This window comes from Corythoichthys intestinalis, chromosome 1 (assembly GCF_030265065.1).
Source record: "Corythoichthys intestinalis isolate RoL2023-P3 chromosome 1, ASM3026506v1, whole genome shotgun sequence".
In the NCBI taxonomy this organism is placed as follows: domain Eukaryota; kingdom Metazoa; phylum Chordata; class Actinopteri; order Syngnathiformes; family Syngnathidae; genus Corythoichthys; species Corythoichthys intestinalis.
Window position 1 is genome coordinate 61,874,262 of NC_080395.1, and position 121,896 is coordinate 61,996,157.

The 121,896-nt window shown below is 38.7% G+C and overlaps 1 protein-coding gene across 5 annotated transcripts; it reads right to left on the minus strand.

The window, feature by feature from the left end:
* Positions 1–38,720: 38,720 nt before the first annotated feature.
* uacab (uveal autoantigen with coiled-coil domains and ankyrin repeats b) lies at positions 38,721–112,516 on the minus strand. Of its 5 annotated transcripts, none has more exons than XM_057843095.1 (19): positions 95,172–95,277; positions 79,703–79,833; positions 75,343–75,431; positions 70,832–70,896; positions 66,444–66,501; positions 65,583–65,653; positions 62,271–62,377; positions 61,800–61,981; positions 59,001–59,038; positions 58,283–58,336; positions 57,507–57,614; positions 56,397–56,429; positions 52,037–52,126; positions 51,861–51,891; positions 51,694–51,743; positions 47,482–50,178; positions 44,524–44,676; positions 44,242–44,307; positions 38,721–41,417 (listed from the first exon to the last, which is right to left on the minus strand). In XM_057843095.1, exons 1-19 carry the CDS (start codon positions 95,238–95,240, stop codon positions 41,346–41,348), a joined length of 4,164 nt encoding a protein of 1,387 aa, XP_057699078.1. In that variant the 5' UTR covers positions 95,241–95,277; the 3' UTR covers positions 38,721–41,345. The 5 variants fall into 5 exon arrangements, with proteins under 5 accessions (XP_057699078.1, XP_057699092.1, XP_057699100.1 ...); XM_057843109.1 differs by lacking the exon at positions 95,172–95,277 and adding an exon at positions 80,306–80,909; XM_057843100.1 differs by lacking the exon at positions 95,172–95,277 and adding an exon at positions 112,297–112,516 and having other exon boundaries at positions 38,722–41,417.
* Between the last annotated feature and the right edge of the window lie 9,380 nt (positions 112,517–121,896).

Sequence of the window (121,896 nt, forward strand, 5' to 3'; positions counted from 1 at the left end):
CATGGTACTCATTAAAATTCAGCAGTGCAGCAGCACCCTTCCCTTCTGCACTCCCTTGCCTTCCCACTCTCATTTTCATGGCGTCTGTCTGTTCCGTAAGCCATTATCTCACCTTCCTGGATCTGTGGGCTGGTCTGGATCATTGGGATGTATTCATAAAGGTTGTCACATTCATTAAGATGAAAGTCAGGAAACAAGATCATAAATTAAACTCAAAATCAGATGCAAATAAGAGAAGAAATACTTGTAGATATATAGTGGTATGAAAAGTATCTGAATTGTTCTGAATTTCTCACATTTCTGCATAAAATCACCTTCAAACGTGCTCTGATCTTTTGGAACCTTTTGGAATTTCTCACATTTCTCCATTAAATCACCATCAAATGTGCTCTGATCTTTGTCAAAATCACACAGATGAAAAAACTTTCTGCTTTAACTAAAACCACCCAAACATTCATAGGTTTTCATATTTTAATGAAGATAGTATGCAAACAATGACAGGAGGGGGAAAAAATAAGTACGTGAACCGTCACATTTAAGATTTTGTGCCCCCCCCCCCTCCCTTTGGCAGCAATAACTTCAACCAGATGCTTCCTGTAGCCGCAGATCAGTCTGGCGCATCTATTAGGACTAATCTTGGCCCATTCTTCTCTACAAAACTGCTCTAATTTAGTCAGATTCCTGGCATGTCTGGCATGAATCTCTGTCTTTAGGTCATGACACAGCATCTCAGTGGGGTTCAAGTCTGGACTTTGACTTGGCCATTCCAGAACGTGTATTTTGTTCTTCTTACACCATTCTGAAGTTGATTTACTTCTGTGATTTGGATCATTGTCTTTTTGCAGCATCCATCCTCTTTTCAACTTCAACTGTCTGACAGACAGCCTCAGGTTTACTTGCAAAACATCCTAAAAAAACTTTTGAATTCATTCTTCCATTAATGATTGCAAGTTCACCAGGACCTGAGGCAGCAAAACAGCCCCAAATCATGATGCTCCCTCCACCATGCACATGGTGGGAATGAGGTGTTGATGTTGGTAAGCTGTTCCATTTTTCCTCCACACATGACATACCCATGTATGTGTTATTCCCAAACAATTCAACTTTGGTTTCACCAGTCCATAAAATCTTTAGCCAAAACTTCTGTGGCATGTCCAAGTGCATTTTTGCGAACATTAAACTCGCAACAATGTCTTTTTTCAGACAGCAGTGGCTTCCTCCGTGGAGTCCTCCCATGAACACTATTCTTGGCCATAGTTATACATATAGTTAATGTGTGCACAGAGATATTGGACTGTGCCAGTGATTTCTGTAAGTCTTTAGCAGACACTCTAGGGTTCTTTATGACCTCTCTGAGTATTTTGCGCTGAACTCTTGGCATCATCTTTGGTGGACGGCCACTCCTTTGGAGAGAAGCAACAGTACCAAACTCTCTGCATTTGTGGACAACTTCTCTGACTGTCAATTAATGAACATCCAGTCTTTTAGAGATGTTTTTTTTTTTTTTTTTTATCCTTTCCTAGCTTTATACAAATAAACAATCCTTGATCGCAGGTCTTCAGACAGCTCTTTTGACCGAGCCCTGATGAACATAAGACAATGCTTCTCTTCAAGACAATTCTTACCAGGTGTGTTTTATAGTGGGCAGGGCAGCTTTAAACCACTCCTCAGCGATTGGGCACACACCTGACTTAAATTGTTTGCTAAAAATTGATTTCAATTGCTCTTTAAGTCTCCTTAGGCAGAGGGTTCCCTTACTTATTTTCCGCCCTTCTGTTATTGTTTGCATGCTATCTTCGTTAAAATATGAAAACCTATAAATGTTTGGGTGGTTTTAGTTAAAGCAGACACTGTTTTTACATCTGTGTGACTTTTGACAAAGATCAGATCACATTTGATGGTGATTTTATGCACAAATATGAGAAATTCCAAAAGATTTAAATACTTTTTCATACCACTATACAAAAGGAGGTATATTATGATGGTACTATCATATGTCTGTGAACTACTGGATTTATATATATGGCGGAAAACACAGACAAGACTGAAAGAGCAGATTCTGCTCTTGCACTCCTCTTTAAAAGAAACTGCTGTATTTTTAGGCCAAAACAACTGTTGTGTTTGATAGAACAATATGTCTATATGCTGCCATAGCAGATTCATGGCGCAATAGGCCCCCGATCTATTTTTAATTTGTCCTTTTACCCTGAAAACCCCCGTTTACAGACGTCGCGCAACCGCTTTTGTTTCAACCTAGCCATAAAAAGAAGGTAAGTAATCTTATTTATGATTCGAAATGTCTGTCATTTTTAGCTTACAATCATTAAATGGTCTAATACTTAGTTTAAAAAAAGAAAACGACTATAAAAAAAATATTCACTCGCATATTTTAAACTTTTAAACAAATTACGTCAGAATGAAAAAATTGGCGTCTGTAAAAAAGTCAGGAATATCTACCTCATAGCTATCGCTTACCGTAATTTCCGGACCATTGAGCGCCCCGGATTACAAGCCTCACCCAGTACATTTTTAAAGGAAAAAGCATTTTGTACATACATAAGCCTCTCCTGCCTATAAGCCGCGTGTGCCCACATATTAAACTGAAATATTTATAAAGAAATACACAGTTTTCCAAGTTTAAATACCATATTTTAACGAATCGGGTTATGATACAGCGCATGACTTACAGGTAAGGGAGGTGCGGAAGAGCAAGAGACGTGCTGTCGTTGTTGTTGCGAGTTTGTCTGTGTGTGTGCGTCGGCTGCTAGAGGCAGCTAGAGGCAGCAGTCGTGTGTTGTTCGACGAGTTTCCAAAATAAAGAATTGCAACCTAACTTAACGGGTTACTATTTGTCATCGTTACAATACCTTAACTTTTCCCGCCAGCAACACGGCACTTAGCTGACTCCTCAAGCTCACTCCTTAGCGTGTCGTCCTCTTCACGCAGCAGACCGGCTTTTCGAAACCCGTTGGTGATGGTGGATTTTTTTTCACGCTGCTCCACGCTGTCAGACTTCTGCAAAAGTTGCTCTTCGCATACGACCACTTTTGTAAACGATCTGACACCGCTGGCCATCCAAGCCTTCAATTCAACTCGGCACGTCATATCCATTTCTTCTAGCATGATGCGGGTATGCTAATTCTTGCCTGGCACGGCCAGACTGTTCTCCGTGTGTTTTTCAAACACTGAGAGAATAGTCTGAGACCCAGCCCATTAACGCCCTCTTGAACAAGTACAAAATCAATCGATAAATCAGATTCGTTTATTTGCGTGACGTGCTCTTAACGAGCGGTGTCACTCTTCCGCGTCGGAAGTCGTCTCCACAACACAGATGGTGAACAGGAGAGCCGAAAATATGTTCCAATCCACGGTAAAATCAGTTTTAAATTACCAAAAACACATCGACACAATTCAGTGACAACAGTCTGTCTCGCGCTAGCCATGTTGAATAAACTCCGCTCTCCTCGTATGTTTACTTCCGCGCGCAAGTCCCTCGTCCCGCCCGTCGCTGATTGGTCCACTCCGCTGTCTGTTTGCTGTGACTTGCTCCGCCCTGAAAATTTTATCAGCTTAATGGTGGCCAGACTCAATAGCTGGAACAGCGGTGAGTCTGGAGTACCAGGCTATGCTAATTCTACTAATGCACAAAGATGAGGGTCTGCTACTTTTATTCGTGCACAAAGCACAAAGTTAAAATACGGGTAAGAGTGCCAACTAGCGTCTTCCTCGACACACATATTCCACGTGTCTTATGCTTGCATTTTATGCTCGAGCGCTCCTGGCGGTCGTTAGAAAAATTGATAAATTGGCCGCATCATTGCATACGCCGCAGGATTCAAAATGAGGGAAAAAAGTAGCGGCTTGTAATCCGGAATTTACGGATTGTATTTTTTTCGTAACTGTTGCATTTTCCCCAATATTTTAGATGATAAATAATTGATCAAAACAAAGAAGAATTGAAAAAAAAAAAAAAGTTTAAAAGGGTAAATATATGAAAATGAAAATCTCGACCACTCCTTGATGTCTGCGATTTCTGCATCGCGACCCCTGTTATATGACCACGTTTCACCCATAAAATCCCCCAAAAATCCGGCTGTGGCCATTCACAGCTGTGTCTCAACTCTCGGTGATACATGCTACATGGAGTTTTTGGGTCGAAACAAGGTAAGTGCGCGATAATATCTCGTTAAAATCGTGGCGTCTTTAATTCTGCTCTCGCGTGCTCTCGCCTCCAGTTAGCGTTTTACTGTTTATTTATTTTTTTTTTTTTTTAAATGCCCTCCCGTTCAAAATTTTTCATCCCCCAGAAAATTGAGATTTTAAGCTTCCCAATGATGTATCACATCATGCATATAGGATAATTTTGAAATTTGGCCTAATTGGGGGTCTCAGAGTGTAACTTCAAGTCACCTGAGTGTTTTCCACCATATATATATAATATATAATAATTTGAAGCAGTACCAAATGTTTCACTTGCATCAACTGCCGAAGTGAAAATCCTTGAGTGATAGAAATAAAAAGATTAAGTGGCTAAACATTTTACAAAATAAAAAATACATTTTAGGACTTCCCAACAAATAAACCTAATAAATTTCAATTTGATTTTAAATGATTTTCAAATGGATCACAGGGATGCTGGAGTCTATCCCAGTTTATTATGGACAGGAGGTGGGCCACACATTGAAGTGGTTGTTAGCCAATCTCTAATTTTACATTTAAAATATACAAGCCAGGATAAACCTTCTGCAATCGACCTTGGTGAAGGTGGTTTGTTTCCTATTCTCCAAAACAAAGTCTATATGCCTCCAGAGAGACAGCAGCTGGAGGAAAAAGAACAGGCTGCTTAAGCATAATCATAACAGGAGCCACACTAATGATGAGGAAAAATACAGAAAACATCGAGTGTAATAAGATGCAACACTTTATTCATAATTTACCCTTACAAGCGAGTTGTCTTCTCAAAACACACTGAATATATTTCTTTAAGAAAGCACAATTAGACAATGACACAAAAAAGTATAAATATCATTAGGACATATTTCAAGCTCATTAATTTGCTCATGTGGGGAAAGGAGATGGAAAATACAGAAGCAGAGAATGTTGCATTGATTTTTCTCATTTGTTAATTTGCACACTTCCCTCTGGGAGAGGTAAAATAACCTCCAGTCAGATTTTTTCTCTTATGCTGATAATCATAATAGGGTTGCTTTTTCAAGCAAGGCAAACAGTGTGTTGATTTGCATAGTTGAGGATATACTGGAAATAAGCAAATATGTCTGTGAAACTGGAACATCTTCTGTGCAATACAGATTTGTTTTGTTGTGCTGATACTGTTTTTTGTGAACATGAAGTCATTTTTTTCTTTTTTTGATGCTCCCTTTTGACAACATGCACTTTCTCCCTAGGGGGTAACATGCTCGAGCTTCTCTCATGATATATTTGCTCCTTGCACATCTTCAAGGTGACGCTCTGCTTCTGTCCTCTTTGCCCTAAAGCACACCCCAATGTCACAACCTTCAACTCAAAGCACCCATCTCCCAGATATCAGACAGCTGATTCCTAAATATTGTTTCAAACAGAAAATGGAAACGGGAAAAAAGGGAACGACTTGACGAGCTCTTGCCTATTTTTATGTATGTATGCAGATGCAACTCTTACACTGAAGCTTTCTTTGACAAAAAAGACATGCTGAGAACGAAAGTTGGAATTAAAGTTTATCTTGTAATACAACTCGTCATTAAGTGTCATAGATGGTAAGAGTCCTTCTATTCAATCTCCAGAGCGTTCCAGTGCTCTTTGGGTTTTCAGGGGAGCTGTTGATCCCAGCTGAATCCAGATCCGATTCCGAATAACGTTTTCAAAACTGTGAGGCAGATGCTTGACTTTTAAACACTTCTTTGCCTTGAAAATACACATTGGCCATTGTTGCTTACCAACCCTAAACCCAGATATGGCAGAATTGCACACAAAAGGATGACCAACAGCTGCACCAACAAGTGGAATTTTCCCTCTGCTGGTCTAGTGCACAAATAGGTAGACTTACCACAGGGTCGATAAATTGGTTGATATACCGCCAAATTTAATGGCCTATTTCACAGATCAATCACCACAAAAAGAGTGATCACCAAATACTGAAATACAGTGAGTCATCATCACAGAATACAATCAAGAAGATACTGTATTTCCATTTGTGAGTATAAACGCATATGCTCAAAGGCTCTTGGGTCATGAAGCATTACCCCCCGCATAGACATTTAGCAATGTCAGCCTCCTCTCGTGCATCAAATCCAATAAAGGCGAGTCAGTCAGGTCAGAATAGAACTTTTTTTTTTGTCACCTACGTTCTTTTTTCCTACCAGCAGCTGGTCAGAGCAAATTTTTACCTCAGCCCACTGTGTCCATAATTCATATGGCAAAGCTGTGCGATGGCCCATGTATTATTCAGCACGAGGGTCTCCTCCTGCAAACAGGCAAATACAGCTCTATTAGAGCGGCTCTAAGGCTAACAGCAAACAATTAAAACCGTATTGATTGCTGCACTGAGAGACAAAATGAAGTGGACTGGACAAGGAGGAAGTCACTTATTGTCAGATGCATTTTATGTATTATTTACAATGCATTTTGAATACAAACCATAGTACAGTGGTACCTCGACATACGACCGCTTTGACACGTGATCTTTTTGACATCCGACGTAAAATTTGACTCGCCATTTGTTTCTGCATCCGACGACATGCTCAAAATACGACAATTTATGACAGCGCCGCAGTTTCTTTGTTTCCCAGCAAGAAGGACGCACGGCGGATTTTCTTGTGAGAGAAATCAACATGGGTTCCAACAATGTTAGTGCAGGTGGTGGAAAAGGGAAAATGCGAGGCTTACCATTGAAATGAAAGTGGAAATGATAGGAAAATATGAGCATGGTGTCCGTGTCCGTGAACTGGCTGACAAAACAGCCATAGAATGTCTACGATCTCGGCGGTCCTCCTCCGTTCACCAGTCTTCATAAGTTATCATTATTATTACTGTAACATCGCCAAAGAAATTGCCAGCTTCGTTAGGTTTTTAATTATTTATTTCAGAACTTGTGCAACACAACATGCCTTCTGTCCCCCGCAGCTGACGCCCAACAACAGAAAACAAAAAGTGAAAGTAAAAACTATAATTCACTCTCCCTCACTCTGTCGTCAGCTACGCAGTGCATTCAGGTCCCACGCAAAAATACATCTGCCACATTAGAACCAGATTCGTTACATTATTACAGGTATTATTATTATTATTATTCCCAATTTGTATTCATAATTTATCTGTTTTGCTCTTTTAATTGCTATTTCCAATAGTAACAGCAGTATTTATTAAGGATTTAATGTGGCTTTTCGGCCTGTGGAACGAATATCCTGCTCGATGTACGACCATTTCGACTTACAAACAAGGTCCTGGAACAAATTAACTTAGTATGTACAGTGGGGCAAATAAGTATTTAGTCAACCACTAATTGTGCAAGTTGTCCCACTTGAAAATATTAGAGAGGCCTGTAATTGTTAACATGGATAAACCTTAACCACGAGAGACAGAATGTGGAAAAAAAACAACAGAAAATCACATTGTTTGATTTTTAAAGAATTTATTTGCAAATCATGGTGGAAAATAAGTTTTGGTCAATACCAAAAGTTCATCTCAATACTTTGTTATGTACCCTTTGTTGGCAATAACGGAGGCCAAACGTTTCCTGTAATTCTTCACAAGCTTTTCACACACTGTTGCTGGTATTTTGGCCCTTTCCTCCATGCAGATCTCCTCTAGAGCAGTGATGTTTTGGGGCTGTCGCCGGGCAACACGGACTTTAAACTCCCTCCACAGATTTTCTAGGGGGTAAAGATCTGGAGACTGGCTAGGCACCTCCAGGACCTTGAAATGCTTGTTACGAAGTCACTCCTTTGTTGCCCTGTCTGTGTGTTTGGGAGCATTGTCATGCTGAAAGACCCAGCCACGTCTCATCTTTAATGCCCTTGCTGACGGAAGGAGATTTTCACTCAAAATCTCTCGATACGTGGCCCCATTCATTCTTTCCTTTAAACCGATCAGTCGTCCTGGTCCCTTTGCAGAAAAACAGCCCCAAAGCATGATGTTTTCATCCACATGCTTCACAGTGGGTATGGTGTTCTTCGGATGCAATTCAGTATTCTTTCTCCTCCAAACACGAGAACCTGGGTTTCTACCAAAAAGTTCTATTTTGGTTTCATCTGACCATAACACATTCTCCCAGTCCTCTTCTGGATCATCCAAATGCTCTCTAGCGAACCGCAGACGGGCCTGGATGTGTACTTTCTTCAGCAGGGGGACACGTCTGGCAGTGGAGGTTTTGAGTCCCTGGCGGCGCATTGTGTTACTAATAGTAGCCTTTGTTACTGTGGTCCCGGCTCTCTGTAGGTCATTCACTAGGTCCCCGTGTGGTTCTGGGATTTTTGCTCACCGTTCTTGTGATCATTTTGACGCCACGGGGTGAGATCTTGCATGGAGCCTCAGATCGAGGGAAATTATCAGTGGTCTTGTATGTCTTCCATTTTTTAATAATTGCTCCCACAGTTGATTTCTTTACACCAAGCATTTTACCTATTGCAGATTCAGTCTTCCCAGCCTGGTGCAGGTCTACAATTTTGTCTCTGGTGTCCTTCGACAGCTCTTTGGTCTTGGCCATAATGTTGAGTGTGACTGACTGAGCTTGTGGACAGGTGTCTTTTATACCGATAATGAGTTAAAACAGGTGCCATTAATACACGTAACGAGTGGAGCCTCGTTAGACCTCCTTAGAGCGCGTTAGAAGAAGTTAGACCTCTTTGACAGCCAGAAATCTTGCTTGTTTGTAGGTGACCAAATACTTATTTTCCACTCTAATTTGGAAATAAATTCTTAAAAATCAAACAATGTGATTTTTCCACATTCTGCCTCTCATGGTTGAGATTTACCCATGTTGACAATTACAGGCCTCTCTAATCTTATCAAGTAGGTGTACTTGCACAATTGGTGGTTGACTAAATACTTATTTGCCCCACTGTAGAAGTACCACTGTACTGTATATTTCAGACTAAGTCGCTTTGGCGTGTGTTAATTTTGGTATGAGTTACACAAAAGAAAAAAATGCATCTTGACAAAGAAAATAACATAAGAAGCAGACTACAAGTCAGATTTTTGAGGGGAACAGTTTGTTGTTCATCTTTTGTCTTTGCCAAATGAATAGTTATTAGCTCAAAGGAATTGCACAACTTTACAAAATTATCTGCCGTTGAAGTCCAAATCGATTTAAACAGACCACCAATAGCAGTGAACGAGTTAGAGACGTACTTAGAAGTAAACATCATTCATTATGAGCAGAACAATTGGAAAACTGTCTGTCTGTAGACCGTCATCCCCTCCACAATTAGGAGGAGCAAATACTGACCAAAATGCACATCATGCAAGGAGAGCAAAACAGCATCAGTCTAGCATATTACAAAACCATTAAGGTTTTCAAAGTAAAGAAACAAGCACAGATGTGCTATAGCACAATGCAGGCTGAAGGCTAACTGATAACCTACAGCAACAATAAGTGTGCAGTTAATTTAACAATAAGTGTGCAATTAATTGATCAACCTTCATACAAAATATGGGTTCCAAGGATCGATAATAGCCCACATAGCTACCAAGTTTCAAGATGATCGGCAGAGGAGAAGAGGAAGGCCCAGAATATACCTAGCAAATATCGTTCTGATCTTTTCACAAATAAAAGAGGTGCAGCAATTTTACTTGGTGCAGTTCCCAAAAAGAAAAAGGAAAACAAGAATAAAGTATACGAGAACTAGAGACTTCCCTCAGATTAGAAAAAAATGAATAAATAAAAAAAAAGGAGCAACTGGTATCCCAGGAATTCAGCAAACTTTAGTTGAAAACTATACAAAGAGGGTCATTACAGTACTTGACCTCAGTATGCATGAGGAGTCAAATCTATGATTTCTGGAATTTTAATCATCATGAATTTGGAGCAGATATAAAATTGCTTCATAGACTTCATAATTATATTGACGGGTCACCTCTGTCATACACTTCACCACGCCTTCAAGTAGGGGGCCTGCCCACATCAAGAGGAGCTATTCTCAAACACACGCATGCAGCAATCTAATGCCAGATTTAGATTGAAAAAGTATGAAAGCTCTACCGCATACAAACAGGAAGGATTGTCTCAGGAGTGATTTGTTCGAGGATTTAAGTTAATTATTATATTTTTCACACCACACATGCATTTTGAAACGTGAAAATTGCTACGGCATTGGCGTCATAGTTAGCAGTATTTACGTAACTGCACTTTTTTTTTTCTTTTGCTTTTAACCAAGTATCGAGACTGTTTTACGTCCATATCTATAAAGAATTCAGGGATTTAAGCATTTACTCACAATAATTTTCAATGGAAAAAGCTCTTTGTGATGATAAGGCGGCGCTACAGTGTCTTAAAGACGAGCAGCACATTCGACATATTTACGTAGAATAAATGCTAACTGCCCGGTTCTTTGCTCTTCCAACAAAGAATCGAGACTGTTTTACTTCCATACCTATAAAGAATTCAGGGATTTAAGCATTTATTCACAAGAAGTTTCAACAGAAAAAGCTCTTTGTAATGATAAGGCGGCGCTACAGTGGCTTAAAGACTAGCAGTACATTCGATATATTTACGTAAAATAAATGCTAACCGCACGTTTTTTTGCTTTTAACCAAGAATCGAGACTGTTTTATGTGCATATATATAAAGAATTCAGGGTTTTAAGCATTTATTCACAAGAATTTTCAACGGAAAAAGCTCTTTGTGATGATAAGGTGGTGCTACAGTGGCTTAAAGACTAGCAGCACATTCGACATATTTACGTAAAAAAAATGCTAACTGCCCGGTTCTTTGCTCTTTTAATAAGGAATTGAAACTGTTTTACGTCCATATCTATAAAGAATTGAGGGATTTACGCATTTATTCTCAAGAATTTTCAAAGTAAAAAGCTCTTTGTGTTTCCACTCGGTCAGCTTTGACGGAGATAGACCCCCTATTAATCGGCCCTGCACCCAGTGTCCCGTCACTATACTTATGAGGTTTATGAACTGCTTACCAGGAAACGACATCAATTACAACAACCTAGGACGACAACAAAATCCTTTAAGAACAAAAATCTGCCAAAGAATGATTAAATACTGTACAGTAGTGCCATTATACTTGTGAGTAAAGTGACAGATCCGAGAAGCAAAAAAGTATGCTACTCCTGATAAGGAGACTTCTCCTCCCACCGGGGCAAAGCACCAATATGGGAGCATTTTTGTCCCTTTGTTTCTCAGAGGAGGACAGCCTCCAGGTGGCCGCTCAGCCTTGTCAACTGATGTCATGTCAGCCCAAAACACAACATCGTGGCACGTTAGAGCCTCTTTGGAAACATGCTCGCACGCAGGCTGCTGCTTTTACTATGGCAGGTACTGCAGCTAATAAACATGCATGGATGAGCACACGTGTTCATGCCACAAATTGGAAGCGAATCTGGGAAGACATTTGCTCTTAAAAGACATTGATTTATATTCTAAAGTGCTACTGCATAAGATTTATATTCTAAAGTGGTGCTGCATAAATGCTGCCATGTAAAAAGGATGTTATTACTAATAAATGACCATACAATTTGAAAAAAAAAAAAAATTAAATTAAAATTGACTGTGTTGCGTGAATCTTTCATGCAAATGGAATTTCAGATGAGGAGGAGCTATCTACAGAGGCCTTGACTGTTTTTCCACAGCCCTCTATTAAAATTGATGCCACCGCTGATTTATGTTATTAATAACGTGCTGCTGAGGAAAGGAAGCAAAAGCGATGAAACAGCTTCGCTCATCTTTCTCTACTTGAGTCCCTCCTCCTCATCGCTCGTCCTGTGGGTCCCTTACATGCCCGCTGTGTCTCACAGTGATTTGATAATTGGCCCCTAGCTCATTGTTATTCAAAACATTGTCTGAACAATTACTGGCGGACCTCCCAACCTATACCTCAGTAGTGGTGGTAGCTAAAGACTAAAAAGGGCAGGTAGGAGCAAAGGTCTTAGCTGTCTCCCTGCTGATTCAAAATTCTGTCAAAGATACAGTGGGGCAAATAAGTATTTAGTCAACCACCATTTGTGCAAGTTCTCCTACTTGAAAAGATTAGAGACCTGTAATTGTCAAAATGGGTAAACCTCAACCATGAGAGACAGAATGTGGGAAAAAAAACAGAAAATCACATTGTTTGATTTTTAAAGAATTTATTTCCAAATTAGAGAGGAAAATACAAAATGCACAATTAGTTGTTGACTAAATACTTATTTGCCCCACTGTATTAGGCAGACTAAAAACTATTACTTCAATTACATAGTTTTTTTTACATTACAAATGGCTCATTATTCATCTTTAAAGGTGACATATATGTGTTTAAATAAAAGGAAAGGACAAATAGGCAAGGTTCAAAACGCATATCTATTTTTTAGGGTGCTATTTTTTCTATTTAACACATTCATGTATTACGCGAGGGCACTAACTTGCAGTCCTACACACGCTGCGCAAACTGACCCGCATATGCAGACGCATCAAAACAAATGACTACACATGCTGCCTCTACATCATTTAGGCTTATCATATTTTGATTTCCATGGAGACGACCCAAACAGACGGAGAATCCCAGTTTATTCTTATATTCAAAGTGTATATGGATTGATAGAACGCCTGCACCGTCGTATGTGTGTGGTCAGTTTGCCCCGACTATCAGCCATGTAAGCAATATTGAAATGGTCATTTGGTGCACAGAAAGAAAACCTAGCATTCTCAGGCTTATTATTATTTTTTTTTCATTTTATTTTTATTTTTTATGACTGTGGTCAAGCCCACCTCCTCCCTAAAAGCCGAGTTCAAGCTAGGTGTTAACGCTAATGCACAGCACCATTGCCGATGTCCTCCCTACCTCTCTAGCTCTTTGCTGACGGAATTGCTACATGAAGTCCAATTTGGGAGTCTTGACAGATTAGACCGCGGCCACATTCTGGAAAAATGTTGTCCAGATCGGATTTTTAACCACATACGAAAGTGACCTAGATCGGATTTGAAATGGTCCACTTCTATGCGACTTGTCCCATTCAGACATTCAAGTTAATGCCTCACTCGAGTCGGGAAAACACTAAAAAATCGGATTTGTGCCTTAAGACATGCGGTATGAACCTAGCCATATAGCACCAGAAGCACACTTGATAGAAAAGTTACTCTTGGTTTGAAAAGTTTATGACACTTCATTCACATAGCACCTGCAGTTACATGAAATTGTCATCTATGCGTATAATATGTATACAACTAATTTTTGCAATGTAGTGTTTTATAGTTGTGCAAATACAAAATTAACTTATGTAAGCTATTTTTCAAAATGTTTTTCACATGCATTTGAAAAATAATTCAAACATAATTAAACAATGAAATAAAATTTTAAAAAGAAAAAAAGGTCATGTTTTAATATTTGGCAAAACATTTTTTCAGTACCCAGTACTTTGGCGTCTGCAATTTTGAGTTTGTAATGTAATTGCATACGATGTGCTAAATTGAATCTGTAGTTTTATCAAATTCACTTGCTTTTATACTTCAGTCCCAGTGAATACAGTACACTATCTAAATTCAATAATGCTATCATTTTATGGACAGACACTGAAGCAAATAGGGTGTTGATTAATGTTCTGTGTCAAACAGAAAAGAGAAACTAAACCTAAAATATTCCAAGCAAGCAATACACCAAATGTGCCGGCACTAATCGAAACATGGTAGACCTATTCCGATAAATATTACACAGTGGAATAAGAATTAAAGAGAATCAACATATGAGAGGTAGGTGCACCATGTAGCTATGGAAGTTGGTTGTGCATAACCACTACAAACTGGCCAGGAATTTGAAATTTTGCAAATGAATTCACACTCTTGCGAGAGACGAAAGACACAAAAGACTAGCAGCACACACAAGCGAATAGTAAAAGTCAGATGAATGTATTAAATATATTAAAAGTAGTTCTTTGAATAAATATTTAGCACATTTAGTAAACAGCAGCTTATAATAAAGATACACATATTTAAAAGAATATATTGTTTACACATCTTGGATTAAATCGCATATAAGATAACATTTACAAGAGGAGAAATAAAAACAGAACATACAGGAAAAAAGTCTTCATTCAGCATTGGTTTTATTTGCATGCCACTTCCCTATTCGTAGTGTTAATAACGATGGTTGTATCAGGTCCAAATCTATTTGGTTCTATAATATAACTTAAACGGTCCAGAATCCCTGTCACAAAGTCATTGCTGGAGTCCATATTTATCAACACTAGTTGATACTGACAAATCTCACCATGCTGTCCGTGTTCAGAACAAATCAATTCAACTGTCTTAGGCAGATGTCAACCGGGTAGCTACTGACAATAATCACGAGCCTCTGACAAGCAGACACAAAGCCTCAGGATGTCTTATAAATATCCCAATGCAGAAACACTGTGTGACTCACTGAGAGTATACAACAGAGATGCAGACTTGGGAGACAATTAAAGTAGCAGAATAAATCTTGAATTATAATTTAAGAATCAGTTATGAGGAAGATTTGCAAGATTTACCCCTTTGTTGACGTAGTGATGAACAGTGAGTTAATCTGTAGAAAGACATGAGTGTAAATAATGTGTTGAATGAATAGTTTAGATCATTTATGCATTTTTATCTGCTAAGAAGTGCAACGCATGAAAATTGTGGAACTCATATGTTGATGTTTACTTCCTTACAGTCATTTCAATATAGAATTTCAGTGGAACCACCGCCATTTACAGCAAGGGTGTCCTCATTAATACAAAATCTAAACGGAGTAAATAGGATCAGAATCGAGTAAAAGAAGATAGGGTTTATATTTAAGTATTAAGTAATTAGCTGCCTTTGGCACTGATAGACTTCCAATCTATTTATAATCCATTCAAACTGGAATGGATGTCTATCACCGTCAGTGGCAGTGAAACATGATCACTCAATGCCAGCCATACCAGTTGAATTGGATTTGAGATCTGTAACTGCCAAAGGCAGTGAATGAGTTAAGGGCTACAAGCAACAATACTACTGTATTTACACTACTGAAACAAATTTTGCTGAAGAAATAAAATGTTCAGCAACAGCAAAATAATCAAGAAAATTACAATCACGATAGCTCAACTCCACACTGGATTACTTTTTAATATAAATTTATGTCAAACAAAATACTCAAATTCTATAGTTTCCTACATTGATTTCCACATGGGGTTTTAAACTTCTAAACCAATAGAGTGGTACTGTGTAAGTGCAACAAAATGTAGGCTGAATTTAAAGTGTGTATGACATGATAAAAAAAAGTCCTAATTTTGTGAATTAGAATCATATTTTGAGACGATTCGACTATATACAACAATTTGGCAAAGCGCAGATGACGAGAAATTAGTCTTTTAATCTGCTGTTTAGCCCCGCCTGCCATCATAGCGCTATAGCGTCCCCAAATGGAGGATGACGGCAGGGTCATGATTTAATCGGTCGTCTGCCGAGTGGCATTCTCGGTGGATAAGGAGCATTGTAAGCCACAAAATGCAAGCCACCTCCATATTAGAACGTGTGCCATGATCCCAGTATTTGACATAATACAAAACATGATGTTTACCCACTTCCTCGCAAGTCCACTGGTCCCAAAGTTGTTGTACACTTGTCTTGGCCCATCTCGGGGTGAACGGAAACTATCTGAAACCCAAAAAGGCTCACACACCTCTACCTGGTGCAGCTACATAAGCCTGAAGCCGTTTGGCTGGCGTGATGCAAAAAATAAACGAATTAATCCAAAAAATCCACTGAATCCGCAGTCCATCTGCATGCTATACAGCAATGCTATATTGCGAGATTCTGACCTGGGTGACGTCACATTCGCATTCGTCCTAAACCCGAGACTGGAGCCAGAAGTTACTCATTTTCATGGCGAGGGATTCAAAAATTAAATATATAAAGTGCTCGCCTCCACACATCCAAGCGGTCCATTTCATTCAGGAGCATAAAACACTGTGTAAAATATGAAATGAACATGCTTTTTGGTGTCATATGCATTTTAAGCTTCTTGTGCAGGCTATATCCGATGATATTTTCTTCATATGCTGCGGACCAATAAAAGCTAGGCAGGAAGCCATAGTTGGCCCATAGTTTGGACAATTGACATCCTAATGTACGGTATTCTGTCAAAAGAGCTTTGGCAAAATTTAAGTCCTTGCCATTATACTGTATATGAATTTTGCGTCCGAGCAATTGTGTCCACACCTCTGCACTTTGTCTGAAATCCCGACAGTAGTAGAAAATGAAGAATAGCAATATAAATGAAAGATTATACAATAAAAGCTTGTGTACTCCCTGATCCTTTTCAAAATGTACCTTTAAATTGACCAAATGAGGCAGAGGGGAGCAGACAGCACACCTCATGAGACTCATTGGGATGTATTACGTGCACGTGGACTTGAGGAGGTATTATGGGGTAAAGTGCACTGCACTTCAATAAGTTTAAGAGGGGCTCTGAGAGAACTTTTACTGCCATTTCCTAGAAGCTCTACACAGACCTTTTCCTACATAAATGTCAAATTTGGGGAGAGACGGGCATGGGGGAAACAAAGATTTAAACCCAGAAACTCAGAAGTTACACCAAAAATTTTTTACATTGATCATTTATTTATTAAAAGAATATTAATCAAAGAAATATGTTTAAAATTTGTTATAAAATAACTTCAATGAGTAATAAATATTACAAATAAAAATGATTAAATGATGATTTTCCCCTCAATACAATATTGTGAATATAAAATTCCTGTTCACAGAGAGCTGTTGACGCCAATGTACAAGGCTTTTTAGGAAATAACTGCTTGTGACATAGTTTAAATACGGAGAGTGCATGTTGCAAGTGATAATTTAGTAAGAAAGTGGAGAAAGGACTAGATTACTTATTGTTGCAAGTCGACTGCCTGCTTCAGTAGATTTTAAAAGCCTTTTATGCACAAATCTTTTTTTTAACCCTTACAGGGAAGTCATTCATCTCATAGACTGTTCTATACATCCAATCCAGTTTGACTGGGCTGTTCCTCCGTCCCTCCTAGCGGCCATATAGTATGATTAAAAGTTCGTAAAAGTGTCATTTGGATGTAAACCCCCCCGTTTATATTTTTAAAATATATAGAGTGTATATATTTTGGGGGGGAATTATTTGTATTACTCATTGCTTTTTTTTTTTTTTTCCATTTTCATTTATTACTACTTAAATACATTAATAGACCCCCCCCAAAAAATGGATCCTTCAATTAATTTATTAACCCCCCCCCCCCAAAAAATGGATCCTTTTAATTTATTCCTTTCATTCCAAATTATTTACTTTTTTTTTTTCCCCATCGCAAAATACATCCAAGCAACAGTTATACTACATTTGGATATCAAATAGGGATGGCAAATATCATCTTATGGGCCGCAATTGTGTCAGATATCAATTTTAAACAAAGCATTTAACAAAAACCATAAAAGGGTGTAGTTAGTTTGATTGTATCTCATAAAAAATATAAATTTTATTTGTATTTAATTAAATGACTCATTTACATACCATCAGCAAAAGCTCTCCTAACAGTCTGTTCGTTCACAATCACAATACAAAGTTTTGCCCTGTTGTAAGAGCTGTTAAAGCTTGAAAGACAATATTATTCTACATAAAATCGATGGTGTGTCTTAGATTAAAATATAATTGGTTGTTTAGGTTTTCATGATTTGTTGAAATGGAGCAACAATCAGTGGAGGGGTGGGGGGGTGTCTGTCATCTTAAATAATTACATAGGGGTTATACACGGGGAAACAACCGAATGTTGTTCCTATTTTCTTTGTGTTGTGAAAATGCCACAAAGTTTCAAATCTAATTACTGAAGTTCCTGTTAACCTAACTTTCCAATAAGAGGATGTGGCGAATGCAAGTCACAGAGCAACAAACAAACGCAAAATAAAAGGCATTCTAGTGGAATTCAGCTCCAAGTCAACTATTTTCAGCACAAAGATACAGAGAAGATCAAACATTGCAGAGTTTATTAGGACCCAGAGTATCTCTGCTAACAACCACAACATAAATAATTTAAAGCTTTTATCAGTCTGTACCCGCACCAAGATTGCAAAACAAGTTGGCTGGGATTTGTTTGTCTCTGAGACACAAGTGTTTACATGCTCTGAATGAAACAGTTTGATTGTCTAATGGAATGAGGAGCATTTAAAGTAATCATAATAAAATGTGGGAATGACTAGTTATGGAGTGTACTGTAAAAGATGCATATGCTTGAACGACAGTAACAGATTTCATAGGTCTTTATGTTTAACAAGGTACTGTTAATAATATAGTATTGTCCTTACCAAAGGACATTCTGGGTATTTTTTCAGAGGTGGGTAAAAAAATGTTTCAACTCATGTAAGAGTAGCGTTACTTCAAAATAACATTTCTGAAGTAAAAGTGTTCATACAGTAATGTACTGAAGTACAAATAATTAAGTATTCGGTGAAAAGAATACTCAAATAATGAGTAACATTATGAACAGCTTACGATTTAAAAAAATTTTTTTTTTTTTAAACAACGGTATTTTTTCCCCAGCGCAAAGTTATGCATATGAACGTTGATAAAAATGTACTATAACCTATTACATAACCGGATTAAGCTAAAGAAATAATAAATCATTGAATTCCAGTGAGAGAAAAAAAAAAATCTACAGAACTGAAGCATCATTCGTCCAAAGAGCATGAATGCCCTCTAGTGGAGAAAATACTGTAGTTCTTAGTTTGAGTTGCATAGCGAATAGTTCCTTCATAGTAGTTCCTATTATGAAAATAATAGGGTCATATCTCTTGTTTACCATGGTCAATTGGTGCCAAATAAAAACTGGCAGAGAGATTAAAATCTGTGCTTTCGAGAATGCAGAGCTCTATGCCAAATATTTATGGTGCTTAAAAAAAAAAAAAAACACGTGATTGAACAGGTCAGCGTGATCATAGAAAGGCAAGCTTGAGTCCGATTGGTATAATGGAGTCATGTGATTGTTGTTGTGACGTCTCATTGGCGAAACTGGTGGAGCTACTGTTCGCATTGTTGGCAAAATAAAGTCAAATCTAATATGTAGAATAAAGAGGAAAATATAACGACTAGTGTAGCCCAAAGTAGCAGAGTGAGAGTAGCGTTTCGTCTTCACAAATCTACTCAAGTATGACTTGAGTAATAATACTCTTAAAAGTACATTTTTCTCAAAAAGTTACTCAAGTAAATGTAACAGAGTAAATGTAACATGTTACTACCCACTTCTGGTATTTTCAATTAACATTGTCTTACAAACCTGTTAAAATGACATCAAGAGTTATGGATATATGTATTAAAAAGATAATGGAAAAATTAATGGAAGGTGACCTTTAAGGTTTTGCTTTTAATTTATGAAACACTATGGTTTTGCACCTGCCTATCTTGTCAACGTAATGTCTTTGCCAGCTCGATTCGCAATGCAACAAGTTTACCGTGATGCACTGTTCTTCAGTTTCCTTCAACATAGTGCCTTGGTCCTGGTACAGGAATTTGCTAAATGAAAAGACACAATTTACAGTAGAGGTCGTTTTTAAATCCGTACTACATCTAGTCAATTAATTTTCTCCGTATTGTTTTGATTGTTAAAGACTAGTTAACAGATTAATGCGACAAATTATTCCACTTTAAGAAAATTATTATTTGTTCTTATTAAGCCCAAAAATCTAAAAATTGGTAATTTTTCCCCCTAAATCAAAGACACAATTGTTTTCAAATATTGTTTTGAACAATATTCTTGAATGGCGTTTTGCAAGCAACACGTCACTTTTGCTCATTAATATTCATGACGTAAGCAGTTGTTGCTAGGCGGATCAAGCTCGTGTTTGTCCCTAATGCTAAATGCATGGAAATAGCATATGAACGAGATGTTTACTGAGCTAAACCTACCAATTCAGTCAGAAAATGATATCCCTGGTGCCAAATTCAATGGTAAAGATGTGGAAGAACATACAAATGTTATTTTAAACAGATGGCTTGAGTGTGGAGGGCTGAAAAAGAGCCGACCTCAACCAGAGGTAGCTTTTTTATCGACACCTTTTTCTTGTGTGGATTGCTTTACACCACTGACAATGACATTCTCCTGTTTTAGTAATCTATCCTTTACAGTCATATGCCCTGTCTTTCTTATATATTTTATCCTCTGGTTGTCTTACGTCTCTGACCGTTTTTGGGGGTAATTTACATTGCAATTTTTGTGTAGTGATCGCAAATGCCACACAGTGACAGCCAATGAACACTTTTATCTTTTTTCGTTAATAACAAATCTTTATTCTAGAATTTATTTACACTTCCCCCTTACTAAAGTTGTTTTGGTTTTTTTACAACAGAAAAGGTAACAACAGTGGCAGTCAGATACCATTTTAATCTTTTTTAGGTCATTCACTGTCAAACAGAAGCAGCACGGCAAAACACCACGCTAAAAAAATAAGTTAAAATATCAAAATGGCTTACCTCTTTGTCCTCTGTAGGCGCATGGCCCCCAACAAGATTTTTACTGCATATGAAGGTGAATGGCCTCGCCTTGCTGGCATTAAGCTGGTCTTTTGGACGTCCGCACAAATTAATCCATTCTTCACATTTTTTCCTGCTAGATTTTGGCTTCGGGAAACGTATGAAGAAAACCTTCATATGTCGTAATGTCTAGAGTCGGGTTTTTTTTTTTTTTTTTTTTTTACAAGTTGCATAGCAGCAGTGTTTACTCGGCACATTCGTTTTTTAAAGATTACCCGCAGAAAACAAGCAGTAATAACATGGATTGTATGCGAGGGCATGTCTATGTTGCTCCACTTCCGGGTTACGATGGCGACGTCACGGTCTAAAAATAGCATTCGTGCGGTACGCTATTAGGAACACTTCTGACGAGCTTTTTCATAGATTAAATATCCTAATGGATTGCTTAAAATAACTAACATAAGTTTAACAGACCTATTTTTCTAATTTTAATAAATCTGAGTAAAAATTACTTTACACCGAAAATTTCCCTTATTCCTAGTAGATTTCATACTGAAAACAAGGGAATTTAACTAGTAAATTTAACTACAGGTGTGTTTTTGCAGTGTACACAGAAACCTCATGGTGTACCTGTCACTTTATGAGGACTTTAATTGATGAGTAGTGATTCAAGAGCACAGTGGATTATCAAGAGAGGTTGTTCACTGATCACAGCTCCAGCAGGTTTCCAACTCTGTGCTCCGAACATGAAAAGCCCAGAGAGATAAAAGATGGGGGTGGGAGGTGGGTGAAAAGAGACTAATCTAATTAAGATCTTGAGTACTCAATTAGCCTTGAGCAGGAGAAACAAATTGCAAATAAATTATTTAATTACAACAACCGGCTTAACAGCTGTAAAATGGAGCTGTTCGTGTGTGTGTCTGTGTGTGGATGGGGGGATTTGGAAGAGTAACAGTGAAGGATTGGAGGGGCAGGAGTTCAGTGATGAGTGTGCCTGCACTGAGCCTTGACTGTATTTATGAGCGTGAAAGTACTTGAGTGCAATGGAGCAGCAGGCTGGTTTATCCAGCCACAAGGCCCCCACATGGTCAGGGCTGGAATATATATATATTTTTTCTTTTCTCATGAGAGCCCTGCCCTGTTCAGAATGAGGTCACAGTTTTGTTATTTCTTTCTTAGAAGCAGAAGAAACAGTTCGGGGTGTTTCACCATTTAGCAGCCTGACAGAGACTTGAGTGTTTCTAAGGGAGTTGAGTACACAGTTGGTGGAACGGTGCTTTCTGGCCTGGGGTTTTCTGCTGAACAGACTCAAAAGGGAAAGTGTTCTTCACTTTGTCAGCATTAGGTTTTGTTATTAGTCTCATGATGCTGTAGCAAGTGTGTTGAATAACACCACACTAATGAAAAGCTCTTTGATTATTCTGGATTTCCAGCTAAACTAAAACAATTCAGTCCAATTTTAAAACAACTAGGCATCACTTGGAAAGGTATAATTGACATTTAGGTGCTACCAATACTACTACTAGTGATACACAAATATTCTAAACTAGTACAATTTTGTAATTCCGATTTTCAACCATTTCAAAACTATTTGCCACACGAGTAAAATGAAATAGTTCAACTATTGTGCAGAAATGGCGTACACAATAATTTTCCGTAATTGAAAAACGCAACTCGATGACAGTTTTCCCCCGCTGCTCGATTCTTTGATTAGCGTATGCTGCCCTCTGCTGGAGAAAGAACTTTCTTACATACCTTCGATTTCTTGAAAGGTCTTAAATTGACGTGTTATTAAATCGAAGATAGCTTGTTAGTCATTTTATTGCCCAAGGAAAATTTAAATAATCTAAGTAAGATTAGCGCACCACAGTATGAATAAGAATGGAAAATTAACATGTAATATTTAATGAAATACTTAATTAGTATAAGTATAAATTACAAAACGACGCATTGGTTGCATTTTTATTAGACCAAAAAGTTATATGCTACCTCCGTCGGTCTATCTTGCGCACTCATTTTCCTAATTACAAAGACTCACATTTTTCGACCAAAAAAAAAACAAAACAAAAACAAAAAACCCTACACTAACATTTCTCATTAAATTTGCGTTTTTTTCTGATTAACAATCCCAAAATAATCCATATTCCCTCTTATTTATTTTAAACTTGGACTCCCGAAAATGTCCATTGGTGGAACCACAAATTAAAACTTTCCATTGACTCTTTCACATTCAACTATGACCCACAAAAATGTTTACTAAACAATTTCTCAAGAAATTGCATTTCAAGTAATAATCAATATTTTTATTATTATTAATGCTTAAGCCCGGACCACGTAACATCAATATTAGATTTGCTCAATATTATGTTTGACTAAATTTACTTATTCAAGTGATGCTTGACATCGCGGGAAAAAGAAAAGTGCTAATCAACCATATTTTCTCTATTTGGACAGACACAAATACACTATAAACACGAAGCATTAGTGTGCAAGACTTTAAAAATAAGCACAATCATGTACTATTTGAGAAGAATTGAAGAACAAGAAGAATTGAAGTTTCAATCGCCAAAATAATTGATGTACTTGACAAAACATCTTACTAGAATGTTTTTTAAATGTTATTTTCAAAATGTGTGATCATTTTCATTCTTTTAATGACAACCTATATTTCGTTATTGCTTTTGAAATGCGTGACTTGCAAGTTGCAACCCACTTTTAGAGAAGGGAATTACAAAACATTTTTGTTTCTAAATAGTGTTTGAGAACAAAGGTACTGCAACCCTTGTGTTTGTGGTCAGTACTGATGATCAGGTAGGTCAACAGGCTCACTTGCAGATGTATTTGCACAAGTCTAGCATGGATGGAATAGGTTTCACCTTGTGGGTCAGTTTCAATATTTGTTGTGCAGATTTATAAATATTTCCCTTTGGTCAGACCCAGGGCAAGATATATTGGCAAGAGACTATTTTCCATCTTTCATCAGGAAGGACCTATAAGTCAGAGCTGACATTTGGAGGTGATACTCAAACAAAGACCACACTTGTATTTAAGTAATTACCTTCAAAACAACAACTATGCCTAGCGTGCAGTACAAACTGGATTTTTAAATCAGTTCTTTAAACTGTTGTCAAATACTCCAAAAGTGAAAGCAGATGTTTTGCAGATATGTGCAGCTTGTGAGCTCCCAGTTTTTTGTCGATAATTAGACGGGGTGACAACATAGCTTGTTTACATGCTTCTGCTCCTGGGTGCCAGACTACCAGTGTGTGATGTTCATTAAAGTTCAAAATTGTCAGCAACATGATGTATCTGCAACAAAAACCAGAAGGGAACTCACTGGAAAGAAACTTACTTACCACAAACAGACACAACTCTATATAGGATATAAACAATTTTATCGGCGTACAACTATTCAAATTTTAATCGTGAACCCAGACTGGACGTATTTTCTTTAAACCGCCATCAACCCATTGCAGTTAAAAAGTAAATCCTTTGTTTCCTGTGATTAATCAATAGATTGATCACGAGACGTTCCTGGATCAAAGCAATTGTGACGTAGATCTTGGTCAACAGCAGATGGTGATGTTGGACAAAACTATCAATCCTCCATAATCTGCTTCTCTACATATACTGTAGTTCCATATGAATATGCGTATCAAAGACACAGCAACCCAGCAGTGGCAGATACAGAGGGGAAGCTCAAAGTGTGTCCGCCTTTGAGTGCTTTGTGTCGGTGGAGGGGCTCAGTGGCACACGCTGTCCAGTAGGGAAAGAAACTAGTGTGCCAGAAGTCAAGTCTTCAAAACACAAGCAGCTATAACAGGGAAAAAAACAGAAATAAACTTGATTTTTTTTTATAGTTGTTTTTAACAAAGCAAGTGTCGCTAGGATGATCATGAAAGTCTCTGGTTCAACTCAGAACAACGGAATGAAAATTGAAAAACTTCTCCCACTGATGATAATATAAGATCACCGATTCACTCATTTCCCTGTCAATCGAAAAGGGATTCAGCCGCAGACAGATCATCCAATCATTATGCAGAGAACCAGAGCATTTGGGCCAGCCGAGCCCCGTTCACTGCCCACAGAACCCAAGAGACGCAGTGGGATGAAAACAGCCTATAGCCAGTGACTCATCTTGTTTCGCTGTAATGGAACAATGTACTCTCAACTCTGGAGAAGCACAGCTTCTAGACTGTTTAAAGGGCTGTGAAGCTGCGCGAATGAATGAAAAGCAAGCCACATCGTAACAAGCGATAAGAACCTAATTCTGATCAAAAGTTTAGTCAACGACATGTATAAAAAAGCAGTATACATTTGATCACTTATTTTTTGACATTTTGGGGGAAGCAGAGTTTCCTTTCTTCTTAGAGCAGTTGCCTCTGCAACCGAGGATAACCACACACACAAAAAATGATAATAATAAAAAGAATTAAAAAATTTTAAAAAAAATTTAAAAAGACTTTAAAGGTTAAATCAAATTTTGGTGGATTGTTGGAGCAACATACTTCTCTTTAAACAAGGAGTATACTAGAGGTGATTGTATATGCAGTCATGGATTTGACATATTATGGCTAATTGTATTGTGATGCACCTATGGATGTTTTAATAATGATGAATGTAACAACTTCAAGTTTTTCCCAAATAAACATTCTGTGAAAAATAGAACTTCAACTAATATAATGGATAAAGTACCTATATTGCTCCACTATATTAATCGTTGAAATCAAAATAGTGCTAATATCTTTTTTTTTTTTTTTTTTTTTTTTTTTTGATCAGGTGCAAGTGCAAAGGGTCAATAAGGCAATGCCATATCGACTCAAAACAGAAAAAGAAAAACCAATGTCGATATTATCCATTCTCATTTTAAAATGCTTTTAACGGACGATATTATCAGCTACCCAATATCGTGGACAACTCTACGTATCTAAGACAGTGCATTAAAAAAAAAAAAAAAAAAAAAAAGAAAATCTGACAAATTTGATTCTAGATAGGGTAGCATTAGCCACCATGTTAATGCATGGTAAACATGAACCTAAATGCTTGCTTTTCTCAATATAAAGCACTTAAATCATGAGATCTGATGATCCTTTCTACCCTATGCAGCGTGCACTCTTCACACCCTAATCAAATGTTAAGACGAAAAATGTAATTCTCACAGCTCTTTATAGTTATCGTTTTAGGCCTTTTCCAACAACACTAACAAGGTGCAGCAAACATTAGCAGGCCTAACCCTTTTGAGGAGGATTTTGACAGCCAAGACACTCCTCCATCTCGATTCCAACCCTTTCCCCACCACAAACACCATCTGTGCCACACAAAACTGAAAAGAGTTCCCATTTGAGCTCTGACCGATAATGCTGAAGATGTGGTGGGAAGTATGACAGTCAGATTTGATGATTTAGCCCATCTGTTTTGAATATTAGTAATTAACCAAACACAAAAGAGGGGAAAGACATATTGAAATGTACATGGAAGATAATGGATGGATGGATGGATGGAAAAGAAAAAACTTCAGTGAAATATACAATAAAATACGCGAAAATCATGAGTAAATAACACTCAGTTTTATAAAGTTTTACATGATAGGTTTCAAAAGGTTAAGTAAACCTTAAACAAATTATTTGAGTATATTATTGTTCACGCGTTTAGGTAACATTTACTCAATAAAATTGGTTAAATTTTACACTATTAAACATAGTGTAAATTGTTACCGCAATTTTATTGAGTAAATTCTATAGGTTTTTTACAGTGTGTGCCTTATGTTTAGTCCTTTGTTGTCGTGACTTACTCCAGTGCATTTTGCCAGGCTTGCTTGTTTCTCATTTGTATCATTGTGTTTCTCAGTAAGTTTTTTTTTTTTCCCCTCCTTTTGGAGCACCCTCACTTGTTCCCGCCTCTGAGCTTCTGTTATACAATGTAAATAAAACAGTTGTGATTATTAATAATCATTACTGGGCTTTACACGCCACAGTAACAGCCTAGCGTCATTCAATGAAAAAAGTATCGCTAGTTTGCTGGCTGTGTGCTCAGGGCGGGTTTAGGGGACTTCCAGTCAGGGACTGGGGGAGAGCTGTGCCACTCAATTATACTGAAAGGAGAAACATTTGCCAATACTGTACACTGTAACTGAAAGGGTAAATCAAAAAATAAGGTTAATGGTTCAAATTAAGCCACATTATTACCAGCAACTCATGTTGCTAAGCTCTGAAGAGCATTGTTAGCTAGCTATGGGGAATGGCTGTCGAAACCCAGGAATAAAATATACAAATATTTTTATCATAGGGGCTTAATCTAACACGCAGCATACCAGGCTTGTTAATGTTTTTCGCATTGTCATTTTTAAAAGAAAGAGCAAGTTCATACATACTGTACCTGCGACTGGACGTTGCCATCCAAGATGGAGTGTATCGTCAAATGAAACTGTCGTCTTTTCGGTTTCAAAGAAGACACGCTGGTGCATGCGCAGACTTGAGCACACACACCTAATATTTTCAGGTAGATATTATCTTGCTTGTTCAAGTTGAAGTTTTTACTGATTAAAATTAGCTAAAAAGAGTTAATTTTCACCAATTTATTTCAGTTCACTTGCTTACCTAAATAATTTTAATATAATTAATACTGATCATAATTACTACCCACCAAAATTTTTTTTATAGGGCAAAATAACAACAAACTGTGACAGAAAGCTAACAACAAACTTACAATGTAGAATATCTGTGGCCATGGAGTCGGGCTGTACTGGCAACAAAGGGCAAAGACACTTTGGCACGAGACTAAGGAACTAACTGGACTAACAGTTTAAGCACATGAGTAACGGGGCACAGGACGGAACAATTGGTAATCACAATCAGAGAGAGAAACAGGTGGGTGAGGCTTCAAAATAAAACAGGAAGAGCCACGAAAGTATACCTAAACATGACAGAACCCTCACCCAGGTGTGAAAGTCAGGGTGTAATAATAATTATGATAAAAGTTTTGCTAGATGTATTTTGCCCGTCTATGTGCATCAATATTTTACAATTGACTTCTGTGTTTGAAGCTTAGAGTGGGGAAATCTCAAGTGAATTTTCTGTAAAATGAGACCTACTGTAATATGTTCATGTAAAGGAGCCAAACCCCAAAAAGACCCCTTATGATGAGCAACATAAATGAACCCCAGTTTCCCTTGCCCGGACGCGGGTTACCGGGGCCCCCCTCTGGAGCCAGGCCTGGAGGTGGGGCTCGAAGGCAAGCGTCTGGTGGCCGGGCCTGTCCCCATGGGGCCCGGCCGGGCTCAGCCCGAAAAGGCAACGTGGGTTCCCCTTCCCATGGGCTCACCACCTGTGGGAGGGGCCAAAGGGGTCGGGTGCGTAGGGAGTTGGGCGGCAGCCAGAGGCGGGGGCCTTGGCGGTCCGACCCCCAGCTGCAGAAGCTAACTCTTGGGACATGGAATGTCACTTCTCTGGCAGGGAAGGAGCCTGAGCTGGTGTGTGAGGCAGAGAAGTTCCGACTAGATATAGTCGGACTCTCCTCCACACACAGCTTGGGTTCTGGTACCAATCCTCTCGAGAGGGGTTGGACTCTCTTCCACTCTGGAGTTGCCCATGGTGAGAGGCGCCGGGCAGGTGTGGGCATGCTTATTGCCCCCCGGCTTGGAGCCTGTACGTTGGGGTTTACCCCGGTAGACGAGAGGGTAGCCTCCCTCCGCCTTCGGGTTGGGGGACGGGTTCTAAGTGTTGTTTGCGCTTATGCACTGAACAGCAGTTCAGAATACCCACCCTTTTTGGAGTCCTTGGAGGGTGTGCTAGAGAGCGCCCCCTCTGGGGACTCCCTCGTTCTCCTGGGGGACTTCAACGCTCACGTGGGCAACGACAGTGAGACCTGGAGGGGCGTGATTGGGAGGAACGGCCCCCCCGATCAGAACCCGAGTGGTGTTCTGTTGTTGGACTTCTGTGCTCGTCACGGTTTGTCTATAACGAACACCATGTTCAAACATAGGGGTGTCCATATGTGGACTTGGCACCAGGACACCCTAGGCCGCAGTTCGATGATCGACTTCGTAATCGTGTCATCGGACTTGCGGCCGCATGTTTTGGACACTCGGGTGAAGAGAGGGGCAGAGCTGTCAACTGATCACCACCTGGTGGTGTGTTGGCTCCGATGGCAGGGGAAGATGCTGGCCAGACCTGGCAGGCCCAAACGTATTGTGAGGGTCTGCTGGGAACGTCTGGCAGAATCCCCTGTCAGAAAGAGTTTCAACACCCACCTCCGGCAGAACTTCTCCCTTGTCCCGGGGAAGGTGGGGGACATTGAGTCCGAATGGGCCATGTTCCGCACCTCCATTGTTGAGGCGGCCGATCAGAGCTCTGGCCGTAAGGTGGTTGGTGCCTGTCGTGGCGGCAATCCCCGAACCCGCTGGTGGACACCAGCATCGCGTGGACATCGGGGACAGTGCCTCTGGATTGGCAGACCGGGGTGGTGGTCCCCCTTTTTAAGAAGGGGGACCGGAGGGTATGCTCCAATTATAGAGGGATCACACTCCTCAGCCTCCCCGGTAAAGTCTATTCAGGGGTGCTGGAGAGGAGGGTCCGTTGGGAAGTTGAATCTCGGATTCAGGAGGAGCAGTGTGGTTTTCGTCCCGGCCGCGGAACAGTGGACCAGCTCTACACCCTCGGCAGGGTCCTCGAGGGTGCATGGGAGTTCGCCCGACCAGTCTACATGTGTTTTGTGGATCTGGAGAAGGCGTTCGACCGTGTGCCTCGGGGAGTCCTGTGGGGGGGGCTCCGGGAGTACGGGGTACCGAGCCCCTTAGTAAGGGCTGTTCGGTCCCTGTACGACCGGTGTCAGAGTAAGAGCAGTAAGTCGAATTCGTTCCCAGTGAGGGTTGGACTCCGCCAAGGCTGCCCTTTGTCACCGATTTTGTTCATAATTTTTATGGACAGAATTTCTAGGCGCAGCCGAAGCGTTGAGGGCGTCCGGTTTGGTGACCTCAGCATTGAATCTCTGCTTTTTGCAGATGATTTAGTGCTGTTGGCTTCATCAAGCCGTGACCTCCAACTCTCACTGGAGCGGTTCGCAGCTGAGTGTGAAGCAGTTGGGATGGAGATCAGCACCTCCAAATCCGAGACCATGGTCCTCAGTCGGAAAAGGGTGGAGTGCCCTCTACGGGTCGGGGATGAGATCTTGCCCCAAGTGGAGGAGTTCAAGTGTCTTGGGGTCTTGTTCACGAGTGACGGTAGGAGGAAGCGGGAGCTCGACAGGCGAATCGGTGCAGCGTCTGTAGTAATGCGGACTCTGCACCGGTCCGTAGTGGTGAAGAAGGAGCTGAGCCGAAAGGCAAAGCTCTCGATTTACCAGTCGATCTACGTTCCTACACTCACCTATGGTAACGAGCTTTGGGTCGTGACCGAAAGAACAAGATCCCGGACACAAGTGGCCGAAATGAGTTACCTCCGCAGGGTGTCCGGGCTCTCCCTTAGAGATAGGGTGAGAAGCTCGGTCATCCGGGAGGGACTCGGCGTCGAGCCGCTACTCCTCCGCGTAGAGAGGAGCCAGCTGAGGTGGCTCGGGCATCTGGTTCGGATGCCTCCCGGACGCCTCCCTGGAGAGGTGTTCCGGGCATGTCCCACCGGCGGGAGGCCCCGGGGACGACCCAGGACACGCTGGAGAGACTATGTCTCTCGGCTGGCCTGGGAACACCTTAGGATCCCGCCGGAGGAGCTGGTTGAAGTGGCTGGGGAGAGGGAAGTCTGGGCTTCCCTGTTAAAGCTGCTGCCCCCGCGACCCGACCCCGGAACAAGCGGAAGATAATGGATGGCTGGATGGATAAAGGAGCCAAACCAAAATATATCATGGTGCATGATGCCTAATTTTACCAAGAAGCCTTGAAATTGTCTTGTTGACCGCGCACAATCATGGACAGTAACTGTTCAAATGTCTTTGCTCTTCTAACATTGTATGTTGTTTATTAATTTAATAAATTAAATCCTATCCTAGAAATTCTTTAATAAACAAATAACCAAACAAGCTTTCCGTTATGAACAATTTGAAATATGCTTAAGTTTTATTGCTCTTTCACCACCACAAGCACCCCAGCAAAGCCCTGGGAAAAGAAGGCTCTTTTCTGAGTGTGGTGTGCAAATCTTGGGTCAAAGCAAGAGCAGCCAGTTACAGCACCATCGTGTTGGAAATAACAATAAATGATGGTGGATGAAGAGTCAAAAAGAACGGTGAGGAAGTAAAGGAGGAAAAAAGAACCAGATGAGCTAATAAGTCACAGAGATGAAGGGAAGCTAAGGGAGCTGATTGTAAAAATGGGAACCATGTTGAACACATTCTCCTCAAATCAGCACCATGTGTGCTCCAGAACCTTATTATCCCATAAACGAACTTTATTGAGGCAAAAAAGTGCTTTGGATCCCTGCAAAAACATTAAAGGGGCCTCGCTTGTTCAATCGAGGCCCCTTCCTCTACTTCCTCAGGGGACTAATGAAAATAAAGGGGGCCTCAAGCCTGGTTCCGATTCCACTCATAGCACTGTCTGAGTAATTGGATATTAATGGCAAAAATATTTGCAATTGCCATAATTCCCACACTACATAGTGCACCTGATTAAGGCGCACAGCCCAAATTTTACAAAATATAAGGAGGGGCGAATCATACGTATGCCACGCCTGGCTATAAGCTACATGTGTCCATGTATTAATGTGGGATATTTATTACATAGAGAGATGTTACACAGAAACATTTGATTGATCAGAAATGTACATTTCAACCAAATTAACATCATTGGGGATCCTAATAAAAACTACAACAACAAAAAAAAAATACATGTTGAGTACAGCTTCCCCATGCAACGGCCTGTAGAGGGAGCCACACATTAGTCCCACTCGTTATCTCTGAGGCAGTCTGAAACCTTAAACCACTTTAAACTGAAAACAAACAAAAAAAATCAATACATTTGCAATGAAGGAAAAAATAAAATTTACATTGACCTCTAAGCTTGCAGGGGATGAAGTCCTCATAAAAAATTCTCATGGTCGTTTTTTTTTTTTTTTTTTTTTTTTTTGTAACTAATTCTGCGCTAATGACTATAAACAATACCAAACAGCTTGCTTTTAGAACACTGTGGCCATTCCTCCTCTTTAAATCTGTCTTGAAACTGTTCTTCTGTAATAGCATAAAGCATCAGACAGAGCCTTCATCAGCAATAAAGTCTTCTGACTGCTGGTGTAAAACAGCTCATGGGTGTTAGCATAGCATCTTCATCGTAGCAAAAAGTAGATAGCCATCTTCCTGAAATCATTCTTGTGTACCGGCACATGTTGTAGCAACAGATGGAGCCCTATTCTACAAAAACAATTTTTTTTTAAATTTTTTTTTTTTTTTATGGTAGGCTTTGTCATGCTAGTAGCAGCCGAGATGTCTAACAATTCGACCTAAATGGTTCATCTGTTGTGGCACCAAAAGGCCTTCTCTGGACCGGGGCCGGGTGTATGGGGGGCAGGGGTGGGCACGGCCCACCCAGACGTGAGCCATGCCCACCAAATCAAAAATGTCGGTGTTCTGTTATGCATAAAAGATTGATGGGTTTTGTGATTGAATACCTGAGTTTTATTGCTTTACGTATTATTAGCATCATCTAGTGGACGCCTTAATTTACTGCATCTCATGCGCACTTTATTTGAAAGAAACTGCAACACGGAAGTGACGTTGTTCAGTAGAGAATCACACGACGACGGCCGAAGTCAGTTCGCGCCGTCTCTGTGACCACTTTGCCTTAATTTTGAGGTTGCATTGCCGGTATGTATTGTTTAAAGTGTGGGTTTTTTTTTTTTGTTATTGTCCTACTGGAAGACCCATGACCTCTGAGCGAGAGACCCAGCTTCCTCACACTTAGCCATACATTATACTGTAAAATTAGTTGGTAGTCTTCAGACTTCATAATGCCATTCACATGGTCAAGCAGTCCAGTGCCAGAAGCAGCAAAGCAACTCTGAAAAAAATCAGGGAACCTCCGCCATGTTTGAATGTGAGGACCGTGTTCTTTTCTTTGTAGGCCTCGTTTTTCCCCCTGTAAACTCTATGTTGATGCCCCAAAAAGCTCTACTTTTGTCTCATCTGACCAGAGAACATTCTTCCAAAACGGTTTTGGCTTTCTCGGGTAAGTTTTGGCTAACTCCAGCCTCGCTTTTTTATGTCTCTGGGTCAGAAGTGGGGTCTTCCTGGGTATCCTACCATAGAGTCCCTTTTCATTCAGCCGCTGACGGAGAGTACAGGTTGACACCATTGTACCCTCGGACTGCAGGATAGCTTGAACTTGTTTGGATGTTAGTCGAGGTTCTTTATCCACCAGCTGCACAATCTCTCATTGAAATCTCTCGTCAACTTTTCTTTTCCGTCCACATCTAAGGAGGTTAGCCACAGTGCCATGGGCTTTACACTTATTGATGACACTACGCACGGTAGACACAGGAACATTCAGGTCTTTGGAGATGGACTTGTAGCCCTGAGATTGCCCATGCTTCCTCACAATTTTGCTTCTCAAGTCATCAGATAGTTCTTTGGTCTTCTTTCTTTTCTCCATGCTTAATGTGGTACACTCAAGAACACAGGACCGAGGTTGAGTAAACTCTAATCCATTTTAACTGCCGGCAAATGTGATTTAGTTATTGCCACCAACTGTTATGTGCCACAGGTAAGTAACAGGTATTGTTAATTACACAAATTAGAGAATCATCACATGATTTTTTTAAAGGGTGCCAATGGTTTTATGGAGTTTTGTGTAAAATGATAATGATTATTTTTTTTTCATTCTCTTTTGTGTGTTTTCATTGCAAGCACAATAAATGAAGATATTACTACCAAAGCATTTGTAATTGCAATCATTTTTTGGGGAGAAATTGAGCATTATCTGACAGAATTGCAGGGGAGCCAATACTTTTGGCCAGCACTGTATGTAGTGGATATGAGAGTCTGTGCGACAGATTAAAGCAGGGGTGTCCAAACTTTTTGCAAAGGGGGCCAGATTTGGCGTGGTAAAAATGTGTGGGGCCGACCTTGGCTGACGTCCTTTTTGTAGAACAATATATTTAAGCAAAATTTAGCAAGCCATTCAGTGTGTCGCATTTGCTTTATTATTTTTTTAAATGAATAATTTCAACAATCTCTCAACTAGTCTTTGCGGCGTTCTCTTTCGACTCTCGGGCTCTTGCGAAATACTACTGCTGTGAAATTAAACTAGCTTCAAGTTGTTTCAATTTCTCGCTGCGAATCTTCCCTGGAATCTTGTTGTACATGTCACCGTGTCTAATTTGGTAATATCGACTCACATTGAGCTCTTTAAACACAGCTACTCTCTCTTTGCAAATGAGGCAAGACACAGTTGTTGCATATTTTAGTGAAAAAATAGTCCAATTTCCACCTATCCTTGAAGCGTCAGCCGTCAGTCAACATTTATTTGTTGATTGTCGCCATTTTAGAAAATTGGAAGTAGAGGGTCACACGGAGTAATGTTGCATAGCCCTTAAATACCTGCAAAATGAAGCAATCATCAGAGAATCCCAAATTTGAAAAATAAGGTCCTAATGAAACCTTTTTTTCAAATTTGTGAAAAGAAAAGTCAAAATGAATATGTGTAATAAGCGCTCTAATATTTATAACCCATGCTAAATCATGTTTTTTTTTTTCATGGCACCTGCAGATGCATGTGTTGACTTGCATCCATCATTTTTTTTTCCCCAAAAAGAAATGTCAAAATTCTAAATTAGTCTGAAAATCATGAAATTTTAGGTGTATTAAATGTGATACATTTGGCAATAAAGGGTTAAAGTGCTGCTGCCTTTTAGTGGGTAAATGAGGAGCAGCATTTCCTGTGTAAGCTACTTCATATGCTGGTTGCAGTACTGCTGACCAAGTCTGTGTGCGGGCCAGATGTTATTGATTTTATGACAGAGGCTAGGGGCCGGACGGGCCGCATTTGGCCCCCAGGCCGGACTTTGGACATGTCTGGGTTAAAGGGTTACACTGGTTAACCAAGAGACCACAAGTCACTAAGAAGATCAGTTGGAGAAAAAAATTAATAATAATAGCTAGGGCTGTCAAACGATAAAATTTTTAATCGAGTTAATCACATCTTAAAAATTAATTGATCATAATTAATCGCAATTCAAACCATCTATAAAATATGCCATATTTTTCTGTAAATTATTGTTGGAATGGAAAGATAAGACAAGACGGATATATACATTCAACATACTGTACATGAGTACTGTATTTGTTTATTATAACAATCAACGAGATGGCATTAACATTATTAACATTCTGTTAAAGCGATCCATGGATAGAAAGACTTGTAGTTCTTAAAAGATAAATGTTGTTGTTGATGTCAATAATTACACAATGCTCATGGTGCTGAAACCCATTAAATCAGTTGCACCCAACCAGCAGAGGGCGACAAAACACCAAAAAACACAAGTAACAAGTGGAAATGACACTGTGCTGTCATTTTAATCTTTTTGAGTGGGGCATGTGTGTTAAATGCATCAAATATTTTAACGTGATTAATTAAAAAATTAATTACCGCCCGTTAACGAGATAATTTTGACAGCCCTAATATTAGCACAGCCCCTTGATTTATAAGTGTCCAAATTTGAATTTGCTGTCAATTGGCCTATTTATTGCTTTTTGTAGAGAGCCAAAATGAGTTAAGATCAAGTTTCAGTGACAGCCACATCTGCTGAGGCACTTTCAACCATTTATTGAACGAGACAACCAGTCAAATACACACATTGAAGAACATGAGCTACAGTGTATCACAAAAGTGAGTACAACCCTCGCATTTCTGCAGATATTCAAGAATATCTTTTCATGGGACATCACTGACAAAATGACACTTTCACACGATGAAAAGTAGTCTGTGTGCAGCTTATAGTATATAATAAGAGTTCATTTATTTTTCCCTCAAAATATAGCCATTAATATCTAAACCCGAAGGAAAATAACTATTATATAAGCTGCACGCAGACAATTTTTCATTGTGTCAAAGTGTCATTTTGTCAGTGTTGTCCAATGAAAAGATAATCTTAAATATCTGCAGAAATGCAAGGGGTGTAATCATTTTGTGATACAGTGTAAGAGCTAGGCAGAGCCAGTTGTCAAACGAAGAATACAGTAATTCATTTAAATTATAAATATCAATTTGAAGTCCAGGTAAATTGGGTTACCATTTTGGTCATGGATTTTGACAATTTCATTAAAAATAGGTACAACTCTGAATTGTTTACCACAATTGAGCAGAGCTTTTTCCTCGCCGTAAGCCCCCCATATTAGATTAAAAAAAAAAAAAAATAAAAAAAAACAAGTGAGGAGAGGAAGGTGGGCTGTTTTACAACATTTTACATTTTCTTTAAAAAGGACAAGCAAGGACAAGTATAGATATTGCATGTGCAGTGTACAGCTACTTGAGTGAAGACATACCAACTGATGGTTGTGTATTGGTGCTGCAATGATCTTTTCAACGGTTTGGCCAGAACGGTCTATTTGAAATAGTCTACAAATCCCGGCTTTGTGTTTGCATGATAGGAATTTGTTGAAACAGCTTTGACCTCAGCTGAGGATGTACCATATGAACATCCTGTGCAAGTGCACTTTGCAGGAAAAATTAACCTTGAGATGCGGAGAAGCACGTGTACAAGACAAATCAATACAAGCGCCAGCTCAGGGAATAAAAAATAAGTACACTGTGCCAAAGAGCCCTCACCCTCATTCTTGGGCCGATTACATTTAAAGTGAAACCATATGACACTAGCTCTTCCAATGGGCCGAGACGGAAATATGTACGGTGTGGAGTCCTTCCGAAATGTTCATGCCTGACCTGAAAGACCAGAGGTTCCATGCTGAAACCAGAAGCCAGTTTTTTGTTTTTAAAACAATTTGGAGTCACGGGTAATCAATCAGTATAATTTTTTATTGAACAAATATGTTGAAAAAAGACAATAAATTCATTTGTCATTTTTCAACCTGCCCAAAACACATTAAAAGACTGAGACACATAAAAAGGTGAGAACAGGAATTTTGTTAACTGTTGAGTCGCACAAAAGATTGATTAAAAAAAAAAAAAAAGGTTGTGATGGGGGGAAAAACAAATCGTTAACTTTCTAATGTCCATAGTGCAATAATTAGAAAAATACCTCTGTATACTGTAAGCTGTCTTTCAGTCCAGCCCTCTTCTAACACATCTTTGTGATGTATTCGTGGAGCTTGGATGTTTCGTCTTGGATAGTGGTCCTGATGCTACATAACCTTCGTATAACCTCTGCATACTTGATTTGGGGTGGAACCCTCCGTGCATGGTGAGCAGCTTCCGTGTTTTCTGTGGTCTGAACTTCCTACTTTGGACTGCTTATTATCTCAGCAGGGTATCTGATTACTGGTAGGGCATAGCTTATATACAATATATACATACATATATATATATATATATATATATATATATATATATATATATATATATATATATTTGTATGATTGGTAACTAGACCACTGTGCTCTTCACCAATGAGAGCAGGTTCAACCTGAACACATACAACAGATGTGAAAGGGTCTTAAGCTGTTGTGGAGAACATTATGCTGCTTGCAACATCATTCAACTATTAGGCATCGGGATGAAATCTTTGAAACCATTGTCAGAACCTACGCGAGTGCAGTGGGATCTGGGTTCCTCCTGGTTCACGAATATGCCCGACCTCATGTGGCTAGAGTATGCAGACAGCCCCGAGATGATGAAGAGATTGATGCCATTGACTAGCCCTAATGTTAACCAGACCTAAACCCTATAGAACACCTCTGGAACATTGTGTTTAGGTCCATCGCCAGGTTGCTTCTTAGGTTGTCCAGGAACCTAGTTATTCTCTGGTCCAGATCTGGGATCCAGTTGTCAGGCATGCGTGCATGCACGTGGGGGCCACACAAACCACGGAGAATCATTTTGAGTTAGTACAATCACATTTTGGCAAAATTGACCAGTCTGCTGCATCCTTTTTTGGGTGGTGTCAAAGACACCCCCCTCCCACCACCACCATACAGGGTGATCATTTTCATTTCTATCAAATTATGCTGTATCATTTTTTTACTAATACATCACCTATGTCCAAGGATGGTTCAGATTTCCAGTTTTTAAAGTGTTCCTTCCTTCCTTTTTTTTTTTTGTTTTTGTTTTTTTTTTGCATTTTTTAGCAGGTGGACATGCTAACCATGCTCCAATATGGCACCTAATTCCAATATATTCCTGTTGATAACATTCCACTGTCAATCCTTCAAATTTCAGATAAGAGCAGAAAGCAAACTTCCTCTCTGGGAGCTGGGTGTTTTCCAGGTGTAGATATTAGAAATAATAAGCTCAAACTTATCTAGAATTTTTCCATGGTGACAGTCTTGAATTATTATGTGTTGTGTTATCGTTAATGTCGCTCGAGTGCGGTTATGAGGCCTTTGTCTTCTTGCCACTTAGAGAAGCAAGGGGAAAAATCACACACACAATGCGGCTACCCCGTTAGCACTTTGGAAACTATTTTGTTCCAGCGTGCACAAAACATTTCTAACGGTGACTAGACCTGAAGAAACTTTAGCACTTAAGGGTACGCTCAGTGGCCACTCCGAGAAAAGGGCTTCAAAATTATCCACTCTATTAACATCCAGAAACGTGAAATTGACAGAACACTAAAGTACAAAGAGGGGGTGATGTCCCTGTAAAGCAATAATTATTATAAGCATTTTTAACATTGTACTCTATAGTTAGTCAAGTATTTATTTTCTATTTAAATATATTTTGCCATGCATTGTTGAAATTATAGTACCAAATACATAAATATTTTTGTAATTTTTAAACATTATAAATTCATTTTATTAAAAATTTACTAAAATGCAAATAATAATTGATTTGTGATTTTACATATTGTTTCGATTACATTTTCTTCATATTTCTTCTTTTAAGATTTTTTATTTTGGTGCATCAAGTTTTAATTCAAACATCTTTGTCAAAAGCATCAAAAGTGCTGAGAATTTTTCACTTTAGGTGAAACGTATGTCAGAAATTTAATCGATTGTAAGCAATCAAAAGCGGTGGTTTATAGCACAATAACACAAAGATTCGACTTTTATCTTGTCATTTTATGATTCCTGATTGGCATGTGAGATTAGATGGCACTTTATTAAACCCAGAGAAGGGAAATATTGTATATATAACAGAAGCATTTAAGAATGGTCTGGAGGAGCTAGTACTACAATAAAGATAGAACAAACAAAACATAGTTTCTATGTTAGGCACTTTTATTGATATAGTTACAATGACTCAAAAACAGAAATATTTGTATTAACAGATTTAACAGTTTGTATTGACAGATTTAACAGTCTTGATCTAACAGTCTTGATTGATGGTCGAAAGGGTAAAAGTTAATCTTCAAAATCTGAAGAAATTTGGCCAAAGTACATGAAGTGAGAAAGGGTGTTAAGGAAAAGACAGGAGTGTTTAAAATAACACATTTCTAGGAGGTTCCCTAATTGCGCGGTTAAATGGATTGTCCTATTTTCCTAGAACTTAATTCTATACAATAAAGTACTCAACATTTATGTTGTGCCTTTCTACTTCCAGACCTGCTGAACGTTTAAAATGTCACCCTTTAGTACAGTCATCCAAGTAGTACAAAGCAATGAAAAAAATAAAATAAAATCAATGAAAAGGCACAAGAGACTCGCTCAACAATCACAACACACGACACTCCGGTATGGGCGGGCACACACAGCCACTTCGGAAGGTATTTGGTGTACTCATTGTCCTCTGGAGCTGCAATAGTTCTCATTTTAGAGTTTCTTTTAATAATTTCAAATAAGCAGCTTCCAAAGGTAAAAGTAAATCCCCCACCCAACTGCCCCACCCCACGGAAATTACAGTTCTATTAACTTGGCCTGCCAAGTCACACCACTAGAGGGCACTCAGGTTAGAAAAAAGAAGATGACCAGCCACCGCAAAAATTTAGGACACAGCAAGAGACCTCCTGTCTCCCACGCTCGCCTGCATGACTCAAATTACCCACAGAAACAAACCACTGCATTTGCTAAGTGAACCTAGTAGTTAAACTACAATAATAGAATAATGGTGAGTGACTGAATGATATCCATGGTGATATTATGCCTGAAAGGAACACATTAGCCAGCCAAATCTGTATTTTAAGAAATGTTTATCACGTAAGCATTTCTGTTCTTTGTTCAAATTGGATACTTTGACTACAAAAACATTGCCACATCAAAACTCTAAACAAGTGTAATTTTTTGTCACTATGGCTTCTCAAGAGACACACACTTGAGCTAAATGAATTCCAAATATATATAATTTGAACATCCATTTATCTTCTTTTCTGCTTATCCTCACGAGGATCGTGGGGGTGCTAGACCCTATCACAGGTAACTATCTGCAGTAGGTGGGGTTCATTCGTAATTGGTTGCCAGCTAATCACAGGGCACAAGGAGACAATCACCTGATCATGTACACACTCGGACCCAGGGACAATTTAAAGTGCTCAATCAGCCTATCATGCATGTTTTTGGGAATGGGGGAGAAAACCGAAGTCGCAGGGAAAATCCACGCAGGCACAGGGAGAACATGCAAAGTCCACACGGAAAGCCCGCAACCTTGGATCTCAAAACTGTGAGGCGGAAGTGCAAACCACTCTCCACCGTGCCGCATTTGTAATATTCCTATTAAGCAGATTCCACTCTCAATCCTTAAAACGTCAGATAAGAGCAGCAAACTTCCTATCTGGGGGCTCGGTGTTATGTGGGACGTTGTGGTTGTTTTCCATGTGTTGACATTAGAAATAAGATCATATCTATCCAGAATATTTTCATGGTGGCAGTCCTAAACTCATCATGTGTTGTCTTAATATTAAGGTAGCTCTTTAGCAATTTAAAGAATTTCCACAATTCTAATTGAAGCCCAAAAAGGCCTAAATGAGACTTTGATTGTTTCTTTGGATGACGTGTGTATCAAGAGTTTTTAACCCCAAACGGCAGCAGGGCAGAAAATCATCAATCCTGAAACTGCTTAGTTACGATCGTCCAGATTATGGAGCTGAAGCTGAAGCTTGTGCCGCTGCTGGACACAAAACAAGGGAGCGACTGCATGTGTTGAGTGTTTCATAACGTGTCTGCCAAGTCATCCAACACCACAAAAATGAATAGAAGACATTTCAATAGGGATGTCGCTATCAAATATGCTAATAATTAACCTAGCTTCTACTACAGAAGAGATGCCCTGTGGCACCATGCTGCGTCTCATTTCAGTACTAGTACTACAACGATCATTTGGAGAAGAGACTCATGTTTGTTAATGGTTGTGCCATCATCTTGGATAAAGCACACACCATACAAGCAGTAAGCACACATGTGCCATCTTTTCCTAAATCGTAGGTCAAGTCACACTGAAAATCCTTCAGCATGCAAAAATTACTATGCATGTTCCCTTCGTATATAGTCTGTGGGCGACTTGTCGATAGGTGGCCAGTTTTTTAGCATCAACATTCACTTTTACAGCATCAAGGGCCCGATGAGTAGCTCTACTACACATAAAAGATTTGATAAGAGCCTATTTGGTTGACATAATGCAGTGAGAGAGGCATGTCGGGTGCACGAATGGTGAATTTGAGTCTGCAGGCAGTCGTATCACATTATGCTGAAGAAAGCTTTAACACACAAACTCTTGTCTCATGCGGATGATTTGTAGCAAAGCAGCTTGAACGTCCTCATCCATGTGGCCCTATAAAGAAAAAAAAAAAAATTCAATTTTAAAATGATTCTATTCTGCTAGGGACGTACCCATGCATTACTTGGTCATTAGCTGAGAATTTTATGCATTTGTCTGATTTATTGTGTAACTGTTTATTGGCTTAACTTTGTACTCTTTTTGACTGTTGAGTTCAGAATTGATCTTATTTGCCATTTTCTTAATCAACTATTAATAAGTTCAATGACTGGTTAGTACGTCCGCCTGAAAGATCAGAGGTTTCGGGTTCAAAACCGGCCTCCCTGTGAAGATTTTCTCCCTCTACCTGCGTGTCCCCCCGTTAAGACATACTGAACATTATACAACCCCTAGCAAAAAGTATGGAATCATCAGTCTCGGACGAGCACTCACTCAGACATTTTATCATGTAGAACAAACTCAGATAAAAATATGGAATTAGTTCAAAAGTGCAACTCCTTAGCATTCAGAAACACTAAAAGAAATGAATATAAAACATTGTGGTGGTCAGTAAATGTTAATTTTATAGAGCAAGTGCGGGGAAATATATATGGAATCACTCCATTCTGAGGAAAAATGAATGGAATCATGAGAAACAAACAAGAAATAACAATCAAAACACATCTCTAGTATTTAGTAGCACCGCCTCTGGCTTTTATGACAGCGTGCAGTCTCTGAGGCATTGACTTGATGAGTATTCTTCATCAATTTGGTGCCAACTCTCTTTGATTGCAGTTGCCAGATCATCCTTTCAAGACTGAGCCTCGCTGTGGACCAATTTTTAAAATTTTCCACCACAGGGTATCAATAGGGTTGAGATCTGGGCTATTTACAGGCCATGACATTGACTGGATGAGTCTTTCACCAAGGAATGCTTAAACAGTTTTAGCTCTGTGGCATGATGCATTATCATCTTGGAAAATGACAAACATATTTTCAATTGAAGGGGTAAGAGAGCTGTCTAAAATTTCAATGTAAACTTGTGCATTTATTGAAGATTTAACCACAACCATCGCCCCAGTGCATTTGCCTGACATGCAGACCCAAATCATCAAGGACTGAGGGAATTTTGATGTATTTTCCTCAGGCAGTCATCTTTGTAAATCTCACTGGAACAGCACCAAACCAAAGTTCCAGCATCATCACCTTGTCCAATGCAGATTCTTGACAAGGTAATGTGGTGCTACTAAATACTAGAGATGTGTTTTGATGTGAGATGTGTTTTGATTCCATATTTTTTCCTCAGAATGGAGTTTCACTATATATTCCCCAGCACTTGCTCTATAAAATTAACATTTACTGACCACCACAATGTTTTTTATTAATTGTTTTTAGTGAAATTGAATGCTCAAGATTTTCACTTTTAAACTAATTCATTATTTTTTCAAGCTTTTTATCAGAGTTTGTTATGATAAAATGTCTGAGTGAGTGCTCGTCCGAGACTGATGATTCCACACTTTTTGCTAGGGGTTGTAGCTTATGAAAGTATTGGGGCTGCAACTAACAATTATTTTCACAATTGATTAATCGAACGATTAATCAAATAAATGTCACTTACTCAATTACCTTCACAATTTACCTTCAAGTTTTAGGCATGTTGTAATTAACAATGAAGGCAAAATGGATGATTATTTCCTTCAAAAATAACATTCTATTACAGCTTCCTGACTTAACTGTAGTCTACAAATGTATCGATTAACAAATTTGTCGGCAACTAATTTATTAATCAACTTTAATCGATTAGTTGTTGCAGCCATATTAAGAAGCTAGTAGACAGTAAGATGTCTGAAAATTGGCAAAAATGTAAATTGTTGTTTTCCAAAGTTTTTTGTTCATGTCCAACTTTGACTTGACAGAAATATAATGAAGAAATCTGATAATATTGACAACTGAGAAGTTACATGTATAATTTCAAGAATTTAGACATGTTTAGGGTGAAGAAGGTCCTAAACGATTAATTGGTTATCAAAATAGTTGTCGATTAATTTGCTAATTGATTAGTGACAGGGACAACCAGCCTGCCCAAAGTCAGATTAGAGAATTTCCAGAAGGTAAATGCAGTAGAAAAAAGGCTGAATGAATGGATATGACAATTTTGCACATCTTTGTTTGAACAGTTTTACCATATACACTGCTGGCGCCTCCTGATTTGCATAACTGTTTTACAAGTATTTCACACTACTAACTTCACAGCACACCACCAGCATACTATTGGGGCATTATAAATGCTCAAGGATTTCACCAAATATTTGCCCATTTGTTGTAGAAGCGTAATAATTAGTACAACACTTGTCACTTTATCTTGCATATTGAGAATCATTCGCACAACTGTCACTATATCTTAATTACAGCAGTATTGAGTCATTTCATATTGTAGCTTGACTCTCTGCATCTTTTGCAGATCTGTCATTGTTCCGTACTGCAGATATTTGTACTTTATTATGTTGATTCTGTACTTTTGGGCTAAAGCTTTACACTCTTTTTTTTTTTTTTTTAATCTTGTTTGTTGTAATACTAGCTTGGCTCTAAATATGGTCGTCAAATTTAATGTGTGTTTCTTTGCATATTTGGCCAATAAAGAGTATTGTAATTTTGATATTTGCCTACAAAGACAAACCATGAGAAAAGTGTCTAAAAACTTGACTGGACCAAACCAACATCATTTCTCTACATCTGTATAAAATGTCTTGAGGTATACTGGCACTCCAAAAGGGAGCATTGATTTGAAACTAGCAAATATTGAGAACATTTTAATTAAAACAATTTTACTTCATAAATGTGTTTGTCACCAAATATATAAAATGAGGTAAATATTATTAAATAACTGACAACAACTCACCTGTGCTGCACTGAGGAGGTGTGTTCGATAAATGGAAACCACTTCCCTGTGCTGCCTCTCAGCATCCTTATTTAACAGAAGACAAAGAAATACTGCCTCAAAATATAGTATAAGCTTTACTGTGTACACAACACCTTAAAATTTTATATAATTTTCACATGTCTATTTCATTACATACAGTTACCGTGAGCTTCTATGACACTTCTACTGTATCAAAAGGTGAACTTTTTCAATACTGTAAATCTCAAGAACATATCTTGTGTGTGATGTGAATCCACTCACAGCCAGCTGTTGCTGTAGGTTTTTGATCTGGGCTTGGAGAGTATCGACATGCTGCGTCTGCCTTTTATTTGGGGTACTGCTTGTGTATGCCAGCTGGGACAGACCATTCAGTGCTTGCTTCAGCCGCTCCACGTCAGTTAGCAACTCGGTGATCTAGGCAAAGCAAAAACTGACGTTACGTGCAGTCGGCAGTGATGGAAGGCCGTTTGAGAAATAAATCATACTTGCTTTCACATAGATCAGCTTTATTGTAATCTTCTTCATGTAATATATGTTCAGACTATTCTCTCTCACACCAAGTAGTATACTCTCTCATACAAACTACTACCGGTACTCACTTTCACACTCAGGGGCAAGGCACACGGGAGGCAATGGCAAAATGTGTCATCGCCGTTAAGCTGAAAGCCCACGGATAAGGCGCGATGCGACTTCACCCGCAAGCTATAGACCCTACCCACCGACGTCACAAAACCATGTGCTTGCTGTATGGTTCCGCCCACTTGTCCGTCATTTTGTCTCTGTATTAGCATTGGTTTCAATTGATCGAGGAATTTAAAATGCATTTCATGGAAGACCCGGTGCTTTCTGATGCCGTAAACTCACTGGATGTGTTGCATAAAAGGCGTTATGTGGAAAAGCTTCGTTCTATACAGTCGCCAGATCCATATTTGATGCCCAAATCGATGTTTTTCGACCCACTGTCTTCGCCCTGTCTGCCTGACATCTGCTACGCTGATATTTACAATTATCTTGTCCACACAAAATCAGCCTATTCTCACGAAAATTTGAAAAACTTCAAGAGCTTGGAGGCTTATAAATACTTCGTTGCTGGTTGGGTGAAACAGGTCCTCGTCCACGAAAATTCGGCAGGAATCTATCTTGTGCTTGGAAAGGTGAGTTACGAAATTTTCAATTCAAAATCTCTTGTTATTGCTAACATCCACTGTCAAGTCTAATGTATTTCATGTCGTTTGTCAATGGAGTTAAGGCTTTTAATGTTTATATGGTTTAGCGATAGCACTCTCACTACATACATACGTGTCTGTTGTCGGCGATTAGCCTAGCAATGATCTTAATTGTGGTTATTTGTCAGCCCAAAACCCTCTAAGTATATCTTAAATGCATCTTACCGGATATAAAATGACTACTACATAGTCTGTGGTGATTTTTTGGTGCCCAGTTTTCACGTCGAATTGCAGCCGTCCATTTCGCTCTCTTCTTTGGATCCCTCGGAATACGGTAAAACTTCAAGTCTCTCCTTCCATCTTCTCTGTTAGTGCAACCAACAGCCACACACGCCTTCACCATTTTGATTATTAATGTTAAGGAGCAGAAAAACACGCCGTAAACAGGAGGAATGTACGTAGCCGTAACAGGTTAACACTATGTTTTGACGGACAATTGGGCGGTACCATTCAGGAGAGCAGAGTTGTGACGTCACGTGGGTAGGGTCTATACGTGCCGCCCTCTGCCTGTGCATCATCGCTAGTCTCTGGTTGGCCTTAAATTTGGAGGGCATTTCAAAATTTCCAGTCTTATCTGAGCGCCAACTTCCCATATTGCTGCTTTTTTTCTTTTATGTCCTCGGAAATTTGTCGATCAATAATAACCAATTTATTATTATTTATTAATAATAGAACCATTTCCGATTTTCTTCTATTGCATCGCTGACCCTTGTGTGCATGAGTTTGTGCGCGAGCACGAAATTTCACGTCCACGAACGTCGTGTGTCCTTTCGCTGCATGAGGGTTGGCAATTTTCACCTCTTTGGACTCGTGCCATAAAAAATGTATTGAACGCGAACAACGTTGCCTCCTGTCTCTTTTGCCCCTTAGTAGTAAACTCATACACACACACAACATTATTCTCTCTCATACACACACACTACTAGGGGTGTCGCGGTCTGATCATGTGACTGGAAATCAGGCCGTTCACGCCATTTTTAGAGGATCGGAATCGGGTGAAAATGATCGGGTTTTTAAATGTAAAAATATTTTCATGTTTTTATGTTTTATGCTCAAACAGCCTCTCACTTCTGTTGCTTTTCTTGGTCACCAGTGCAGCTGGTGTTTGGTAAGTTAACGATGACTGACGGGTTTGTAGCTTTGACCTGTCGAGAGAACGCCGGTCAAACGATCTACGATCAAAGGCACAAATGTGAGAATCATCGTTTAGCTTTTCATATACCAGTCTGTGGCAACTCATTCAAGTGACAGGCTGTTCTCGGCAGTATGAGCGCCAAAGCGTGATTGAATTTGAGTGGATTTACTAAATGAAGAGAACCATTTTTCCTATGTTATTCTGGTTTAACCCCTTCAGACCCACATTTTTTCTGCTGGACAAAAAAAACAAAAACAATTCTTAGCTGATTTTTACTGTAAACAAACACCAGAACAAAGTGCAATTTTTTGGTTGGGGATATATCATGCTTTTAATGTGTTTTTGATAAGAAATTAGCACTTAAGTTTGACTTTAAGAAGATGTGTTTTGTCTCAGCCATTTTCAAAGAGCCAAAAATAGCAAAGAGGGAATGTTAACTAATGATTATATTTCGATGGGTAAAGTTTCGTCCAATCATCTCCGAGAAGTGGCAATAGCGACTAAATTCAGTGTATTTATTGGTTATGTCCTTCAGCAGCATGCTCAGGTCTGAAGGGGTTGGAAATAATTCACATTATGAAGGCGGCACGGTGGGATAGTGGTTAGACCGCAATCAGATTTTAAAAATCTAACCCATGACTGATTTAAAACCACATATAAAATTGACCTAAAACTGATTTGACAATTCTATGTGACTTGCGTGTAGCCAAAGAAAACTTATTAATCTCTTCCAACCACACAACAGAAGGACACAATGTATGCAAGACAACTGCATTACTGCTTTGCAATGGCACTAATGTAGCTCAGAGTAACACTCCTTCATATTATTGTTTATGTCTTTTATCACTGAATAGTTACCTTCTTATCTTTGGCTTCAGTCAGCTGAGATGATGTTGAAATCCTCTTCTGAAGGCCACCAATGGTACTGAGTGACTCATCGTAGCGTTCTTTCAGCTCCTTTATTTCTCTTTCAATGGCTAGTCCCTTCTCACGGACAGCATCCATCTCCCTTCTGGCTTTGCTTTCGCTCTCCCTTGCCTGATTTGCCTCTCGACGAACCGCTTTACATTCTTCTGTTAAACTCAACAGCTTGTTGTTCATGTTGGAAGCTTCTTCCTCAAGACTCTCATTCTCCTTTTTCATTTGGGTCATATGACTTTCTTTGAAGCGAAGCTCATCGAGAGCTTGAGTGGCTTGAAGAAGTTCTGACTGTAGGGCCGAAACATCCTCGGCCCTCTGGCTGCTGTTCTCTTCCTCTTCTCGGAGCGCTATTCGAAGCCCGGTTATTTCAACCTCCAGGGCTTTAGTGGTATTGTTGTGCTGCTGCAGCAGAGAAGCCTGTTCTCTATGGAGTTCCTGAACTTCTTTCTGGAGAGCACAGACCTTTTGGACTTCAACCTGCTGAGCATCTCGTGCTTTCTTACAATCCACCTGAGCTTGCTGCATGACGTCATGAAGGGCCTTGAGCTCTGTGTCATAGGTCGCAATCCGCGTCAACTCTGATTTTAGACGGTCCTGGAGATTCTGGATTTGAGTGTTGTACAGAGCATTTTGGCCTTCAAGCTCATTTTTTTTAAGATTTACCTCATTGTGCTTCTCCTCCAGACTGGTTAACTTTTGAGACATTGCTTCATACTGATCCTTGAACTCCTCCTCATACCCCTTACGCTTCTCATCCGTGACAAGAGCAGTGTCAAGTCTTTGTTGAACAGATTCAATCTCAACTTTCAATTTCTCTTTCTCCAGTTTGTAATTCTCTCTTTCAGACTTCTCTTTGCTATACATCTCCTCCATTTCCAACAGTTTAACTTTCAACTCCTTTACTTGGGTAGCGTAGGAGTTGTCTTTTTCCTCAACGACCGTCAGTGGGACAAATTTGGTATGAATAGCTTCCATTATCGTATCAAGTTCTTTCTTTTGAGCTTCCAGTTCTTGTGTCAGCTTCACATTTTCTTCCTGGACGGACATATGCATCGCTGACAGTTGGTTTGCTCTATTCTCCGCTTGTACCACAGCAGCACCCATTCTTTCTGTGATACATTTGTGATCCTTCAAGCTCATGTAGTCATTTTTCATTTCTTCAAGAACCTTTTCCAACTTTTCCTGTAACTTGGCGTTTCCTTCTTCCACATTCTTTAATTCTTCCTTATATTCTTTATTCATGGACTCCAAATTTAAATTCTCAGCCTTGGCACTCTCTAAGGTGGATGTTAACTCTATCCTCAATTGCTCATGCTGTTGCCTAGACACATGGTCCCCCTCTAAACTCTGTTTCAAAGTCTGACTCTGTGCTGTCAGTTGAACACATTGCTTATCTTTGTCTTCACACCTTATTTGCAAAAGCTCTAATTTCTTTAACACTTCAGTATTCTGAGTCTTCAGTGCTTCCATTTCACTTTGCTGTTCCTCTCTGGCACCTTGCAAGTGATTAATATTCTCCTGGAGCTTCATTCTCTCTGTATGGAGCTGTTGGACTTGTGCCTCAGCTTTGCCAAAACGTTCGCTGGCTTCCACCAGTTTGTCCTCAAGCTCCTCAACAGCTGATACCATGTTCATATGGGATTCCTCGTGTTCCTTGATCGGTATGAAGTCCGACTCCAGCCTGCTATTCAGCTCCTCCAGCTTCTCTTGCAGTATCTCTCTTTCCTCCTCACTCTCCTCCATTTCATGAATAAGTGCCTGACTTTTTGCTGTGACATCATGAAGTTTTCTCTTCAGCGAGATGTTCTGTTCCTCAAGAGCAGACTGTATCCTTTGTTGCTCCTCTGAGGGCACTGCCCCGGCTCCTGCTCCTCCCTGGGTTGGATTATCTAGCTTGCGATGGAGCTCCGCCACCTCCTCGAGGACACGATCATAGTCGTCTCTCAGCTCAGCAATCTGTCGTTCTTTTTCATCTACTGCATTGGTCAGTAGGTTTTTCATGTTGTCAAATTTCTCAGCTGGTACCATGTTGCCCTGCTTGGACTGCACTCCCTTCAACTGGGTTTCCATTTCAAGGACAGCTTGTGAAAGTTCATCTCTTTCAGCAGTCACAACACTGAGCTCTTCATTTAACCGTTCAGCTTCAGTAGCTAGCTGGCTTTCACTGTCCTTGTATTCCTCCAATGCCTTCTCACTCTGTTTCAGGCGGTTACGAACCCGACACACCTCAGCTGAAGCCCCTTCATACTTGGCTTTAATTTCCTGAAGCTGAGCACGAAGCTCTTCTGTGGCCTGGCCTCCTAAGTGTTCCTTTACTGCAACTACATGGGCCTGCAATTGTTTAACCTTGCATTCAGACTCTATCATCCGCTTCTGAACGTCGCCCAAGGCATCCTCAAGCTCCTGAACTTGCTGATCAGCTTGTTTCTGGATGAGATCTCTGTTCTGAACCAGTTCTTGGTACTCTCGATTTTTTCGGCTAAGAGATGAGTGAAGTCGCAACCTCTCCTCCTCAGTAGCCTGTTGTTTTCTTCTCAGAGTCTCAACTTCATGTCGGAGAACATCAAGTTCACCAGAGAGACCCTTCTCTAACGGTCTGGTGAGTGAACGTGACATAGCCGGATTCTGGAGTTTCTACCAGCAGCAGGATAAACAAGCATTATTGAGGGTAATAATACAACAAAAAAACGAGACAATAGTTTGTTTGTTTTTTAGGACATGTTACAGAACCAACACTTTAGCTGTAAGTAGGCATGTGCCGGTTACCGGTTTCACGGTTTCCCGTGGTGTGAAAACGTCGCGGTTTCAAAACCACTAAAATTTTCCGTCACACCGTAGTACGGTAATCGCTAACTGTCATGTGCCAAAAATGCAGCCAGAAGTGACTTGGCGTGGCAGCGCTCACCCCTTCCCCTGTTTGTTGCTGTGTGTGAAAGTGACGCTATTCTGCTAAACAACCAGCAAACCCAAAAACAAACACTCTAAACACAAGGCGTACCTTTCTTCAATTTATTGAGCTCTCAAATCGTGGTAGGTGAAATATACAAAGCGAATACATTTAAAATGTTGTACAATTGTATCTTTCCACGAGTGAGTAGGTTCAACAGGTTAGCACCATGAAAAAGTTCGTTAAAAACATAACACACATTTTCCTTTCAAATTCAATATATAAACTAAATAAAAACTCACAAAGACGAATGTTAGCCTAGGCTTAGCTGGGAGAGCTACTTCGTTGAGGTTTTAAGTCTCACTGTCACAGCCCCTGAGTGAGAAACGAGCTTGAATGAAGGGGGAAAAAGGATAGCGCCAAAGATCGCTTATAGAGAAAGATGATCTTGCCCTAAGCACAAATCCACATTCGCTGTAATGGGAGAGGTCTCACTCCCAATATTTTTTTAGATGAAACCTTTCCACGACAAAATTTACATTTTAACTAACTTATACATTTTTAACTTATTAACTTATGAATTCTGTATGTTCTTTTCAACACAAAGGCATGACATCATGTAGACTACAGTTGACACAGTGGCTGAAAATGGCGAAACTTCACTTGAGCTTTCTCCTCCCTCAAAAAATGTCATGCAGTATATATATTTTTACAAATGTTATTTAGAAGTGTTTTTACTTTTTTATAGAAATTATTTTGTTCTTGCTCTAATCTTGAGCAACTTGAACTGTGGCTGTGGGTATAGTCTATAAGTTCTATTTATTTTAATTTTATTTAAAATATTTGTTATTTTTTGTTAATTTATTTATTTTAACATTATATTCATGTTCCAATTTGCAAATATTTTTTTAAAAAATAGTCCTGTTCAATGGAAAAAAGTTTTTTTTGTTTTGTTTGTTTGTTTGTTTTTTTGTTTGTTTTAAACCGTTACGTCTCTTGAAATAACACAATTTGGAGCTATAATTGCAATACTGTGATAACGCGGTATTTTTGCTCACAGTTATCGTACCGTCAAAATCTCATACCGGCAAATGCCTAGCTGTAAGTAACGGAATATGTTTTGGTGATTAATTCATTCAAATTAGATTTATGAAACAAAAAAAAACTTTGTAAGTTCACGTTTGATTATGATGTACATGTATAGGGTGGCCACAACCCTGAATACACTTTCACAAATGTTTAAATTATAAATAGTACCTTACCTGATCCGAATCCAGGCTATACGCTTGTTTGACCAAAATGTTCTCTTTTCCTGGAAAACATTGCAAATTTCATTCAAACAATTTACAAGTATATCAGTGTAGTGTGAGACATATCTTACATGAATTTGTTGTTATAGTAATAGTATGTTTGAAAGAGATAAGCCAACCTTTTATGACTGACTGTCCAGAGTAGTCTCCCTGCGAATACAACGAGCAATCTATTTTGAGTATGTGAACAATTTGTTAAAAATATAACATAAAAAATACAACATCTGAGCTAAATATATTTAGAGAGTTTCCTTTTTTAAAACATATATCAAATGATCTGTATGCATTCACAGACCATAGTGCATTTGAGTTGAACCTTGACAGTCTCCGAGCCTCGTGACCCTTCTCGTTCGTTGGCATTAAGTAACACCTTTAATTTCTCCCTCTGATACAACGAAAAGAACAACAAAAAGGACAAATAAGTTTAAAAGAAACTATTTCTGGATTAGCACTGATTTTGCATGGGTTAATGAAAATAAATGAATCTATCCTCAGCATAATAATAACGCTGACAAAGCAGCTAGAATAACCCAGATAAAACTGGCAACAGTTTTATCAGAAATGGACATGAAGGGATTAAAGGAAGATCAAATGATGAGATTTGAGAGGAAGAATGCTCTTATTCTATCCCATCTGACTTGGAATAAAACAAAATATATGCTCAGGTATATGTCTCAGGCCTGATCAACAGACCCATGTTAGATGAGACGGACGTGATGTTTGTACAACAAAATTTTTTAATTTTCATTAAGTGCCTGGTCTTGACAAACTGTTCCAAATTGTTCCTCCTTAAAAGTAAATGCCTGTTAAGGCATCAAAATTTCGTCAAAATTTAAAAGGTCGCAAAATATATTTATTTATTTATTTTTAAATACTGCATCAGAGTTTCTAATAAACATACTTTTTTTCTATAATGCATAAACTTTACTAGGGCTGCATGAGAAAATTGGACTTTGCTATTTGTTTTAACTAGAGCTGAAACGAATACTCGAGCAACTCAAGTAACTCGAGTTTAAAAACTGATCCGAGTAATTTTATTCACCTCGAGTAATCGTTTACTTTGACAGCTCTAAGCATCACGTTTTGCTCGGACTACTTTTAATGCGGGACAACGCGCTGATGTCACGTGCGTAGAGGAAGAAGCAAACCAAAAAAAAAAAATTTTTTTTAAATAACTTACTGCAGCCGACAGCCGCTACAAACGACGCCGACGTTGCCAAATACTAGCCCGCACGATGCTACGTTGGTAGCAGGTAGCGTCTGATGCGTCTCATAAGATATCACATGTATGTTGAACTAGATGCGAAATGACAGCGTCAGCGGCGTCAGTAAACAACCGCCATCTTAAAGCAGTAGAGCACAAGCGCTAATAAAGAGCGCTAAGTGCTAGTAAATAAGATTAACGTTACTGTCACTAGCTCATGTAACATTAGCCCTGCGAAGGGCTAAGTTTCTATTAATTATGACCACTGTTGATGCGTGGCTAACGTGTCATACAGGCTTTGGAGTGATGAGGGTGTAAAATAAAAACTTAATAATGCTAACTATCAATTTTAGCTCAGTAGTCATTGCTGGATAAAACACCAAGTAGCACTGGTCCCTAATGTGCTCCAATACAGCCTGTATCATACATTTATTTTGAACACTGCAAAAACTCAAAATCCTATCAGGACTTAACAGTTTAGACTAACTTAAAACTTAACTAGAACTTAAAAGTGGCTTGACACAAATAGAAATTCAACTGAAACACGTGGGAAAAAATCTTAACTTTTAAGTGATGTGTGTTATCAAGCGTAACGGCATTTTTAGGTAAGAATATATATATATTTTTTTAATAAGATCTAAAAGTTTTTGGAGTGAAAGCAGTGAATTAGTCTTTTTTTTTTTTTAATTCTAGTTACATCTGAGATGCAATTGTTAGCTGTTTTCAAAAATATACTGTACATCGAAAATAAAGACATTGATTGACTGAAAATGGTTAAAGATTAGATGAAATGTCTTGTTTTCTCATGTATATTTATAATTGCTCTTCACCTAAAAATATATTTGTTTTATCCGATTTCTCGATTAATCGATAGAATTTTCAGTCGATTACTCTACTAAAATATTCAATAGCTGCAGCCCTAGTTTTAACCCTGAAACACACCTGTATATTGTGATGATAAAAAAAACAAAGGCTAACATGACATATGGAAACTAACAAACATTACTTTTTTAGACACTTTGTATTGTTTTTGAGTAGATTATGATAGCTACAGTAGAAAAAAATAATTATGATCATTAGACCACAAAAGTTAATTTTACCTCTAACGGCATTGCAATATTAAGCAAGTACGGTAATAGCTCATTATAATCAATCAATGCATAATCAAAAACTCAAAATGATTTTCTGCCCATTTACAGCGGTACCTCTACATATGAAGTTAATTCGTTCCAGGACCTTGTTTGTAAGTCTAAATCATTGTATGTCAAGCAGGATTTTCCCATAAGAATACATTGCATTAATTCATTCCACAACCCGAAAACCTACACTATATCCTCTAGAGCTGGGAATCTTTGGGCACCTAACGATTCGATTACGATTACGATTCATAGGCTCCGATTCGATTATAAAACGATTATTGATGCACCCCCCTTTTTTTTAATTTATTTATTTATTTTTTATTAAATGTTTTGTACATTAGTTCTAAAATTGTTCAAAAATCCTCTCAGGCTAAACCAAACTACTATTTCAGTATCAAGTTAACATATAACAGTAAACAAATATACAAAAATAACAGTAAATAAAAAACTCCAGTCCCCATTCTGTATCAGCAGCTTTAAACAACATTCAATTAATTTAATGTTGTGAATCAACTGTTACAGTTGTTAAAATTGCTCCCGTTATTCCATAATTTCCCTTCTGTCTACTTTTGTCAAAGTTTTAAAAGTATTTCATCATTTAAAGATAGATTCAAACAAGATTCTGCCGATTTAGGAGTATTTTAGATAAAAAGTTAATTAGTTTCGCTACAACAGAGCCTTCTAGAGAGGTCTACTGCTTTAAGATGGCAGCTGTTCACTTACGCCAGAAAGTGTCAATTTGCATCTCTGTTCAATAATACATGTTCTAACACCGACGCCGTCTGTCATTTTGCATCTAGTTCTACACACATATATATATATATATATATATATATATATATATATATATATATATATATATATATATATATATATATATATATATATATATATATATATGATATCTACTGTAGCCGTATGTTTGTAGCAACTAGCAACTGGGTGTTGTTTGTAGCGGCTGTCGGCCGCAGTCAGGTATGATTATTTTTTTATCTAGTGGCATGAGTTGAACATGATATTGACTCTCGGTCCGTTCCTCATTGCGTCCCAAACACCGCGCTGACTGCGTTTTACTTCCGCTTTACCTGGTATAATTCAATAATCGGAATTTGGATATTTGTGAATCGTTCTCGAATCTTCCACGGCCGAATCGCGAATAATCTAAGAATCGGAAATTTCGCACACCTCTAATATCCTCAATACATACTGCTGGTAATATTGCAAATAGCAATTACATAGAGCAAAACAAATAAATTATGAATAATTATATTAGTAATAATGATAATAATACCTGTAATAATGTAACGAATCAGGTTCTAATGTGCCCAATGTGTTTTGCGTGGTGTCCCTGACTGCACCAGACCTTTTACTTGCACTTTTGATGTTCAGCTGCGGCGGACAGTAAGCATGTTGTGTTGCACAAGTTCTGAAATAAATGATTAAAAACCTGACAAAGCTGGTGATTTTTTAGGCAATGTTACAATATTAATAATTGTCACCTTAACTTAAAAAGACTGGCAAATAGAGGTCGGAGGACGATCGTGGACATTCTACGGCCGTATTGTCGTGGGTGTTCACGGACGCCCAAACCACGCTCATATTTTCCATCATTTCAATGGTAAGCCTCACCTTTTTTCACCACCTGCACTAACATTCTTGGAACCCATGTTTATTTATCTTACAAGAAATTCTGCCGTGCGTCAGTCTTACAGAAAAACAAAGAAACTGCGGCGGTGTCATAAATCGTCGTATTTCGAGCATATTGTCAGATTTAGAAACAAATGGCCAGTCAAATTTTACGTCGGATAGTCCAAAAAGATAGTGTGTCGAAGTGATTGTATGTTGAGGTACCACTGTATATTGTAGTGTGTGTTTGTTTTGAATCAAATAGTGTAATTTTATGTTTTAACACAAAATGCATAAAAAGTCTTAGAATTGGGTGGCCCTTTGTATAAGCAACCCAAGTTTCATATTAAAGTGCTGAAAGTAAAAGTATTTGTGTTAACACAGAATCTACAAAACAGTCTAAAGTTCACAAACACCTGGAGCATTTTCTACTCCTACCTGTTAAAAACACGTACTGGTACTTGATGAATATAATAGTATTTTCAATTGGCAGAAAGTTTTGATTCCAGTTAACAAATATAAAGGTCCACCGCAGTGCATACGATAATTTATCCACCTTAATGGGAAACAATAACAATTCCTGCACTGAATTTAGGAACCTTATTTACTAATGATAATTTTGGCATGTTCAACATGTTAAACAACATTCTTAAAATACTGCATGTCATGTTTGTTTCATACTCTACCTCTTTGTGAGTGTCTTCATTTGTCTTCTTTTCCTATAAACAGGAAAAATATCAGCCAAAGCTATATGAAGGTCAAAATGTTTAAAATAAAAAAAAGTTTTCTTCCCACAAATATAGGCTGATATAAAAATTACAGCAATATCAGCTGTCTTGATAAAAATCCAAAAGGAAGTCAGTTGAATAGGTCTTAAGAGTAGACTAGTATAGTTTGTGGAGTAATATAGTGGTATGCAGAGTATACGTCTTCCACCAGTTTGTCTTCTAGCTCCTCCACAGTTCACAAAGGGCTTCAAATGTAACTTATTTTCACTGTGTTCGTAATGATTACTTTCACCCCGTATTTGTGCATTATCACCTACACTTGTGCTTAAGTGTGGAGCAGAAGGTTGTCAGCAACAACAACAAAACATGCCGCCATTTAGTGTGAAGCCCTGTGACATTAGGCTCATTCAGGTCTCCTTGTGTGGGTAACATGAAAAAAACAAAAGCATTAAAAAAATAATAATAAATGAATAAGTAAAATCAATGACGTTGCCTGCCACACCAGTTTTTCGACAAATTTGATTGTTAACACCGTCATAACTAGTTGACTAATCATGGAAGCACTAATGTACATTATGAATGCATGCACAGGTTTAAATTGAGTCTACTGATTCGCTGTCGCGACCCCTGAAGGGATAAGCCGAGAGAAAAAGAAGAAGGTATATGGCGTATAATGAAAAAAATGTGATTGCCTGAAATATTTTTACTTACTAAGAAATAAAGGGGAGGGTGCAGGAGGCCATTTGTCATTATTATAATTCCGACAGACGTGGTTTAAAATTGAGAGCTAGGGCACGTCTCTTTAAGAGAGAGAGTTTGACGAGAGAAAACTATCTGTAATAAAGCAGCATACATGCACTGCTGGCTTTTTTGTGCTTCTTCATGCAATTAAAGAAATCCTGCGCAGCCACTTTCTACGTCTACCACATACAACTTTTAACAGCAACGACGGGTTTATTAGCATATTAATTTCATATGCAGGAGTACTTCGAGCCATAAGTATACAGCATGTCCTGAAAACCCTCAGTCCCACAAAATGAGTGCATAATTGTCATGACTGACATTTACCTGTGCGAGCTGTTGTTGTAAAAGGTTGACCTTATCTAACAGGGCCCTCTGCTCTATATGGTATTTTCGAAGACTTTCCTGCAGGGACTCGTTCTGCCTCTCCAGGTCCTGAAATGTGAAGCCACAGATCAAAACAAAACAACATTATGAAGGAAGATACTGTCATTTTCGGACTGCAGGCCGCTACTTTTTCCCCTCAATTTTAATCTTGCGGCATTTAGTTCAGTGCGGCTTATTGTTGATTTGTTTGGGTTAATTGGTCGCACTTTATTTGACAGTGGCATCATAAATAAGACTCGCATAAGACCGTCCTAATTATGACATGACACTGTCATGGGCATCAATGAATGCTTATGACAGATGTCATTGTCATCCGGCAAATTTTGTCACTAACTCCATTTATGTCCAGCTTGGATATTTATACATCCATTCAAAAGTGAGATAAGTTGCCGGATGACAATAAATGACATCTGTAATAAATATTCATTAATGCTCATGACAATATCATGTCATAATTAAGACAGTCTTATGACGCTGCTGTCAAATAAAGTGTTACCGGTTAATGTCTTTTTGTGTAAATATCCCACAATACAGTGAACACAGCTGCGGCTTATAGTCCGGTGCGGTTTATCTATGATCAAATGCCTTTTTCTAATCAAATTTGGTGAGCAGCAGCGGCTTACAGTTAGGTGCGCCTTATAGTCCGAAAATTAAGGTACTTAATTGTGGCACAATAGGTAGCTCCAACAACATCAGTAGGAAATGATAGTGCTTACGTGTATTATGTGATCCCTTCTGTTTGCCTCCATGGTGTCCGAGCGCTCCACCGACTGGTGAGGACAGGTCAATTTTATAAGAACGTATTTATAATGCACTTATTTATTTATATACTTGAATCAGCAACAACCCAATGATCTCCTCTAAAACATCAAAAAACAGCTTCACGGTGATTTGAAATACAAAGTGATAGCAGAAAAAGGCATGTGCAAAAGATTTGCAATAACACATCCTAAAACTAACTTTCCTGTTTTTCCATGTAAAAGTAATGGTTATTAAAATAAGAAGCAAATTAATATCAATATTATGATGTGTGATATAGAACCAAAAGAGATATGTGAGGAAGCATCTAGAAAATACTGGGTGCCCTTTTATTGGGAATGCTTGTGCTAATGAACAACCCCTGGAACTAAAGCAACTAAAGGCAGCACAAAAACTGCAGACAAAGTGCATATAACAAAGTATTGATATTAACTTTTGTTGTTGACCAAATACTTATTTCCACCATAATTTGTAAATAACCTCTTTAAAATTCAGACAATGTGATTCTCACGATTTTGTTTCTCTTTGTATATCTCATAATTGAGATACAGGCATCATCTTTTTAAGTGGCAGAACTTGCTGACTAATGCTTTTTTGCCCAACTGTACATACAAGTAGTATAATGGAAACATGAGTGAGATGTACAATGTACTTGAATTGTTTGAGCCTAATTACCTGTCTCCTCCATTGTTCGACTTTTGCTGCCTCTTTTTCTGTTCGAAGACAAACACATATTTCAGAATTAATTTTTGTTAAGTCAAAAGAAAAACTAATGTACATTCAAAACATGGAATGAAGACAGTGTTAATCATGTATGATCATTACACCATAAGAATTACAAGACTGTCCCAAATAAAAGTCATTAGAGTCACTTGCTTCTTTTATGATTGAATTTGGAGGATATATAACACAGTGGTACCTCGACGTACGAACGCATCGACATACAATCCTTTCGACATCAGACGTAAAATTTGACTCGTCATTTGTACGACGATTTATGACAGCGTTGCAATCTCATTGTTTGGCCGCACGGCGGATTTTCTTGTGAGCGAAATCAACATGAGCCTCAAGAAGGTTAATGCAAGGGGTGAAAAAAGGAAAAAGGTGACGTTTACCAGTGAAATTAAGAAGGAAATGATGGTAAAATATGAGCATGGTGTGCGTGTGAGTGAACTGGTAAGACAACATGTACGGCCCACTGGTTCCTCCTCCTACTCTACTTACACACACACGCTCTCTCCTCGAACATCGGTCCGCTAGTTAAGGGGACGATAAGAACCCATTTTTTAATTTCCAATGTATTACTTTTATGATTTGTATTTACAATTTATTTGTTTTGCTATGTGTAATCGCTATTCAAAATTGTACCTGCGGTATTCATTAAGGATTTATCATAGATTTTTGGGCTGTGGAACAAATTAATTAAATTATCCCACTCGACATACAACCATTTCGACTTACAAACCAAGACCAGAACGAATGAAATTCGTATGTAGAGGTACCACTGTATTGCTACAAGCATTACCGTAATTTCCTGGATATAAGGCACACACGTGTATAACGCGCACCCCAACTTTACCTGTAAAATCTAGGGAAAATTCTTGTACCCGTGTATAAAGCGCACCCTAATATTAGCACCAATAAATATGAGTCTCGTGTCTCGAACTTTTAAAAAGTACGCGGTTGCAGCATTTTTTAATCCTTTTGTCAAATATTAAAAAAAAAAAAAAAAAAATAGAATATTGATTTTCTGTGGTAAAATTGCTCACAGTATACGATAATAATTTTCACAAAGTAAGGAGTTGTAGCGAGTTTTAACAGAATTCACCAGCGAAACTAATGTTGGCAAGTTGTATAGTTCCCGGGAGGGAAGAATTTAGTCAAGAGAACAGCCGGAAGTAAACAAATGTCCCGTGATCTGCGTACTGTTCTGTCAAAATTTGCTCGCTTATAAAATTTTGCTCCCAAAGCTTTTGTGGCGCTGAAAAAGCCCTCTTTTACATTCAATTGGACTGTCAGTGTTATCCAAAGGTGCTAACTAAACTAGATACATCATAAACATACATGTGCAACACGAAAATGGCGTAAATTAATACTTAACGACCCGGCGAAGTCGTTAACAGTGAGAGCATGGGGTGCAGTTGCTGTGTGCAGCTAACATGGTAGGATGTGTTTGAGAACTTTTGTACATGTCTTTACATGATCAAACTTAAGTAAATATTCCTTTCTTTAAAGAAAGTTTGTAGTGTTTACTTTGGAATCGCTGCATTCGCGGCCATTTTTAACGTTACGCGCATGCGCAAAACCGCAAGGTAGAAATTTTTGATGGGTTGCAAAATTTGTCAGAACACCGGCATGTTGCAACGCAAAGGTTAGAAAAATGTACCGGTAAATAATAAACGAATAGTACAAAAAAACATTTAAATTTTATTAGATGTGAAAAATATCATGAAAACAATTATATACCACATGAAACTTGATTATCATATCGCTGTCGTTCGGAGTAGGTAATATTGTGCTGGTCCATACTTACAATGGAACATGAATCATGATGAATTTTTTCTGTCTCCGTCCCTGTACTCGTGAATAACGCACACCCATGATTTTACGAGTAAATTTTAGGGGGGGGGGAGTGCGCGTTATATTCGGGAAATTACGGTAGTTCACAATCCTTGAGTCACCATCTCCGACCTCATAAAACAATTGGGCTTTTACATGAAAAAAATAAAAACACGAGGATAAAATACAAAGGAAAGCTGCAATAGCCAATTATTGCAGTTGTCTCCAGCAGCCAGACATTTTAGCAAGCTGCTAACCACGTTGAAGTGTTGTATTGCGAGTACTCAATTTTTTCAATAAGTTGGTAGGGCTACTCATGTTCTCAGATAGTAGTTGCTATATCGTCTGTTATTTAGCATGCCCTTCCCACTTTATTGAGCTGTTAAAAAAAAAAAAAAAAATGTTAAAGTGTTGCTGTACCCCACCACCCCCACCGACCTATACAGACATACAAAAAAGTATCAAAGTAGCTTTTACTTTGCGTACATTTTAAAACAGCTCATTTTTATTTTTACCTGACAGTGTAACAGTACTTTCCTTGAGTAGATTTTTTTGGTACACATTCCGTCCCTGCGTGCATTGAGTGGACAGTCATGTTGGAACAAGAACAGGCTATGACCAAAACATTCCCACAAAGTTGAAGCATGCAATTGTCCAAAACACTGAAGCATTCGATATTCTTTTTATTGGGTTAATATTTTGAACAATTCCATGCTCCCCACTTTGTTTAGAAATGGCCTGCTCCTGATTCAAACTAACTATAACTAAATAATTTAGATTTGATCGGTTTCCACGCACAGTTGAATGCCAAATGGCGATACTGCTGATTTGTTCAAAACTCTACAGGGATGCGTAGACTTTCATATCCACACCAGTACCTTTCTTCTGCATATATTTGGTGACGCATGTTCTCACCTTTGGTGGCTTTCTCCAGGTAGCCTTTGATTAATGCAACAAGCTCCTGGTTCTTGCTGAGGCGAGCATAGTGGAAGGCATCATGACCCAAGCCGTCCACGTCTTTGACATCAGCCCCATTCCTTAACAATACCTCCACGGCATCTTTGCAGCCATACTCACATCCCAGAATGAGTGCTGTTCTAAGGTCGAGAAAAAAAAGAGCTCCAGAAACAAACAACTTAAACCACCAAGCAACGTACACATGATTACAATGTTGAAAATTAAACTAATAAAATTGCCGTGATAGATTTGTTGATACATTATTGCCCAACCCACAATTCAAGACCCTTTTTCCTTTTATACTGAGAAAATTCTTGCTGTCAGGAACTACAAGTAGAGAACATGAACATCCTCTTAACAATTACAGTATTTTAAATGAGCTAAGGCTCTCACAATGTGCCTATTCATGCAGACATCTGTGACTCCTACTTTTTTTGTTTGTCCCGCACAGAGATATCAGCTCCTCGCTCTACAAGCAGCTGACAAATGCGTGGATGACACATTTGGGTTGCAAGCACCAGAGGAGTCCTGCCATCCTAAGGAACAGAGACACGACATTTATTAGCACGCACACACCCAAAAAGTGTTATACAAACACACAGGAACATTCTTTCACTTTTAAGCACTAATGTACAACAATTAGAATTTGTAATTTCCAATTGTTCACAATAGTGGAGTGTTTTGGGCTGGCCAGTCATCACATGCAGTCAGGTCTCTTCCCCTGACACAGTGCCTGGTTTCAAAAGGTCAATAAACTTATATTTGGATTTAGTGCTGTGCAATAAGGCCATATGAAGTATCGCAAAAATGAAAGTAAATTGTTTCTCGTCTTAATGTCATTGCATTGTTCCGAATCAACAAAGATGGATTCTCTTTAAAGGAACGACGGACAGAAAGACATGTACTAAAAGATAAATGTTAGTATGATGAGTTATAATAATTTGATATTAAAACCCCTCTTAATGTTTTCGTTTTAATAAAATTTGTCAAAGTTTAAACAAAAAAATTAACTACGAGCATGCTATTGTTGTTGACGTCGCAGATCGGTGACATCAAATGGCCTGATTGACAGTACTTCCAGTGTCACTCTATAACTATGTAAGGTAGTGATTTAAATATGTGACAAGGTGTCAATGGCGAGTTTGAAATTAATTAGAGATTAAGCCAATGAGTGTGTTTTGTCCCTTGACTGATGCTGTAGTTTTTCTTAAATTCCCCAGTACGGGTCCACTGTGCCTTGTGTTCAATTGTATGTTGGAAGCTAAGAAACCTGATAATGGCTCCCAGCATCATAGTTTGTGTATTGCGACTCAATATTGCTATCCAGTGTATTTGTTGAGCTAAACTAGTTGCTAAAATGTTTAAATAGAGTTTGACCAAAGTCTGAGTAAGTTTTATGTGTATTTTGCATACCTATTTTTATAGTGAATTTGTGAATGCCAGTTCTCTGTGCATTGTTGTTTAACTGGGTGAGAATACGGCCTCAGATATACGGATTGAAGCACTTTTCTTTTTGTGAGCATTATTTTTTGAGCGATATATTATTTTTGTTGTATTTTCACTACATGATACTGATGTTCAATTATATGTTGTGAAAGAGGAGTTGCCGAAGTTTATGCCAATAAACGGCACGGTCCAAGCTACAAATCTGAACGCCTGTGTCCACTCTCCTTTCTCTGTCTCATAGATCTCAATGTGCAAAATGCAAAAAAAGGCATCAATATAATCTGTTGGGCAGAAAATGATACGAATAGCCAGCAATCAAACTAAGTTTATTACGTTTATTCGTTTTTCGTGTCGCTTATTCACTGGGAAGCAAGCTTTTGGAGCAATATCTGATAAATCTGAGAACACCGGCAGGACGATATACAATCTGGACATCTGCTTTTACGTGACAAAAATAAGAAGACGCCATTAGACGTCTCAGTAGAGGCAAACTGCATCAACATTTTCCTGTGCTGTGATGAACGGGCTATTGCCAAAAATAAACTGCTGTGTTTCATTGTATACCCTAATCATATGTAAAGCACACAACAGCTCTGGATGCTAACTATCTCCATAATAATATTGGAATAAGTTGGATCACACAATAGTTTACTGTGAAGATCTGCAAACAGTTTTTGACATAAAACACTCTCCTCCTCTCGTCACAAGAGCAGGAGAGTGCTGTCAGTAGTGAACTTGACACATGAACGCTGCTTGTCTCATCCTGTCTTTCCAGTTCATTTTGCTTTTGCCGTCCTTCTCATTAATGTTTCACTCGGGTTCAAAATGGAAGGGCAGAACTGATGAAATGTTTATGTAGTAAGAGAGTGACACTGCAGAAGTTCGGCAGTGTACCCAAAATCAACGCCCTGCGATGTCTAAAACAATGGCGACCTATTAGTTAAAATAATTTTACAAATTTAATTAAAATGAAAACATTAAGAGGGGTTTTAAAATGAAATTATAACTCGTACTAACATTTATCTTTTAAGAACTACATGTCTTTCTATCCGTGGTACCCTTTCAGTGAGCTAACACCATAACTACACTTTTGGTGCATAAAAAAACTTTAAAAATTAATAAATTGTGAGGTACAGTAGGTGTAGATTGAAGATAATTGTCCCCCACGATTTCTGTGTATTTTGCAGCATTCATTCTGCCGTCAATCCTTACAAGTGTTCCAGGTCCGGTAGCTGAGAAACATCCCCACAGCATGATGTTGCCACCACCATGCTTCAAGTGTGGATGTTGTGTTTATTTGTTGTTATGATATGTAAAAGGTATTGATTGAGACCAAGCTGTTCTTGGAAAGTTCGGAGAGGTTGCTCTCGGAGAATCTGAAGGTCTTTATTCATGGCTGCATTCTTAAGCAAAATTGTCAGGCCAGTCCTTTGGCTGAGAAGCAGCTCTACTCATGAATGGTCTTTGGATGCTGTACTGTTGGCATGATACCAGATGCCCCAAATCCAACCACTCAGAAAAGGGGACATATTAGAGAAAATAACTAGCACACTCCTCAGCAGTCCAAGCCCTGTACCTTTTGCAGAATATCAGTCTGTCCCCAAAGTTCCCAGGAGAGTGGCTTCTTTTCTGCCCTTCTAGACACCAGACTATCCTCCAAAAGTATTCACCTTATTGTTCATGCAAAGGCACTGACACAGCCTGCTGCCATCCCTGAGAAGGCTCTGCACTTATGGTGCCCTGATCCCGCAGCTGAATCTACTTTATGTGACGGTCCTGACATTTGCTACACTTTGTTGCTCGCACTGAAGACTTCTTCAGAACAATTCAGCCTCTCTCCTTGACACTTGTAACTTAATATAATTGTCAAAAAAGCCTCTGTCACTGATGAAATGCTTGTAACTATACTTCAGTATATCATGCTGTCACCTGCCAAAAATCACTAAACCAGTAGACCTTGTGAAAACCAACAATTGTGTCAGTCCCAGAAGCTTTGGCTTCGACTGTATGCTACTTACGTTGGATACCTTAATGTTGAAGCACTACTTTATGTATTTTACATTTGTGACAGGTCTGCTTAATCTTAATAAAATGAGGGTGGGAAAGTTATCTTTATCATTCTATAATATTCCATATATTAAAAATGTTCTACATCGTGGCACATCTTTATCATGTTATAAAATGTTCAATATTGTGATGTAAGAGTTTTTGCATTTTGCCCAGCATTATTGGCAGTGACTTGGGGTGGAGATAAGCATGCACTTGAAAGAGTGTCAAATGAAGTGGAAGTCTTACAAAATCACTGGCATTGACAGAAGCACCACTGTCGCAGAGAAGTTTCACACTAGATGAGCAGCCTGCCATGACTGGAGGGGAAAAAAGGCATTGAGTCAATCAATTTTGTAACCACTAAACATCAAAAACACTTCAATTAGTAACAGCAAGAAGAAAAACAACAAATATGCAATCTTAATGTTAAGCATAGCAATTTTAGAAAAAACTGTATAAGCTGCTATTTTTTTACCTTCCTGTTTCAAATAGTAGTTTTTAAAGTGGTAAATTTATGGATTTGTACGGCTGAACAAGTTTTCATGCTTTCTTTTTGCACAGCGAAAGTTCCATTCATTCATCACATTATACTCCGCTGCCAGCAGTTTCATGGTAATGTCATTACTATGGGTGCATTCACATTGTCTTTTAACAAGTAGGACGGGTGTTTCATTGTCAAAACAAGACAGTTACCAAGTGTAGCAACAGGCACGCAAAGTGCATTGTCCAACGCACAAGTAGCTTTGTTGAAGTGATAGTTGAGGCTACGTTTGTAAGAAAGTGAGTCATTTACAGGTACATGCGGATTTGTTAAGAGAAGATCCTCGGTGCCATTAGGGAAGAAGGATGCCAACCATGTGCAGAAATATTAGAAATATTTAAAATAATAACAATCCAAAATTTGACACTGTAAAATAACCATTCTCATCAAGCACTATGGCGATACAATAGCTTTAAAAGCCAGGCTTATTCCCATTTTGAGGCCTTATTACATATTCGTAACAATTTATCAATTCAATTTTGCCAGGCATGTTAACAACTTCGTCAACTAGAGTGGAGCTGACCTCAGTTTGCAGTGTAAAAAGAGATCATTAAACATACACGTACCAGCATCATGTAAAGCTGTTCTTCCTTGTAGATCCACGTTTCCAACTGGGCAGCTATGCTATAAAAATAAAACAACTTCAGGAAAGAATGTAATACTACAGTAGTACAACATCTAACATGTACCTTATGTATTATATTTTCAAACAGCAGCCCTGCAGTTTTTTATATCATTATTATTATTTTATTTTATTCTTTTATTTTATTTATTTATTTTTAATTTCCACACAACACTGACACGACACTCCCCACCACAAAGCAAACACATACACCAAACATAAAAGAAAAATATAACTAGTGAGCACCAAACGAGCCTGTGTTCCTCACAATCATGATGAGTCAAAATTCCTCATTATACCCTTTTTTTCCCCTGTAAGTCAGCCACTTCCCCCAGTTTTTCCAAAACAGATATGGTTTTATCTTTATCCTATATGTTAGCCATTCCATGTCAAGTATTTCGTCCGCTATTAGCAGCCATTGTTCGTATGTTGGAGATTGAGTTCTTAACCAGTTCTTTGTTATGGCCTTTTTCGCAGCCACAAGGAGAATTTTCACAATGTACAGGTCCCCTTCATGTATGACATCCTCGGAAAGTCCCAGATATAGTACCTGACAGGATTTGGGAATCGTGTAGCCCAACATATCACAGAGAGCTGAGTGAACCTTCTCCCAGAATGATTGACTATTAATGCACGTCCAAAATATATGTGTATGGTGTGGATTCATGCCATTGCATCGTCTCCAGCAAGATTGTTGACTATTCATTTGTTTACTTTGAATTTTAGGTGTGATAAAATAACGAATTAAATTTTTCCAATTGAATTCCTTCCATTTAGGAGATTGTGATGTTGATAAATGTGATCGCCACATGTTGTTCCATTTCTCCTCCGGTATCAGTTCGCCCATCTCACTTTCCCATTTCATTTTCACATATAATGTTGACTCAGTTACAGTCTCTCTCAAAATGCGGTATATAGTTGACACAATTTTGGTGATAACATTGTCATAGGACCGTACCAGCATCTGTATTACAGGGTGTACTTTACCTTCACCTATCCTAACATCCTTAATATAGTAATCACGTATTTGCAGATATCTAAAAAAGTCTTTGTTGGTGAGATTGTATGAATTTTTAAGTTTTTGGAAATGTTTTATTTCTCCCCTTTTAACCACTTTACTTATAGCTGTAATTCCTTTATCCGTCCATATCTTAAACCCGTCATCCAATTTTCCAGGTATGAATTTATCATCGCATGATATCAATTTTACTAGACCAATTTTTTTATCTATCTTTAAAAGTTTCACTACAGAATACCATACGTCTAATGTAAAAGACACTACCACATTGCCAGCTTGATCCTCATTTCTTTGGTTTTGGATTTGTCCAATTCGTCGTTCAACCAGGAACTTCTGTGAAAAAACTTCTATATCCTTCCATTTCGCCTTACACCCCTCGTTGCACCAACAGATCAAACGTCTCAACTGTGCCGCTTGAAAATAGTGTTTCAAGTTTGGAAGCACCCACCCACCTTTATCTTTACTTATTTGTAATGTAGTGTACCTTATTCGTGGCCGCTTGCCTTCCCATAGAAAACGAGATATTTTTCTTATTTTATTTAAGTATTATTTTATTTAAGTGCCAAAATACTTTACAAAGAGCAATAATATGGGAATTTGCACAGGGATTTTTCAGCAGTGAGCGAAGAAATCTGCAAACATGAATCAATAGGATTTAAATTATTACCACAGGACACATCTTTAAATCAATTTACTGCAAATCCAGTAAATCGCCTTGAATGAACCAAGCAAATATTTTAGATGGGGAAAAAAACCTCAGCGCTCCATTAAACAAAAATTTGTAAATTTGAAAATCAGTGGTGAAAAAAGGATGATGTCATCTAAAATTGCAATGATTTTCCTAACTCAGTGTGAAATGTTGGCCTGTTTAATCAAACTAACAGCTGATACGCTCAAATGAAGCCATAACTTATATTCTATTGTATGAATGGCAATGGATGGATACACGTTTACTATAACTCTGGTATTAAAATGGAATTTGTGCTTAACAGTTTTTGGACAAATTAGGTGAATCTGAAATTCTTTCATACACAGGTTTGCTACGACACCCTGGTAAGGAATACCATAAAGAATCATGCCAAAAAGGCTGATAATGTAATTGTAAATCAACTCTTAACCAAATGCACCACGCCTAAAACCTTTCCGCAGCTACCTTGTCAAGTTAGGACTAGTGGGGCTATGACTATGACGAAATGTAAGTCAGCAAATTAAGTCACCACAAGACATACTTTGTTCCACTGTGGTGAAGAAGACCTGCTATAGACTTGAGGTCATAAGGAGCTCTTATGTTGCTGGGTTGTTCGCCAGTGAGCACAGACAGTGCCCCATCTCATACAGACTATAAAAATCCACGTCTCGCTAGCAACAAGAGCCAAAAATGAGCATCATGCTCAAATGGCCATGGAACAAGGGGGGTGTTAGCAGGGGGATCTGACATTAGAGGGATATCCTATACGACAATGATCAAGTTAGACTGTGGTGGCTGAGAGATCGCTGGCATCAGGCTGCTATGTCTGGAGTGAAGACAGTATACCTAGAATGGACGGCAGGGCTATAAGGCTTGTCAACACTTTGGAAATCAACAGCTATGACCTACGTTAAATCACCACCACGTGAGAAAGGGAGGCTGAGGTGATGGTGGCCGGGTATACACTTCTATGAGGGAAAACATTGCAGCTTCTTTGTAAACATGCAAATGCTTCAGTGCAATGAGCAAACGGTAGCAGTGGATGCAATGTCAGTTTGTTAGCGCAAGAATTATTTAAATAAATTGAAAGGGAGACTGCTGTGACCATCACTGTCAATAATACAAATCATAATATGCAATGAAACACAAATGAGGATCCACAAAAAACATTCAGAGTATAACAACTGCTACCACAGACGTGCATAAAGGTATACAGTGGTACTTCTACATACAAATTTAATTCGATAGATTATAATTCGATTAATTCGTTGAACAGCCCAAAAACCTACGTTAAATCTTAATAAATACTGCTGGTAGAAATACAAATAGCAATTACACATAACAAAACAAATAAATTATAAATAAAAAGCATAATAATAATAATTATATAACAAATCAGGTTGTAATGTGGTGGCTGTGTTTTGAACGCTGTTCCTGAACGCACCATGTGACTAACGACAGAGTGAGAGAGGTGCAGAAGAGTTTTTACATTCTCTTTTCATGATGTTGTTGGCATCGGGTACAGCAGACAGTTAGCCATGTTGTGTTGCACAAGTTCCGAAAAAAATGATTAAAAACCTGACAAACCTGGCGACTTCCTTGCCGATGTTACAATAATAATTGTCACATTAACTTATAAAGACTGGCAAACAGAGAAGGACCGATCGGTCAGTGTACCTTTCAGCCATTTGTTTTTCCTTCTAATTTTGGAAATCAAAAAACGGAAAACGAGCCCAATTCCGTATTTTGTTTTTATGTGGTTAACAAATAACGAGAAATGTTTCCCCTTTCCCGATTAAACACTGGAAATTCAATAACGGAAAACGAGCCTTGATCCGTTTTTCCGATATTAGTTTATTGAACTGAAGTGGGAAAACAAAATACGCCTAATATTTGTTTTCCTCCAAGTTCGCTTTTGCAATGAGCCATGATCCAGAAGACTATGTTCTGTTTCTTATAAATACAGTGTGTTCCAAAATGCTTGAACCCATTTCGTAGGCCAATAAGTTTGACAATTTTTGTTGGAATGAGCTCAAATTTTCACAGCTTGTGTAGAAATGTTTCAAGTTTTTGTGTGTAACATTTGGCATTTCTATCTTTTCAGGTTAAGAAATGCCGTTCACATCAAAAGAAAAGGCATTTTGCGTGTTAGAGTATGCTCGGACTCAGTCACCGAAGACAGTGCAGCGTTCCTTCTTCACAAATTTTGCAAAGAAGGCACCAACTACAAAACGAATTAGGACTTGGCACCAAAAATTTCAAGAAATTTCAGCGAGTTTGGCACGAGCTTGAATACCGACTCGAGGTATGCAGAATCACAGGCAGCGCTAATATTGAACATTTATGAAAATCTGTCATAAACCCAACAAATATTTGTATTTTTTTATTGTAAATTTAACCAATAAAATTTATGACCTTCAACATAAAGTGTATTTGGTTTCATTAAGATCCATCGAGTAGTTTCTGAGATATGGGCATTTAGAATGGGGTCAACCATTTAGGAGCACCCTGTATTATGCGGCTGAAAAAATTAGAACAAGTACAACTACATTAAAATGCAAATTCGTAGTGAATGGGAAAGCTATAAATGATCTTAGGAAAACACTTCCAAGAGGGTTCACTTTACCTGGAGAAGTTTTTGCACACACAGTGAATGCCCATTTCTTGAAGCCAGATGGAGAGCATTTTTACCTAAAAGTCAAATAAGAAATCAGAAAGTAATGTTAAACCATCATGTTTTGAAATAGAAATACCCCGCTGATAGTGATTGCAGTTTTTAAAAATGTGTTAAAACGGACTTGATTTTTTCTTTTTTTAATCATCCCTCTCCATCTGATTGAATATTTCATTTGTATTATATACATTTGTGTAATATATGAATATTTCATCTGTATTATACAGTGTGGCAAATAAGTATTTAGTCAACCACTAATTGTGCAAGTTCTCCCACTTGAAAATATTAGAGAGGCCTGTAATTGTCAACATGGTTAAACCTCATCCATGAGAGACAGAATGTGGGGAAAAAAAACAGAAAATCACATTGTTTGATTTTTCAAGAATTTATTTGCAAATCATGGTGGAAAATATGTATTTGGTCAATACCAAAAGTTCCTCTCAATACTTTGTTATGTACCCTTTGTTGGCAATAACGGAGGCCAAACGTTTTCTGTAACTCTGTAAGTCTCATCTTCAATGCCCTTGCTGATGGAAGGAGATTTTCACTCAAAATCTCTCGATACATGGCCCCATTCATTCTTTCCTTTACACAGATCAGTCGTCCTGGTCACTTTGCAGAAAAACAGCCCAAAAGCTTGATGTCTCCACCCCCATGCTTCACAGTGGGTATGGTGCAATTTAGTATTCTTTTTCCTCCAAATAAGAGAACCTGTGTTTCTACCAAAAAGTTCTATTTTGGTTTCATCTGACCATAACACATTCTCCCAGTCCTCTTCTGGATCATCCAAATGCTCTCTAGCGAACCGCAGACGGGCCTGGACGTGTACTGGCTTCAGCAGGGGGACATGTCTGAAAGTGCAGGATTTGAGTCCCTGGCGGCGCATTGTGTTACTGATAGTAGCCTTTGTAACTGTGGTCCCAGCTCTCTGTAGGTTATTCACTAGGTCCCCCCCATATGGTTCTGGGATTTTTGCTCCCCGTTCTTGTTATCATTTTGACGCCACAGGGTGAGGACGGAGTTGAAAGCCCGTGTTGCCCAGCGACAGCCCCAAAACATCACTGCTCTAGAGGAGATCTGGATGAAGGAATGGGCCAAAATACCAGCAACAGTGTGTGAAAAGCTTGTGAAGAGTTACAGAAAACATTTGGCCTCCGTTATTGCCAACAAAGGGTACATAACAAAGTATTGAGATGAACTTTTGGTATTGACCAAATACTTATTTTCCACCATGATTTGCAAATAAATTCTTTGAAAATCAAACAATGTGATTTTCTGTTTTTTTTCCATATTCTGTCTCTCATGGTAGAGGTTTACCCATGTTGACAATTAGAGATGTCCCGCCGATTGATCAGGTCCGATCACGTCATTTTCAAAGTATCGGAATCGGCAATAAAATTTCGGCCATGCCTTTTTTTTAATATATATATATATATATATATATATATATATATATATTTTTTTTTTTTTTTTTTAATTAAATCGTTTTCTAATTGTATTTAACGTTATAAACATAATATGTTACACTCATCCAGAGTCTTTAGTTTAGGCTTAAAGTAGAGTTATCAAATTTTTCCCGATAGCGGTGGTAATTAATTTTTTTTTTTAAATGTGTCACGTTAAAATATTTAATGAAATTAATGCATGCGCTGCATGACCCACTCTCGCATTGTCACACTCAATCTGTAATGGTGCCATTTTACCCATATAGAGAGATAAAAGGCAGCGTATAGCGAGTAGGGTGAATTTTGGCAGACTTTGGAGCCTTTTTTTAATTGGCTAAAGCCTTACAATCCCTTTCCTTAGGATTAGAAATATCATGGGAAGCAACGTGGGGAAGCAAGACAGCACTTGTTCTTTGTCTTAACACCTTAAGTTAGTCCCCAACGCAGAGAAGATATATCAACTGGTATCACTACGCACAGTCATGGGTGCACTTTCCATCATGCATTTGGGCAGAAGTTAAAATGGCTGCCGTATCATTTACTGAAAGCTCATAAAAATCCACTAGATGGCAATATTAGTCACAATATACAAAGTCACATCTGGCCTTTAAGAATTACAAGTCTTTCTATCCTTGGAGCACTCTCACAGAAAGAATGTTAATAATGTAAATGCCATCTTGAGGATTTATTGTCATAATAAACAAATACAGTACTTTACTCTATGTTGAATGTATATATTCGTCCGAGTTTTATTCATTTTTTTCTTAATGCATTGCCAAAATGTATATGATCGGGAAAAATTATCGGGAATGATTGGAATTGAATCGGGAGCAAAAAAAAAAAAAAAAAAAAGCAATCAGATCAGGAAATATCGGGATCGGCAGATACTCAAACTAAAACGATCGGGATCGGATCGGGAGCAAAAAAACATGATCGGAACAACCCTATTGACAATTACAGGCCTCTCTAATATTTTTCAAGTGGTAGAACTTGCACAATTAGTGGTTGACTAAATACTTATTTGCCACACTGTATATGCTGTCACAGCAAGAGAAAAGTAGCCAAAGAGAAAATTGAGAGAGCAGCCATGACCAAAATATTTCAACAACAATAAGATTTCAACAACAGATCAATCTAATTATTCATTACACTGGTGTCGGGCAGACATGACTTTAAAAAGGATGTTGATTAATGAGGAAACCCCTCAACACTTTGTGGTGCCAGCAATGGCACAAGATGGCTAAGAAATGGCTCAAGGGAGAAAATAATTTCTTGACACAAAGATTGAGGGCTACAAGAAGATCAGTAAAGCTGTTCTTGTTTGTCAAAACACTCTAGCAAAAGGTGTGCAGATATTTAAAAGAGATGGAAATACAATATCTGTTGGCCACCTAGCCCGTCCAAGGAAGTTAACAACACCTCGATAGGAGCATCACCTGATTAGAGAGGTAGAAAAAAAATACCATACAAACAAATTCTCTGCTGTTGGCTCAAGAATTACAAAGCCAAAGTGGGGTGATTGTTTTCCGTCCCACTATACGGTGCACACTGCAGATGAGTGGCATGCATGTGTGCCGTCCATGTAGAAAACCCCTCCCGGAGCCAATGCACAAAAAAGCTAGACAAATCTGCAAGAGCCCAAGCTGACAACAACAATAATGGGACTATTCTCTGGAGCAACGACATCAAGATAAATCTTTTTGGAACCGATGGTGTCAATAGTGTCTGTTGTCTCAAATCTGAGGAATACACAGAAAAGTGCATGATGCCTACAGTAAAACACAGTGGTGCCGGTGTCCGAATATGGGACTGCATGAGTGCTGCAGGTGTTGGGGAGCTTCATTTAATCGATGGAACCATGAAGTCTGAGATGTACTGTTGTATTTTAAAAGAGAAGACGCAACCATCACTCCATACCCTTGGTCGTCATTCAGTTTTCCAACATGATAACGACCCCAAACACGAAGCCATTGCTAGAGTAGCATTTCTTAAGAACAGGGTCAGAGTGTGACTCAGGGGCCAGGTATATGCCTCCTGATCTGAACCCAATTTAGCACCTGTGGGGAATTTCAAAGAAGAAAAATGTAGTGTCACTCTCTAATCGTCACAGCTCGTTCATGCCAAGTGACTGGCGGCTGCAGACAGCAGACAGCCAGATGCTGCAATCTAAAAAGTCAGAAATGGCTCAACAGCCTTATGTTCCGATCCCTGCATTATAACTGATTGTAATATACATGTACATAATATCGTATTAAATTGATCGAAGGCCCTTGAACTGAATCATGGCAGGCTTTGTAAAAATCAGCAAATATATCGTTGTCTAAAATTGATTATATCATCATGAAATTGGTAATTTACATTCCTAAATTGTTACTGAAAGCGGGTTGCAAAAAATACAACATAAAAAATGTAGCTGCACACGTGATTATGAGCATAAACTCTTGGCATGAACACAAGAGTGCGGAAAGAGAAGAGAGGCTACGTTCAAATGATACTGGCAGTTTGAAAACTGCAAACTTTTTCCGTGACATACTTTCAGAGGAGCAGTCATTGGTTCGGTTTGCAGTTCTAGAATTTAATGGCAATGTAAGAGCAGACATTATCCTTATCAATATGAAATTGCATGATATAGGATATTAAGAAAATGAGGAGAGGTATATTTATGATGGTGTATTAACATTTTTCACTGCTATTTCACTTGTTTAATATATTGTTACAGCAAATAACAATTGAAAACGTGAGAGTGAAAGATGATTTTATGATGCGTTAGAGTTACTACAGGCCCATTAAGAATGTAGCACAAGATCATGGCGCCACAGAATCCTCTGAATAACTGGCAAACTTATTAGTCGAAAATCAACAGACAATTCCAGGGATATAAGGAGCCAGAGCCTCAAACGTTTTTGTGGAAAAACAGCACATCTCAAAGGTGCAAGCCAAATTAAATTCTTTATCTGTCCATTGGTGTAGAAATACTGTGCAAAGGTAGAGTATTGATGCCATGTAGCAGAGACTCACCAGTGGCATCAGATGCAGTAATGTCTGGATTGTGTGACAGGATGAGATTCAGACAGTCCAAGTGCCCTCGCGTTGCAGCCAGATGAAACCTTGGTAATAGAGGAAGACATGAGACGTTATGAAGCCCTGGCAACAAAGAAAAAGTGAGAATAATCTCTTATTTTATCATGCCTGTTTTTTACCCCCTATTTCTTTGCACTTTGCAGTTTGAAATATTATTCCCTGAGGAATAGTGATGAGGATTCCAACAAGATTAGATCATTTTCATCTGAGATACAAAACCGCTTACATGTATTTGATTACCACTTTAAGACGTAAATATTTGTGACACTCTGCAATGATTTAACAGCAAAGTGATCACTGACTGCTCTGCAAATCATTTGTGGTGTGTAAGATGACCACAGTAACACATCAAGTCACCTGATTCTGTTTATACACTAACCCCAAGGTATCCACCAAGGCGACAGCATGGCTGTCACCTCAACACCCATGGGAGTATTAAAAGCAGTGACGAAGGCCTAGTGGATGGTTCTTGGGAAAGCGCAGCAGGGTACCCACTGCATAGAGTAAACACCTCAGAAGCAAAAACTAGTTGAGGAGTGTGCGTGTCATTTGACTCCGTACAAAGAATGTTAAGACGCCACACCGCTGCCTAGAATGTTAATAACCCAACATAAAGATGTGCATAAAAATGAAAATAGATGCATGCTGCAACCCAACAAACCTGCCCCGCAAAAAGACTAAAAATAATTCTGGGCTTTAAGACAGTGAAGTCACTTAATCATCCCGCATGCTCTTTGGGCCGCTTTAAGGCTGGCAACCTATATTATATGGTGGCTATTTTTAGACTGTGGACAGAGACCAGTTAGAGTTAATACTACAGTGTATGGTTTCATCTCGGTGGAGGATAAGAAGAAGACTGTAAAAATTGCCTAAAAGTTGTGTACCAAGTTTAATTTTATAACGTCGACTGTGTATCACCTTCACATGACTCTTCCAAACCTCTGATTTATGCAAAGAAAACAAACTATGCCTTCTTTGTGGTATAACAATACAGTATAAAGATGCGAAATATAAAAGGTCTGATCGATTGGCCACCAGCCAATTTCCATGGAAAAGTATGTAAGTGTCGATCCAGGCCATTGCCTGTAACAAGGCATACTTGAGAAACTGATTTTCATTCAAAACTGTATTTTTTCAATGATGTGCAAAATATATTAACAGAAAGAGGAGTAAAGTAGATAAATAAGTACACTTACAGAATTGAACTATAATCAGTATGCAAGATGTTCTGAACCTCCCCATCAGAACAAATAAAATAGCACTTTTCAACTCTCCTTTCTCTTGAAGATCAGATTAGTTTTCCATTGCATTGCCCTTTTTTATAGCATTAATTCATCAACTTTGTTCATTACATCTCTGGTTTGTCCCTTTTCTGTTGTTCTAGAAAACATGTGCATTTGAACCAATTAGCGCTAACTATCCGTGCTGATCATATGTCAGTCTGTCATCCAATAGAACGGACAACTAAGTCTAGCGTGGCTTGCTGCGCGCATGCGCACATCAAGTGAGTGAGACAGAGCCGGTGGACAGAACTCCGTCGAATAAATAAATAAAACATTTTGGTGAAAATGGATTATGCGACACAAGCATTTTATTAGGCCTGTTCTTAACATGTAAATCTGACGTTAGAGGATTGTTTTTGTTTTGGAGATCCAGCCTGGGAGTTTTTTTAGCATGGGATTTTGACAGTTGACATCATATTTTCCGGATGAAAGCACGGTTCCGGCCCCAAATCTTTCACCGGAACAGTGTATTGGACCGTTCCTGCCCAATTTCACCTCTGGTAAAAATTGGGTTCATTTGAAGTGTCAATGGTCAATGTGTCCTAAGTAAAATAATTCATTCACATCAGTTCTCCCAGTTAATAGTGTTAATCGACACATGTTCCAGGTGTTACTGTAATTTCCCGAATATAACGCGCACTTTTTTTCCCCCAAAATCAACCTGTAAAATCATGGGTGCGCATTATACACCCGTACAAGGATTGAGACAGAAATATAATATAAATAAATATATATATATATATAAAGACAGATTTTTTTTTTTTAATTGATACGGCAAAGTTGTGTTGAAGAAAACGTATGCGGCGATCCGTTGCCGCCCATTATGGTACATGACGTTACCATTTTGTTTCGGTAATACTTCACTCTGATTGGTCGAATGATTTCGTATGTGTTAAATTCTGTATTCTTCACTCTTTATAAAGCACAGAATTTAGTTTCTTGAACTCATTTGAGTCAACGTTTATTGCAACTCGGCAACTCGGACCATAACAAACGTAACACAACACAGACTTCCTCTGTCCGTCAACTATATCTGTCCCTCGGGAAACACAAACCCAAATAACAATAGTTCCTATTGGTACAGTCAACAGCGATGCCCTCTTTCCGATCTCCGACTTCAGTCCTCACTTTTATTTTACCGTATAAATCCATGGAAGAAACATTTATTCGTCGTGATGAAACGAGCAAAGTATACAGTAGCCTTTAAAAGAATAGTCATATCTGTTTTGTTTTCCCTAGATTTTACAAGTAAATTTGGGCTGCGCATTATACACGGGTGCGCCTTATATTCAGGAAATTACGGTAATCTGCCCGAAGTTAACTCAGCAAAAGTTTTGTCTATTGCCATTGCTAAATATAAGGGAAGTGCGAATGTTACTTTCCCTTATAAAGTATATTTATAATGTGTGAAATAAAAGTTATTATGCTGTTTATTTAACATTGATGAGTACACAGGCATGTCAAACTTGTTAAAAGAAAACAAACAATGCCTATCTGAATAACTGCTAATCCTCAATAACAAGGGCACCACCGTGTAGTTAGTACAGGGATAAAAAAAGAGCATTCCGAGCGCTATCCAATTGATTTTAGCAGCTGACTCCTTGTCAGCATGCAATCACATCTGCACTAATTAAGCAGGTGTGGCAAACTACCCCTGCCAGGAATAAACTGTGTTTACTCAGATGAGCACCTAAATCCATCACTACTACACAATGCTAATCCAGCCATAGATAATGTAATTGATGAGTTTGCAGTTTGTAATTAGTTTCCCTTATACAGAACAGTTTAATAACCACAAGTCAATATACATTCTTTCCCTGCTTTTCCAGCCACCAGAATGCCTTAGACATTTTGATCTGTTGTGCGGCACACTGCACTAAACGTAGACAAGCCAATAAGTTCCAGTAAGTTAAAGCACATTATTATGAATAGAAATACAGTATAGACGATTTTTAGCTGTTAAAAGCATTTTACATGTATAGCTAGAATTGCTTGAAGAATTTGGGCTGCAAGACACAAAGCCTTATTTTGCTCCTAGTGGGCATGACATTGCATTGCATAGTAGCAGCTGCCTACAGGTGTGTATGTCTCTCTATGTAAGCTTTGTCAAGCGCTTTGAACACAGTGTGGTCAAGATGAAGGACTATACACACCATTTTCCATGCCTGGTCTAAAGCGACAAGCTATTCAAGTGTTTTTCACAACACCAAACATGGAAATAGCCATATACTGGGGATAAATCTGCTTCCTTTTATGAAACATTGAGAAACATCATCTTTGCAAAAAACTGGGAGGCTCCCTGAAAAAATATGCAACCATGCAAAATATGGACATTCAGAAAGTTAACTGATCCCCAAAATAGATTTCATCATCCAAAACATCTGTCTGGCTTAACGTAGTGAACCAACAGTGGTTCTAAAATGAATTTTCAGGCAGTCATTTCCTGTTAGAACAATCCAAACAACCCATGGCCAGTGTGGTCAAGCCTCAAGAGGCCAAAAACATTCTTCAAATCAACTCCCACACTGACCTCCAGAGGCAGATGGCCATTTAAAGGGACAAGTTGGATATATAAAGAGCTCTACTAGTGTTCCACTGTGAGGCAAAAATGTAAGGCAGTTGGATGAAGGTTTGAGGTTGACATGTGAAACGTCCTCCATAACTGTGAGGATTTTATTGCAATTTTTTAGAGGGTCGGACAGGGAGATGAAGCCTTGAGGTCATAAAAGAAAGGTATCAAAATATGTCTGAGTAAGCAGTTAAGAACTAAGCTAACAGTTAAAAAAGTCCTATCAAGCAGTTAAGAACTAAGCAAACAGTTAAAAAAAAGTCCTATCTACTGTAAGAGGGAGATAGAAAAAAATGTTTGCTGTATTTTTTAAATGTTTATAATAGATAGATGATCGATAGTTTGATAATCAGGTGTTATTAAGTGTTTTGTAAAAGGTCTATTGTTGTATGTCAACACACTGGGCGGGAGCTTGAGCATGAAGTGCATGTATCTGTTTACTTACGCAGAGCGTCCCTCCACATCAAGCTTTGTTGGGACTATACCCTTCTTGCTTAGAACAGCAGCCGCCTTGTCCACTTCCCCACGTTCCACTGCCTTCATCAACCGATCATCGTACTTGTTCCAGTCTGTGTTCTGACAACAATAAAAAACAACAATGCAAACCTGATTTTGAGTAGGAACTACACACTTGCATGTAATTAATTATTTTAATTTTAAAAAATCATGGAATGTGAAGCACCCAACACAAAGCGACAGCTAAATCAGACACTGCTGCACTCTTCGTTCATTTAGGAAATTAAAGCCAGTGAGAATGAAAAACTCTTTTGCCAGATTTGGGCATCAACAAACAACCTAAAGAACATATAGTAAAAGTAAACGTTATCACCTTCTTAAAAATATTGCCGAGACTTTTTTTGTTGTTGTCAGGAAACACAAAAAAACTAAACCACTTGTTGAATTTTTCTATGTTTATAAAGAAAAAAAAATTTTTTTTAAGGTGACGATTTGCCTAGCTCAATCACAATATTATTTTTAAACAAAGATGAAACCAGTTTTAAAGCAGCATTTTTTAGGTTTTTTTCCCTTTATCCGACAAAGTACCTACAAAGTGCATGGAGGTGCATTTCAGCCAGCGGCTCATCTTGGGTGAGTGGAGCTGGTCCTTGCACCGTGCTACCGAAAAGGTTGCCAGGGTTCCGGTTTTTAAAAACAACAAAAATGGAGAGGAAAAGTATAAAAAATCTTCTCAATGCACTCAGCCGGTGAGTGACAAAAAAAAAAAAAGAAAAAAAACAAGGATCAGGATTTCACCGGAGGTCCTGTTGTAAAAGGCTCATCCTCTGGAGTGTTCTTCATTAGAGCAAAATTTCAGCTTTTGTATTTTTACAGGTTCTACCTGTAACTTCACCACTGCACAGCAGTCGGGTCTTCAACGGAGGATAAGGAAGGGTGGAAGAGGAGGAAAGAAATAGAGGTGGAGAAGCAGTCGGGCCAGCCCCTGCCAGCCTTGGGACCTGCCCTGGCCGGCAACTGCAACTCCTCCTCGGGGGGGAAAGTCAGCTCAGCTTGGCTACCACTCAACTCCACGAAATGTCTTTTGCTTGTCTAAATCTTAAACGAGTTGCTGTACTCAATTTTCTTTTTGACAGTCTTCCTCCTCTTCTTTGGACTGCGTTCAGACTGACTGCAAACACTGGACACAAGCTGCTTATTAAGAGAGCCTCTCTTTCCCAGCTTCTTTTCACTGTCTGTGGTCTCATGTGCCTTAACCCCCAACAAATGGCAAGGTCAGTCAAGCTCAATGAGGTAAATATGTGAGCTCTCCGGTTTAAAATATCACCCCCTCCCTGGTAAATAGCAGTGGTGCAGACAGCCTGCAGACTGGCTACCTCTTTTTTTGACTTGCAAACCTTTCTATAGTGACTGATTGGAAGACAGGAGCCAAGAATACATACTACACATTACTGCACCATGAGTAATGGCTGTTGAGTCTCCACTCCCAGCAGGAAGGAGGCTATCCAAAAGACAGTGCTTACATTACTACCCCCATCATACACCTTACATGTCTCCATCTGAAAATAATGTCAGTGAGGAATTAGGGTTTGTACATTTGAAGGGCTCCAAGTATTAACACTTAGAGTATATTAGTTGGGTAATGGCTGCTGGTCACCCGTCAGTCTCGAGAGGGTGATCTTTTTTTTTTTTTTACAAAGCCCCATGATCAGAGTTCCACAGTAGCAAGGTTAAACGTCAGCATTTTTACAACCAGCTGTCCAAGACTGCAGCCTACTCACATACTAATACTACCACACACAGAGTTCAAAGTTCACTTGATTAGGTGAAAAGTCACACACATAAATGAGTGAATGAGATGCAAGGATTATTTAACTGACCCAATTTCCAGGTCAAAGGGGACTCATGTTACTGGCCTCTGCGCAGGAGTGGGGTAAACAAAGTGGCCCTGAGATGTACAAACATGAACAATCCTCTTCCATTTGACACATCTTATGAAGAACTGGGTGTCAATTTACGAAAGCTGCTCACCCTCGAATGGGGACAAAGGTGCCAAATGGCAACTAGCCAGACAACATACAAGTAGAGCTCATCACGTAAATATTTCACAGGGGCTTGCTTGTGTGTGTATTTGTTTGTCAGTCCGTTTATGTACCAGTTAATAATAGGGCTGTTAGCAGTCAAAAACAAATAAACAAAAAAACCTTGAGGTGAGCAGGCAATTTAGACAAATACAATACACATTTTCAGTAATCCAGTCACATAGTGTATTTGTATTGTTTAAAAACACTAATAAATAATCTAAGACACGATCACAAATTTTGGCAGAAGCTGATAAACGAATGCTCCCTCCGAAGCTGAAAAATCTTGTTGTATCAGTCTCTCATGAAGTTTACACCCTTATGCTTCACATCAGTGAAACAACTTTGCAAGTATTTCCAAAATACTGTAGTTAAATACTGTTGCTAATAATAATACGGTTGCATGTCTATGTTAAAATGACAGCTTTATATTTGCCTTGTTTGCATGCATCTAAAAAGGTAGCATGTCACTATGTCAAGTTGCTATTTAAACAGTGACCTCGGCAGTATAACATCACCTGGCACATGCAAAGTGTTTAACTATTCACACATTCTTGTTGCCTGGTAATATTTTAGTGTGAGGTCTCTGTCATCTTTAACTCAGGCTTTCAACCCCTTCAGTATAAGCCGTAATTCTTCACAACACTTTAGTTTCCTCCCTCTCTCCCAGCTGGACTAACACATCTCTAATGTCCTAATGGATGAAATCACTGACAGCAAATAGAAAGCCAGTCATCTAATAACAGCTTACTGCAAGCGCACAAATATAAAGATGCAGGCCAACATGTAAACTGATGCTGCCAAACTACTGATGTTACAGATGTGGTTTCACGAGGTTATGACGGCAGCAGTGAAAATGATCATAGAAGACTATGACATACTGTATCCTGTATATGTATTTATAATCTATGACATTAGGTTCTGAAATGTCAAAGTCTGACTTTCCAAACTTGCAAGGTTTTTGAACATGTATTGCAGCATATTGTTTTACATTTCAATCAATATTGAATGCATTTCATTTATTTAAGAGGGAGGATATAAGTGTACAACACTTAAACATGGTTCTTTTAGCACAGCTGATCATGGAAGGTAACCTGTTTTGTAATGACCGTTCTTGGGAAAAGAATGAAAAATCTATCATTCATACAAACTGCAAACTTGCTGATTGACTAAAAGGGATGGGCATTATACTGCAGTGTTGTGCATGAACACGTTTAATGAACGGTCATTATTGAACACATTCATATTTTAAAATATAACAGATCTGTTACGGTCCGCGATTGTGGAGGCAAGGTTGGACCCCAAAGCAGACAACTATAAAAGAGGGATTGCGCATACAAGGGTGCATTGAACACACAAAACACAGCACACGATCGTGAAAAGGGAGACAAATAAAGGGTCCGTGAAAGCAGGGGATCAATTAAAAAAAAAATTTTTTTTAAAACGGAAAACCGCGGTGAGAGCCAAAGGGCCCCAAAAGCAGGTCGAAAACAAATAATGCACTCTAAATAGGAGATTCCAAAAACGAGGGCAGCAGCCGGACAAAAAAAAAAAAAACAAGGCAAGAATGCAACCACAAATACAAATTGTCAAAAGGCAGCAAGTCAATATCTCGGGAACCTACCTAGTATCAATTTAAATTAGGGGTGTCAAACGATTAAAATTTTTAATCGAGTTAATTACAGCTTAAAAATTAATTAATCGTAATTAATCGCAATTAATCGGAATTCAAACCATCTATAAAATATGCCATATTTTTCTGTAAATTATTGTTGGAATGGAAAGATAAGACACAAGGCGGATATATACATACAACATACTTTACATAAGTATTGTATTTGTTTATTGTAACAATAAATCCACAAATGGCATTATTAACATTCTTTCTGTTAAAGTGATCCACGGATAGAAAGACTTGTAGTTTTTAAAAGACAAATGTTATAGTTACAAGTTATAGTAATTTTATATTAAAACTAAAGATGCACCGATACCGATACTAGTATCGGCAGGGGGCGCCGATCCGGCCCGAAATGGTGGTATCGGTATCGGCGAGTACCGACAAAGACGGCGCCGATACCATTTACCGGTCCATTATTATAACATTTGACCGCAGCCTATTTTTTTCTCCTAGCGCTCACTACACTCTGTCTCTGGGTTGTGTGATGACACGTGAACACCAAGCAGCTATCGCTATTGGCCTGCTCCAGACCAATGAGAACGGGCCAATAGCCACTCCTGACCAATGACAAGGGCGCTTTTTCATATGAAGGAAAAATAAACCAGGAGGAATGGCGGCGGTCGGGAAATATTTGACAATAGAAATCCCGTCGATTAAAATCAATGGCTGCATGCAAGATTTGCGGCCTGAAAGTTTCGAGATGTGGACTCAGTTCAATCGGCCAGTTTCAATACCTCGAACCTGACAAAACATCTGAAGACGAAACGTGAACGAACATAATGACTTTGAGCCTGCAAGAGCAGGACTGCTATCCAGAGGAAGGGCGCTGGACCGGTGTTGGGGGGTTTAAATATATATAAACGGGGTGGTATCGGTATGGTATTGGTATCGGCCGATACTGCACAGCCAGGTATCGGTATCGGGACTATAGACTGAAGTGCTTTTCTTTTTGTGAACATTTTTTTGAGAGAGATAGGAATATTATTTTTGTTGTGCTTTCACTAAACGATAGTTATGTTTGTTGTGAAGGAGAAGCTTATGCCAATAAACGGCGCGGTCCAAAGAACGCCTGTGTCCACTCGCCTTTATAAAATATATATCCCTGTACATATCTTACCCAAAATACAACAAGAGACACATAATTGCCACTAAAAGAAAGAAAACTTACCAAAACATGTGTGGAGCATAAATAGCAATTTGCATTGCATTGTGCATACAGCATAAACATCTCACAACTACTAATTCTCCCACATTTAGAAGACATAACATTAGTATGGAACGGCGCTGCCCCCAAGCGGCCGGTGGCATTCTCTTCACTCTTAATGTCCATAAACGGCCTCATTGTTATCTGGTTAAGGCAATGTGCGAGATGGTCATTCAGTGCATGCGTTAATTGCGTCAAATATTTTAACGTGATTAATTTAAAAAATTAATTAACGCCCGTTAACGCGATAATTTTGACAGCCCTAATTTAAATACATTGCTGATGAGCTGGAATTGGATGCAGGTACAACATCGGGAACTCATAACTCCCAGCGTGCATTGCGCGCGTAAAACATGGCGCCCTCCACGGTTCAAAACATGTACTTAATACTATAGATTTTTTAAATCAATGGCAGTATTGTATGCGTTTCTAACAACGTATTTTAGTACAAGGGAACAAAAGTGGCTTATGAGGGCCTATAAGTCTTCATACTCGTGAATCCCTTTAACAAATTTCATTCCTATAGCTTTTCCCCATAAACACACATACAGTATACTGCATATTAACAGGTTGGTTTGGATGTAAAATACTTAGACATAATGTATAGTTTCCAAGGCAGAAACGTAACAGAAAGCTCTCAACAGCGCAAATCTGATCCTCTAAAAATGGCCAGATTTCCGATCACGTGATCAGATGCGGGACATCTCCATTGAACATCATGTTTTGGGTGAGGGGGTTAGGTGCCATTGAGCAAATGAGACACACAATCACAACACACGCAAGCATGTATACTGTATGCGCAACCACAACACACACCAGCTGGTATTGTATCCACAAATTACATAGATGCATCATCATTATATACTATATAGACTCATGCTAAAAGCTCTAATGACCACAAGATAAATCAAAAGCGCTTAACACAAATAATGTGGGCACTGGTATTGGAGCAATATTTATATATAAAATGTTTAATGCACCAATTACATGTAAATAACTATTAAATATTTAATATGCTTAGTATTAAAATTCTATCTGCACAAAATGTATTTTCATATGTTCATATATGTTGCCTTTACAGACGGATATGCAGTAAAATCAGTTTAACAAGTTTAATCCCAACTCTAATGTCTGTATTAGGGACGTCTCCGATCGGATCACATGATCAGAAATCGGGGCGATCGGGCCATTTTTCAGGGGATCTGAATCGGGTGAAAAGGATCGGGTTTTTAACTTTTTTTTTTTTTTTCAGGGCCAAAAAGTAACAAAATAATCAAGAAATACAGTGGCATTGCCGAAACAAACAAAAACGTAAGTTTTATACTCCGCAACGCACCCAGAAAAAGCGGAAGTACTGTAAACAGTATTGTAACATGTTTGGAAATTTTGTTCAAAAAAAAAAAAAAAAAAAAAAAAAAAAAAAAAAAAAAGTAAATATTATTTTTAGGTATCAGATCGGGATTCGGTATCGGCAGGTTCCCAAAGTCAGGTGACTCGGAGTTGTGTGCAAAAAAAAAAGTACAATGATATTCACGGAGGGGGATGAGTAATTGCTGTAAATAAAGAGGATTGATTGGTATTTGAGGGAACATTAGAGATGAGTTCCTGCTGTATGTTACCACATTCCTGACACTAGATCAAGATCAGTTCAGAATACGCATGTACAAACCTGCCCCTAATCCTAACAAGGATTCTGTGACGAACAAATAACATTTGAGTGAAGTCTCCACCCTGCTTTATAAAAACATAGTAAACATGCGAGGGTTGCACAATTTTAATCAAAATATTTAACTGCAATTTTTCAGACAGGTATTGCGATTGTGATACTTTTAAATACATAAAATTAAAATTCTGAATAAAGTTATTACCATTCCAAAATATTTTTGCACATGTTGACACACATAAGAACCAAATGCAATGCAACAGTGGTGCCCAAGTCCGGTCCTCGAGAGCCCTTATCCAGCTTGTTTTCCATGTCTCCCTCCTTTAACAACACACCTGAATCAAATAATCAGGATTGTTGGGCTCCAGCAGAGCTTGCTGACTAGCCAATCGTTTGATTCAGGTGTGTTAAGGGGGGGGGGGGGGGGGGGGGGGGCATGGAAAACAAGCTGGATAGCGGCTCCCGGGGACTGGACTTGGGCACCAATCTAATAATCAGGATCGTTATCAGGCTCCTGTAGAGCATGCTGATGAGCTGATCATCTGATTCAAGTGTGGTAAAAGAGGGTGACATGGAAAACAAGCAGCTCTCAAGGACCGGACTTGGACACCCCTGCAATGCAACATGCCAGCACCCCCTTCTGCCTTTTGTCTGCTAATGAACCTAAGAAAACTACAGTGATGGAGGTAATTTTATGTTTTGTTTTTATGAAATGTGTTGTCTTTGCACAAAATAATACATAATAATACATGGAAATTTTATCTAAAAAAATGCATATGTATTTTAAAAACTGATCATTTTTTTATAGTGGAAGTAGCAACTACTAGAAAACAAAACAATTCTGCAGGCCACTTCCATTAAATAAATAAAAACAATTATACGGCACACCTTTTAAAGTAAAATTACATTTAAAATAAATTTAAAAAATACATTGTTTTTTGAAAAACAATTGTGTGCTACAGTCTGTAGCAGTAGCAGGCACACTGACATGTGATAAATGGCACTGCCACTGAAAAGGCGTTCTGAGGGCATAGAATAGTAAATACTGCAATTTTCAACAAATGCAAACATTGAAAAAAAATCTATGACATATATTAGATTTAAAATGAGGGGAAAAAATACTGCTATTGCATTTGCTACAGCCATTTAGTGCACAGAATTGTTATATTGCACACATTTTAAAGTAAAATAATGAAAATCTCATCTTGCCTTCTGCAAAATGATAGTTTAAATCAAGAAATTTGTGTCAGTGCTAGGGATGTCCCAATCCAGGTTTTTGCACTTCCGATCCGATACCAATATAGTTGTGCACTTCCGATCCGATACCAATACCGGCCTATCTGAGCATGTGTTAAAGTTTAAAGTTATTTAGCCTCCTTACTTAGTTGTCAGACTCATGTTGAAAAAGGTTTTAGTACTCTTGATAACAACTAGCCAGCTGAATTAGGTGAGTTTGAATAACACACAATGGTTGGTAACAAGAAACTGACCTGTTTATTCAGTGACAAACACAAAACATTATAAATAACAAACAGAAATGGCATAGTCAGTCAGTAAAACGTGCAAATAATATTGTAAACTGTCTTAAAAAAGCAAAATACAAACAACCTCAGTGGAAAATCCCACAAACCACCCAAGTTATTAGATGCTTCTAATGTTTCGTGCATTAGTTACAAAAATTGTATAAAAAGCCTCTCAGGTTTAAATAAACGACTATTTCAGTATCAAGTTAACATTTTCAAAAAAGTAAATAAAACACCCCATTCTGTATCAGCAGCTTTAAACTACAATTTATTTAATTTTGCTAATCAACTGTTAAAGTTGTTAAAATTGCTCCCGTTATTCCATAATTTCCCTTCTGTCTACTTTCGACATGTGAAAGTTTTAAAACTGTTTTGAAGATAGATTCAAGTCATGATTTTGCCGATTTGGGAGTATTTTAGATAAAAAGTTAATTAGGTTCGCTTGGAAGGTTCACAACAGCCTACTAGGGAAGTCTCCTGCTTTAAGATGGCGGCTGTTTACTAACGTAACTAGTTTTCAATACTTCAATGTTGCTAACGCCGTCAAGTCTGTCATTTTGCATCTAGTTCGAGAAAGCGGTCAGAACAGAACCATTGCGCCAACTGAATGTTGCCCTGACTTGGTTTTGGTAGGTAAAGCTTTTGTTTCTTACCTTGTCAATATCATTTAATGTTTAAAATAAGAATTGTTGGAAGAAAGTCCACTCAGACTTCATGTTGGCATGTTCGCCTGTGTGTGTATGCCTGCGGATTCATACTAGACCAGTCGGTGTAGCCGTGAGCTACGTGTTGTGCTAACATGTCTCCGCCGGCCGGTCCTGTCTGTTAGCGGTTTGCATGATGCTTCTGAGTTAACTAGTTAGCTCAGTGTAACAAGCTGTAATGTCGGGTGAGAAGTGTGTGTGGACGCAGGGGTGCGGGGGTATGCACGTGTGCGTGTTTGGGGGGGCTCCGTGAAGTCATGCTAGTGCTGGGATGTAAACGTGTGTAACGCCAGTTATGTTACATTTAAAGGCGCCTTTTTTCTGAATCAGTACACGTCCAAAAAGTTGTTAAAGTTAAAATTGGGATATCGTCTGACACAGTATCTTGACAAGTGCACCAAATGCGAAAAAAGTTATATGGGTGAGTAAAATGATGTGTTTTACTTAAAAAATAATGTGTCAAATGATAAAAGAGTGAAATGGGCGAGTTAAATGTTGTTTTACTTCAAAAATAAGGTGCCAAATGCAAAGGAAAAAAAATACTTTTTCCATTTTAGGTGGGGATGTCACAAAAAGTGACGTATTCTGAATCAGTTGGGAGTTACAAATTTGATGTCCCACATATGATTTTTTTTAACCTTTTTGTGCAGGTTTAGTGATGAAATGCAGCCATTTCCACCTGCTCGTAATCTAAAGAGCTCTCTAAGACAGTATTACAGAGTTTTGGTTTGTTCTCTATGATTATGTGCAGGCACTTCAATCATCAAAGTGAACACACTATAATGTGTGTGTGATGTTTTTCCATCTTAATTGGATTTGTGTTTATTTTAAATGCAGGATTCAGACTCTTCCGATGACTTTGTCCAAGTTCCTGTTGGGGTTCTGCAAGTCATACCGGAGGACATGCCACTAACGCCATGCAGCATTGCGATCATCCTTGAAGGGAACCTTGTTATGGATGAGGTTCCCACAATGTCGAAAGCAATTTGTCTTGTTTTTGCTTTAATTTTTGCACTGCATCTTGAATACCCCAAAACTATGAAAAACACTGAGTTTTTTCAGAAGGTTTTGTTGAACCTGGGACACCAAAACTGCAAACATTAAAGAAGTTACTTTTGGCCTAGTGCTTGCAGCTCTAGGCCATAGATGTTCTGGCAAGGAATATGTGTAATGGGAAATGATGTGTTCTGAATGTTAGTTTTTATTTATCAGTTTGTATTTTTATTTTTACAGACTAAATGTAGCCAAGCCGTTTTGTTACGAAGTCTGTTTTTTGCTGTGTTGTCATATTTTTGGAAATACTAAAGTAAAAAAAAAAACATGTCCATAATGCCATTTTGTGAATTCTTATTTTAAAGTTGACGAAACTAGATATGTTATAGAAACTGCAATTTCTGTAGAAATTACTCTGGACTTTGCTGTGTGAAGATGAAGATCTTAACCCCGCCCATGTTGGTTTTTGGACATTTCAGAGACCATATATGGCCAGTTCCTGCTGATTTGGGGTCATTTCTGGGACATGTCATGGTCATATTAGGTCACTTCCTGTTGATTTGGGGACATTTGGGGGACATGTCCTGGTCCTATCAGGTCACTTCCTGTTGATTGGGGGGGACATGTCCCGTTAATATCAGGTCATGTGGGGACATTTGGGTGGCGTGTCCTGGTCATATCAGGTCATTTTGGGACATTTAGGGGGCGTGACCTGGTCATTTTGGGACATTTAAGGGGCGTGTCCTGGACAGATCAGGTCATTTGGGGGACATGTCCTATTGATATTTGGTAATTTCCTGTTGATTTGGGGACATTTGTTTTTTTGCCATTGAAAATGAATGGGCTTTGCCCAGACAATATAAGTACTGCCCACTTACTTCGGCATAGTACATTAAGTTATTGTTACTTATCTTTATTGAGTTCATGTCAACTTTATTGAAGTGGATTACACTAAGATACCTCAAGTAAAGTAATACAAATTTCAAGTAAAGCCCACTTCTTTTGGCACAATATATTAAAGTTAATTCGACTCAAAGTAATTGAGTTGTAACAACTTGATTTGAATTTAACTTTACTAAGATACATTAAGTTCTCACAACTTAGAAAAAAAAGTACCACTCACTTAAATTTGATAATTCCACACTACTTAACACAACAAGTTTGTTTACTTACTTTTCCCAAGGTAATCGGTTTCCTCAATTTATTTAAGTAAACTTAACTTGTTAGAATTTACAGTGTACATATGATATCTATTATCTACAGTAAAACGATGTTGACGTAGTTTATAGCGGCTGTCAGCAGCAGTCAGGTATTCTTGTGTTTTTTATCCAGCGGCATGAGTTGAGCTAAAGCCGTGAGTTGAGCATTGGCATTACCCGGGTCTATGACAAGTATGATGTTTACTCTCGGGACGCAATGCGGTCCGTTTCTCATTGCGTCCCGAAGACCGCGCTGTGTATTAGTTCCGCTTTACTTGACATATTTCAATAATCAGAATTTCGATGTTTGTGAATCGTTCTCGAATCTTCCACGGCCGAATCGCTCAAGGATGTAATGACGGCTGGGCATGGTGTACCGTGGTTCTAAGTGTTGGATGGTGCGTCTTTACTCACGAGAGATAATGGCTCGTCATCCAGAATGAATTCTTCGGCAATGACTCTTGTTATTCCCTGGGCTTTGGGACTGTCGAGTGCCAGTTTGTCACGCATAGCAAAAGTTTCTGCCAGTGTTAGTTGCGTAGGACCTTTCTTTTTGTCTTCGGTTTTCTAAACATACTTTTTATATTGTTTGTGGTAGTATTTCGCTAAATGTTTGGTTAGGTTGGATGTATTAAAACTTCTTACAGCTTTACCACCACGCTTGACTTTATTGTGGCATATGTTGCACTCTGCCTCTTCGTCTTTGTCATCCTTTAAGGTGAAATGATCCCACACAGCTGACATTTTTACCGATAAAGTCTCTCGGTAAATTGGGAGACGGTAATGTAAATGTAGTATGTTGAAGGTGTGCCGTAAAATGCGGACCAGATTTTAGGGAAACCCAAGCAAAAACTGGAATTTATTATGTAAATCGGTGCGCTGGAAAACCCGGGCCGGGTTTTAAAAAAAAAAACTGGATCGGAAGTCTGGATCGGAATTTTTCAGTGTTTGCCGATCCGATACGATGTGCATTTTTTTGCCCATATCGGCGTCCGATCCGATACATCTCTAGTCAGTGCAACATTAGTAGAGGTTTCACGCCATATTAAGAACTTTTCATATGCCGTGACAGAAGCAAATATTGTTTGGTTGAATGTTTGCTTACTCGGGTTGGGCATCGTTTGAATTTGAATGATTCCGATTCCGGTTCCATGTTTCAATTCAGTTTCCGTTATGAGTTTATATTAATGTCTTAACTTCTCGATTTTTAAACTATAGGAATTTAAAATTTATTATTATTATTTTATTATTTTTTATTAATACAATTCATATGAAATTTATGAATTATATGAACTTCTCACAGGGTTATTTTTAACTTGTATATAAATATCAGTCTTTGAACTTGAATTTGATGAAGTTTCTTTCCACAGGACTGCACTTTCACAAAGATGTTTATTTTTCAAAAGCTCACGGAGAAAACATTTACTCATTCTTTTGCCATACATGTACCTTAGCTGGGACCTACGACGAAGCATTACTATAAATTCTTCTATTGATTATAATTTGATGTAGATGGGGCAAAATATTGTTTCCTTATTTGTAAAAACCGATTCTGTTGTGTTTATACACACATGCAATGTTTATGTTGAGAAAACACCAGTTAGGCCAGTGAGTGGTGCTGTAGGTACGTATAATGAGAAGAAGAGATGAGAGTGTCTGCCAACGATGCTATGTGATGTTATGCTGTTTTCACTGCTACGAGTTCATTAAAAAAAGAAATTCAATGCTTCATCTGGCTGCACCTTTCTAAATAAGCAACACGAACAACAGATTCGAAAACAAAAATTCTTTTAATACTGTTGATTTTAACGGAGGCATATACTGCTTTAGAATGGCGGCTGTTTACTAACGCTAGCAAGTCTGTCATTTCACATCTAGTTCTCTTTACATGATCTAACGCCATTAAATCTGTCATTTTGCATCTAGTTCTATATACATGATATCGACCATAGCCCTACGTAATAATACGATTTATTCTCGTACTATTCCATCAATCATCTACTGCTTATTCCGGGGTCAGATCACTGGGACAGCAGAAGACAGACGTAATGTATTGTTTTACTTACCTGGTTCTGACGGCGCAGCGTGTCAAATACGTAGCACTCAGCTAGCTATGCACTTGGCACTCGTATTGAAGCCGTTCGTGCATAATTGGTCGTGCAGCCACCTTTGCATGATATAGTTGTCTTGCAAATGTTGCACTGAGCTGACTGGTCTTTTTTTTTTTTTTTTTTTGTAAAGTTAAGCCAAACGTTTGAGCGTCGCCTCACCGTGTCCATGGTTGTAATCAAGTTGCAATGGGCAAACATGCGCTTCTTGTGGCTTCTTCGTGGTTTTCGGCAGCAATTTTTTTTCCCGCTCGGAGTCAGGGCACCGAAACATGGAATCTAAATTTTAAAATTCGAACGGTTCCGGGAGAACCGGACTGTTAGAACCGGGTCCCATCAATGCTCGATGTTCGATCCCCAACCCTATTGCTTACAATACTTTTTCTTAGGCTAGCCTATAGGGCGCACCTGACTTTAATCCACAATAACCAAATTTTACAAGAAAACTTGCCATATTTATATCGAATATACACCGGCCTATAAACTGCAAGTGCCAAAACTGTATTATGGAAAATTTACACCAAAGCCGCACTGGACTATAAACCACAAGTATGATTTAATAGTCCGAAAATTACAGTAATCCATTAAAATTGTTGCCATTCAATTTAATGATCAATTAGTTGACAATTAGTTAAAGAGTTCTAGTTTCAGCCACTGAATTTCTGGTGCAGCACTAATAATTATAATTATCATTATATGAATGTAGGTAGCACCATGAGCTCAAAATGCTTGATTTTGTATCAAGTCTCAGCATTACAACAGTTGTGTCTTAGTTCTGTTATTTCGAGGATAATACAGTACTAGTATATGATTGCTTACATGTTTTATGGCATACTTTTACCACAAAAAAATCAAACATGATGCTTACCTGGTAGCCCCAAAAGACCACATGAGTAGCTTGTTGGTCAGTTGTAACAGTAGCTCTCCTGTGATGGGTCAGTGTCATTTGCTAAGAATTCGTGTTGCCCCATACCATGTTTTTGGCACCTGACACTAAAAGTCAGCCTATGTATCGGCCAGCCGATTAATAGATTTCTATAAAATATCAGCCATCGGTCAATTTACAATTAAAAAGTTGATATGTTGGCCTTATTCTCAGGAACTTGCCCATCCAAGTATTAACGGGGCAGACACTGTTTAGATTCTAAGATTGGATGTTTTCAGGGTAGTGTGGCCATAGGGGATTTATCAAGCACCCGTATGGGCTGTTGCAGCCACCGACTGACTGACGGAAAGACCACGCAAAGCTCAGAGTCACTTTAAACCAGGCAGCAAAAAGCTCCGCTCCAGTCTCGCTTGTTTTGAAACACATGGTAAGATATGTTTTCTTATCTTGGCAAGAGAGAGCATACAATTTTGCTAAAATAGCTTTTCAAAGTCTTTACTGAGTGATCATCACACTCTTAATGAAAATCATAGTGTTAGGATATTGTTCAAGTAAGGATAGTGTTCTTGTTAGCAGTATCATCCTCTTGAACTCGGACCATTAAAAAAAATGTTTCTAATACATCCAGTCCATTCAGGTGGGTTTAATAAATTGAAAATGTACTGCTTTCCAGCTGAATGTGTATTATCATAGGACGGAGTGCAATCGACTGCCGATATCCAAAGCTGATTTTGTAAGCAGACATAATTTTTTTTAAAGCACACAGATCATGCCAGGCATTTTTTTTAATTGCTTCAACAATATCCAATTTACAATAATGACCTAAGACTTAAAGAATTAATTGTTTAGCGCTACCAAGGGGGAAGGTATTTTGGCCTCAAATATCCATTTACAAAAGCGGCTGCAGCAAAAAAAAAAAAAATCAGTCTCGACCTTTGAAAATCCTGTATCAGTCAACATATGCCCGATACGGATTCCGATACCCCGCTTTGTGGTATCGAACGAAGTCATTCGCTTTATGCTTTAAGAAAAGATACACAAAATATTCATGAATTTCTTTTAATCATATATTGTTCCATTTTCACTTGAATCTAAAATCATTGCTATCATTGCTTTGTCAGACACTGCTTAAAATCCTTAGTTAAAGAAAAAGAAAAAAAACAGACAGGCTACCAACAGAGTGAATCTAGTATAACAACTTTTTTTTTTTAATTTCCCTACCGAGTACGGCTGAAAATAAATGAATACACTCATCTAAAAATTATGTTTGTTTGAAAATAGACTGTAGTCAATAGATATTGGATTTTTGGAAAATCAAATAAGTCAGATTTGAATCAGATTGCTAGGAAATTAAGAGTTTATATCAGCTACAGCCTTTTCAAAGTGGGTCAATAAGCTCAGGGCCTCTTAAATACACACCTTTATAAGCGCTGGTGGATTCCTCAAGTCTCCATTACTGCAAACAAATGTGCACATATCGCAAAACATGATGCATGTCTAGAATATAAAAGCAAACACACATCTATATGGCTAACTGGTTGTGCTAAAAAAAAAACCTTCAAATAAACCACTCCCGGCCTCCACAGCATGTGAACAGACGAGTAAGACCGGAGATGACCTCATGGTTGACCCCCCATTGAGCCAGACGATAATCCTAAAAACACAGACTGTCACACTACCAGACCTTCAATAGCCAACATGGCATCATGAAACAAACCTGCCCGGATGTTAGTTTAGTTCATCATCTACACTATTTAAATGTAGATTAAGACCCTCATGAGCCATCACTGCTGAATATAATTTGTTACAAGTCATTATTTAATGAAATAACGTGAAAAAATATACACCGCTCAAAAAAAATAAAGGGAACACTAAAGTAACACATTATAGATATGAATGAATGAAATATTTTTAGTAAATATTTTGTTCTTTCCATAGCTGAATGTGCTAACAAAAAAAACAAAAAAAAAATCACACAAACATCATCAATGAAATTCAAATGTATCAACTCAGGGAGGTCTGGATTTGGAGTTATACTCAAAATGAAAGTGGAAAAAAAAACACTACAGGCTGATCCAACTTTTATGTAACGTCCTTTATACAAGTCAAAATGTGGCTCAGTAGTGTGTGTGGCCTTCGCGTGCCTGTATGACCTCCGTACAACGCCTGGGCATACTCCGAATGAGATGACGGTGGGTGTCCTGGGGGATCTCCTCCCAGATCTGGACCAGGGCATGACTGAGCACCTGGACAATCTGAGGAGCAACCTGGCTCTGCCAGATGGACCTGAACATAATGTCCCAGAGGTGTTCGAATGGATTTAGGTCAGGCGAACGTGGGAACTAGTCAATGTTATCAATTCGGTCTTCCTTCAGGAACTGCTTGAATACTCCAGCCACATGAGGTTGGCATTGTTGTGGACCCGGAGGAACCAAGGTCCAACTGCACAAGCGTAGCTTATGACAATGGGTTCTAGGATTTCATCCCGATACCTAATAGTAGTCAGGGTGCCATTATCCAACCTGTAGAGGTCTGTGTGTCCTTCCAGTCTTTGTAACACAAATGACTTACAGCAAGAGGGGCTTGAACAGTGCACTTCAGAGAACCGAGTATCAGACAATTTATTGTTATTGGCTGCTGTAACATGATCACTCAACACAAGTGTTTACTTCAAGGTTTCAGGTTTCTTTCAAAGCATTTTCTTAAATACAGGCCCCCCCCCCCCCCCCCCCCCCCCGCTCCAACACGCGACCACATTACCACCTGCTCTAACTCTTATGCCAATGAAACATTTAAGTTGAAGGCAGTAATAGCACAGATTGGAGCAAACACATACAGAAAAATACCTCTGGTAGTGTTGTATCGGTCGCGAACGATTCATTCTTTTTGAACGAATTGTTTGGGTGAACGAGACCGAACTAATCACCATCTGCACTGATTCGTTCTATCAAGTTGGGGCTTGTTCGCTGCGTGGGAGGGCGTTGAGCAAGCGGTAGCGTCTTCTGACATCGCACACGACCAATCAGACGCCAGCCTCATCGCGGGCAGGGGAGGGAGCGGAAAAAGAATCAGGGCGTCTGTCACTCACTTCCACGTGTAGCCAATAAGCAGCCAGCGTGCAGGCAGGGGGGCAAGACTGAGTTATGTCACTTCCCGTTCAGTGACTCGGTCCTCCGGTTCCTGACCTAGCTTGCTGCTAACTTGACTTTCCAGTAATGCAGTGAACGAGTCAAAAAATGAAAGGAAATGACTTTGTCACATATTTGTTCATGTGGAGCCAATCAAATGCTGCTCAAACAGACAAAAACACCACACAAATCTAGCGAGCATGGTTTGGTGTACTACTTTTCTCAACAGACTCGGGACTATGTATGATGACATACTATCACATTTAAAGTAGTTTAAAACACGGGTAGCTACGAGGCAAGCAAAAGTGAGCTGTGGTCGTGTGACGCCAGTGAAGGGGGCAGAGAACTGTCACTATATGGAGGCTTCATCGCAGCGATATTTACCTCATGTGCACAGAAAAAAAGAATATTTAGTATGATCACCATAATACTGATTTGCAATGAAAGTGTATATACATGTCAATTTTTACCGACTGTTTTATTTTTTTCCGTGTCAGAGCATGTCGGGTGTTTGTTGGTATGACAAATTATGTCCATCATGTGCTACTCAAGCGCCCAAAAACAACGCACGCGGACACGGGAGATGTCGCAATATGGCTACATTTTTCTTAACAGACTAATGAGAGTAGAAAGGCAACATCGTAAAGAGCAAACAATTATTTCTCGTCAGCATTTGACGATCTGAGATGAGGGGACGACAGGGGAGCTGACCGGATTATTTTATTTGTTAATACCAGTGCAAAAATTCAATACGATCATCTTAATACTGATTTGCAATTAAACTGTCAAATATCAAAATGTAGTATTGTTTTTATTTCAGAGCAGCACATTTGACAACTAGCTATTTACACTTTAGTTTTAACGATAGTGACCAAAAATAACAGTGATGAGCATAAAAACTAAAATACAACAGAGTGAGAGGTAAATATGATGTGTTGGTCGTTCCATATTTAGAAATTAAACTTTCGATTTATTTTTATTTTCGTGACAGCAAGCATGCCGCGTTGGCTGGTAGCAGCAGCATTGTATATGTGATCAAGATCATGCTAAAGAAAATCCGTGCGCCCCCGACCCCAAACCCCCACTCCCCCCACAAAAGGAAAATGTTAACCGTCTCCTAAATCGAAATGCAAGCACGAGCCATGACTTTGATCCCATTGCACTAGGACAGACAACGCGGAAGTTCTCCCTCGCTTTTGCAGCAGCTGGAGGGAGACGAGGCTGTCTGTGAAAGCAGAATGATGTCGCCTGTCACTCATTTCTGAAACTACGACGAGTGGTCAATGAGGAGCCTGTGTGCAAGAGAGGGAGGGACCAAGCAATGTCACTTCCCGTTCAGTTATACTGCGAAGCGGTCTTTGGTGATTCGTTCGGCAACATTACTTCCCGTTCACTAACCGAACGATTCATTTTGGCGGGGAGGGAGATGAGGGGGTCGAACGACTCGTTGAACGATTTGTTTGAACGAATCTTTTTACTGAACAAACCGGAATGGATTCGTTTACTCAAGTGAACGACAGATCCCGTCACTAACCTCTGGCTATTAAACTGTCATATTATAGGCTACCATGGATTATACTTTATGATGAATGCTGAGCTGATCCATTGTAAATTGTGCCATCATAAAATCATCAATCAATATCAGAGAAGTCACACACATATACAAACACGTACATACAGATACAAAATAACGCGACATACTGATTGTTAGGTGCAGTCCGAGCCTCTCGGACTGAAATGGATGAAACAGATGTAGGTGGTTCGTCGTCTTTCTGTAATCCAAAATACTTCCAGACAACCAGCGTCAAGTTCTTTCTTGGCAACAACACCACTATGAGTGTCGACTAATGCTATACTCGAAATGCCTGTGGCCTGGCTACCGGTAGCAGTTTCCCTTTTATCCGACTCAATCACGTTCACTTGTAGCGCTAGCATTAGCGCACCAGTTAATAGCAATGTGCTTCTGTTTGTTTGAGTTTCTGATAGCCACATGACTTCACGCGTCAGCACAATGGCTGTACTTTCTTAAAGGGGAATGAGCATAGCCAAAAAACACATACCGGTAGTTAAAGCTGGCTGAAGAGAAATTTACCGACATATTCATAATTACGTCGGTCATTGTGAACCATCCCGGTAACACTAAATTTTCGGTAAACCGCCCTGCTTCACTACCTTATATCCCTTTCCCACTGGCCAAAAAACCCGTGTCAACCCGCTAACAATTGGCTTTTGGTGGCAGTGGGAAAGGTGCAGCGACCCGCCTCGACCGTGTCAATCAACCCGCCAAGCGACCCGCGTTAAAATCACCTCGGCTCTGATCGCCATGCAGTGTGAAAGCAAAACCCCGGATCAACAGTCAACACCCTAATTTACGTGGTGACGTAGGCTAGTACGTGATGCATCATAACAAAAAACAAAAACCATGTGCTCTAGGCCGGATCAAACATACGGAGAACAGTCGGTGTAGCAGCGTTAGCAATAGCCATAACAGACGAAACAAAGGCTCTTCTCCTCCTCCTGTGACGTACATGACTCCTTTCAATTTCAAACCAAAATTTATGTCGCCTACGTTGCCTCAGCACAAGCACAGTGTTGATCCTTTGCTGCATTTCGACCATTTTGCGGGCAGTAAAACGCATGAAAACAGAGAACACAAACGGAAAGGAGGCTTCCATGTTGCTTTGCATTGTTAACTTCCTTGAACTGAATGAAATCGGTCGCACTTGTCGAAGCGCATCTTAGCGTGGTGACGTCACGCACCTTACGCACGGCTGAGGAGGGGTGGGGGTTAGACGGGTGAAAAAAAAAAAAGACACGACACGGCTTTTTTCGTCAATGGGAAAGGTGCCAAATGCCAATTGCTAGTGGGATGCATCGGCTTGGAAAAACGCGCGTTGACCCACTAGTTTCAGTGGGAAAGGGGTATTAGATTGCTTTTGAACCCTGGCTTTAAACGTTCTGAGCAAAAATTGGTATTTGTGTTATATCGTGATGGCTGAACCATCATGAATACAAGGGGGGGTTCAATCTATGTAGCTTAGGATTCTTTATTTAGTAGCTACCAAATAAAGAGTTGAAAAAGACTAACTGACAGGTATGGCCAGCCAGGTACGAAGCTCTTGGGGATACTCTGTACTAATGTGTGAATGTGAGTGAGAACAGTTGTCTGTCTCAATATATGTCGTGCAACTGACTGGTACGGTGGCCGAGAGGTGTCAGGCAAAATGCAAAGTCCAAACACTTTGCAAATAGAAAAAAGCACGAACCCAAATTGTAAACGCTTTGCAAAAGTAAAAAGCACAAATGCAAACTGCCACAACACGATCCCCAATTCCTAAAGCGCGATTGCAAATTGGCAAAAGCACGAACCCCAATTGCCACAACACGACAGCAAATGGCTCGTAGCACGAATGCAAACTGCCACAACACGATCCCCAATTCCTAAAGCGCGATTGCAAATTGGCAAAAGCACGAATTCCAACTTCCACAACACGACAGCAAATAGCTCGTAGCACAACAGCAAACGGCTCACAGCACAGCAGCAAAATCACGCAACACAACGGCAAGTAGATGACCCGGAAGTTAAAAAAAAAAAAAGGGGGGGGGGACACTTTATATGTGCTTTGTGACCATCTATATGGACCTCCATGAAGTTGCCCCGCCCATCAGACGCAAATTTATATAAAAATGATGTCAATCGTTTGTGCTGCAACGGTTTTGTTGATACAGTATTATGCTTTTATAGAGATATTGATTTCGAGTGGTGGCGTCACTCGTAGCTTTTTCTCAGTTTAGCGCGCCTAATGGAGCGCACCAACTCTCTCAATAACAGAGGGGTGTCCTAATAACTAGCACGAGCATAACACAAATTCGTGTCCATTTTGCAGTTAGTTGGGGGGCTTGAGATATTGATTTCGAGTGATGACGTCCCTCTAAGCTCCCAGTTTTGTGGCGTGTAATAACTTTTTCAATGCTCCGACAACACTTGTGCACTTCGCACACGATACCATCAAATAGCAACCTAGATGTGCTACGTTCGATCCCCCCAAGTCCCATGCCATTGGCTGCGTGAGCCCAGGGTGATCATGTGACACGTAGTCCATATACAAATACTACAACCAGCCCCTATAAAGCTGATTCGCGGTAATTTTAGTGGGAAAGTGGCAAACGTTACATGTCGTTGTGTCTATCCATCTATTTATCTATCTATCAATCGCATAGCCAACGCAGATGAGACAGAGACACTGTTCAAGTGGGGTTGCCGTATTTTGCTGTCGAAAATAGCGGCCGATGTGCACGTGAGATCAGGAACTAAACTTTGCTCGTTTTCAGTGTCGTTTTCCGCATTGTCATTTAATCTTAGAAACCCTTTTAAGAAGATGGCAAAAAGAAAAAAAGACAAGGAGTGTCTTACTTTTCAGCAGGACATAAGGACATAAATGCGCCACTGTTTTTTCTCTCGCTTTGGATGAGTCAAAAGACGTAAGCGATTTATCCCACTTCAGCGTGATTGCAAGGTTTTGACTATGAAAGGAACAACAAGAGGGGAGGATTTATTCTAGTCCTTCACAGAGTTCGCTAAAGAAAAAAATCTACCGATGGATAAACTTGTTTCGGTGTGCACTGATGGTGCTCTGTGCATAAATTTCTAAAAGCCTACTGAAGTTTAACCCCACCAAGTATCAACCAGACTACGAAGCCATCAGCAAAACCATGCAGCACCAGAAGTCGCATTAATGGTAAGAAATACACACCATTGATTAACAATAGCATAACAATGTTATTAAATAGAATTCAGAGGCTAATTGTACTGTAAAAGCGTTGAAATTATATAAAATGCACACATTACTTGTATTTTTAGTTTTAACCATATTGTATGGCTCTCACAGAATTACATTTAAAAAAAAGATGTAGTGTTCATGGGCATGGCACTCTCATCCAAAAAGGTTCCCGACCCCTGGTGGATGGTGTGAGACATTTACAAGTCACTTTTTGTTTATTTTAGGGCATTTACGGGTCACTTCCTGTTGAGTTTGCGTCACAACCTATTTATTTGGGGAGATTCCTGGGTCACTCCCTGTTCTGTAGCCCAAAATTAAAAGGAAGCGACCCATAAATGCGCCACAATCAACCTGAAGTGACCCTGAAATGCCTCAAAATCAACGGCAAATGACCTGAAATGCCCCCATATTCAACTTATTGGTTGCCGTTGGAACGCAACAGACGTTCAGTCCGTTTGGAGTGGGAGGGATGGCAGCGAATGAACAAATGTTCATTCACTCTTTGTGATAAACCCATTTATATTCACAGCAGCTTTTTTTCTGTTTATTGGTTGTTTTGTAGAATGATTTCCAGACCAATGAATGTATCGATAATTGTTGGATCGCCATATTGTGAGATCATCGTTATTGTGAGCTTGGTATCGCAAATCGTATCGAATCGTTTGGTACCAAGAGGTTCCCACGCCTATTATACAGTGGGGAGAACAAGTATTTGACCCATGGCAGTGTATCAATAACTTCTTCTCCCCACTGTATATATATACTTATATATATTTGGCTCTTATTTCAATCTGGTTTTACCTTTATTATAAAATGTAATATTTTGTTTTAGTGGTATTTGGAACGAATTACCGGTAGGCAATTTACATGTAAAACGCGATTCATGATAAGAAATGATCATTATACGAAAGCCACTCCAGAACGAATTATATTCGTATCTTGAGGTAAGGGCTGCAGCTATCAATTATTTTAGTCGTCGATTATTCTATCAAATAGTTAGTTCGAATAATCAAGTACCGTATTTTTAGGACTATAAATCGCTGTTGTTTTTTTGTTTTTTTTCCCCCCTCATAGTTTGGCTATACTCTGGCGCGACTGATGTGGGAAATTATTAACACATTATATCATTTCACGTGTTATTTTGGTGTTCTGGAGTGACACTGATGGTTTGGTAAACTTGTTAGCATGTTCTTTATGCTAAAGTTATCTGAATAACTTCATAGCTAAGTTAACATACCGGCCACGGTCGCATATCGTTGTTCATGCATCATGTAACATTATCGTACTGTATACTTATTCAGCATGTTGTTCTCTACTGTATTTTTATTTTAAATTGCCTTTCAAGATGACATATCTGTTCTATGTGTTGGATTTTATCAAGTAAATTTCCCCCAAATATGCGATTTATACTCCAGTGCGACTTATATATGTTTTTTTTCCTCTTCGTTGGGCATTTTATGGATGGTGTGACTTATACTCAGGTGCGACTTATAGTCCGAAAAATACGGTAATCGGATTGGGAACATTTAATGCGTTGCAGAATAAATTTTAGGAGATGTAAAACAAAGGGTTTGTTAAGATTGCACTTTCAAGAGAGCTTTAAATGCAAATACACAATAAATAAATTAAAAATAAATTAAAATACCTGAGCTTAGACCCAAACGGTATAAAAAAATAAATAAATAAATGAGGATCTAAGTACAACGAGAACAATTGGCTAACTTGCATAGCAAAGTTCGCTAGCTTAAATGCTATAAAATGATCCTTTTTTTTTTAACAATGCCCTTAATAAATCGTTAAAACACATATTCCCACAAAAAATGGCTAAATATACCTGTAAACTGAATTACAAATGCATTAAAAAAAAACATTTTATCTCAAACTAAAACTTATGTTGATCTTAACAGGGAGCAGCTGGCTTCAGCCATGTTAAATGAGTTATGTCATATTCTCTGTTGCCACCAGAAGGCAGTGTATTCTACCAAATTAATAAAATAATGAAAACATTTTCAAAACAAACCATTAATTAAATGAATACTCAAAGCAGCAAAATTTGATTCAAAGGTTTTTTTCGAATCGAATTACTCGAGCTAATCGATTAATCATTGCAGCACTACTTGAGGTATCACTGTACTTGTAGTAGGGTTGTAAATTACCAATTTCATTATGATATAATATAATTTCTGGTGCAAGGAAAATTGTATTGTCTCATGTTACAAAGTCTGCCATGATCTGATTCGATTTAAGGCCTTCGACCGAGCAATACGATCTGTACACATTTAGGCATGTACCGGTTACCGGTTTCACGGTTTACCGTGGTGTGAAAACGTCGCGGTTTCAAAACCACTAAAATTTTCCGTCAGACCGTAGTACGGTATTCGCTATTTTTCATGTGTCAAAAATGCAGGCAGAAGTGGCTTGGCGCGGCAGCGCTCACCCCCTCCCGTTTGTTGCTGTGTGTGAAAGTGACGCTATCGGCTAGCCAGCCAGCTAACCCAAAAAAAAATACTCCAAACGTAAGGCGTACTGTTCTTCAATTTATTGAGCTCTCAAATCGTGGTAAGTGTAATATACAAATGAATACATTTAAAATGTTGTACAATTAGATTTTTCCATGTGAGTAGCTTCAACAGATTAGCACCATGGAAAAAGTTCGCCAAAAACAAAACACACATTTTCCTTTCAAATTCAACATACAAACTAAAAGCTTACAAAGACGAATGTTAGCCTAGGCTTAGCTGGGAGAGCAACTTCGTCGGGTGTTCCAGCCCCAGAGTGAGAAAATAAGCTTGATTCACTTGAATGAAGGGGAAAAGGGGATCGCATCAAAAGATCGCTAATTGCGAAAGATGCTCTTGCCCTAAGCACAAATCCACGTTCGCTGGATCAAGGCGAGGTCTCACTCCCAATGTTTGTTTGTTTGTTTAGATGAAACCTTTCCACAACAATATTTACACTTTAAACTTATACATTTTTAACTAACTTATTAACTAATTAATTCTTTGTTTTTTAACACATAGGCATGACATCATGTCGACTAAAGCTGACACAGTGGCTGAAAATGGCGACACTTCACTTGAGCTTTTCCACCCTCAAAAAAAGTCATGCATTCAGAAGTTTATTTACTTTTTTATGGAAATTATTTTGTTATTGCTCTGATCTTGAGGTGTGGCTGTGGGTATAGTCTATAAGTTCTATTTATTTTAATTTAATTTAATTTTTTTTTTTTTGCTAATTTATTTTAACAATATATTCATGTTAAAATTTGCAACTATGTTCTGAAAAATAAAATCCTGTTCAATGGGAAAAAAAAAAAAAAAAAATTAACCTGTACATCTCAAAACACATTTTGGAGCTATAATTGCAATACCGTGATATCTCGGTATTTTTGCCCATACCGTCAAAATCTCATACCGGCACATGCCTATACACATTTAATAATCTCACCAAAAGTCATGAAAAATACAAAGAAATTTGGGGATTTTTGACAATTTTGTTGGTGAAACATTTCAGACATTTGAATGAAAAACATTATTTCTAATGAAATAGCCTCTCTTAAAACAAAAAAGGATGTTAATTTTGCTTTGCGTTTCAATCTACTTGGTCGAATCTTTGCTGAACCGATCGACATATGAATTCAGATTGATGTAATAAACCCCAACTTGTAGTAATTAAAGATTGACCAATATATCGGCCAGCCGATATATTGTGCCTATATTTGGACTTGTTTCTGAAAAATTGGCCATTGGCTGAAATACAAATAAACAGCAGGTATTAAAAGGATGATTACTGTTCGATGTTTGTCTTTGTTACTTGTGATTTTGCACTAACTAGTGGCAAAAAGGAAGCTGTCATAGAAGAAAAAGGACAGGAAGTGGATGAGCTTGTTAGGAGCAACATGGTAACTCTAGAGCTGTCCCGACTAGTCGACATTGTCGACGTCATCGATGACGTAAATCCGTCGACGAGCACAACATCCCGTCGACAGTTGATAAAGGGTTAAAAAAATATATGCGTGGAAAGTTCAGAATGTCGGACGCGCTCTGTATGCAAGCGGGGAAAGCGGCACAAAGCCAAAAAAAAAGCGCACCAGAGTGTCCAAAACATTGACTTATTTCAAAGAAACAAAGGAAGGTACACTCTTTCTGTCCTGTCTCTTCAATGCCAAGCTTGGCTGCACGTCGGCCGTGAATAAACACCTCAAGCGCCGTCGCCCTGTTTGTAAGTCCATCTAACTAACTAACTAACGACATGTTTTATTGAAGTTGCTAAACCTGTCGCGATATGCAATGAGTCCATTTATCGCAAGGCAAATAAAAATGAGGGCGGTAATTTTCACGGCTGCCTTTTATCGCTGCGCACGTGCGCGCGTGCGTACATTGGTGCGTGCGTGCTGATGGCATGCGAGACTCCTTTCTCTTATCAACACGCTGTAGAATTAAAGTTCAGACATATAAAATAAGAAAACACATCTATATTAAACACTGTAACGTTAGCATTGCTACACTGAGGTGAATGGGGGGGAAAAGGCAACCTACCGGTACTTTAGCCTGCTATGAAACATTGGCTGTCGTCTCGTGAAAGCAAACTTGCGGTTAAAAGGTGACACTTCAAACATGAAAAATCGCTGGTTAACAGCATTTGCAAACGAAAAAAAAGAACAAAAAAAAAAATCTATTATTGACACATGCAATGACAAAAAGTGATTTTTTTGCGGAGTGTAAAGCTAAAGTTAGCGGTTTAGCGAACGTACTTCCGGTGAACATTTCAAAATAAAAGCATGTCATGTTCGTCATATAAATAACGATTTCAGGAGTTAATCCCGCATACTTCAGAATTTAGATTCTACACTAAGAATACCTTTAAAATGACACCCTTTATGAAAAATCTGATTGGCAATGAATAATAATTATAATTATTATAAAACTATTATATATAGTACTATAACTATACTATAATATTAAGGCTAGGTGTTTTTTTAAGAATTGTTTTGAATCATGTTGGAAAGGCGAAGTCAGTGTTCTGAATCTGTTTACATTCCATTGTTTTGCACTAGTTAATTCTACCAGCATTTGAACTCATTGTTTGTGATTTATTATTGTTATTTACGTGTTTATTTGTACTTTAATAAATAATTTAAGTGTTCCAATATGTTTTTGTGAATTGATAAGCGTCAACAAAAATTTCATTGCTAAATTAGTAAAAAAAAAAAAAAAAATTTTTTTTTTTTTTTTTTTTTAAATTATTAGATTAGTCGACTAATCGTAAAAATAGTCGGCTGACTAATCGGGAGAAAATTAGTCGTTTGGGACAGCCCTAGGTAACTCCTTTCAAATGTTTTGTACAATACTCTGAATTCGCTGAATTCTTTACAAACTGATTGGTTTATGACAAACCGTGTTAAAATGGCTATCAGTATAGCTGGATTTTCAGACAATGTTATATTCTTAAACTTGCAGCAAGATTACTGCATCTCTGACGTTTATTATAAACCAAGTCATTTGAAAATTGGTTGAAAATTTAGCAATCTATACTTATTTCACAGAACACACGACGTCGACGATAATGTTATGTTTATCGAATGGCCTCGACGTAAAATGGGGGACGAGTGAGGACGCCCGTCCCTACTGCTCTCGTCTTAGGGATTATACCAAACTACGATCGCAAACAAACAAAACAAATTATAAATGCATCACAGGTCTCATTTGCAAGTCGTCAAAATTACAAAAAGGTTCAGTTTTTTTTTTTTTAATCAAATAAGTTGTACTACTACACAAAAAATGTATGCGTAAATGTTTAGTTTTACAAACACTTATATATAAAAAATATATATAAATAAAGTCATCCAACGTGACACATAGATATGTTACTGAAAAAAGTTTCAGTAGTGTAAATATATTTAGTAGCAAACATAATGTATTTACTCTGTTTTGGGGGCTTTAAGCCGCTACTTTTTATCTCTGTTTGTACCCTGCGGTTTATATAACAAAGCGGCCTATTTGTGGACTGTGTTTGACAAACGAGCTTCATATTTTCTTGTTAAAAATTTTAAAAAATGTCTGTTCCATTTAATTTTGCTCAGTGGCCTGGCGCATCATTATGACATTGCTATATGAATTATGAAGTGCGTTCAAAGTCTGTAATCACAAGGGCAAGTGTTCCATTTTGACAACACTCAAGTTCCCGCGGGTATCAATGTGTGCTCGGTGTGTATTCGACTCCCCAAACGCACCCTTAGCTAGTTAGCTCCTGTAATCACAAGGGCAAGTGTTCCATTTTGACAACACTCAAGTTCCCGCAGGTATCAATGTGTGCTCGGTGTGTATTCGACTCCCTAAACGCACCCTTAGCTAGTTAGCTCCATAGGCTCAGTTTTTGCGAAAACTCATAAATTACAGGTACATGCTGACTTGTTGTCAATAGAAAATCCTTGCTGTTATTACCACTTATGCGTAATTATCAATGATTAGCCTTATTTTAAAAGAATGGCTTCCACACATGCTACACCAGCACTGATAAAGCTTGCCAGAAGCTTTGTCGGTCTGCATCAAAAACTCTGGGGATTTTATGAAGGAATAGGACTCCATCTGATGATATACACCACGAGAACAATTTTGAAAGGGCTGTTTGCTACGACGAGAGGATCAGGGTTTCGCCTAAAACAAAAGCCGCCATGCCTAGCAGATGATTTTTTTTTTCTTTTTAAGATTTAACGATAATTCTAATTTGTCAAATTGTATACTTTAATATGACGTCTAAATTAATTTATATACCTCAATATTTACACACTATTTGCCATAAGTCGTGTGAAATAGCATTTCAAATAAAAAATGATTCCTTTACACGCTTTATTTTGAAAATCACATTGTCACTCCTGTTGTAAACTTGCGCCTCAGTTGGAAATCGGGGAAAAATTCCACAGGAAGGTATTTGAACTTAATGAATGTAATTCTGGTTTAAGCCCATGAAAAACGACCTTAATATGGACATTGATGTAACGTTTAAGTTCTTTATGGCGTGTCTTTGACCTCGATCGTCAGTGCTTGAGCCAACTGTTGGCCATTGCGTTGACAGTGCCCATCTCAACAGTGAACTGTGAGATTTCTCTGCAATAAACAGAGTAAGGCATATGGTCAACTGTACAATGTCCAGAACTGTACAGTGTAAGTTAAAGATGCTTGTGTGTCTTCATTTCCTCGTTTTTTTTTTTCCTTTTTATTCTTGTGTATATGAAGACAGACCTGAGGAACCAGCTGCAGTGGGACCATCTGGCAGCATGTCTCACATTGTCTATAAATGGACCACCCACAGCTAATTTATCTTACGAAAGAGCCCTCAAATTATTTGTGAAATGAAAATCAAGTGCAGGCGGGATGCAGACTTTGCAAATAGACCTTTGCTATGGTTCTTCTTGGAAAAAATAAAGGTTTTATGAAATTCACATTCGTCATGATATGAAATAATTTCACTGTGGTACGCTGTCCGACTACGATGCAGCCCACTACACTACCACCACAGCTTAAAAAAATCCTACGTTAAATCCTGCGGGATGCAATGCTAACGCTGATTAGCCATGTTCAACAGGCCCTCGGAGAACTTAATTGCACAGGAAGGCTCTGTTCGATGCTTGATTTCATGACAGAAGAACAGTGTAAAGCTAGCACAGTTTTTTTTTTTTTTTTAACTTTGTTTTATTTAAAAAAGATTGCAACAGTGCACAACAACAAAGCTGCTATATAAGCTCTAGCTGTTAGCCCTGAGCCTGAGGATATCAGAATTTCTCAAAACGCACTAACGGCTTTTGAGAAAATTGAAGGCTTTTAGGTGCGTCTTGTAGTGCAGAAAATACTGTAAATTGAAGCACCTTAAATCTATAATGCAACAATAAAAAAAATACAGAAACTAAGCATTTTTATAATGAGAATATGATAAATTGTTTAAAGAACATAAGATAAGAATATATAAAAATAAGTATATGAGGATAAATGACAAAAAAAAAGGGGGGGGACAATCTAATAAAATACTGAACACAATACACCAATACAAAAAAATGGTATACATAGAGCTGTCCCGACTAGTCAACGTAGTCGGCGTCATCGATGACGTAAATGCGTCGACGAGCACTCATTGCCGTCGACGGTTAATACGACAGTTAATAAAGGGTTAAAAAAAATATGTGCGTGGAAAGTTGAGAATGGCGGACACTCAGGATGCAAGCGGAGAAAGCAGCACAAAGCCAAAAAAGCACACATGAGTGACCAAAACATGGAGGGTAGACTGTCGTGTGCAGTCCCCCCAATGCCAAGCTTGCATACCACGGCAGCACGTCAGCCGTGAATGAACACCTGAAGCGCCATCACCAAGGTAAAATTTGGAAAGACAACAAGCTGGCAGATCGTAACTCCATATAAGGACATTTTTTTATTGAAGTTGCCTTTATGTGGGTTGTACGACGAGAATTAGGGGCTAATGTCGGGCTAATGTCGCTGAATAAGCAGTTACATACTTTACGTATCGCGTTGCCACCTCTGTTAAAATCAACAATATTGAAAGCATCTTGTGTTTTAGAATCGGTTTTACAAATAAGGAAATCATTATTTTGCTTCATCAACATCAAATTATAATCAATGGAAGAATTTATACTAATGCTTCATCGTAGCTCCCAGCGAAGGTACATGTATATAAAGCGTGTAGCAGCTCACGGCTATATTACCCCCACGTAATAATGAGACTTTTGTTCTTGTAGCAATATGACGATTTTAATAAGCTTCTTAATTTATTTGGCCCCAATACTCTTAGTGTCGTATTAATGTGCACCATTAAGTTTTTTTCACATACTTCACTCAAGTGATACATGACATTTATTTATCTACTCTGCTAGCATGCACTCTAATGCTGAGAAAAATATAGAAATACCACAAAAGTAAGAATTGTTTTGAATCCTTTTGGAAAAGTCACGTCACAGGGTTCTGAATGTTTACATTCTTTTGCACTAGTTAATGCTATCAGCATTTCTCCTCATTGTTTGTGATTTATTATTGTTATTTATGTGTTTATTTCTACTTTAATAAAGAATTTAAGTGTTCCAAAATGTTTTTGTGAATTAATAATTGCCAATACAAGTTTAATTGCAAGATTAGTAAAAATATATAGATTTATATTTTTTAGACTAGTCGACTAATATTTAAAAAAAAGTCTGCAGACTAATCGGAAGAAATATAATCGTTTAGGACAGCACTAAAACAAAGTTCCCAAACAGAGCGATTAAAGTCATCTGATAAAAATTCTTCTGGTTTTAATATTGCAATATGTATCGCAATACCCTGAAAGTCGCAATTTAAGATTTTTCCAATATCGTTCAGCACTAATATGAATGAGAATGCAAGTCGGCGTGTTGAAGTATGTTTATTTGGTGAATAAATACATATTTATTTCTCAAGCAAATATTTCTGTGTAATATCTCTCTATGCAAGTATCCCATATTAAGACTTGAGACACCTGTTGCTTATAGTCAGGTGCGGCGTATATTCGAAACTTTTCTGACATTTTGTTAGCTTATAATCAGGTGTGCTTTATACTGCGGAAATTACGGTGTGTATATATATATATATATATATATATATATATATATATATATTTTTTTTTTTCAATATCTTTATACCTATACCCTGGATTATTTTGTTGCTTGTAGCTCTTAACTCATTTACTGCCATTGAAAGGTAGACATCAAATCAATTTCAAACAGGAAGGCTGATATTGATTGATCATGTTTCATTGCCTTTGAGTGACAGACATCCAATCCATTTAGAAAATGAGGGCTGACAGCGATCTAACGACCAGTCGCCCAGTCATATTGGATTGGACGTCTAACGCCGTCAACAGCAGCCAAGGAGTAAGTGCATAAAAAAATAATAGTTAAATACATTTTAAAAGCAGACTTTTTTTTTACCCGATTCTGAACCTATGAAAATGACGTGATCAGGTCCGATTTCCGGCACCCCTAATTTATACAATACACTTCAAATATATCAACATTTATTAATTCAACCTATTCCTGCCCCTGCTGCTGAAAAAAATCATAGAGGAAACACTGTACATACACACAGTCTCACTCTTAACAATTTTCATCAGCCTAGAATCCAACGAGGGACCTACTAGTATTTTATAAAGATCTGATGCATGTCTTTGGTCGTCTTTTATGATGTTGTTTGTAATACTTTTGCACAGACGCACCCTCCTGTGTGACGGGGCCTGAACAGCAGGACACTTGGGATAAAATGAGAAGCTTTAGAACACGCGTACAAGGAAGTCTAGCACGTCGCCATGAAACTCACTCAAGAAAATATGCGACACGGATAGAAGAAGCACCGGTAAATCAACAAGTTAGTTGCATAATTGAAGCACAACCAACCAATTGTGGATCGTATACAAGAAGTGGATCTAAACAACAGCAGGTGCTCCAGGATTCCATGTTCCGTCTTGGAGAGCACGTATGAAATGAAATTGGCTTATGAGAGGAAAAACTACACGTTGGTGATGCAAACAAAAAATGTGAAAGATCGCTCACAAGCATACAGCTAAAGCTAATTCAGCTATCACAGTCGCAATCGTCAGCAACAATAAAAGTGCACTTACAGTGATGTTAACTTCGTGCTTTTTCAATCGGTACTTCAGACTCTTCATTCTGTAATGCTGTTTTGTTCAATGCCCTCTTTGATGAAGACCTCCAGAAGTAAGATGGGGTAAAAACAAGTTCCCGGGGACTAAAACGTAAAGTTTTATCCCGTTCTCCCACGGGGTGAGTTCCACCTGACGCCAAACCGCAAAGCCTGCCTTACAGTGCAGCCCCTAGAGCCAATCAGATGCGAGTATTAGCGAGTTGATTCACTCTTCACCCAATCGCTTGCGTGAAAGGGCGGTACTTCCTTGTTTAGTATCGATGGGAGAAGTTGGAGACGTCCTGGGACAAGACGGGGGTGACGTCAGGTTTACCTGAAACTGAAACACCTTGGGGCGAGGACGCCTAGTGAAACGTTTAAAATACATTTTCAATATGGACATTTCAGTACGAAGTGAATATAATAATTGAACTGTCACATTCGTCACAGATGCAATTTCCTGCATGCAGGGGTGGGTGGTTTCTTATGAGTAGTGCTACTTTACAGACTGACTGGTGGTAAAAGTACAATAGGGGTTCCTCAAAATATTTACTTGACCAATCGTTAACCCTTTACAGTGGCCTGTACTACGAAGCAGTTTTTTTTGGCTTAGCAGTGTAAATTCGAGAGTAACTTCAACACGTGCAGCCTAACTTCCTGGCTAACCGGTGTTCTGCTAAAATCTCCTACGTCGGCGAAACGTATACATGAGTCGAATTTGACACCCAAAGTACTACCGTGCGCTCTCAACTTTTTTTTGTTTGGACGCATACAGGTAGAACGTACTAAAAAAATGCCTTAATAAAATACTTAAATGTAGTTTAACCAAATAAAGACGGTTTAAATACGCTACGGGACTAATGTGGTCAACTGCTTCAAAGCTAACACAAACATAATGGCTAAAAGTATGGGAGAGTAATACATGCAAAAAGTATTTTTGAGGCAGTAAAAAGGTACTAAAAAACTAAACACAAAATTAATGAGTACTCGCCGCTTCTAACCGACGTGCGAATGCATGCGGATGCTTGCACAAGCGTGCTGAGCATTGTGTAGACGTTTCGCCGCGTAGTAAGGAATTGCCGAACACCGGGACTACGAAAGATGGATATGTTTAAACTGGGGAATGTTGCCATGGCAACACACGCCACATGTCAAACCTGGTCGTCTCAGAGTTAGATCTTGCTTAACCCCAGTTTTCCGATTATCCACACGCTATTTAAACAGCACTCCTCCGTGGACGTGTACTCTTGACAATGACAGCATACCTGGACGACCTGTACGACATCTGCACAGATTGTGAGGGGCTCTCTTCAGAGGGCACGGGTATTTGGAGCCCTGGACAATGTTCTCCGTGAAAGATAATAGGTTTTCAGCTGAAGGAATTCGTTACCTGTGCCAGCTGATCAAGGCGGACGTCTCTAATGTAACCCGCCGAAGTCAGGCCCTCACAATCGGGCAGACACAATCTGTCCTTGTGCTATTTCGCCAGCGGAAAATATATGTATTCCATCGGTGATGCTAAATATCTGAGTAACAACATTGTATGCCATGCGATTCGGAAAGTGGCAGGACTGGGGTATGGAAAGGCTTCAAATTGAATGTTGAAAATGCAATACAGAAACCTGTGTTGGCTTTGCTGAATGTAAACGAATGTGGAGCTTTGCTCTCATACGAGAAGTATATTTAACAAACTTTTACAGCGTTATTTCGTTGTGTAAATGCATTTATAATAGTCATAAAAATATGTACACCATTTAAACATTGGGAAAACTTGCGTATTTTTCTGCTTATTCGAAGAGATTATAATAAATGTCAAATCAACTATCTGCCTGATAGAACAGACACACAAATATAAAAGACATAGATGTTTATTGAATATGCATCTTACAGTCTTGTTCAACTGGGAGAATTCGTTACAAAAGACGGCCTTTACTTTATTGTCACTGTGCACAGGCATCGTCACAAATGTGATCACACAAAACGCAATCACGCATCGCATCCCCGCATTTCCTTCTTCTCCTGAGTCCTCACAAATAAAACATAAAATTTCGGAGGGGTTTTTCGGACTTGGGCCTACAAATAAAACATAAAATTTTGGGCACAGGCCTGCAAATCAAGTTAATTGACCGGCCGGGGTCGGGCTGGATTTTTTAGGAGGGATCTAACCTCAACTCTGAAGATGTTCAAAGGTCATACCTTATGTCCTGCTTCACCCTGCTTCATGGGGTGATGCACATGCGATAAATTATTTCTTACAGTTAACGTACCAAATCTTATTTTATTGTCCTGATAGTAGGCTTTATTTCGTTTCATGGAAGTAAGTAAACTGGTATATTTACGCACTCAGTCTGTAATTTGCTGCCAACAGACCTGTCGCGCACTATTTGCTGAAGCGGAGTTGGATTTCGCGGTGAGGGTGGATTTTAATTCCTCATAACTCTGCATGATTATTGCGCATTCCTCCTCCGTGAAGTAAGGTGCCCATGTTTTTATGCTCATCATTATTATTTTTGATAATTATTGTTAAAACTAAAGTGTAAATACTTAGTTGTCAAATGTGTTGCTCTGAAATGAAAACAATACTACATTTTGACATTAGACAGTTTAATTGCAAATCAGTATAAAGATGATCGTATTGAATTTTTGCAATGGTATTAATAAATATAATAATACGGTCAGCTCCCCTGTCGTCCCCTCATCTCAGATCGTCAAATGCTGACGAGAAATAATTGTTTGCTCTTTACTATGTCGCCTTTCTACTCTCATTAGTCTGTTAAGGAAAATGTAGACATATTGCGACATCTCCCGTGCCTGCTTGCGGCGTTTTGGGCGCTTGAGTAGCACATGATGGACGGATGGACATAATTTGTCAAACCAAACAACACCCAACACGCTCTGACACGAAATAAATAAAACACTGGGGGAAAAAATGACATGTATATACTGTTTAATTGCAAATCAGTATTATGGTGATCATACAAAATATTCATTTTCCTGTGCACAGATGAGGTAAATATCGCTGCCATGAAGCCTCCAAAGATTGACAGTTCTCTCCCCCATACGTTGCCGTGACGTGTCCGCTGCTCAGCTTTTGCTTGCCTGCGATTAGCAAAAGAGTTTTATACTACTGTAAATTTGATAGTATGTCATCATATGTAGTCCCGAGTCTGTTGACAAAAGTAGTACACTAAACCATGCTCGCTAGGTTTGCGTGGTGTTTTTGTCTGGTTTGAGCAACATATGATAGGCTCCACATTAACAAATATGTGACAAAGTCATTTCCTTTCATTTTTTGACTCGTTCACTGGCAAGTCTAGTTAGCAACAAGCTCGGTCAGAAGCCTTTTGACCGAGTAAGTGAACGGGAAGTGACATAACTCAGTCTTGCCCCCTGCATGCATGCTGGCTGCTTATTGGCCACACGTGGAAGTGAGTGACAGACGCCCTGATTCTGTTTCCGCTCCCTCCCCTGCCCGCGATGAGGCTGGCGTCTGATTGGTTGTGTGCGATGTTAGAAGACGCTGCCGCTTGCTCAACGCTCTCCTACGCAGCTAACGAGCCCCAACTTAATAGAACGAATCAGTGCAGAAGGTGATTAGTTCGGTTTAGTTCACCCAAACAATTCGTTCAAAAAGAACGAATCGTTCACGACCGATACAACACTACTGGTAAGTAGGATTACATCTGTGGAAGTTGAACTCCGTTCGTAGTACAGGCCACTGGGCACTCATTTAAATACAAAGAAATGAAATAATAAAAACAAACTTTAGAATGTTGTTGGAGACATAAAGACTTTGTTTTTCTTCATTTTATTATTATTATTTTTTTATTAATAGTTTATCAATTTATATTTTAAGAAAATAAAGTAATGATTAATAAAGAAAAAATATATTATTATTGTAATCGTTACTTGGGCTCCATATATCCATGCATCACATTTTGAGTCATGTAGGCCACACTTGTATACCAAATGTTAATATTGTGGCCTGCATGACCCAAAACGGCATGTCAATGTACTGTATGTGGACGCCTGGTCTTTATGGGGCTAGGTCTTTTTGTTTAGTTTTTATTTACTAAAAATAGTCAGTTGTCCTATATAATGTTAAGGATTTGTCAAAAAATAAATAAAGATTACTCATTTTAAAATAATAATAATAAATATGTACCAAATAATAATAATAATGCATTTTATTTCAAAGAACTTTTATGAACACCCAAGGTCACTATACAAGAAGAATAAATAAAAGTCGACATATAAAAAGACATATTCTAAGCAAAATCAGGTAACAGAAAATTAAAAAGACATAGTACGGAGTAGAATATAGATAGATATAGAAGATCATACTGGGTATGATAATTTGAATAGGTGTGTTTTGAGTGTGGATTTGAAGAGTGTGAGAGAAGTTACATATATCAGGCTGTAGAGCATTCCAGAGCTCAGGGGCAGAGTGGCTAAACGCTCTGGAACCATAGGTGACAAGATTGGCACGTGGGAAAGTGAGATGGAGGGTGGAAGAGGAGAGGAGTGGTCGAGGAGGAGTGGTAATGAGATGGAGGTTAGATAGATAGGAGGGGGCCAGTCCGTGAAGAGCTTTAAAAGTAATGTTAAAGTTGATTCGTTGTTTGACCGGTAGCCAATGTAGTTGACAGAGGATGGGGTGATGTGATGTGTGGTTGGAGTTCTTGTGATAAGGCGGGCTGCTGAGTTTTGGAGGAGCTGCAGTTTCTGGAAGGATTTATTGGGGAGGCTGAAGAGGAATGAATTGCAGTAGTCGATCTGGGAGGTGACGAAACTGCATATAAGAGTGGCAGCGGTGTGGGGGGTGAGAGAAGGGCGAAGACGGGAAATATTACAGAGTTAGAAGTAAGCAGATCTCGCGATGTCATTAATGTGAGAGCGGAAGGACAGCATGCTGTCAAGGATGACACCCAGACTCTTAACCTGGGTAGGAAGAGAGATGGATGCATTGTTAACTGAGATGGAGAAGTTATTGTAGCTGGTAAGCATGGCAGGGGTGCAGACTAGGAGGACTTCTGATTTGGAGCTATTGAGTAATAAGAAGTTTGAGGAGAGCCATTATTTGATAGACGGTGAGAGAGTAAGGTGGGATGGAGGAGTTTGGATGAGAGGAAAAATGGAGCTAAACCATAGGGCTAAACAGTGAATGAACATCAAATAGATAGTTAAATTGTAAGATGCCGATTTGAACATTTCCCTAACAAAATATGAAATATCAGTTTATTGAATTTATTGAATTGGAGTCGAAAAACAAAATATGCCCGTTATTTGTTTTCCACCAAGTTCGCATTTACAATGTAGCCTGACCAGGAGTCCCGGTAGACAATGTTCTTCTTATAAATTAATGTTATGTGGCTGCGGCAGGGTCCAGGACCCCTGGTGCTAATTAGCGTGGCTTTGGACGGCTATGCCGATTGAATATTGAAAATGAAAATAGATGGCTTGACATCTAATGAAATAGCTCCACACTTGTCTAGCCAATTTGGCGCTACAAGGTTTTTGAGAGAAATGTCGGAAATTGGATCTTACCAGAGGGCAACAAGACCCTGATGCAGCCGCATAGTATTAATTTATAAGAAGAACAACATCGTCTTCCGTAGCTCATTTTAAAAGCGAACTTGGTAGAAACCAAATATTGGGCATATTTTGTTTGACTTCTGTTCAAAAAACTAATGTTAGAGAACGGATTGAGGCTCGTTATTTGAATAACCAGTTTCTAGTCGGGAAACGAGAAACGATTTATTTCACTTTTTTTGTGAGCACACATAAAAATAAAAAACGAAATTGGGCTGTTTTTTTTTTCAAAACTAGAAAGAAAAGTGAAAGGCCGAAGGAACATGGATCCCAACCGCTTTTCTATCTCACTGCTTTTGTCAACATTATCAGTGATCTATGCTGGTAAGTGCTCTGTGCGTTGCCAAGCTCCGTAATTAACAAAAACAAGTATGTACAATGTAATTTGCATAAGCATTGATATCAGTATAGTTGATGTCACCAGATGGATTTGGAGCCCTAAAATCAGCAACCACATGCTGTCAGCTGTGAAATGTGTCACTTTAAGTCCATGGCAACAGTGTTACCAAGGAAATGAAGCCAGGCTAGAGACAAATGACTTGAGATGCAGAATAACACTGAACTGCCCCTGGTTTGAGATCATGTGTACACAGACTCAACAGCCCAACATCGGTGATCCCGGCAGAGCTCGTATTAAATTCTTGTCAGTTATAGTGTTATTCCATGACTAAAACATGACGAAAAACACAAAAAATGGAAAAAATGTTGGAAATGAATCTGACATCGATAACAAGTTATAATTTAGGTTTAGTTTAGGAACAGCAATAATGAGACTCCAAACAACAACAACAACATGTAGAGATGTTTTTTTCTTCATAAAAATACAAAGAGTTTAGAAACATCAAGCCTGATAAATTCCATCCATGTGATGGTTAATATTACTATGGGGGGGGGGGGGGGGGGGGGTCGATATTGCAATTACCATAATTTTTGGACTATAAAGGGCAACTGACTATAAGCTGCACCATCAAATTTGACACAAAAATGGCATTTGTTCATAGATAAGCCACACTGGACTATAAACTGCAGCTGTCCTCTCTGTATTATGGGATATTTACACCAAAAGATATTAACCAGTAACACTTTATTTGACAGTGGCATTGTAAGAATGTCATAAGACCAAAATAACCACCATTCATTGCTTCAAGAAGCTTAATTTGGTCATCACTGCGCCACCTGCTGCCAACATTGTTGTCTTCCAACAATCCTCCTAGCATGCATTGCAGCACTACAGATGTAACTAACAATCAAAATTCATGTTCTGTGCTAATTATTGGTTCAGTTACTGTTCCAGTTGTTTAATTAATTGCTGGTTATGGTATTTGGTAAAACTTTATTTGACAGTGGTGCCATAAAACTATCATAATTATGAGATGGCACCGCCTTGAGCATTAATGAATGCTTATGATAGATGTCATTTTGTGTCATCCGGCAAATTATGTCACTTTTGAATTGATGTAAAAGATCTGAGCTGGACATAAATGGAGTAGGTGACATAATTTTCCAGGTGACACTTAATGACATCTGTCATAAGCATTCATTTATGCCCATGATAGTGTCATGTTATGGCAGTTTTATGACGCCGCTATCAAATAAAGTTGTTACCCAGTAACCCAAATAAATCAACAAATAAGACGCCCCGGACTATAAACCGCAGGATTCAAAATGAGGGGAAAAAATAGCGGTTTATAATCCAAAAATTAAGGTAATGGTTGCGCTCTCTGTCACAATAAATCATCAATAGACTGACGGCAATTATCGATATTTTATGACAACATATTTAATGGATTTACCCTATTGTCCCCATTTTCTGGGGCGCTAATCCCATAAACAGGTGTAAAGTGGGCGGTGACGAGTTGACAATTGAAGAAGACGATACACAATAGCAGAACAGATGCAAGAATGGCGTAAATTGCGAAAAAACATATCAAGCACGTTGATACTGACGTTTAAGTTTGAGAAACCAGTGCACTGTTCTGGTTTAGTTACACGATCCGCTTAGGGGGCCTGCGCCTGCTGATGACATCACAATAATGCTCGTGTAGCATTCGGGGAATGTGGGACATTTCCAACCTCCGACCAGGAAAAATATAATTGGAAAGCCACTCGAACTGGGAGATCCTAGTCGCAAAGTTGGGGGGAAAAAAGTATCACTTCACGAGTTACTTTAATCTGACGTCACTCGATGAAATGGCACTCAAAACCGCATTGATGACACTATAATGAAGTTAAACTAAGTTTGTTTAAGGCGCCATGTATTTTTTTCTCATACAGTAAATTAGCCTAATGATTTGATATTTTTTATATTGCCTTTCAGCAAGGACGTGACTAAAGAAGGCAGTTACAGTGTGTGCAATTTATCTAAACATAATATTTTCTCCACTTTTCGATCGCTTATGAAAAGGCAGGTTTGCTGGAGGTCAAAATGTCTTTAAATGGCCAAAATAAAAAACAACTAATTGTCGCTATCAATCATCTTTGTTGTTTATATTCGCTTGGAATGCTTTGCTTTGCTAACGGGGACCATCCGAGTGGGATAAGTGCGACTTCATACCTTCCTCAAATGCAGCAAAAAAGACATTAAAAGGCTTGAGTCTGACGCAGGGTTAGAAGCCGGGGGATAAAACTGATTTTTTTTTAAAAACTAATTTTAGAGATGGACAGTCTGATATTTGATTTCTGAGAGACAGGTGTACACATGCATTTGCTCTTTTTTTAACTTTAAAATTTAATTGTTAATAATCATCTGTGTGTGTTATATCATCAATCGCTTGACATACGCATTCTTAAACTAGGACTAAGACTCTCAAGAACAACTGTCACACTTTTTAACAGATATTTTACAGAAGAGCATGGCTCTGGGTGTGGCCAATCATATCGCAACAATAACCGAACAATACTGTCAAGCGCAGCCCCATTCCCCCCCCCAGAGGAAATTGTGCACCCCGAGCGGATCTTGCGCCTACACCGGTGTAGGTACACTCTCCGCGTGGGTTGCACAAACTTCTTAGGGGCCTGCGCCCGCTGATGACATCACAACGACACTTGTGTTGCACAAAGTGCTGCACAAAAAAAAAAAAAACACTCTTGAGTCTATATACATTGTTGGGAAAAGCCAGGGAATAAAACATATTAAAAAAAATGTTTTTTTAATAGTTTTAGAGATTGACAGTGATGGGCACTGATATTTAATGTCCTCTGTGATGAGAGAGACAGATGTGTGCACACACGTTTGCTCTTTTTTTTAACTTTCACATTCAATTGTTAAAAATTCTCTCTGTGTGTGCTGTTATCAATCGCTTTTACATAACCATTTTTAAACAGGCACTTTCAAGCGAACGCATTACTAAAACCCCTAAAGAACAACTGGCACACTTTTAAACAGGCATTTATTTTACATAAGAGCACAGCTCTGGGAGAGCATTTCGACTCTTCAGCCAATCATATAGCGAGAATAACGGAACATCACTGTCAAGCGCAGGCCCCCGAGCAGTTTCTGGAACCCGAGCAGATTGTATACCTACTCTGGAACTCCCTGATATAAAGGTCGCCACAGTGCCAGATTTTTATTTATTTTTTTTTTCAGGGGATGGGGTGAGGGTGTCAAACCTAAAACCACAGGAATGTAAAGAAAACCGCTTTTGGCAGTTATACCTAAAACACACAACTCGTTTTACGCATGCATTAGGCTACTGCATTCCACTTACTGTAACAAGGCATACATAAGAAACTGCTTTTCATTATAAATTGTATTTTCTTCAATGATGTGCAAAATAACAGGTAACAAAAACATTACCACTACTAATTTTTATTTTCGCTTTTTTTTTTATCACAGCCAAATGCAAAACCTTTTAATTATAACTACTTAAGATGTACAATATAATTGAAGATAATGTAAACACTGACTATACTGTATGTATATGGCGGAAAACACAGACAAGACTGAAAAAGCGGTTTCTGCTCTTGCACTCCTCTTTAAAAGAAA

Bases quoted from the DNA above. Each gene is read 5' to 3' on its own strand.
- uacab (XM_057843095.1), bottom strand. From the start codon at position 95,240: ATGTTTTGCGATATGTGCACATTTGTTTGCAGTAATGGAGACTTGAGG. The intron at 75,432-79,702 runs GTAAGTAAACAG...TCTATTACCAAG, and splicing joins GATGTGGAGGGACGCTCTGC to GTTTCATCTGGCTGCAACGC. The intron at 52,127-56,396 runs GTAGAGTATGAA...TCGTTGTATCAG, and splicing joins ATGAAGACACTCACAAAGAG to AGGGAGAAATTAAAGGTGTT.